Below are 144179 nucleotides of genomic sequence, written 5' to 3'. Positions count from 1 at the left end.
GCAGGTGTCCTTGTTATATGTTAGAGCATCATTTGGGTATATGCCCAGGTATAGCTGGGTACTTAGGTAGAACTATTTCCAACTTTCTGAGGAATAGCCAGACTGATTTCCAGAGTGGTTGTACCAGTTTGCAATCCCCTCAACAATGGAGGAGTGTTCCTCTTTCTCCACATCCTCACCAACGTCTACTGTTTTTGATCTTAGCCATTCTGACTGGTGTGAGGTGGAATCTCAGGATTGTTTTGATTTGCATTTCCCTGATGACTAAGGATGTTGAACATTTCTTTAGGTGTTTCTCAGCCATTCAGTACTCCAAGATAAACCGTGAAGATTGGAGCAGAATGCTTCACCACTTATGACATCTAGTGGCCGAGAATTTGCATGACAAGCCCTTATTCATGAGAGGAAACTTGGGCAAAGTCAAGGTAGTTTTGTTTAGGTTTCATTTTCTAAAAATATACCAGAGCACACCTATTCTCCAGAAGGGATTGGTTGGCAATCCAGGGACCAAGAAGATTATATATATACATACATAATATATAAGAAATATATATATTTCTGTCTGCCAAAGTTACACCAAGGCTCAAAAATAATGTCTAAAAAAGAAGAAAGGAAAAGCTGGCACTTGTCACTGATCTAGTTTCTCTCTCACAAAAGGAGTAAAATTAAGGCACAGACATCCTCAGAGTGACATCTTGACACTCAGCGGTGGGAAACCACATTTGGATAGAATCTTGAGGCCAAACACCTGGTCTTTCTGGATGCTAGTTTCATAGAAAAGAAGCCAGACGTAGACAACCAACTCAGCCTTAAAGCTTTTCCATGACATCAGCATGAGTAGTTGCTGTCCTTCCTGTGTTTAAGCTCTCTAGCTTTGCATAAATTATCTCATTATATTTAATCCTCAAAACAACTCCAGAGAAGTCTACTGCTTCCTCTATTTTCGTAAGTGAAAATGCCAGGTCTCTGGAGACTAAACACAATTTGCATAATTTTACAGGTAGAAAAATCACATGGTTGGCGTCTGAACTCATGTTTCCTTGGCATCAGGAGTATCTTTCCTTCCAGATTGCTAGAACTCATATGCTACCTATTATTAATTAACTAATGGTCTTTTTTTTCTTGTTTGTTTGTTTCCCAGCACTTCCCTGCTTTCTAGCTTGCCATCTTACTCTGCAGCACATATTCTGGGCTCTTTGCCTCAGAAGAAAACTGAAAATGATGTTGAACATTTCTGTGTTCCAGTGTTGGAAGTTAAGAAATTAGAGGATTCAGGATGTGTATATAGTGTATAGGAAGGATTTATGAGAAAGGGCTTGGGAAACTAGGTCTAATTTTTCCTATATCTTTAGAGGTAGAGAGAAAAAGACACAGTCTTTGAGAAAGGCTGTATTAATTACTCATTGCTGTCACAAAATATTTCACAAAAGCAACTTAAAGACAGAGAGATTTATTGGGACTTCCAGTCCTAATGATACCATGCATCATGGTGGCAGGAGACAGCTGGTCACACTGGGTCCACCATCAAGAAACAGACTAATGAATACATATCCTTAGATTTCCTTTTCCTTATAATCAAGTCTGGGCTACTAGCTCGTGAATTGGTACCACAGACATTTAGGGTGGATCTTTCTATTCAGATTAACTGATCCTCAAAGGCAGGCACAGACGTTCCTAACATTTGTTCCCATGGCCATTCTAAATCCCACCCAGTGAACGATCAGGATGGACCATCACAGATTTTGCACCTTTCTCCTCATCAAAGATGTCAAAGGAACACTTGCTGAGCTCCTTGCTTTTACGGCTACAAGTAGGAAACTACTTGCTGCCTATATGAGAATCTTGACCTTCCTCTGGGGCAGCTGGATCCATCCGATCAGTGTAGACCATGTGCTATTCCAAAGTCACCAAGTCAAACACATGAGAACCATCTGAAGCGTAGACAAATCCTTGAAGGTGAAGCCACTGCACATGAAATTAGATTGGTTGACTGCAGGGCTTGCCTCCCTAAAACAATGAAATCAAATAACAAGCATTCTGCTGATTCAGAACTAAGTTCGTCCTAACAAATAAGCACACATCAGGGGTCCTAGTGATCATTTTGTGGCTGTTTGTTTGTTAACTGGACACAAGCAAGAGTTATCTGAGAAGAGAGGACTCTTTGACCAAAGCAAACATAGGGAAGAGAGAGTTTATTTTGGCTTACATTTCCAGAGGGTAAAGGGCCATCATGGTGGAGTGGGGACACGGCAACAGGGAGAAGACATGGAGGTTGGAGGAGAAAGCTGAGCCTTCACATCCATAACAGTAAGTGCAAAGCAGTGATCTGGATGTGGGGTAAAGCTTTTAATTCTCCAAGCCTGTGAGAGGACTTCCTCCGGCAAGGCTGCACCTCCCTGTAACCTCTTAAAACCCTGTCACTACCTGAGGATCAAGTGTTCAAATGCTTGACATTAAAGAAGACATTTCACATTAGAAAAACTGCAGTCTTTCCAGGGCTTCCATTATCGACTAGGGAGCAGGAGTTTTTCAGGAACCTTTCAGGTTTGGGGTACAGATGCGACTCAGTGTTCTCAGCCTTTGGACTGACCAGTTAATTGGTTGTCAGTGTTTCTAGCATACGTCAGTCACTGTGCAGCTACTCTGACTGGTAAGGCAAGCAGCCTCAGAGACAGAGCAACTCCAGGTTCTCAATCTTAAGTGTGGATGACTGTGTTGCTGGCACTTTTTTTTTGTTTGTTTGTTTTTTTTCCCCCTCCCCACCCTCCCCCTATTGCCGCCCTCCCCCCAACTGTCTAGTTCACTGGGGGTTCAGTCTTAGCAGGACCCAGGGCTTCCTCTTCCACTGGTGCTCTTACTAGGATATTCATTGCTACCTATGAGGTCAGAGTCCAGGGTCAGTCCATGTATAGTCTTTTAGGTAGTGGCTTAGTCCCTGGAAGCTCTGGTTGCTTGGCATTGTTGTACATATGGGGTCTCGAGCCCCTTCAAGCTCTTCCAGTTCTTTCTCTGATTCCTTCAACGGGGTCCTATTCTCAGTTCAGTGGTTTGCTGCTGACATTCGCCTCTGTATTTGCTGTATTCTGGCTGTGTCTCTCAGGAGCGATCTACACTTCTGCACTTCTTTGCTTCATCCATCTTATCTAATTGGGTGGCTGTATATATATGGGCCACATGTGGGGCAGGCTCTGAATGGGTGTCCCTTCAGTCTCTGTTTTAATCTTTGCCTCTCTTCCCTGCCAAGGGTATTCTTGTTCCCCTTTTAAAGAAGGAGTGAAGCATTCACATTTTGATCATCCGTCTTGAGTTTCATTTGTTCTAGGCATCTAGGGTAATTCAGGCATTTGGGCTAATAGCCACTTATCAATGAGTGCATACCATGTATGTCTTTCTGTGATTGGGTTAGCTCACTCAGGATGATATTTTCTAGTTCCAACCATTTGCCTACGAATTTCATAAAGTCGTTGTTTTTTATAGCTGAGTAATATTCCATTGTGTAGATGTACCACATTTTCTGTATCCATTCCTCTGTTGAAGGGCATCTGGGTTCTTTCCAGCTTCTGGCTATTATAAATAAGGCTGCGATGAACATAGTGGACCACGTGTCTTTTTTATATGTTGGGGCATCTTTTGGGTATATGCCCAAGAGAGGTATAGCTGGATCCTCAGGCAGTTCAATGTCCAATTTTCTGAGGAACCTCCAGACTGATTTCCAGAATGGTTGTACCAGTCTGCAATCCCACCAACAATGGAGGAGTGTTCCTCTTTCTCCACATCCTCGCCAGCATTTGCTGTCACCTGAGTTTTTGATCTTAGCCATTCTCACTGGTGTGAGGTGAAATCTCAGGGTTGTTTTGATTTGCATTTCCCTGATGACTAAAGATGTTGAACATTTCTTTAGGTGTTTCTCAGCCATTCGGCATTCCTCAGCTGTGAATTCTTTGTTTAGCTCTGAACCCCATTTTTTAATAGGTTATTTGTCTCCCCAAGGTCTAACTTTTTGAGTTCTTTGTATATTTTGGATATAAGGCCTCTATCTGTTGTAGGATTGGTAAAGATCTTTTCCCAATCTGTTGGTTGCCGTTTTGTCCTAACCACAGTGTCCTTTTTGTGTTGCTGGCACTTTAACATGTATTTCATCCAATGGGTTTTGTTCTTCTAGAGAACCCTGACTAACACAGTCACCAAGTGCTAAAACCACAGGGTGACTGGACTAAATAGAGTTGGGGAGGGGCAGACTTAATGGTTGCCAAGGGAAACTCAGACATGATTAAGAGGAGAAAACACTCAAAAGGTAATGCAAGATTTAGGCACTGCTTGCTTTCTTTTGTTAGCATTGCAAATGAGTTATAAAAATAAAACTCTGCCAGAACTGAACCGAGGCCAATCCCAACTTCAGCTATTCATCTCCAAAGGGAAAAGACAGGGTTGCTAAAACAGACTGTGCTGTAGCCTGCCCCAGAGGCAACAACAATGGTAACTTCTGATGGAATGAATGGTAAATCCCTTCTGTAGAAAATAAAATTAGTTTTCAGAAGCACGGGGATGAATGAAACCTGGACTTTCTACAACAAAATGTTCTGCTGTTTAGGATTATGAAAAATAATAAAAACAGGAGAGAAGAGGAATTGACTTATATAATTGTGGAAGTTAAAATTTTCTCAGCCTCTGCCTGCAATATATGGAACTCAGACACGGATGACATAAGTTCTAGTCAAAATGGAGGACAGACCAAGTCTCAGCTCAAGAAGTCAGGGAAGGAGAGCAGGAAAGGTCAGGGGATAGAGAGGGAGAGAGAAGGGAAGAGGGAAGAACAGCAGAAGAGGGAAGGGAGAAAGTAGGGAAAGTGAAGGAAGAGAAAGGGCAAAAGAGAAGGAGAAAAAGGAACTTACTTCCCTCTATCTTTTTGCTCTTTCAGAAGGTTTTTAATCTTTCAGAATGTTGCATGGTTTGCACCTACATTGGGAAGGGCGACTTACTCTGTTCAACAAATTGAATGAAGAGACATGTTGCAAACATGATGATGTTTAGACTCATGGTATCACATTTTTTTCCCTTCCAGATCTTGTGGGTTGGAAACTGTGGGATAATGTCACAGGTGAGGCAGGTACAAGATAGAATGAGGCCTGTCATTGGACAAAAAGGATGGATAGGCAGGAGAAAAGTTTGAGGGAAGGGGAGGATACTGGAACAGAAAGGAGGAAGAAACAGGAGACTGGGAGAGTAGCCGTGGAGAGAACATGGAAGCTGACGTAAGATTCCACATTGTACCTTTACAGGTTGTTATGAATGTTCTTAAGGGATGGATGTGTACAGGGCTTTGTATGTTTAGGTGGGCAATTATATTGTATCAATTGGATCAGAGGTTATTGTGTTGTGTGTTCTTTCTTGTGGTGAATTAAGTTTAAGAGAGTTTGTGGCGGCTGGGACACTAAGCTGCCACAGAGTTGGGATGTATGTTTCTGGCATGGAAACCTGCCTTGGGAACTGGATGGGTAGAAAGATTGCTGCCGGGCTCAGAGAGAGGCCTTCGGCAGTGTGATATGGGATGGAGGAGAGCGGGTGAGATGTTTTACTGACTGAGATGAGGATATCTATTAGATATCTTGGGGCACTGTGGTGCTAGATCTAGAGGGGGTAAAAGACAGCCCCATTTTTATAATTTTACAACAACAGAAAACAAGACTCCAAGTATTGAAAAATGGGACCTAGTCAGTATTGTAGGTCTAGAAAATGTCCCTTCAAAAATGAATTAATGTTTCAATTAAAAGGGCATTTGGGAATGGGTTGCCACTTCTTTCTTGGTTATGTAAGAAACAGCATTTCTTCTAGTGCTCAAGTCAATGACATAGATGTAGAGACCGAACCCTAACACCTCGAAACTGGCAGTCATTGATTATGGACTTCCTTGTTTTGAAATTTTGAAGTTTCCATTCTTTACAAAATTTCTTGTGTCCATCACTCCTTTTTTTAGCAGGACAAAGCAGACTCAGAAACCTAGGTATCTCATGATCAAGATAAGTTGGCATGTAGGACTACACATCGCATTCTATACATCAAGCACAATTTATGAGGGAAGTATGAAATAAAATCTTAGAGTGGAGGTTAGAAACAGAATGCTCTGGAGACAAACTGGCTGGGTGCCACATTTCCTAGATGCCTAGATTTGGGAATGTTATTACCTTTTCTAGGCTTTGGGGGAAAAGGGAATTTTTCGAGTCCTGTCTGGAATAGTTGTGAAGATTAAAGGAGATAAAATGGAACAATAACTCCACATCACACCTAATGCAAAGGATCTCCCCAGTGTCACTCAAAGATTTGGTCTGAATAGGAAATGTCTCAGTAGGCTGTCATTAGTGATAACTTAGTTTCCATTTAGTGATGCTGTTTCAGAAGGCTACAGACCTATAGAAGAAGGAGTCTAGCTGGATGGAGTGGGGCCACAGATAGAGTACCTTGATGTTTTCCACTCTGGCCCCTATTTTCAGTTCTCTTCTACTTCCTGTCCATGGACACCACATGACCAGCCAGCCTCCTCCTCCTGCTGATATGCACTGTGTTCTACATTTTCAAGACAATGATCTACGCTAGCCCAACTTTCAGTTCTGAATCAGTTGAGCTAATTGGGTATAAAAGTAAGACAAAGTAAACTAGAAGAGCAACCAGCAGATAGAAACTCAGGAAAAGGATGAGAAAATGAATGTAGAATGCTATTATACTCATGTGTTCTCTACCAATCACTAAACAATGTCCAAAGCTGTACAGTAGTGTGGCAAGATTCTACAAGAGCCAGAAAACGAAATACTAAAAAGCTGATCGCAGACTTCAGCACCATGCGAGACTGAGGAACCAGGAGACCATACTAAAGGGAAAAGACACCAGCAAACGTCACAAAAATTTCAAATAAGTTGCAGGCATAGGTAAGGCAGGAGTTAAGGGATTTTTATTTTTGTTAATATATCGTTTTTTCTGAAATACTTAGAAGAATGACTTACAATTCCTGGTCACTGCATGTTGTTTCTTGACTGAGTGGATCCATTTCTACATGTGTTATAGGGTCCCAGAAACATCTTCAGAACACCTTAAAACTTTCGGTTTGGTATTTGTCCACGGAAGTTTGACTGAAAATGACTTTTACTCTTCTCTTCTTGTACCCACCTCCCTCTGTTGCCACTGCCACTTCCTGTCCTATCCACCAAATTTTCAGAGTTTTTATAAACTAGATTTTTCATAAGTGAACTCTTCCAACTAGCTCTTTAGCCAAAATACTAAAGCAATACTTTTAAATCAGATTAGAGTTTCAAATCTCAACATTCTATAGGCCATAGGATTACTCTGAAGAGTGAACAATGACCTCTTAATGTTCTGTCTAGATCTAAAACTCAAGTTTGAGTAAAATAAATTCATTATTCTGTGTGCCATATATATTTAAACTGTTTTTTATTTTAAGTTAACTTCAGAGCCTCTTCTGGGATATAATGATATCATTCATGCTTTGTTGCTATGAATACAGAAACTACATCAAAAGTATCCATATATAACTTCTTGGCGTCATAGTAGGGCTGAATGCAGAATCGGCAGCACATACCAGAACAATTACCAACAGAAAAATCCCTTTTTCAAAGTTCATTTTGTGTTTCCCTTTCATTACACAAAAGATTAGATAACAAAGAATTTTCTTTGCTACAAAAAAATTATCTATTTTCAGCATTATAACTGATGGAGAAAATTATTTTGTTGGAAATGAAAATAGGAAGCCTAAGTGTTAATAGATGAATTCATATCTAATTATCTACTTCTTGTTTGCAAAAAAGAAATAGGGAGGTATTTAAGTTAAAATGTGCTGCCCAGAAATCAATGGCATAGAAAAATAATTTTTGTAGACAATGTTTCTTATTGTTTGGGCCATATTCCAATTTCCAAATATAGATCTATTGAACAAAGTTTCACATCAGTTCAAATGTAGTATTGAAATGTATTTTCAGTGGGGAAAAGTGAGATATCGCCTTACAATGAACATCATTTTCATTCTCAGAAATATCTCAGGGCTGCAGATAATAAGTTCATACTTCTCAGATTCAAAATTATGTATCTTTTATAAAGATGAGAACTAACAAAACACTATTCCATCTGAGGCCACATCTTAGACTTAGGTCCCAGAAGCATCGATTCTGGGATCCAGCTGATTCTACTGTTTGTTAATTGGAAGCCTAAAATAGCACAAATAAGCCACAGGAAAAGAAAATAAAGGAAATAATGCATCAGCCCATCTAAATGTATTATTTATATCATTCCTTGTTTCCCAAAGCCAAGGCATACAGACTCAGGACCCAATAATCAACATGAATTGTGTTTCCACATTATCCAAAAGTCCACACTGCACGCATACAGAGACTACTTTTCCTGATGAAAGTTGTGTATATAGAGCTAGATTATTCCCACAGGGGAAAGTGATAGGGGTGACGTCTACTTTGTTTTAAATGACTGTGATGGTTTATATATGCTTGGCCCAGGGAATGGCACTATTAGGAGCTATGGTCTTGTTGGAGTAGGTGTGTCACTGTGGGCATGGGCTTTCACACCCTAGTTCTAGCTGCCTGAAAGTGAGTCTTCTGATAATCGCCTTCAGATGAAGATGTAGAACTCTCAGCTCTGCCTGCACTGGATGCTGCCATGCTCTTGCCTTGGTGATAACGGACTGAACCTTTGAACCTGAAAATCAGCCCCAGCTAAATGTTGTCCTTTATAAGACTTGCCATAGTCATGGTGTCTGTTCACAGCACTAAAACCCTAAGACAGAAGTTGGTACTGGAACTGGGATATTGCTGTGATAGGCCTGACCATGTTTTTGTTTGGAAGAATGTAGATTTGGGGACTTTGGATTTGGAAGACCATGCATTGTTTTATGTGGGGCCTAATGAGCTATCCTCGTAGGAATATGGAAGACTTTGTTGCTGTGAGTGATTTAAACTGTACAGACCTGGCCCTAGAGATTTCTCAGGAGAAGAATTTCACTATGTGACCTAGAGACTGTTTTGTGGTATTTTGGTAAAGAATGTGGCTATTTTTTTTGTCTGAAGAGTCTGCCTGAGGCTAAGGTGAAGAGACTCAGATTAATTGCATTGACAAAGGAAGCCTCAAAAAAGCCCAACAGATACTTTGTTCTCTGGTTAAGTCTCATGAAGAGCATTTTGAACAAGCGTAGCAATTTTAGAAAGGAAAAATATGAAATATATGGTTTGAGTACTAAAGGGGCACCAGGAAGTAAAATGGAGCCGAATCCTGTGTTCTAGGAGATGGCAGAAGGATTTCAGGGTAATGTCCTATCCAGCTAAGTTTAGATCCAGGTGTGGTGGTACACATCTTTAATCCCAGGAGACAGGTATGCAGATCTCTGAGTTCAAGGTTAATCTACAGAGCAAGATCCAGTACAGTCCAACATAGACAGTGAAGGAGTTAGAAAACAGAAAACTGGTGATAATGTAATAGAACAAGGGGGATGCATGTTCCAGCTCCTGCAAGGGGCAGAACTCGGCAGCTTCAGCCATGTAGCTCTGGCTTTAGAGTGACAAAATAGAAGGGACAACTAGGACAATTGAGGCTGGTTAGCTGGAGCTAAGAAATTAGCAGTGATTAAGAAGAGACCAGCATCACTGAGGAGAAGTCTTCTGGGAAGTGTTTTATGAGAGCACAGAGAAGCTATGTTCCAGAGATTGCCAAGGTTGTACTCCTTGCTGCAGCTATATTGGTAATGTGAGTCACCCAGGTGGTACTGGTTTTGAAAGCATAAAGGGGTCATGAAGAGCAATTAAGGCTTAGCCCTGTGAGAGGCAGTGCAAGGTTATTGGTGAAGCCTCAGTTGCAGTTGATGGCCCAGAACTAAGAGAGTCATGCAAAAGGGTTGAGGTTTGGTGCCATGAAGAGAGCCTATGAGAGGTTATTGACGAAGCCCAGTTACAATGAAAGAGCCCAGTGTATTGGAAATGCCAGGACCATGGGATGATCGCCAAGAACAGCAGCAGCAATAGAGTGGATCAACCTGAGTTTAACATGCTACAGAGCTGAAGAAATGATGCTAACCCTTTGGAGGATCCCAGAAGATCATGGGTGGATCCCAAACATTGAAACACTAAACTGTAACATTGAAGTTGCCTTGGAGACCCCAATATTTTTGAGTTACAAGTCATAGGATATCCCCTGAGGAATGCTGCTAACAGGGAGTGGAACCAGCCCAGGAAAAGAAGTTTGTTGCAGTCAACAAAGGTGAAAAAGGAATTGGAGACCTGAAAACTGCTTTGGCATCAGACATGGAGATGCAGAGTTTGGAGTTTGCCCAGCTGGTTTCCTGTCTTGATTTGTGGATTATAGTTAAGTGATTGGATGGATCTCAGGAGAGACTTTCAACTACTGCTATAGACTATGGGACTTTGGAAGTTGGACTAAATGAACCTTTTTTTATGCTATGGCTAGATATGGCCCCCATAGTCTCATGAGTTTGAACCAGCCTATGGGGGAGAGAGTGGAATGTGATGGTTTGTATTTGCTTGGCCCAGGTAGTGGCACTATTAGAAGGTCTGGCCTTGTTGGAGGAAGTGTGTCACTGTGGGGTGGGCTTGGAGACCCTCCTCCTAGCTGCCTGAGGATGCTCAGTCTGTTCCTGTCTTCCTTCTGGTGAAGATGTAGAACTCAGCTTCTCCTTCACCATGCCTGCCTGGATGATGCCAAACTCCCACCTTGATGATAATGGACTGAACTGCTGAACCTGTAAGCCAAACCCAAATAAATGTTGTCCTTTGTAAGAATTGACTTGGACATGGTGTCTGCTCATAGCAGTAAAACCCAAATATGGAATATTTGCTACAAATATTGCTATTGTAGCAGGAATATGGACATTTGTTACCAAGAGTGGTTTGAACGCTGCAGATCTGGCCCAAGAGGTTTCAGTGGAGAAGAATTTCAGTACATGTTGTAGAAACTGTTTTTTGTAGTATTTTGGTGAAGAATGTAGCTGCCTTTTGTCATTGGCTAAAGAGTCTGCCTGAGGCTAAGGTAAAGAGATTTAGATTAATTGTTGTGAAAAAGGAAGTCTCGAAAAAGCCCAGCAGAGACTTTCTTTCAGGCAAAGTCTCACGAAGAGTGTTTTAAACAAGTGTAGCAAGCTTAGAAATGAAAAATAAAAAATATATGGTCCAAGTATTAAAGGGGCACCAGGAAGTGAAATGGAGCCAAACCGTGTGTTCAAAGATATTAAATTGGATTAATGGAGTGGTGACTTTGGGGCAAGATCCTATCCAGCTAACTTTAAGTCCAGGCATGGTAGTACAAACCTTCAATCCAAGGAGGCAAAGTCAAGCAGATCTCTGAGTTCAAGACCATCCTAGAACAGAGCAAGTACTAGGTGAAGAAAAGCTTAAATCCAGGCTTGGTGGACCACACCTTTTATCCCAGTGGTTAGGATATAGGCTTGTAAATCTCTGAGTTCAAAATCAGTCTACAGAGCAAGTTCCAGGACAGCCAAGCTCAGGCAGTGAAGGAGTTGGAAAACAGAAAGTTGGTGATAATGTAGTAGAAAAAGAGGGCCATGTGCCAACCCCAGCAAGCAGCAGAACTTGGCAACTTTCAGCACATGGTTGTGACTTTAGAGTCCAGAATAGAAGGAACTACTGGGACAATTGATGCTGGTTAGCTGAAGCTCAGAACTTAGTAGTGATTAGAAAGACACCAGCATCACCGAAGTGGCATTTTCTGGGAAATGTTTTCTGAAAGCACAAAGAAGCTGTGCCCCAAAGATAGCCAATGTGCTTGGTAATGGAAGAGTCATCCCAGTGGTACTGGTTTTGAAGGCGTAAAGGAGTCATGAAGAACAGCTGAAGCTTGACAGTGTGATAGGTCAAGGAAGGCCATTGGTGAAAGTACAGCTTCAGTTACAGTTGATGGCCCAGGACTGAAGGGGTCATGGGAAGAAGTTAAGGCTTGGCTCCATAAAGAGAGCCTTTGAGAGGCTATTGGTGAAGCCTAGTTGCAGCAGAAGACCCCAGAGTATTGTTGATGCCAATACCATGATCACCAAGAACAGCAGTAGAGTAGATCAACCTGAGCTTAAGAGTGCTACAGAGGGCAGAGCTGGAAATGTGACTCCAGCCCTTTGATGGATCCCAGAATAACAAGTTTGGATTCCAGACATTGAAACAAGAAGCTGTAACATTGACGCTGCCTTGGAGACCCCAAGATGTTTGAGATACCACAGCCTTGACCTCTCTGCTGAGGAAAGCTGCTAACAGGGAGTGGAACAGGCCCAGGAAAAAGAAATTTGCTGCAGTCAACAAAGGTGAAAAACGATCTGGAGAGTTGAAGATCACTTTGGCATAATGCAGATGCAGAGTTTGGAGTTTGCCCATCTGGTTTCCTGTCTTGTTTTGGGAATTAGTTAAGTGATTAGATGAATCTCAGAAGAGACTTTGAACTTTGGAATTTTAATATTGTTGAGACTGCTATAGACTATGGGAGCTTGGAATTTGGACTAAATGTATATTTTATTATGCTATGGGTAGGTATGCCCCCCCATAGACTCATGTGTTTGAACAAGCCTATGGAGACCAGGTAGTGGAATGTAATGGTTTGTATATGCTTGGCCAAGGGAGTGGCACTATTGCAGTGTGTGGCCTTGTTGGAGTAGGTGCCTACTGTGGATGGAGACTTTAAGAACATTACCCTAGCTGCTTGGAAGTTGGTCTTCCACTAGCGGCCCTCAGATGAAAATGTAGAACTCTCAGCTTTTCTGCACTATGTCTGCCTAGATGCTGCCAAACTCCCACTTTGATGATAATGGACTGAACCTCTGAACCTGTAAGCCAGCCCCAATTAAATGTTGTCCTTTATAAGATTTGACTTGTTCATGGTGTCTGTTCACAGCAGTAAAGCCCTATCTAAAACAGAAGGCAACAGAAAAGAAGAAATATTGCGCAACCTCCCTTGACATATTTGTCTTTAATTTTTCAGAATAAAAAGGCATCTTTTCATTCAAGAAATATTTGTGTACTACATGTTATAATGAAAAGGACTTGGATCCAGTAAAGGAAATAAGAAAAAATAAAGAGAAATGAAACATTCATATAGTTTTGATTGATAAAGAGTAAAATGTAAATGTAGAATGGTATGTAGTCTCTCTGAAGAATAGATGACAACAGAGATGGCCATTTAAGTGGGTACTCATTGAAATCCTTTCTGAGAGACATTTGGGTATAATACATATAAATGAAGAAAAGAGTATTAGGGCACGAACATTCCAGACTCTAGACACAGAAGCATTACATTTATAGACAATGGAGTAGGTTTCAGTTGTGGTTTTAAAATAAAATATCACAGTGTGTTAGGGGAACTTGGTAGACAATCTGTTGAAAGTATCCTGTAAGGACTAATAATGTAGGCCCTCGGAGGCTGTGGAAAAGCCTAGTATTCAATTACAAATGGTTATGTTTAATATAGAAGGCCAGGAGCAGATCAAATAAATGACTAACATTCTTTTAAAAGTAATCCACCTTGGTTAGGGACATGGCTCAGTGGGTAAAGTAGGTAAAGGGACTGAATTCAGATCCCCAGCACTCACTTTTAAAACAAATCAAAAACAAACAAACAAACAACAAATAGAAAAAGGTGGGCACAGAGAAACATGTCTGTAATACCAGTTCTTAGAAACAGACATGAAAGGTCTCTCATTAGCCAGCCCCTCTCCAGTTGATGAGCATCAGAATCATCAATGACAGATCCTATCTCAAAAAATAAAGTGAGAAATGAACCAGAAGACACCTGAAGTTGACCTCAGTTGAGAAATGCTTCCATTAATATCGGGCTGTAGGCAAACCTATAGGGCATTTCTTCAGTCCTCAGCAGGCACTGAATCATTTGATACCTCAGTCTTGGAATTCCCAGTGGGGTTGGGGGAACAGAACTATAATAATTCTATATAACAATTTCCTGCAAATTGAAACAACTTATTCTGGTGGAAGACTTTTAGGACTCAGAAAGTAAACAATTCATAAGACTTATAAAGTCCCTGAAACTTACAAGAATCATAATTCCTTCCCCAAATTTATATTAGTAAAGAATACTGGTGAGAAAGAAATTCTTAGGTCCCAAATTTGTCTAGGGAGATTCTTCAGTCTGGGAGTTGCCAACAAATTCTTCGAAGAGCAGAAGAAATACAACTTAAGTGAGCCATCACTTTTGCTGGGATGGGTATTCTTCAGATACTTTTGAGTTATCCCTATACCTATAAGAAAGCCTTACTCATGATCCTGTAAATAACACCAATGAATTCAATATTTCGTCCACTTGGAGTTGAACTGAAGCATTTCTTTCTTCTGTTGTCAGCATCCTCTCTAAGGTTAAGATGTTATTAGAGATTCTGCTGGTTCCTAGCAGAATCATCACATGTTATTGAGGAAACTGTGGTCTCTAATAGGGTTCTTAGTTTCATTAATAAAATTGAAAAGCAGCCTATGAAAGAAGCACAAAGATACTTTTATGAAATTTAAAAGAAAAGCCATAAGACACAGAAGCTATAAGACTCAGCAGCTGCCCCAAGGAGGGAGTTAGAGAAGAAGAAATAAGGAGAAAGTTAGGCTTTTTGAGTTAAACCATTATGAGGGTCAACCACATGGTAGAACAACAATCACAGAGCAAGAAGGAGATATTGGAGAATGAATGAAATCCAGAGTGTTGGGAAAGCATACCTGGAAGAGGAACGTTTTAGGAGGAGGAGAATTAATCTGGAAAGTAGACTGCTTTATGAAGCTGCATAGCTGACACTGTACAATTGCACCAGGGGGAGAGAATCCTGAGCAGGAAAAGTCCACTATCTTACTAAAGGAATAATTGTTTTTCCACTTCTTTAATATGTCCTAAGATGAACCCACTTTCATTAGGGTTGGTACCTCTGGCTGCTGACTAAATACCAAATCGGATTAATTTTTAAGAAGGCAGGTCTTCGGTCAGAAGTAGATTTCACTCTTTAGAAGGTTGACATATTTTTAAATGTTCTCCAGTAAAGGAAAAGTCACACAACATAGAAGCAAATTTCTATTATTTATAAGGCACCAGTTTTGAGTTATTTTACTTATAGCACCACCAATGAACCAAAATGTTACCTGACAGATACTGCTAAAAATACTTCTAAGCACTGAGTCATTTGATAGTGCAGCTACAAAATATTAGACATTGACCATCTGCATTTTAGAGAGGAAAAAATAAAAAGAAGAGGTCAGCAACGTGCCAGACATCAGTGTATGGAGAGACAGAGTCCATATTTGATCCATGGATTTGTGCTCAAAAGCGCAAGCTCTTCACCATTGTGTGATACTCCAGAACCTTCAGGACCGCCAAGCTCTGCCTTCATCACAATGGCTTTCCTTCGGTTTCTCAAACACTCTGTTTTGTTACTTATGTTCTCGTATCAGATTGTTTTCTTTCCTAGAAGTGTACTATTCTATTTATGTCTTGAATATTTACTGTCTTCTTGTTGTCTTGTATACAGATTAAGTGTCACCTTAAGGTAAATTTTACAGATCAGCTAGAATAAATTCTCCTCCCCACTACTCCACTGTTACTTCTTCGCATAAATGTTGACCTCACGCCTTTTAGTTCAACTGATGATACCACATATATTTGTGTTACTATGTGTCCAGTGTCTTTTGCATAATAGGAGTAATATTTGTTTTAAGTGACATGATTCACCAACTAGCATAGTATTTAACACATAACAATTAAGAAGTTTATATAATTTGAATAATTGGACTGGAAATTAGATATTAAAACAAACAGGCTATGAAAGCTAGTGAGAAATACTTGAAGCACAATTCTGCTAGGTCAGCCTTCAAAAGAATATTACAAGGAGACTAATCCAATAACTTAACAAATATTATGGATTGTCTACTAAGAGGCTTGTGCTGTTGCTAACAATGGCTGTACTATGGAATAAGACAAAAATATCATTCTACACAGTGTCTACAGTATAATGGGAATAAGTAGATAATAAATAGTATGGATAAACATAAGATATGTTAAAAATAATATCGATAGACCCAAGAGTATAGTCTAAAGTCTTCATTATTTGAACATTATAAAAGTGTTTAAGGAAAATTCACTGAATAGGTGGCATTTCTTTGAAGATCTAAAGGAGGTGAGAGACTCACACATGCAGCCACATGGAGAATGAGCGATTCAGGCAGATTGTACAGCAATTGGCAGAGTACGGAGCTCTGAGTGGATCTATCAAGATCAAGAATCATCAAGGGGCCTAGTAAGGCTGGGGCGCAGTGGGTATGGAGGTGAGCACCAGCAAGAATCCAAGATGCCGAGGAGCTAGGCTGCATGGGGCACCACACAAATGATGTCCACCGGGCCTTTCAATCTGGAAGAGAGTAGTGGAGGGCTCTCTGCTAACTGAGCGTTCAATACGTTCATTCTCATATTTCTGACAAGAATAAACCAAAATGGAAGGAGAACAGACCAAGACATAGGTTTAGACAGAAAGCTAGCATTACATCCTAGAGACAGTGGTGACTTGGACGAAGTAACTATGTAGTTGCTGCAACAAAGATGAGAACTGATAGAAACAGGAGGTGAGAGTATGTTTGGATGTGTTAACTCTGATGTCAGCATTCATGGAGATCAGCATTCATGTAGAGTTGACACAAGGATATATTTGGAGTTCAACGAAGAGGCGAAGGCTGACTCATGAGCAAGTAGATAGTATCTGCAACCTCAAGAGTAGAGAACATCGAGTAGCCAAGGTGAGGAGGGAAAACATGCAGGATCCAGCCGAGGAGTATAGATCCAGTACAGTGGGATTTGTGGAAACCAGATGAAGTTTGCACAGGATTGTACATGAACGATCAAATGCAGAGCAGTTGTGACAAGCTAGTGTGTCCTCTTTGGTTACACAGCTGTTGGAATACCTCATCTTCATGTGTTGCTCTTTTTAAAAGATTGGATTGAAAAATAACATTTTTCCCAATAGCAAAAAGGACTTGGGTTTAAGAAAATGAATATGTTCTTTCTATATTATATAGTAGTGACATTTTTTATGTCTATAGGGACTGGAGAGATGTCTCAGCACTTTAGAGCACTAGACAACCTGGGTTCAATTCCCAAAACCCGCATCGAAGCTCACTACTTTCTGTCAGTCCAGTCCCAGGGAATCTGACGCCTTCTTCTGCCCTCCTTGGTCACCAGGCACACACATGGTGCACAGACATAAATACAGGCATAATAGTCATATACATTAAATAAACAAATGGATCTTTAAAAAATACCTTTGAAAAATCAATTTTATACCTATAGGAAATTTATTTTTATTCCAAGAAAAAAAAAAAAAGATCAGAAAGATGTTTGCTCTTGAAAAAAAAACAAGCACTGGAGGTTCTAATCTACCAAGCCATCACGTTCTAGTAAGTTAGAATATAATTTTACTTCCCAACTTGGAGGTAGTTGTCTGATATAGCAACTTTTTGCATAGCAGTAAGTCATATTGGAATTGAGAAGCAGACAACGCAGTGCTCAGTGACCTCTGCTCTAAATCACAGAGGATGTTTGCCAACACCTTTATCTAACGCACATCTCTGGAAAGCTGTGCCTTTTAAGTTTAGTTTTAGCCATTGTAGGTGATACTACTACAGGGCTTAACGTTTCAGATGGACAAGTTAAAAATCAGAACCCAGTGGACAAGTTAAAAATTAAAATCTAGTGATCAAGTTTAAAATCAAAATCTGGGAAGCAAATTTCATGTATTTAAATATTTATATGCATATACATGAAAACATATTTATATCATAATATATAATGTGTCCAAATTATAATGTGATATACTATAATTATAGATCATGTATTTAGTATAGAACGTAGTGTAGGTATGAACTATTGGTGACATGTATCCATTGTTCTAATGAGACTTTTTTTCACTTTCAAAAATGTAATCAAATCTTATAAAATAATAATGCCCTACCTGACTCCACAGTCCAATTTTATATCCTTAATTGCTATTTCTGCTGAGGATTGTGCTGGCAACGTCACAGTATTAATTCAGTGAAGCAGGTTAAATATTAATACAAGTGTGGGACAAATGATTTTTTTTTCTTCCTTGGATTCAGAACTTCCATTCAGATTTTCATCATCAGATGAGGCTAATGTACATAGACCAAATGAAATTATGGATATTAGCATGTCATAATTAATACCAAATGGCAAAAATCATTTTTACAGCTAGGCTGAAATGGCTTTTTTTGTGCTCTGGTTAATTATTAAGTTTCAAGTTTAATATGAACTACTAACTCCTGGAACTGACTTTAATCAGCTTCAATTGTGTTTTAAATAATTACTGCTTAATACTGTATTATGAATTACACAGAATTTCACAGAGAAGCCAATTACCTGTCACTTCAACTTACAGGCTCCCAGTGACTAGCCTTACAACCCTCAATGGAACAGATTCGTGTTAATAAACACTTAGATAAAAACTATACAGTCATAGCACGAAGTTTTCAAAATTGCCCAATGTGTTTCTTTTAGTATATTTTTCTATAATAAGCAAGGAAATGCCTGCTCAACCTCTCTGAGGATCCCTCACGCACAATGCAGAAAGAATAAAGATTGTCTGTCCAGGTAGAAGGCATAGCTCAGGTCAGAGGATTCTATCAATAATCCGCTTTAAAACACCTTTGATATGGTTACAAATCACGTTCAAAGGCAGGGACTAGTGTGGCATTTAGAATAGAATCAGAAGTCTTCTGTGACCGCTCAAACTTTATGGGAATGGTTCTCAAACCTGTTGTGTGTTAGGATCACTTGTAAGACTATAATTTTGACTCTAAGAGGCAATAATGGGTTTGGGAGCAATGACAATACCTATCACGACCATATGTTATAGCTTCTCCAAGTGTGACCATGTTTTCAACCACTGCCTTACAGGATCACTTCCCGTTGACTTACCCATGAGTTTATCAGAACTACATATGACCCTGACTCTGCGAATTATGAAACTGTGGGAAAAGCAACAGAAAAGTTACTAAGTCCCTGAAGGGAATGTATGTGAAGATCAGCACTCCAAGATGTTTACAGTGTGTTTTACCTACCAGTAGCATCAGCATGTAGGGCGCTGTCCAGAGGTGAACAACAGTACTGCGCATGCGCAGGTTTTGCACCTGGTGTCAGTTGGCCAGTAATATGCTAATGAGGGGCGGTACCATGCTAGTGAGGTGATTCATTCTCCGCCAATCCCTGGAGGACAAGTAGTGGGGTGATAGTGGGATGACAGTGGGGTGATAGTGGGGTGACCCGTGCCCCGCCAATCCCTGAAGGATTATTAGCATACTGTTGTGTATATAAGGCGAGTGCTCTTGCTGCTTGAGGTTCCCGTATCAGCAATGAAGGTGTCCTGCAATAAAGGCTGTTGACAAGGATCCGACGGTGTTGCGTCTTCCTTGCCGGACGAGGTGGGCGCTACATCAGCACACCTGGGAGCTTGTTAAATCTGAGGAACCTTAGACCATCCGGGACCTCCCGCATCTGAATCTACATTTCAGCAAGACTCCAGGAGGACTGGGTGGCACAGTTGGGAAGCAAACCAAACCGGCAAACTTTTCTGCAAACTGGAAGCACATAGAGAAAGTGTATTAAAAAACTTGGTGAGCTGACCAGGTGGTTCTCACTTCTCATTTAAACACAGGAGTGCTATTTAGAATAGTTTTTACAGGGTTTTTAAGAGGCCTTAAGGAAAGAGGGCTGTACTGATATTAGACAAAAGCATTTGAAACACCTTTGGCCTCGTCTTCTGCCCTCTCCTCTGGCACATTCTCATTGGGATCACAGTAACGAGTCTGATTGCTGCTTCCAGATTTACAAAGGATCATAGCATTCCCAACCTCTACAGAGACGCCTGGTTCTTCCTGGGTTTGTTCAGTTCAGAGCCAGAGACTGCCTATTTTCTTTGATCCTTTCTGTCTAACTCTAGGTCCTGTTTTGCCTGTTTGCCCTGGAGTACAACACTGTGCAAACCTTGGTTCTGCTCCAGGGGTTCCTTCAGCAACTGCCTGACCTGATGCACATGGGCTGCGTCTCTGTCTGCTCACTCACCAAGCATCACATAAAGATGGAGGATAAACTTTCCTTTAGTGTCAACTTCCAGTGAAATTAATTCACAGAAAATAATTCTGAAAAATCACCATCTCTTTCCAGTCTAGTAGACAAATGCCAAAGCCTAGCTGATTTATGTGGGGGGAAAGCTTCTTCCGGGTTGTGTCTTGGGAAGTCACTTAGCTGTTAGATGGAGTTATGGATGACTGGTCTGGTGTTTTTTCCGATTTCAGTCAGGTCTTCTGCTGTCAACCATGCCTCTGCGACCTCTTTCCCTGTGGGCTGAAAAAGGTGCCTTTTCCAGACAGTTGGTGCTCATGATAAGTAGGGGAGATTTCCTGAGTGCCTAGACAGTGAGCACGCCGTCAGTGCCCAAGCAAGAAACTGGGGTGTATGAAAACAGATGTCCACAGAAAGTGTTACTTGTTACCAGGTCTCTACATTTTAAATCTCCACAGATTTACAATGACAGACGATGCGACTTTAAAGACTATGTACGAAAGTCCTTATTTAGACACATTGCTTGGATGCAGATCTGCCTTTCTGTGTACCTATTTCTAGCTCAAACTCACAATTGATTACCAGTTTCAAAGAAAGCTGGCTCTCCTCTAAGTGTCTTGAATCCCGAGGCACAGAACACGCATATTCAGCGCATCAGAAGAGAAGATGCATCGACACACACACATTACAGGGGAATTGCTAAAACCTGGGCTCCATGTTGTCATAATAATGTAACAAAATGCGAAATGAAGCCAAGAAACAACATAAGGCAATTCCTAAATGGTGGTCTTCGCTCAAAAAAACTTCTGCAGAGTGGAAAAAAATCTTAGTGAACAGAACACTGAATTTACGTTATTGTTTTATAAGCCTAAATGAAAATAGCTAACTCAGCATTATAAAGGCTTAACATACTCCATATACTTTTACTAGGTTATCTCCGAAAGTCAATGTTGTGTCACTTTATGCAATTTCTATTTATTTCAAAACTTCATATATCCATATCATATAGTGCTAGAACCCAAAAGATAAACATGCCAGTTTTTACTACTTATACTACAGTGTGGACTATGTTTTAAAATTCTACGTATTCATTTCCCCACTTCTGGGTCATATTTTAATGGACGCTTGGAAATGACCATGTCTTGCTGGCAAGCAACCTCTGGTTCTGTTTAAATAGAACTGGGCAAGCATTTATTCACTTTGCTAAGCTGGGCAACCTTTGAAAGTTCCGACATCCAGCATGAAGTTGGTGGCGTTTTCTGCAGTTCAGACAGATCTTGATTTACCTGTTTTTTCTAAACAATTTCCAAAAGACATACCAATATTCTAAGTCTATTTTGTCAAATGATCCAGCTTCTTCTTTAGGTGACAGGCAAACATGGTGGCATATCCCAAGACAAGAATGACATGAGACAAGTAAGACCGTCCTTCATTTCTGAGGCTGACAGTAAACAGAACTGTTCAGAAAGCAATCCATATTTTCTACTGTCTGTGACAAAAAAAAAAAACAGTACTTTTTGTACTTTCAGTATTATATTTAATGTCATCCCATACCTGCAGGTTTTCCCACTATGGAAGGAGTTATGACGGAATATATTCATGAGCGGTGCACGGCCGCTCTCCAGTTGTGCATCCTAGCTCTGCTTCTTAGGTGCTACATGGTTTTCCAAAGTCAGAAAAGTCTCCTTTAACCTGGTTCCTTGCAGGTAAGGAGGAGTGACTCTCCCACCGATGTTAGCATGAATAGAAGTGATTTGGTAATTTCTTTAAGCAGTATTTATTGAGTGTCTGCTGCCTGCCATGCACCACTGCTGGTGTTAGGAACCTTGTGACATATAAAACAGAAGAAGCCCTGTGCTCACTGACGACATGACCTTGGGACGAGAAAGAGACTGCAGCATATTCAGGAGCAGCACTGGCCCTCAGTAAACAGTCCCTTCTCCAGGTAGGCATTCGGCACAGGCCAGAGCTACAGGGGTTAAAAATAGTCATGGAATGCAAAACTTCTCTTGAGTATTCGCTTTTTAGTTTGTGCTTTGCCGTGATGTTTCTGTAAGTTTGCAGCGAGCAGAGATATGGTGTGGGCAACAGATTCAAAACGACAGCGAAGGAGCTAAGGCATAGTTCAATGCACATCTAAAGATGTTTCATGGTATCCAGCAGAGGGAGTTATGAGGTTGGTAATCATTCCCTAAACATTAATTGCCCGCAGTGTTTTCAGCATAGGCACAGACTTTCTAGCGCTCACACACTGGCTTATTCATCTTATCTATTCCTCTTGTCAGGTCTCTGTTTGACTCTCCTCCCATGTGGATGGGCAGCTCTGTTTCTCTATTTCCAAACCCTCATTTAATTAAATATAATCCTACATTTATTTATCCTTTCTATACCCAGATACTTCTCAGCCCTTATGACATTTGCTCTGTTGGTGACAAGCTTCCAATGTTCCCTGGTTACTTATCTACCTAGTGTGCTAAGGATTGAATTTATGGCTTTGCACACACTGTACTCTGAAGCCCATCTACATTCCTTGTCTCTTGTCTTTAAATAACCTGCCTTCTTCTGTATGTGCTCTTCGATATCTCTATTTTCTCAAGCCTTGTATGATGGACATCCCACCTAACAATTTTCTTCTCTTTTGGAGAGTAATGCAAAATTCCATTGCCTGACATCCTAAGCAATCATTTTTGTTTTATTGTAAGAATTTCATACATATTTATACTGGGTTTTGATCAAATCCACATCTAATTTCCTACCTCCCAGTCCTTCCTTTCCCTCCCCATCGCTTCCCTCCCAGCTCCCTGTGCTCCTGTGATTTTAAAACACACTGAGCCCACAGGATGCCATCTGTATGTGCATGAATACAGGCCTGTCTGCCTTTTAGATGCCATGCCCCTGAGGAAAATGTACTTTCCCTCCCACAGCAGCCATTTATTGCCAGGTCTGCTTTTTACAGGCTTGTTTCAGTTCAGCCTAAGGTTCCAGCCTTCAGAACCCCAGCACCTATTCTTTCTTCAAAACAATGAAGCTATTCTGTCAGTCTCATTTCATTTCTGTAATTGCTTTATTGATTTTCTCTGTTTGTTCTGCTGGATTTTATATTGTTGTGGTAGTTTTCTATATTTATCTTAAAATATATCTTGCCAGTTTCTATGATACCTCAAGAAGAAACTAGAAATTAAAAGTCCAAGTGGAGGTATAACTTGATTTAAAAAAAAGTCTTGGTAATACACATTTTCTCATATTCAGGGGTTTTTATACTTAATATTTTCTTAGATTTTTAGGCAGCATACAGAATCCCAGCACTTGAGAGCTAAGCTAGGATGTCTGAGTTTGACACCAGCTTGAGTTACAAAGACCTTCCTTCACAAACCAGAGAAAAGAAAAACTGCAACAAAAAAACAAGAAGTAGGGCCAGAACACCCACCCCCCCACCCCCCCACTCCCCCACCCCACCCCCACCCCGCCATCCACCTCCAACAAGGACACAAAGCAGAAGAGCCAGGGTCCCCACTGTCTGGTTCTTTCCAGCTGTGGACTTGGTCTGATGCAGGGCAAGCTTAGGGATGGCTCAGATTTCAAATGGCTTCTCCGGTCATAAAGGGGACTCGTCCTCGCGGGGTGACAGAAAACTCTCCTCTAAAGGTTCACGGTCACAACTTTGCCCCTTGTTCTGCTCTCATCATGAACGGCTATAAAGTTTCGAAAATACAGGGATTTATTCTCAGGAAAGAGAACCGTTGCCCTCCCAATGTAACTTTCCCACTCTTTTCTTTGCTCCCACTTATAAAACAAACATTGGCACCTGACTGTGGTCTCCAGCTGACAAGTATCGCATTTTATTATTTACATTAAAGCAAAGGACAAAGAAATAAGACTAGACACGGGCTTGAGAAATTAAAAAAAACAAAAAGCGTCTTAGAGTTTTAATAATCACATGGCTAGGAGGAGAGGAGTTTCCTGAGAGAAGAAAAGAGGAAGGAGGATGAGGGAGAACACTGTTGGGCAGGGTGTAAAATGACCAAACTTCCCTGTTTTACATGGATTAAACTGTCAAAGAAAAATTAAGCCATAACCTAAAAGCACACAATAAGCGATCCATGGGGACCAGAGTGGTCTTTCTTTGATTGGTAGGAGCTAAGTGTTATACTCTTCCTGAATTATCTCTGAGATCTTTGATAGAGTAAAGAAAAGATCACTCTGATATGTGGTCAAGCACTCCAGTGAGAGACATATCTCAAAGGAATATGGCAGACAGTGATGGAGCAGTGTACGTGAGTCCTCCATATGCCGCCCCAAATGTGTACATATACCATACACCATACACCACACACACACACACACACACACACACACACACACACACACACACACACACACACACAGGACTTTAAGAATAAACAATGCAGCAGGAACCATTTAGAGATTGGCTGCATATAGGTGTTCAGTTAGATGGAGAATAACTCAGTCTGCAAATGTAGAGGCAGTGCCATGCTTTAAATGTTTGCTGCCTGTGAAGCCCTGAGAAACAGTAGCTGATGTTGCCAATGTTAGAAGGCAGAGCCATTGAATATCATGGAATTAATGAGCCCACAAGGCTGGGCATACTGCCCCGTGTTTTGATAGGTGGCTTTACAGAGAACAGAAGACTCCAACAGCAAGCTTGCTCTCGCATCATGTGAGTGATACTCTCAGAGTAGGAGAAAACCCCAGGTCCAGGATCATGGACTTCCCCACCCTCAGAACCATGGGCTATCAAACCTCTATTAGACACTCAGTCCATAATATTCAGTTGTACAGTGAGGAAATGACAAGAGAGTTGGCTAAGGACTCGATAATAATTATTCTGAATCTTTGTATAAAGAGTTTTTATACGGTTATGGACCATATCAAGAAAAGATGACAACTGAACAAAGAAATGGCCAAGAATGAAGGCTTTCACATCTAAGAAGTCTTTTCTTTCTCCACTGTGAAGTCTTAGTCATATCCATTAGACTGTATATAACTTCATCTCTATGGACAGAAACTCAAAAGGTTCCATTTGTATTAGGATCCTATTTTCCTATAGTTCCTGGACCATGGGAAGCACCTACTATTATTGACTAGAATGCTGGATCAATCTGACTAAGGGACATGAGAAAAGATAGCTGGAGAAATGTTGAGATTCAATCATACCAAAACCATCTTCTACCTAGATGCCGTACCTTCCACTCACCTGGATGTATGAAAGTCCTTCTCCCAGGTACTTAAAGTCGCGTCTTCTTTGCTTTTTTTTCAGTTTGTAAATTCACCCTACTTTCTAAACTTACAAGTTTATCTCAGATCTCAGAAATAATCGCTTTCATCACATTATTTTATTCAATTTTCTATGATTGAATGTCTTTTTTGTTTTTCTTGGGAAGCCACAGGCTCATTCAAAGTCTGGGAAATATAATCCCTTTGTGGTGAATGAACATAGACTAAAAATGTACTCCACATAAAACCTGAGAGTCCTAAAACCACTGAGTCTCCAAAGCAGGGCTGTCTACCCTAGAAGTATACCACAGTGCCGCAAGGGCATCCAAAGCCAAGCAATTACCCAGGCTGCAGATTCACAAATAAACCCAGGGCCATGTGTGTGCTAGGCTCTTTACTACTGAACTAGATCCTGTTTCCAAAATGAGTGATTTCTAGGAGAGTGTCACTAATCCTTTTTGAATCAGATGCTTACAACACAAAAGAATAGAAGGACCTGTGCCATCAGTAGGAAGGCACTCAAAAGGTGAGCATTACCTACTGCAAATGGAGCTTCACAAACTGGGTAGCCCTGTCTCATAAGACAAGAGCCCCCATGTCTTTACAGATCTCAACACGTTTCCCTAGTATTTAAGCCTATTTTTTTTAAAAAAGTAGGAGGACAATGTCCTAAGCAAGTTATGCTCTCGTTTAAAAGATTGCATGCTTATAGAAAACAGATTCTGTCAAGTCATCTCGATCAGTTTTTTTTTCCTTTTAGAATTTTACAACCAACATAACTAACTTTCAAATGTTATAAAGGTTTTACATTGTTCCGATCAAATACAGATCAGTAAATTACAGTGATGGCTCACATGGGTAAACCGTAAACTTTTATAATGTTGTCGTCATAAAAAAATTAATCTTCAGTTGTCAAGAACATGTTTTAATGTATATACATTTCATAGCTTAATCACAGGGAAAGTCTCTAATATGTATTAGATAAAATACACGGTAGAATGAAAATGAAGAATAAATCTACAGTTAGGAAAAGAAAATTACAAAATATATGACTTCTAAAAATAAATTTTTCTTAACATTTTAAAAATATTGAGAATAGAGTTGGAGAGGTGGCTCAGCAGTTAAGATAACTGGATGCTCTTGCTAAGGACCTGGGTTTGGTTCCTATCACCTTCATGGTGGCTCATAGCTGTTTGGAACTGAATTCCAGAAGTTCTTAACCCTTCTTCTTACCTCCATAGCACCCCACACACACATACACACACACACGAACACACACACACACACACACACATGCACACAAACACACATGCACACTTTTACTGTGGAATGATGTAGAATGTTTATTTCAGAATCGTAATATTTAAATACGACAAAACAGCATCACTTTACATATTTTTTATTATGATAAAACTTTCAAGACGAGATCTGCGAAGGCCTAGCTTGTAAATTTTATTTTAGAATGTGCACTATCAAAACTCATTTAATAGTAACTTCACACAGCAGTGTACTTTTGATCTTCACCAAGGATCATTTGATGGAATCACACAGCACTGAATTAAAATCCAATTAAAACACAGACTTTGCTTGTTCTGTAAACACCTCATCAGACCCTTTCCTGTTCTATTCTGGCTTTTGTTCTTCTTGTCGGCCTGGTATGCAAACACACCAGAGCGAACACTAATGGGAAAAGGTTACACAATCTTAAACAGGCCTTTGTAAACTTTCTGTTTAAGCTTGTTTTAGGAAAGAATAACTTGAGTGAATTATCCTGGTTTGTTTAGCAAATATGACTTGCAGCAGAGAGGCAAGAGTGGTCCCTAAATTTCATTGCTAACAGCACACCATGAATCCATCACTTCAAAAACAAGTTCTCTGTCCTTCTAATTTTAGACAGAATTAAAAAGAAACACACGGCTTCTACTACTTGATAACACTCTTTGCCTTTCTTTGGAACGTTTTTCTTTCATAGATGTCTCCTGGGAAATACTTCTGCACAGTGCGTGCACTAAATCAACTCTGAATCTTTTGTAATCCGTGTTCTTTTCATGTGTTCATTTCAAAACATCTTAAAACCAGAGCAAGCGAGATGGGTCAGAAGGTAAGCGTGACTGCCACCAAGCTTGGTGACTAGAGTTTTATCACCAGGTCCCACGTGTTAGGAGAGAACCGGACTCTCACAAGTCATCCTATGATTTCCATGGCACATGAGTGCCACACAAAAACCCAAATGAAATGCACTGAAATTCAAATGAAATCTAGCTTCCTAAATTTATTCTGCGCACTTTATGATTTCCTCCTGGCAGATGCTGTTCCAGCTCTGACTTTTTGGGCTGTGTTTAAATTCAGATCAGAGCAACAGAACCACATGACAAGGATACAGCCTTCCTCCTTCAGCTTCTGACACTTCTTTTCCATTTCTGCTACCCTAGAATTCCACCTCAGTGTGGAATTGTGTAATTCTTGCGGTCAGGGGGTCATACTTCCAAGTGATGTGACACTTAGCCTTCAGAAGTATAGAGAACCACCTAATGTTGTTGACTTAGAGTAGTGCAAATCTCACACTTTCACAGCATCAACTCAGAAATTAGTGCCTGTTTCCACCAATAAATAAGCCATTGTAAACATACAACATAATCTCCACTTAAAGTTGTGTGAAAGAAATGACAGACCTTATACTAAGGCCTCAAACTCAGAAAGAAAGAACAGTCTTTGTTTCTCTTCCTTTTGTTGGTTTTGTTTATGTTATTTTCAGACAGTTCTCAACTCTGCAACAAAGGCTGGCCTCAACTCCTGGCAACTCTCCTGTCAGGATTTCTGAGCCTCAGGACTGCTGTCAGGCCTGGTTTGAGAATCTCTTCTGTACTGTGCGAGTCCAGTATTATGTTAGTTTTTATATTTCAGGAGAGAGTGCTTAAAATAATTTGGCTCACTTTTGCTCTGTGATATTTTCTAGAAATCCATAGTATCAAAAAGGTACTTTTAGTAAAATGGGCCCAAGGGCTGTATCCAGTATAAAATTTTTATTTGGGCACATATATCAAGCATATTTTCTATTGAGTCTTCAGAAACTATGACCGTGCCTGTATTACAGTAAGTGCTTAGCAGGGATTGTATGAACAAGAACTGTGAGAGCCACTATGGATAGCTGAATGCATGATAACTTACTGGCCTGACATCTCTGATAATTAGATATCATCATTTAGCCCCTAAATTAAGCTTCTAGATAGCCAGCAATCAGGAACATGACTTTTTAAGTTTCTTCTGACTATATCACACAGGTTCTGCTTTCTCTACACACTATACTTGTAGACAAAGAACTTCATCTCTCGATGCCCAACTCTCCTTCCAAATATAATGGTGGTTATCATAAGCCTCTCGTGAGATGATCCTTGTGAACACTCAGCTGGTTCACAGGAAAGCAGTCTCCAATTTAAGCTGTCATTCTCTTATCACAGCTCTTCCCATTGGAGATTCATGCACGGTGGGGAGGTGCACACGTCGCTAGACTGACTAGCTCGGTTGCCATAGGTGACGGGAGTCACTGCTTTACTAACCATCAAACTAATTCATCCAGGCAAGGAGCTTGCTCCCTGTGATGAAACCAGAACATGAAATATCTGTGTGTATTAGGACTTAAAGGTGGAAATAAACAGACAAGTCACAATGTAGTAAAAGAAGAATTTTTAGGTTTCTTTGGTGAAACAAAAGCAGATATAAAAAGTTACAAAGATTTTTAGATTTTCATTCACAAAAAGAAAAAGTCATTCACATTTTACACTATACATGTTATAATATAAATACAGGGAAGTATTATGTGCACTGTAATGAAAAAGTAAAAAGCCCTAGTAAGTCAACACAGTGATTTTCTGTGCCCTAGAACACATCAGGATTGACTAACTTACTGCCTAGTCCGAAGACCTTGCCTAAGACACTACGTATGCTCGTGAGCACAGTCATTCCCTCTAAGCCAAAGAAGGTTCTGTGAGAAACAGTCAACATAGGACCAACCCCAGTCTGCTCTTCCACTACTCTTCGTTGAGTATTTACCTGGTATAAAACATAAAGTCCGCCCATCCTTATGGGACACCTCACAATGGTTCCGTGCTTGTTTTCATTGTGTCATATTGAAGCTGGTTTCTATTCACATTTTACTCGTAATTTTTCTGTAAGTTGTTGTAAGTGAAGGGAATGGATGAGCCTTAACTGCCTTTTTCCATGAGCAGTTTTAACCTTGAGCCTTAAAATAGCTAGATAATGATTCAGCAATCATTATTCAAATGCAAGGGGTAAATGGGTGGGAAGAGAAGCAAAACTTGAACACGTACACGCCACCTAACAGTGAGCAATGCTATTCTACATTTACACGCTTGCTTGGAATGGGCAAACACCATTTATGGGTAGCTAAGCACGTTTCCATTCTCCGTAATAAACACTTGGTGCCTTCTATCCGTCACATTACTGAAACGGGAAGGGAGTACCTATATTATAAGGTATCAAACTGTGAAGAAAATAGAAAAGCTAACACTGAAAAATTACTAGCATACTACATTGATTTCAGATCTTGGGAAAAATAACATCCAATAAATTAAATCCGTATGGCTTACTTCATTTATTTACGTGTGCTTCGCAGCTGCAGCATTCATACATGAACATTCAAAATTTTTATAAAGGATTAAAATGGTTATATGTACAAAAAAAATTTTTTTGCACGAGTGTTGTTTTAGAAAACCCTCCTCCCCCACCCTCCACAACCCTTGGTCTATATCCATTCCAAATACCTTACCAGCGTTAGTGTTAAGAAAGCCATTGTAAGGGAAACCTGGTTGAGTTAATAATTAGCAATTTGACCCCTAAAAAAATGTTCCAGGTCATAGAAAAGTCCTCCATTCAGGCGCTTCGTGTAAGTGAAGGAAAAGGAACACGGCAAAGCCGAGTTACACCCTGGAGCTCCGAGAGTTTTATCAGCCAGGCATCAGCGTGACTCCCGTGGCTGACATGCGTGCAGAGACCTGCAAGATTCTGTTTGCCGGTTGTCCAGAAAAGCCGTCCTCAAACTTGCTGACAGTCAAAGGGTAGACAAAACCATTTCCAGCCTAAGCAAAGCAGCCAAGCCAATGATCGAAGACCTTGAAAGCTCCGTAATCATCATTAAATATGCCTGAACCGAGTGTGACGTTTTATTTTATATACAGGATTAAAATCAACATTAAATCATCTTATTTACATGGCCATCGGTGCTGATATTGCGTTTTGTTTTGTTTTGTTTTTTAAATAGTACAGTAGGCTGGTGTACAGGAAACAGTCTGCACTGGAGGCAGAGAGAGAACTAAAGAAATTAGATAGGCTGAAAATGGTTATCTTCTTCGCTCATTTTCTTTCATTTTATTCGCTTTTTTTTTCAAAATTCCATGTTTCATTGAAAATATTTTAGGAATACAGCCACCCCAAATGACCAGACGGCAGTCCCAAAATCCAAACCAACTGCTAATTCTTCTTGAGGTGATAGGAAAGGCACGGAAAGGCAGGGCTTTGGCTGAAATGATGAATGAAGCTTATGTTCGCCATTTTAGGATCAGCGCCTCGTTTCCTGCCACCTCCGGCTCCAGCGATGCTCATGTTTTGACGTATTTATAGAATTGTCCTTGGCTGATGAGGAATTTTTTAAGTATTTCTTAGAATAAGTCCTTTGGTATGCAGATGCTACATGGAAGAAAACAAAGAAAGAAAGAAAACACAACAGTATTACTTGCTCCATACCCTACACTACTGATACCACAGCCGTAAAATGTAGGTGTCTACTAGTATCTGTTAAAGCACGGTTGTCCATTCTTTCTAAAGGACCACTTACGGTTCATGCAGGTTATTTTAGGCATTGCCCATCTCCCATTTCCTAGGCACCGGATAGTTGGAAGGTGACGCTGAATGAAACCATCTTTGCAGTGGTATCTAATCAAGGAGTTGATTTCATAACGTGGTTTCATCTTTCCAAAGGTCTTGGCATTTTCTACAACAGGGGGTTGGCCGCAAGCAACTAAGAAAAAGCAAATTGTGTTATTTCCAAGAAATCTAAGCATTTCAACTAGTGTAAGCATCAGAACTAATCTCACTCTATTTCTTAACTGTAACACCTCAGAGCCTCAATCATATACCTTTGCAAAAGGCATTTATATAGAATTTTAAAGTAGAAATAATTTTAAATATTTAGATTGAGGCTCTGGGTGTACATTTTTTTAAATCTCAGATCATGTCATTTTGAGTTGTATTTTTTTTAAATAAAATATCATTAAATCGCCATACACTTAGCTATCCATCTACAAAGTCACTTTTTAAAAATATTTCCAGAATAAAAAGCACCTGACATCAGTAAGTAGCCTATTAATGTTGTTTTTCTTAGTACCCCTCATCTTTTACTAACAATCTTGAGTTGGAGCAATGACACATTTCCAATAGTGAACTATCACTATCACTTCCCAGGAAAAAACACACACAAAAAAGCAAAACCGGTATAAACTTTACCACCATTAATCTGAAATACAAGCATGCACTTTGAAGAATAAATAAAATGTTACCTGGTCCTACCTATTCTATACTAAAACAGGAAAGAGTGGACAGCATTCCTGCCTGGGGTCTGTCTGTCTGTCTGTCTGTCTGTCTGTCTGTCTGTTGTTTAAGATGGGTGTCATGTAGCCCAGGTTGGTTTTGAATTCACAGTGCAGGTAAGGATGTCAGTGAATCCCTGATCATTCTTCTTCTTCTTCCCACACATCAATATCACAACCACATGGTACTCTGCCCAGTCTCTATATAGTTATGGGGACTCACTGACCTAGGCTTCCTGCACACCAGAAATTAGGGGTAACTATGGTGTTTGTATTTCCAAATCTTAATACACTAAAATTTCTTAATGATTACAATTGTTTAATCTATATTAGATTTGTTTAATCTGTTAGAAGGCAGCTCATAAATACATTGTTTTTCAATAATTTTTAATTTAAATTTTAAAATATAGTTTTAATTTTCTTCTGCTTTACTCAATCTGCACCTACATATTGCATTTATCATACTATTAAAAGCTATAATAAGACCCTGATACTGGCAAGCATCAGGTAGAAGGAGGCTATGGTGATAGAGAAGATTGAAATAATCAACTGGATAATTGATTGCATGTGGATTGGGATGGTACTGACAAATTAGAAGTTGAATTTATTTTTATCATCTTTAGGAAATAATTGCATGATTTCCTCAAAACTATTTATACGTAAAGATTATTTTTGAAAGGCTAAAATGATTTAGTTGAATATGGTAGTGTCCAGGCTAAGAAGGTACGCTGGAATTAGTCCAAACATAAAAGCTTGCTACTTGACAACATGGCAGAGCAGTAGAGGAGGCAGTCTTAAAACATGAACAATTACATATTCATATGACAAAATATATTTGCTTCCCTACCTCACAGAACACATGGAAAGCCAGTTCTAGGTAGCTTAAACACACAAACACAAATGGCAAAGTTATAAAACATTCAACGAACAATACCAAATATCTTTATGATTTTAGGGTTCATAAAGACTTTTCAAAGCACAGAAAAAGCTGAAATAACAAAGTAACATTTAAAAAGTATGAATTATCTTCACCAAAAACCATAATGTGAGAGTAAAGAAAAACCACAAACTAGGAGAATATATTTATAAACTATGTAACTGTCAAGAGATTAGAAATGGGAATGTAATAAGAACCGTACAAATCATAATAGGAGAAAAGAATCAACTACTAAAATTAAAGTCATGAATTTAAAAATGTACTAAAGAAGATCAATAACCAATATATGAGTAACCACACATGAAAATATCATCAACAAACACCCAAGAAAATGCAAATTAAATCAAAAGGGATAATATTTCATACCCACCAGACTGGCCCCAAATGTCTCAAGTCCAATAAAATCGAATGTTGGAGAAGTGAAGTGTCAGGGGCCTCTCCCACATGGCTGGTGGGACTGGGAGTGGCTACATGGATTGCTTAGGATGTAATCTGGCGTTTGCTAGTAAATGTGGTGATACATAGGTCTTATGATTCGGAATCTTCACTCCTGGAAGTATGTCTACAGAAACTCATGGAAGTCTACCAAGAGCAAGATTATCAATATTCATAGAAACATTATTTATAACAGTAAAAATACTGACTGCGATTCACTTATTCACTGGTAAGGGAACTAATCAATAAAATGTAGTTGCAGCTAGAGAATCACTTACAGACCAGCAAAAGCAGAGAATGTGCAGCTACATACATCCACATTGATAAATCTCAACAAATGAGCTGAATAGCAAAAGGAAAAAAAAGTATGGTATAGATTACTTATATAATATGATTCTTATTACATAAGCTTCCAAAAATGTAAGCAAATACTCTATTGTTCTGGGATAATGTTACATGGAAAAGCAAAGAAACCAAGTCATTATCTCAGGCAGAAATTTTGACTAGGAAATACCAACAAAATGGTCCAAAGATGTATGGACAGCAGGAAGGAAGGTGTTCTTCTACAAATGCTGCTTTTCTATATATTAAGCATCTTTTCTTAGCTGTAAATAATTTGAAGAACGACTTGGGCTTGTAGGCTTACTGGTGTATGAAGCATCTAAGAGATCATATAAAATATAAAAATCCTGTCAACATTGACATCATAAAACTTTTTAGAGCCATGAGAGAAGAATCCATTCTTTCATGAAGTACAGTTAGCATCCTTCAAAACCCATTTCACATTGGGAAATTCAACCCAGGTTATGTGAAACTTTCTTGGCTCTAAAACTGAAGTTCTCCACTATTTTTCTTTCTCTCTAGACTACTCCTGCCCCCGAGTCTTCTGGTTGGCACAGTGAAGAAGGAATATGGAGGTAAGAGTACCACTGCTATTCATCACACAGAGGACAGGGAGGATGTTAAGTGTTCTTGAAGCATTGGATAGTCTAGCACAGTAAAGATATATACCCCTGCTCAAAGTGTCAACGTTGTTGCCATGGTGAAGCTGTGCTATAGGACAAACAAGCTTAGGAAGCAGCAGAGTGAAAAGCATGATGCTAGGACCATCCTGAGGTCACAGAAGGCAAACACAACATTTACATAAAGACAAACAGTCTATTAAAGACTTGCTATCCTGGAAAAGGGAAAACAGTAAATACTCGATTTGCTATTTCTCCCAGTTCCATGCAGAAGCGTTGAGGAAATGCACAGTCAGAAAGCTTCTTACGGAGATAATGCATTGAGGATAAATGCTACCCTGGATGAGAGCTCAGCAGAGTAATCACAGACAGTATCAGAGTTTCATCCGGACTAGGGCTGTGTCCTATCTAATGTTCTCTCTCCCAACAGTTTGTTATGGGTGTTGAGTCTTACCTAGCATTTTATCTCTCTCACACACACACACACACACACACACACACACACACACACACACACACACACACATACAAAATACTCACACACACACACACACACTCATACACACAATGTATATATTCTGTTTTAATTCAAAGACAATTCAAATGCATTTTACAATTCTCATTGATAGTTTCTACTCTATCTTAAGATGGGTCTTGGTTGCCCCAGGAATCCAATATCCTTGCTTTAGAATCATAATTACAAGTAGTATTAAAATTCTCTTATGGAATATCCATTGCTTTAGAAAAATGATTACACAGCCATTCTCCATGCTGCAGTAATTCCAATACTACATAAACTTCAAACTCAACTTTCTTGGTATTTGGTTTTTGGTGATGGTGTTTTGTTGTTGTTGTTGTTTGTTTGTTTGTTTTGTTTTGTTTTGTTCTTTCCTGCTTAAAATCAACCAAACAATTCTCATTCTGAAACATCCTTTACAAATACCTATGTTTATCAAATGCTGAAGGCACTTAATTACAGGCATAAGGGTGACAGTTTTGTTCCGTGGATTATAGGTGGAAAATAAACCTCTTAGGGAATGTTTAAAAATGTTCAAATGCCGGCAAAGATCAAGCAAGTGTAAAAGCAATGACTAGTTGGGATGAAGGCTGCAGGGAATAGGAGCCTGCAGCGCCCTCTAGAGCATTTCCTCAGCTCTGCAGTCCCAGCCACTGAAGCACTTGAACAGGAGCCAAGGGCACCAGATCTTCCTACGAAAACAATGCTGCCTGCTGCATGATACTTCCAACAGTTCCGCTGCCAATAACTTTAGTATCCTCTTCACCAGGATAAAGACGTATACAAGTGTTTGGCCAGCAGTTTCTAAAGTTGTTATGGGCAGTTTACCTGTATAAATGCCTTCGTTTTATCTTAAGAACGGGAAATCTAAAGTGAGAATGGTACTGAAAACAAACCTTTTCATTCTTGTTGGAACAGCAAAAAAAAAAAAAACGGTGTTAGGCAACGAGAAAGGACAAAGCCGGTCTAATTTGCACCTCTAAGGGTGAAACCTTGGCTTCCTGACTCTGCCGCCAATTGATATGCAGATTCAGTGCCCCTCAGCCACAGCCCCCCTTACCTGTTCCCTTCTTGCAGGTGTAGGTGAGGTGGTAGTTGCAGGGGACGTCATTCCACTGGCCATTCTCATGCCAAATGATCACAACGCAGTCTTCTCCAGCAGAAAAGAAGCTGTCTGGCTGGTTGGGTCTCCAGTTCTCATATTGCTGTACAAATGGAGACAGAAGATAAATAAATGCTCAACATTCAGAGCCCCTGCGGCTAGCTGACCGGAACGGACTCAACAATTTCTCTTCAACCACAGAACTGAACTTATTTTCATAGTAAAGACTTTCAAACTCTTTATGAGAAGTACACGTATCTCAAAGGCTCTACTGTGCTCTGTCAATGAAATGTCCTTGAGAAATGTTGGTGTAGTTAACTTAGATTTCTACACAATTTGTCCCCAATTTAAGTAAGAAAGTTTATCATTATCTTACTGTTAATGTAATAACGGCAGAAATGAAACAGACAAAAATTTCAGTGTCTTTCTAATCAATTATGATTTCTTTTCCTAGACTCACGCCTGAACTTTTCCTAGTGTAGTAGTGTCTTACCATGTGTCCGAGTAGTGAAACTAATTCATGAGTAGCAGTAGTGAGAGCTGTGCTTAAGAAGCCCCTGGATCTACTAGGAAATGCAAGCTCAAATTTACAGGACAACTAAGTGACAGTCATCTGTTAGTCTTTCTTTAAATTTAATTCCAAATGCATCTTTGGTTTAATATTGAGTAAAGAATTTGTTATAGAAATATAAAGTTGAGCCCTTGCGGTACATTGAGCTCCACAAAGATGGCGCCGGGACAAGCGAGAGCCAGATTGGCACTGCGTGCCTCGCGGAGATGGGCAAAGGAGAACTCATATGCGTTCTTGCTGCAAACCTACCACGAAGAGCACAAGAAGCACCCGGATGCTTCTGTCAACTTCTCAGAGTTCTCCAAGAAGTGTGCAGAGAGGTGGAAGACTGTGTCTGCTAAAGAAAGGCGGAAATTTGAAGACGTGGCAAAGGTTGACAAGGCTCCTTATGCAAGAGAATTTACCCTGCACCCCCAAAGGGGAGACCAAAAAGAAGTTCAAGGACCCCAATGCAAGAGACTTCCTTCGGCCTTCTTATTCTGTTCTGAGGACCACCCCAAAATCAAAGGCGAACATCCAGGCTTATCCATTGGTGATGTTGCCAAGAAACTAGGAGAGATGTGGACGCCGGCACTGCAACGGATGACAGGCAGCCCTATGAGAAGAGGAAGGCTGCTAAGCTGAAGGAGAAGTAGGAGAAGGATATTGCTGCCTACAGAGCTAAAGGAAACCTTGCTGCCTACAGAGAAAGGATGCAGGAAAAAGGGGTGGTCAAGGCTGAAGAGAGCAAGAAGAAAAAGGCAGAGGAAAACGAGGAGGATGGTGATGACGATGAAGAAAAAGAAGATGAATAAGTTGGTTCTAGCGCAGTTTTTTTCTTGTTTATAAAGAATTTAACCCCCTGTAAACAACTCTCTCCCTTTAAAGAAAAAAAAGTAAGGTTGTGTAAGATTTGTTTTTAAATTGTATAACCTCTTTTCTTTTCTTTCTTTTTTTTTTTTTTTTTTTTTTGTTAACACACTACCGAATTTTTTTTTAGATAGCCCTGTCCTAGTGGTATTTTCAAAAGCCACTAACTGGTACAGTCTGGGGATGGTAAATCGACATGGAAATTTATAGCCGGTTTATGCTGTGTACTGCACAAATTCGTTATATATGGAGCAGTATTTTAGGTGTTTTTTGTTATTTTGTTTTTGTTTTTTTGCTCACTTTTTCATCTTCGGTTGTCTGTGATGTAACTTATAGGAAAATAATGTTCTGTTAACTGAATTCCACTTTGTAATTGCAAACAAAGAAAATGGGGCTGTTTTGTTGACATTCTGAATGCTTCTAAGTAAAGACACTTTTTTGTGAATATTGTCCTTTTCATAGGTCTAAAATTTTTCTTCTTGAGAGGAAGCTAGTCTTTTGTTTTTGCCCATTTTGCGTCACATGGATTGCTACAGTGTGTATCTCTTCGTATAGTAAACTGAAAAAAGATTTTGTCCACACACCCTGCATACTGTGGTGGGGGGAACATTTTCATCCATAGTTGAATAATCTCCAAAATCATGATTAATTGGATAAGAGATATTATATAACCTACTTGGCAAAGCAAGGAGTGACCAATTCTGCCACACCAGGGGATTATTACAATCAGACAGTCTGAATGCCTGTCCTTGGAGGGCTATTCCCTACTAAAGAAGACCTGAGAATGTATCCCCAAAAACATGAGCTTAAATTACAAGACTATCTGTGGACCTTAGGCCCAGCGAAGGCTAGCGTGAGAATGCCGGCTATAACGCCTTTGCCCTTCTATCGCAATACAGATTGCTCAGGAAACTTGACTGTTTAAAGGTATTTTTAATTAGTTCAGCCAGCTTTTAAAATTATGCCACATTTAAGATTAAGGCTATATTTTCCTATATTGTGGTTTGTTCCTTTATAAATCAGATACACGGAAAGAAAATAAACTTTGCATATTAGTACCAGTTGTCCAATACATTTGCTTTTTCTTTATAAAACCTAAACTCCTTCATTAATTGTATTTAATCTGCTTAGTTTATGGGAATTTTGCGGGATTTTTTTTGAGATTGTCATTCTCTTAAAATGCCAGTGTCTGAAGCCAGCATTCTTGTGATTGTTATACATACTTTTGTGATGGAGTGCTTTTATATCATTTTGACTTGGGTTCTTGATATTTGCATTTGTTTGTGTAATTTAAGGAAGAATACTGAACATGAGTCTTGGATAATACTGATAAAATAATAATTGCAGAGGTTTTGAAATAAGAAATATAAAGTTGGAGAAAAATCAAAGAATAAATCATTCTGAATTTAGAGTATATTACAAAATCTTTCTGTTTACTTAATCTTATCAGTATGTTTTTATTACCATATACATGCATGTTTCAGACCTACTTTACTTTCAAAGACATTATTATTATCATCATCATCATCATTATTAGTTTGGACACTTGTAGTGCTTTACATCAAATGTTACTTTTTAGTATTTAATTTTCAAAAATCAGTGTTAGAGAATCGTTCAGATAATATTCCTTTCCATATGAAATAATTTTGAGCACCAATAAGCTCTACATTAAAAACAGTGAACGATTCATTATTATGCCATAGAAGGGCTATATTTTTCTTCTTAGAAATGAAAAAATATTATAAGAACTTTTAAAAGGGGTAAACGTCCAGATTTTTTTTTTGAAGAAAGTAATTTGTAAGTAAAATGAGCTAAAAGTTGAAAACCTGCCTTTCTTTCAACCTCTTTGCATAGCTTTAAAGTCTCCTCTATCGTGCCACGCTAAGACAGGAGAAGAGTTTCCTGCCATGTAAAAAGTCTTTAAAGGGTGCTAGAACTGTGTAGAGCTTTACGGACCTGCTTCTCCTCCAATCAGAACAAAAAGGAGTCCTTAGTTCTCTGGGAAAAAACTTATTCAGGACTGAGATGCATAGAAATGCCGTAACTGAATGCTAGCATAAATTCATTCTCCAGAGCCCGGGGAAAGTGCTTAGTGGACCCCACTCTCTAAAGCCCTCGGACTGGTAGGTTTTCTTACTGTCAGGAACTGTTATTTTCTCTGAAGTGGATCTCTACGTTTCTCTTTTCCTTTTCTTTGCTTTTATTTCTCCACTTCCGCTTGTTATCCCTGGACCTCCATCACGGAGCCATTTTCTGTTGTCTTACAGTCTGCTTTCACAGACAGCAAAGCAGAGGTGGAAAATGTGCATTCTTTGCGGTGCTGATGAGTAACCTAGTGGTCACTGTCTTTCTGCTCATCTCCGGTATTTTCATCCTGACACTCGCTGTGCTGTATCATCCTACACACGTTACCCAGTTGTTGTCTTCCTTCTATATAGTGAGTCTTCGTTCAGTAAGAACTGACTTTTGGCTTCTTTACTACTGCATCCTGAGTGAGAAATGAGTGTCCGGAGCTATACATGGTATATCTGTGATGTAAGTAGTTTAAAAGCTAGACATAATGAACTGTAATGGACTTGTGTTACCAATTCAATTTACTTTTCCCAATCAAAGCTGTCTCTCACTTCTAGCAGCGAATAGGGGAGATTGCAGCCATAATTCAGCCAGTAGGATTAAAATTAAAATTAACATGCTTGATAATGTCGATCAAGAAGCTCAAAAGTGTGAATCCATAATTCTGTTCCTAATGATGCATCCTCAAAAAACTAACCAAAGATAGGAACAACATTTACAGTAGGAAAGTTTAGTAGAAACCATTATATAGGAAGACCATATTTTGAATAATTTTGGTGTGGGCAGGAAAATGGAATATTATATAACACTAAATGTTTTATCCTTAAAGACTATTCAAAGGGATAAAAATATAACTTAAGATATAAGATAACACCAAGCTCACGCACCCTCTCAGATCCATTTGATGTGTGTACAAGACCAAACCAGAATCCAGTAAAACTTTATCAACTTTCTATAAGTGTGCCGACACTGAGCTCTCCGTGTTTTCTTTTTCTTATTTTCTAAATTCGACAGAGTAGGAAAAGCTATGTTTCTAATCAGTGATAGCAAATATTTTGAAATTACCTCTATATTTATCAAAAGTATTCACAGATTCTAGCCAAGCTGGTAGAAATGAACTCCAACAGATGCCACTTCATGGTCCCAAAGTCCCTCAACAGTGTTGTGCCTTTAGCTGACGTTTCCATCTGCTCTGAAGGGCACCGGGGCCATCCCCACACTGAAATTCATTAGACTGCTATGCCAGCCAACTGCTTTGGGGACTTAAACTGAAAAAACGATGTAACCGTCTCTGCTAAGCATTGCATCTGGCACCTAGCCATGTTTCGAAATGTGTGTTTTGGTTGTCTGGCGGCTCTGGCTTAACTGTGCAGGACCAGGTTTTGGTTGTGTGGCTTCTACAAGGATGTCTAGCGCCTCCAGGGGTGTTTCACTATGGCCTCCTCATAACTCAATAGTGTCTTCTACCTTGGGTAGGGTGATTCGAATTTGTTCATGCTGTTGCCAAGTTGACTCAGGGTTGCTGTTTCACCCTCAATTTTTTTTTTTTTGGCTTATTTAACTTGTTTGGCAAGTGAGTAAAAATAAATAAGTAAATAAAAACTTGACTGTAGTTTCGAAAATGTATTTTTCATTAACATTAAATATTAAGGAGATAACCCTCTTGAGGAACTAGATCCAGCTATAAGAACGTAAGCTCTCACCTTCCCTATCCCTACCAACAAAGTAAAGATTATTTAAACAAGCAGAGAAAAACTACAGCATCTCCCATGTGAAGTGTTTTCTTTCTCTACTTGGAGTTGTAAACAAGCATCTTGGGTGCTGTGTTCGCCTGCTATGCTTTGCTGTGTTTTGTTCTGTTTTTGTTGTTAGCAGTGGTTTGTTTTTTTTTGTTTTTTTTTTCTATTAAAGAAAGTTCTTACCACATAGTTTGTGCAGGCTTCAAACTTGCCTGGTAGTCTTGGGTGAGCTCCTCTGAACTACCTCTACTCAACCCACTCCTAGGGTTGGATTGGCAAACCAGGAGTTACTCTAAGAAGCCAGCATGGGTTAAGAAAATCGTCTTCAAAACCTTTACCCAGAATAGGTGCCGGCAGCGTGTCTACAGAGCTATGGCTTCTCACTACCCTGAACCCCCACTGCCTTGAGAGAAAATGTTCAAATAATTTTGGTCTTTCATTCTCCTCCGATGGCAGAGATAAACTATGACATAAAACTCAAAGGGTTGATGGAAAGGAACGCTAACTCAGATGTAAAGGTTTCTCCTGTTTTATTAAAAGATAATTTGACCCGGTATAAAATTGCTTAATGCTTTATATCATCTGACAAAATTACTCTGGGGGCTCCAATTAAATAACTGGCTGGCTCTCTGTACCTGCAAAACAAGTCCTCAAATGACAAGCATTTCAATTAAATTAAATTCAGTTACTTTTCAGTTACTCCCCCCATCCTCCCAACTGAAGTCAAATGTCTCACCTGACAAAATAATAAAAAGGTTGAAAAAACCCCTGGCTGAGCTCCAGCAGCTAATAAGTATGGCTCTGTTACACTAAACTCGTCTCCACACCAACCCAAATGTTTCTGGGGGAAAACTCAGAGCAGACTAAAGTAATTCATCTAAGTATAGACCACATTATAAATGCTTACATTTGTTCCAAGTAGTCTTTCTTGTCAAAATTATCCTGCGGGCTTTCTGCAGCCCACATGACACTCCAAGCCAGCAGCTTCCTAACCCCTCAGAGAGGGCCCTCAGGTTTCAAAGCCACTCAATGGCTTTCTCTGAATGGGTGCAGCATTAGTTTTCTTCCCTATGTCTGCAGTTCCCTCACCTGTCTCAGTCATCATGGCAGGTGGGGAGGGGTGCAGTCAATAACGGACTACAAGGAGAATCTTGTAGTGCACAATCATATATGGAGGCTAGAGAGTGAAATACCCACTCATATATAGTAGGAGATATTTTTATCTTTTAAAATACACAACACATGGTCAATGATACCAAAATCCCAGCAATTAATCAGCATCCCAGGCATGTGATTTACCTAATTCACCTTTCCATAGGCAGAAGTGAATAACTGCTTCTCTATAAATGACTATTGAAATCTTTTCCTAGATCTGTATAAGACTTAAAAATAAACAAGAAGTTTGCTACAGGTTTGGGTTTTGCTTCAAGTACTGCTTTCGTTAGAAGAGAGAGAACAGGGTTATCAGGCAGGCACTGACTGTCACAAATAAAGGCCAATTAACCTCTGAGAAAGTGTGCGAACAACTGGGTAGCAAAGAGGACCACAGACAGGAACAAGAGAGGTTCTTAAGCATGAACTGGTTCACTTTTCCCCAGTGCACCACTACAAAATAATATTTGGGTCTTTGATTTTGTCTTGTTTGGTTTTTGGATTTTTTTCAATGTTTTGTTTGTATGCTTTTTTGTTTTTCTTTGCTTTGCTTTTGTTTTGGGGGTTTGGTTTTGTGAGGGTGTGCCTGTGTGTGTTGTGTGTGTGTGTGTGTGTGTGTGTGTATGTGTGTGTGTGCACTAGAATTTCTGAAAGAAACCGGAAGAAGAGAAAGTAGTAAGGTCTGAGAGGAGTTAGAGAGCATGGATATGATCTACAAATACTATCTCCATGTGTGAATTTACCAAGGAGTATATAAGAATATTGCAAGTGACTTGAGGAGAGGAGCGGGCGTGAATATAATCAAAACACACTGTATAAAATTCCCAAAGCATTAATAAAATATTATATTTATTTTTAAAGTGGCAATAAGTTGTCTAATAGTCTGCCTTTAAAGGAGGAGAATTTCAATTGGAATAACAAAACCCTTAGGTCACAAGGTGAAGGAATTCATAGAATCGTTTAAATGTTCAGTATGAGGCTAGAGAGATGGGTCAGTGCTGCTCTCACAGATCATCTGGGCTTGGCCCCAAGCACTCACATGATGAACTAGGAAGTCAGACCCCATCACTGCCATCATATTCTGAACTCTGCAGGAAGTAGGCATGCATGTGATACACACGCATACACTGAGACAAACACTAATACACGCACAGAGTAAACCTAAAAGAAAACTCTTTAAAATACCGGTTTAAATCTAGACTGTCATCATAAAGTGAAACCTTTTGGAGTTTTATCAGTGACTAGCCCTCCTTCTCACTAAACTGGATTCGACTCTTACTGTGGTAAAACAACCACAGTAAAATATCACTGAGCACTGATTTTCCTAATGAATCAGTCTTAAAAACATCGAGTGCCTTTTATTTTATAGCTCCCAGTTAATAGAATGAAAACAAGTTAAACAAAATTGTTATAGACATTGAATAATCTTAAGTTTCATCTGCATGTGAGCTTCAAGATGTGCCTTTCTTTCATATATACACACGAACAAATATTCACGCACACATGCATGCACAAGGGTCTACTCATACAGTCCTAGTAATTATCGGCACCTAGATGATATATGGAAAAACCCCAGGATGTCTTTATTCATACAGACTTGTGTATCTGATTAATTCTGCTGAAATCTATTAGAGATGACCCAGAATGGCCAGAAGAGCAGGCAGACATATTCCAGGTGAGGTGGGAAGTCTGAGATGTCTATTATGCAGATTCGAAAGCCAATTAAACACTTTGAAAATGCTTGCCTCCCATCCTGGACAGTTCAAGATTGTGCTTCTGGAGAGCTCATAAATCACTGCCATTGTAAGTCTTGAATCTGTGACTGTCACAACCCTCTGTATCTGTCTCTGTAACCAACCAGATACTTAGCTATAATTCTTCAGTTTAGACACCATCATGTTTTATACTTTAAAATTCACTATAATTTGGATTTCCTGGAGTAGCTAATTAAAGACTGTTTTGGAACTATTTTGATGGGGCTAAAAATATTTAAATATCAGATATACCCTATTGATAAAAGTAACTTGACACCCTTCTGGGAATAATTTTGAGGGAAATTAATTAAATTTTCAACTATAGTTTGATTTTATATACCATGAAAAATTCAATTATTGCTCTTCATCTATCCTTTTGTTCCAAACACAGATAATTTAATTCACAGAAAAAAAGTTTTATCCTAAACCACAGAAGCCCTCTCAGTTCACTTGTCAAGAAAAGAAGTCAAGGAACTGACCTGTTGGCTTCTAGTACTGTGTGTAAAGTGAAGGTTCAAGAAAGAATGGTGCTAATTTTAACCTTAGCTGCCAGGACTTTATCGAGCTTAAGGTACCTGTTAGCTTCCTACTGTGCTTGCAAATTATCTCATTTTGCATTTAACTATTGGGTTTACAATATGATACATTTCAAAGCTATGGGTCTAAACATCATCCCTGCAGACTCTAGTGATGTTCATATTAAAATCCAAAGCATAATGTGACCACCAGGTGGTGACATAGACCGCTCGGTATGGTAGTACTTTGCAGGCCAGCACGGAATTTAGATTCACAATTATTAATTCCACCTGGAGAGTAAAAAATGAATCTCATCTATGGCATGTCCTCCCAGTTTTGTGACTGAAAGACTTTAGTACCAGACAGATGTTTTGTCCTAAATAGACTGTATTTTCTAATCCCATCTTGTTCTGTTATTGACCATGGCAGCTGCCATCTGACTTGTCTCCTTAAGACAAGCACCTACAAAAGCCTGTTTTCCATGTCCCTATTACTAGCATCTAGTGATTTTCATTGATGGCGAAATTTCCTCAGAGATGGTAAAATCGTGCCTGGTAGATCCACTCAACATATTTAGAATAAGGCCAACAAGTAATTGTGCGCCAGCACACAAAAATGAAGTACATGCTATGTGAATCTGCAAAAATGCGTTCTGAAAATATCACACCTATATAACATGCTGACTTGTACAGACTTTTTTTTTTTTACCTGAGACCCATTAAATCACTACTGGCCTCCAAGAGCCACAGACAAAACCCTAATATAGCCCATGTCACCAAGGGCAAGAAGACTATCTCCAAGGAATACAAGCAAGTTACATACAAAAAACACTATCAAGAACTTGTGTATCCACCTGGCAACACACACACACACACACACACACACACACACACACACACACACTCACACACACACACACTCACACACTCACACTCACACACTCACACTCACACACACACACACACACACTCACACACACACTCACACACACACTCACACACACACACAGGAGCATGGATACATGCCCATGAACATACATACATGCACATGCATACACACCCTAATAAGGAGTTAGCTTTCCACTAAGTAATCAATCACTAGAGTCAACGCCATCTTCCAGAATACAGAGCAAAGAGTTATCTGAGAAAAAGGCAATGGGGGCAGCTTACAAAATCAAAATTTCTTTCCTTCCTGGAATGCTCTGGCACACAATAGTCATTTGTTTGTAGCCTTCAGGGGTCACATTTAACTGTTCTCCTTGAATGAGGCAAACGCCTTGCCTGCAAGGGAGATCTAGACTGTCCTAATCCCTGCACTCTGGTCTGGGTCCTGAGTTATGTTTTACAGGAGGTTATGGTTTTGTGTTATCGTTAGTTGAACCCACAACTGAAGAAGAAAAGAGCAGCTTTGTTTCAGAGGAGAAAGAGACATTTGTTTGGGCATCACTACCCACTGGAAGCCTGCAGTTGGATTCTACCAAACTGAACATGCTAAAGGGAAGGAAAATTAATGCAGGGTCTCCCGATAGCTGTTAAAGCGGCAACGTGCCCATTATTTTCCTAGCTGGCAGAGTTCTGCATGGGGAGACAATCTGGCCACTCTGGAGTACAGCACTAATCTTGTGAAATGCTGTGAGCTCACTGACTGACAAAGCAGTAATTATCAACAGCCTTTCCAGAGGGATATAAGTTACTCCCACTGTGAGACAGGGGCCCCAAGCAGAGCCTCTAGAAGCAACACACACTTAATCCACACAAAGCGGTGTGCCAGTGGGCTCCTCCACTCAAGCTTGTTTGCACAAGTCGTCAGTCATGAAATGCTAAGGAACTAAACGCTGGAGAAAGTGCCAAAAACCATTCAACTTCTTTTCCTTTGCTTTTTCCATGGTTGTACATTGCCTTAAACTAATTAGCGACTAAATTTAAACATGTGCACATGATTCTAAAGTTTCACGAAGCAGTGCTAAGGGGCCTCCCGCATTCATTAAGTTTTCTTCACTTGCAGGGTAAACTTGTCAAATACAAGATGGTTTTCCAATGGTGGCAAACACTGCACCTCCGCCATTTAAACCCATCCTTAGACATCTGAGCAACAGGAACAAAAGGTATAGACAAGAGTTTTTTGCTCTAGAACTACATGGTGACTCATAACATCCTGCATGTAAGTTCAGAAGAAACAGCTGTTGATTCCAATCAAATTAAACCACAACAGAAGTAAAATTTTTCATTAACAACGTAATGGTCTTTAGTAGAAAGAAATCTACAGTCTTCTATTCGTGAGTAATAGGTTAAAGGCTGAGGAAAGTGCATGTTTTTCTTGGCTTTGGGGCTAATGTAATGAAGCCTGCAAAGTTTAACATAATTGAATTAATATTGACATGCAGTGTGACTTGTTCACAAAGATGTGGCTCTTGGCTAGGAGCGAAAACCACATCACAGATGAAGCCTGTACAAGTGTCTCAACGAAATCCTTCTAAGACTTCTGAGGTTCTTAAGAACTTCAAGGTTCTGTTGTGGGGAGAACAGAATATTAAAAATATTGTTATATCTAATTAAGACACAAAAATACACATTGTAGGATACAGTATGGTATTTCTGTCCGTAGACGCAACATGAAATGATACCATTAAAGTAATTGTTCACCGCAAACATTTATCATCTGTTTGTGTGAAAACATTTAAAGTTCTCTCTACTTGCTACTTTGAAAACCTTAAATAAAGGGAATATATATATATATATGAGGGTTTTATTTTGGGTCATTTCCTACCAAATCAAGTCATGTGCACCCCTTTCCTGAGGTTAGAAAGATACAAACAAGCACAGTTCACATCTCTGAATTTGTTAGCACTTCCAGTTCTCTTCCACTGCCCTAGAAGTAGCTTTTGTTTCCAGAAAGGGTGTTAATGGCACCTCACTGCAGAAAAAAGGGGAATGGGTTGTCAGCTACTCCTGTCTGTCACTTTAAAATGTCTCTTTAGACAATGGGCTATTACTGTTTTATTTTTCTTCTTTTCAAAGCTGTCTCTCACAATTCATTGCTTGACAGACCTATGTGTCTATTTTGAAAAACAGACAAAGTACCTCTGGATTTAAAGACAAACCCAGCCTGGCAGTGGTGGTACACACCTTTAATCCCAGCACTCAGGAGGCAAAGGTAAGCGGTTCTCTCTGAGTTTGAGGTCAGCCTGGTCTAAAGAGTAAAGTGCCAGGACAGCCAGGGCTACACCAAAAACCCCAGTCTCAGAAAAACCAAAACCAAAACCAACAACGACAACAACAACAAAAGAAAAGAAAAGAAAGAAAGAAAGAAAGAAAGAGAAAAAAGAAAACAATAACTTAAAGGCAAACCCACATCACTGTGCTCTGTGTCTCAACTGTAATAATAGGTTAGTGTGGCAGAGAGAGGGGGTTCAGATTGTAGCTGCATTAGCTTGACAATACTGAGTCACGCTTACTAAAATGGGCAGGGGGATTCAGTAATCTCACAGAAATACATTAAGTGGATTTTTCACAGAAAGTCAATTTAAAATGATATTAATTAACCTATGTTAGTCTATAACACAGCTATCAAGTGCAAGCTGAGAAGATTAAATTAGGAATATGACATGACATCCCTATGAGTCTTAGACTTATTCTAGAACATACTGAACAGACTGAGAAACAGACCGATTTGAGAAAGACTCTGTCTCTTCCCTACAGTTGCCTGGAGAGTAAAAGAGAAACTCTTGATGACTTCCCAAACTCAAAGAAGCCAACAGCTTAGGCGGTCTCCACATTTACCACTGACAGAGAAGGCACCATTGGAGTAAAAATGTGAAAGACCTGCACAAATTGCCCAAAAAAAGACTAAAGATTTTTTCTTTATGCTAGACTTTCTAAAACTTTTTAGCATTTTGTAAGGAAATGAATTTCAGTTCTACCCCTTTCTTAATTTCTGGGCAACAACATTCCAAAATGACATTCCTTTGATGTGGTTTCATCCAAGCCTTTAATGGGTAGATACTACTGAGTGTGTATGGTGGGGAGGGCGGGGGAAGGGGAAGGGAGAGAGAGAAGCGGATAATCATTGTGAAATTAATGCATACCACAGCTTAATTTCCAACCCGTTGTTGGGGAAGCAGGAAATATATCTTAGAAGATATTCCAGTGTGTTGAGATGAAGTTAGAGCAAGAGTTTAGAACATGCTTATCATCAGGGCAAATGCATGAAACTCACAGTAGTAAGAGGTCAGGAGATGTGATAAACCAGCCTGCCTCCATCTCGGGCTTGAAAACCATCTTATAATAAAGATAAATGATTCATTCCCACTCATGAATAAATCTGTTTCTCAGGAATTTTGCTATGTTTACCTGTGACCTTAACTGTAAGTGGTTTGTTTGGTACTGCCTGTTCCACGAATGGTCAACCAAAAAGTTGTTATGAGCAGCTTTCAAACACATCCATTTCGGGAGGCTGTTATGACCAACTTGTTAGGCCCATGTTCTGCTTCTGTAATGCCATCTTTTTTGCCTGCCAAATTCCCCATTTAAAACCTCCTCGCTCCTGAGCTATAAAAACCATTATCTTCCCCATGTCCAATGTTGCTCTCTTGAACCCTGCTTTAGGGAGAGCGCTCCATGCCCTGCACATGAATAAATGAGTTTGTTTTAATGAATTTGAGTGTGATTTGTTGTCAGTGGTCTTTTCCTCAAATCTGTGGGATTAAAAAATTGTATCTTAATACAACAAATGAAGGTGGTGAGCTCTGCAGTGCTAATGATAGAATTTTGTTTGGAAAGCAGGGGAACCTGAAGGAAGACTCTTAAGAAAGGAATGAGGAGTAACAGCCATAAATGGGTTGAATCCGCCAAATTTGTTCCCTAAAGGCTCAAGGCACCGCTCAGGGAAGGTGGAAAGAGGATACTGGCCAGAGGGGATGGAGAATACCAAGAAAACAAGGTCTTCTAATGAGACATCAATGGGATGCATATGAACTCTCAGAGACTGAGGTAGTAACGGAGGGTCTGCACAGGTCTACTCCAAATGGGGTCCTATATCCTAAAGGGGAAGTGGGCATATGTCCCCATCCCTAATGCAGTAGCTATATCTAATTAAAAACCACTTCTAATTGAAAATGAGGCTTTTGCCAGGGGAAGCAAATCATTCTTAAGGGCAAGCTGCAAGCCCAACAGCAGTCAGTCAGCAGAAAAGAAGCTCAACAGCATCTTTGAAGATAGTTCTTCTCATAATGTCATGTCACGGTTCTGCTCATCCCCTACCCGCTACCCCTCCAAGTTGTTGAAATTTTCTCTTATCATTCTTTTATTTTTATTTTGCTTTATTCTATTTTATTTGCGTTTTCTTTTTCTTCTCTTTCCACTCTACTTGTCCTTTGTGTTTACGTCATAACTTCCAGTTTAGCATTTTTTATGAGATTCCCGAGTTTGAGATTAAGTTAGTCTGTTTCTTGTGCCTTCTGGGTTCTTTTCCTTCTGCTAGTTCATTTTGTCCTATCCCAATATGTTACATTTTATTTTTATCTTATTATGTTTTACTTTACCCCATAGAAGCCTGTTTGTTTTCTAATGAGAGATAGAAAGGGTTGCCTCTGGATGGGACAGGAGGTAGGGAGAATTTGAGAACAGTGAGGATAGATGAGGGCCTGTCATTGCACCAGGAAACACATCTCAGGGAAAATGCTTGAGGCCAGTCAGTTAACAATTGGTCAAAGAAATGTAAAAGCAAAACCAAAAACCCTCAAAGTCAGCTAGTATAGTCTAACTGCCTGAGAAGAAAAGCTTGTTCCAGGTCCCGGCCTTTGATGTATGCTTAACTTGAAGAGTTTAACTTAATGGCTTTGAACTTGTAAGTGAGGTGACAAGGAGAGGAACTCCTGGCCTGTGTCATTTGCCAGTTTCTAATAAAGCACTGGGTATGCTGAGCTGTCAGAGATGATGAAGTTAAAGGATGGACTGGCTAGGAAAATGCCAAGAAACAAAGTGAAAACTGAAATGTGCTAAGAAAAATAACAACGGAAACATAAATTACAAGAGAAGCTAGGATACTGTTGTGTTCAGAAGTATATTTTGTCAAAGTCATTGGGCAAACACCCCAAATAAATAATGAAAAGATTTTTCAACCATAACATAAACAAGAACTTGGCCTTTTATCAATATTATCAACATTTTATTACGAAGGCCAATAAAATGTAAGGATTAATGAAAATCTGAGGAATACAGGCAAATTCTGATGACTTAGCCAGACAGCATCACTAACTTAGCACAAACACATGTATTGAATTAGTCTAGCTATGAAGTAAGATCATATTGAATATTATACAATTACACTTTCAGCTTATTGGGAACAAAGTTTAATTACTTCAATAGATGAAATCACTGACACTGAGATCTAATTAAGCTTTATTTCCTGGATTATACTAATTATTCCTGGATACTTAATAGCAAAAGACAGTATTAGATAAATAGCAAATGCTGTTTCTTTTGATACCTCTCTACCTCCCATGGTGCATCACTCTAATAACTGTCAAACAGGAAGCGTGAGAGAATGGAAGGGGAGAGAAAGCACCCTGATGCAGAAACGAAGCCCTTGAAATGACACATGGTGATTCACTTTCCTCAAGTGTAAGCAGATACTGTTTTCCCAGAAGAGACTTGACCATTACATGGGACATGGTCAAAAGCAGAAAACCTCAGAATAAACAGTGAGACAAAGGAGAACTATTTTAGCCAACAGCTTACACACATATGGATCCTGTTAAGGAGAACTAGGAGCACGTTTAGGGGACACCTAGGCTGTGTCGGAAAGAAAGAGGACAGAGGAAAGGGTGGATCCAAAAGGAGAAAAGTGGGCCAGAGATCAGTCAAAAGTAGGCAGACTGGTGGGCAGCTGTGCTCTTCTGTTCCCAAATGTTCAAAGTTAGGGAACACTCCTTAGCATGTTTTTATTTACTTGACACAAAGACTGGATTAAGAGGAAACCAAGGGTGTATCAGTTTGTTCTGGATGTACTTTTATCATTTCTTTGATAAACCTTGCTTGTTTATGTGGTTCATTTGCTGCCTTCTTCAAACAATGCCTCTTAGGAAAGGCTTAGCCCTAAGACTTTAATGATATATGTGAATTATTAAGACCCAGGCTGCAGTTGAGTTCTGTGGTTAGTATGTTACACTACTCTGACTTCCCTTCAAAATATCCCAATCAGATATTTCTCATTTGAAAAAGTATGATGCTCATCAACTTACTGAATTTTGAGACAATATTGATTGTAGACATGATAATTAGATTAATTTAACAAGATCTTTCTGTCTATATGAAAAAGTTATGGGCACAGACCAGACAGAAACATCGTTAAAGGGGAAAGATAGGAAAGCGGTTGCAAACTCTTGGGCATGGCACAGCCATTGCAAATGTGGTATCAGAGCAGCTTTGGTTGCCTACAGTGTGCCTTCTGAAGCCTGGGTCTGTTGGCAGTCATGTATTCATCCAGAGGGACGCTAGAGCCCTATCTCTCTGCTGAAAAGTTGGCTACTGATAGCTTCAGAGAAGGTACAGTCATTGTCTCCAGTTGTGTACCCAATAGGGAGCACACCAGACTTCTGTGCATAGTTCCAAACTCGAGGTCACACAGGCCTCTCTGATTAAACTCAATGGGTCACAAAACAAGCCAGAAAGATGAGAATGTGGGAAAGGGATCTGCAGGGAGAAGGAAAGATTACAGGGGGAGAAAGGATGATAGAGGAAGAGAAGAAAGGGTATCAGTTCAAATAGTAAAAATGCACAATAGCAGTATATACAAATAAAATTGTCAAGGAACATTCAATAAATAAAAAGATAACAGACATGAACAAATGGGAGTGGATTTACTTTCTTGAGCAATAGTAGAATAACACTATCTGAAGCTAACCATATGGATGTGACAGAGAATAAGGTATTTTTAATACTTTATATAATTGCCAGAGAGAGGCCAATCGGGTTTTATTAAGCTAGTTTATGTGGTTGACCAATATAGGCTTTATTCAAGATGTAATAGGAAACAAAAATAAGGGGGGAAGGGGATGAGTAGTGGCTCAGATCTACAGGACACATGTAGTGCTGATCCAACTTTACAGACTGAGTCTTGAGCATTCTAGTTCTCTTCTAAAGCCAGCATCTCACAAGGATCTGTACTTCTCTATGAGGTGTTGATGAGGAAAAAAGATTGTAGTCATTAGACTTGCCTAGAGACAATCACGGCACTCAGTTTATTACATTGGAATCCACTAAGGGAAAGGGTTGAAGCTCAATGCCTATTTTAACAAATACTGTTATGATTTAGTTCTGAAATGTCTCCCACCAGCCCCTGGCTTGCTGCTTGCTGGCCAGAAGTCGTATTATCTGGGCAGAGTTGGGAAGCCTTTAGAAAGTGTGACCTAGCTGGTAGAGTGGGTGTTTACAGTGGACTTCAAAGGTGATTGCCTGGTCCCTGCGTCAGCTACCTTCTACTTCCTGAGCTTCTGTGATGTAAGAACCCGTTATGTTCCCGCTATCAACTATCTTGTCCTGCCCTCCCTGCTACAATGAGCTAAAACTCCCTGAAACCGGGGGGTAAAATAAACTTTGTCTCCCTGATTTTTTTTTCTGTCATGTAGAAAAGCCAAATTTTCTTGCCAACAGCCTACTTATGCAGTTGAGTGACAAGCAGTGCCAATTTTACATACATAGTGATAACAGAGAGGGAACCAGTTAAGCTTTATTGGGAGTTACTCAATCCTAACAAATTGTGCTGTTATTCACATCAAAGAAGGATGAGTCAGAAACTGCAGACACAGACACAGAGCTGAGCTCAGGTAATGGCCTTGTATCAACAGTTTCCTGATGGTGGACAAAGAATTGAACCTAACAGGTGAACTCAGCAGGCACCTATGGGCAATTGTGTGGTGAGCCCTCAGAGGTCAAACAAGAATCTTTGGACAGCACAGAGCTTCCAAATGCAGAGAGTAGTTCCTGGCTAACTCCAGTATGACCTTTCCTTCCCGTGTCCCAAACACAAATCCAGATGACTAGCAGGCAGAAAGCAAAATTGAAGCACGTAATTAATTCATATATAAGAGCTTAAATCTGAAATTTAAGCATTAGTAATGACTCTTCTTCCTTTATCGATTTAGAACTTAATTTACATTTACTGTCCAGCCGAGTGGATCTCAATGTGATGTCATTTCAGAAACACCTGGGGACCGACCAGGAACTTCAGCTGCTGGAGCTTTAGCTAGAATAAATACATCTGGACTGAGCCTTGGTCAAGGTGTTGAATTATTCTTCCCAAGTGGCTGTTAACAACAGGGTCACTGAGCATGTCCAGAGTGGCAAGTCACAACTTAGCTAGTACTAAAACACTAGGTTCTCTTGTGTTTACCACCCATCACTCTAAACAGCTTTACCCATTGAGATTTAAGAACTTATTGTACTACATAATGAGTGGCAGGGCAGCCTGACTTACATGATAAACCCTTCCTAAAAAAAAAAAAAAAAAAAAAAAAAAAAAAAAAAAAAACAGATAAAACAAGAAAAAGGCAAACAGAATAAAAACAAAACCCAAACTAGAACGGTTTACACAGACTTAAAGTAGCCAGTATTTCTAAGTTGTGTTTCTTAAGTAAAGAAACAGAAATAGGCAATAAATGATTAAGGATTATTCAGCAGGGTTGAAGTAGAATGATATTTACAACATTGTAAATTCCTTACATTAAAGCTGAACTCTTTTTCTAATTAAAAACGAGCTATGCTTTATAGCAGAATTTCATGGCAATTGTGTAAGAAGAAAAAACATCCTTATAAAAGACTGTCTTGTCTCTCTTACTTTTATTGTTTTCCTTTTTGCTTTGAAGCGAAGAGGGCTAAGATGACCCAGCACAATTCCCATTTCTACACAGTCTTCTGAAAGAGGGCCACAGTTCTGAGAGAGGCCACTGATGACTAGGCCAAGTTATCTGTAAACAGTTCTGTAGTCCATCCTTGTGTCAAGGAGTGATCCTAGCCAGCCCATTGCTTACTATGATATAAACCAGTACATCATGGCCTGATGTTTTCACATCCACCAGTATCTTACCAGTGCGCTGCCGTCAGTCCAGCGGAAGTCATGTTCAAACATCTTGTCATTGAGGCCAATCCACTGGTAATCATGGCCCACACCTAAGTGACAGGACAGATGTTTTATCACTGTTCAAAAAGTACTATTTCCAAAAAAAAAAAAAAAAAAAAAAAAAAAAAAAAAAAAAAAAGGTATTTTCAGAGCGAGTTACAAATCCTCTTCTCTAATTTTTTAATTAGTTTTCACACAAAAAAGTCTTTCCGGATTCATCCTTTGTTTCATCCACCCAATGGGCATTAAGTTAACGAGCCCGTTTTCATTTTTTGGGAGGACTAGGGAGGGGAGGTAAGAGTTTACTAGGCTTACACAGCTAAGCCAGGATACGTTATTGCAGGAAGTTAGAGAAAGAGCTCAAGCATAAATTGAAACAAACCACAGAGGTTTGCTTAGTGGCTTGGTCTCCACCTTTATCTCAAGGTCCGCTAGCTTTCTTTTACAGCACAGACCACTTTCTTAATGATGGTACTGTCTGTACCAGACCAAACCATCCCACATCAATTTACAGTCGAGAATGTACCCCCACAAACGTGCAAATAGATCAATCTAACGGTGGCCATTCTTCCAGGAAGAGTCCATCTTTCCATGTGTGTCAAGCTGGCCATCAAGATTAGACCTTACTGTGCGAGTGCTTGAAGGTTCGACATCAGGCACATGCTTACCAAGCACATTTACAAGCTCTGTCAAAACATTAAACTACCAGAGGCAATCATTTCCCTAGAAATTTCCTGTAATTAAATATTTTCTGTCTTACATATCTTGTTAATCAATGCCATTGGCCAAGATTTAGTGGCCCCCCCGAAATACACTGAATGATAAAGATTCTCTCTCACTTGGGAAAAACATACCTCTCTTTTGGAAAACAATGACTGACCATGAAGGTCAAATAGTTCTGAAAAATCACTTTCAAAGGTACTTATCATGACAAGAGTCACTTGTTAAATATCATGCAATAACATACACGAAACTTTATACCCAGATTATAAATTAACAAAAATATTTCAAAAGGATAGAAGGTATTGTAAAGATACATTTAATTGAGTGTTAAACTATACTTTTTGAGCACAGTAGTCCTAGCAATTTGCTATATAAAAACTCGCTGCCCCCCTTTCCTCCGGGTTCAGATGGTAGGAAACAGTCCAAGAACCAGGTTTGCTCAGCTTTCAGTCTTCACGTCTTTGTGATCGTGACAGGCAGCTCAGTTTCTAAAGTCATGAGACCACTGGAGGAACACGAGTCTGTGTCACATCATGATTACGATGCAATTCACAACACAATTATTTTTTAATTCACAAAAAAAATTTAAAGCAACTTCATGCCTAACTTTGATAACACATGACAATATTAAAAATAGAAATGGTGCTGTTAACTAATCATGATAACTATATTGAGCCATAAAAATAGCTCTTTGTGTAAGGGAAAAGAAGATCAAATAGCAATTGCTTATGCTTCAACCTGTGTTATATCGTTCCACCTGTTACCACAGGAATGCTAAGTAGTCATTTCTTGTACTGTATCTGAAGATATTCTTAAGAGGAAATAGTAATATGGTTGACTTTATGTAGTTCAAGGTAAGGGGCTTCATAAACTTTTTTATGTGACAGTTTGATTGTAGGAAAGTGTGTGGCGGCAAGAGACACTGGGCCGCCGAGGAGTTGGGATGTGTTTCCGCCAAGATATCTAGCAGATATCTTGGGGCACTGGGGTGTGGACCTAGAGAGGTAACAGACACCCATACTTTTTTATTTTTATATTTTTACAACAACATAAACTGAATGAAGACAGAGAGAATTACTTTAAATTGGGATCCAAAGAAAACTAGGATAGTGGTAACCGTGAGTGAATTTCCAAATAATTCATAGCTAATACATACGATTCACAAACATTTGTTCCTCATGAGAAAGGATGCTTGTGAGGTGGGCACCCTGCAGGCGACACTCCCTTTCAGCAGCATCCCATGTACGGCGATGAGCAAAGTACTTGTAGCATTGCCCTTGGAATTTGTGCCAGCCATAGTCACATGTCTCAGTGTCTGGAAAGAAACAAAACCAAGATTTATTAAACTTACCTACGTCATTCAAACTTGGCTCCTCAGTCCCTGTGTTGATAGGACACCCAAACCAATATCTATGCAATGTCCCTGAAGTAAATGATTCATAAGTTTTGGTCACAGTGACAAAGACATCATTGTAAAGTAAGCCAACTGATCCTACTGAAGTGGGGGGTTGCACATCATTGGACTGAAAAGGCACTATCTAGTTGCAGTCTTTTTAATTACAGACGGTATTTGAAGGAAACAAAACCAGGAGAGGAATCAACCTAAAACCTTACAGACCACAGAGCTGCTGGCTTATTTGTTTTGTTATTTCTTTTAAATATATTTTTTAAGCAAATCATTCAAAAGTGATTAGATGGAGACTCCAGCTAACAAGGTCACAGACACAATATTTGTACAATGATTTCAAAAGTTCTGGAAGGGTTCTACTCCCAAGAGAGCTCTCTGGGAGGCTACAGGCTCTTGTCAGGCAAGATTTATGAAAAGCAGACAGACATATCATGAATAGGAAACTTTGAGAACAGAGGTTGGAACGTGCACTTCCTTCTTCAGAGGAGGAACAATGGGGAAGTTCTGGTGTGGATGCACCAAGCTTTTAAGTTAATTAAAAATAATAGCCAAGTTCTTCAACTTGGCTACCCTTCTCCCACTCTAGTAACTCAAATCCACGAATGTGTTTTCTCTCCTGCAATGAGCTGTGATGTCATTCAAACATATCTAACTTTTACAACAGTAAATATTAAATTGACTATTTTGTGACAGTCCCCAATTAGACCCACCCCAGACTATCTTTATTGAAATATTTTGATCTTCATCGATTATAGATCACAAATACTTCGAAATAGTTACATGTATAAACTAACAGAACTACAGCATTAGTGGAATTTTAGACACCGAGGAAACTTTCCTGATCTAATAAAATTTACTCTACCTTAATTTTACCAATTAATAAATAAAAGAAAACACACCAAGCTCAAATGCTAATTTTATGTGCTGCAGAACTCATAACTCATGATTCTTGTCTAACTGATTCTTCTTTGTATCAGTTGATATTTTCATTTTGAGAGATTTAATGTTTTTTTTTTTCCTGACTTCGGTACTTCCGGTCACAATATACAACAGATGTGGTTCATCTCTGCAAATAGTCACTCGTTCAGATTGCCTGTTAGGGCTGTTGGTTAGGTGCAGGCAGTGGCTGACTCAGTGTTTTAGATAAATGTGCACTGGAAGGTGGCCTTGTGATACTGTTTGGACCTCACCGATTCTCATAGGAAAAGATGTTTGATATAGCTATGTGGTTCAGTATAAAAGGATCTGGAAGAACCCCCAGTGAAGCGAATTTTGGTCTATTCATATTAGCTTTGCTTTGGGAAAAGTTCACTTGAAAGAATTCAGTAGTAGGGAGAGAGGTCAGGGAAGAAAACTGATTTCTATGTATGAGGTTCCCTATGCAGGATGAGGCTTGGAAAACACTTAGAATACTTCCCCTGCCAAAATCAACAATGCAGGACTGTAACTATGCAGTTTGTCTCAACCTTGCAGTTTGCCGTTTATATTAAGATAAGGTGAGCAAAGCTAGGACCCAAATTTCTGATCAATACAACAGGAAATAAATCTTATCTTCTATGAACTGAATGATATCAGTTTGGCTTTTGTTTCTCTGTCTTTTGTCATTAAAATGGATTGTCGTTAACTACCTTTCTCTTTGCCACAATAGCAAAACCGTAAAATTCAAATGCTTGACCATCACATTCACAGTTTGCATGCGGCTTATTCCCCTGAACCCCACCTGCTGGAGACTGCTATTGGGGTATGGAGAGGTGGTGGCACGAGAAGGACCTGGATGGAAGGTGGATGAGGTGCCCTATCTAGTGATGCTGATGCTTGCTTGGGTCTTCAGGTAGGTGGCTTTAAAAACAGCAAGTCTGTCCCTCTTAGGTCTCTGGTTTGCCTCTCTTGATTATTCTTCAAGAGACTAGTTTGCTTTGTGATTCTCCATCATGTCACGATGCAGCAGGTAAGCCCTCCTGCATCAGAGACCAAGTGGATAGAGGTACCCTATTTTGGACGTTCGGCCTCCAAAATTGGAAGTTAAATAAGCTTCTTTCCTTTCTTAAGTAGTTAGTCTGTAATAGCACAACAAAACAGACCATGCCTTCTTTGGTTGATAAATATTAATGAGGTAGGCTTATATTAATATCAAGGTGGGAGAATTTATCACCAGTACTATCTGAATAAATCATTGCACTGTTTCCTCGGTCCTGCTAAGGATGGACCCCCAGTGCAGGGGAATATGGGGGGTGGGCAATAAGGGGGATGTATAAGGGGAATACCTGTATGGGGGAGGGGGAGCGGAGGGAATGGGAGCTTATGGACAGGAAACAGCGAAGGGGAATAACACTTGAAATGTAAGTAAAGCAATATATCTAATAAAAAATGTTAAAAGAAATTGTGGAACTAGGGATTGAACCTAGGGCCACATACATGCTAGGCAAGTGCTCAGTCACTGAGTGATAGCCATAGCCCTTTCTCTATGTCTTTATTCTGAAACAGCATCTCACTAACTTGCCCAAAACGGCCATGACGGTATCAGTCTCCTGCCCAACCTCACAAGTAGATGGGATTGTAGGTCTGTCCCAAAAATCCTTGCTAAACCATATTTTTCTGATATCTGTAAATACATACTTTGTAGGATTAAGGCTTTGATTTATATAGTCAAAAGCCATTTTTATGCCCTTAATTCATATATATATATATATATATATATATATATATATATTTGTATATTGAAGGATCATTCCCTAGGTTATTGTTTCTTGGCACATTTAAGAATTGCTCCTGGTGTTTTTGCAACTTCATCTAAAAATGATATGAATCTCATTTTCTCTTTTAATTTTATTTTTAAGGCAACACTTTGGAGTATGGTTATTCCTTTACCCTCATCTTCAACATTTGGGATCAAACCAAAGAGCTTAAGTACAAGGTAGGCAACCAGTCCACCTCCAAGCTCTGTCACAGAGCCCCGTGGATAACACTTTCTTTAAAAAAAAAAAAAAAAAAAAAAAAAAGAAAAAAAAGACACTCGTTATTAAGATGGGCATCCTATGCCTCAAAGTCCTTATAGTGCAAACTTTATAACACAAAGGCCCAGCAACTCCTCCTCAGGACCACAGAAGCTAAAAGATCCTCTTATAAACACTCCATAAAAACGTGTGCTGTGTACTGCGTGGGTAATGTTTTCAGCACCTCCGATTCAGAGATGCTAAGCCTTAAGATATTGGCAACACTTCGACCCCCCACTCCAGCCTGCTGTATTGATTTTACAACAATCTGTGTGCACCTGGTTCTCTACTGTTCCAAAAAGCCCTTACTAGAGTCTGTGATTCGTCCACCAAAATATGTTCCCTGTTCAAAGTCACTGAGACTTAGCCGTTCCTAGTGCAGAGCGAGGGTCAGCTGAAGAAACAATGACACAGTCATAGGAGCTTTGGATAGAAAACTGTTCAGACAACAGTGTCGTTGTTAATGAAGAAACATTTGTTCTTAGGCAACCTGAAAAGAAGAGAGAAAAATCTTCCTGGGCTCAAGCAGTGAATCACAGGAGTGCAGCTGCACTGGGTAAACAGACAGGGTAGAGAGTCAGAAGCAAATTAAAGAGGAAGGCTAGACTTGCTGGACAAAAGAGAGGTGGCACCATGAATGAAGAAGCAAGCTGTCTCTTTTCAAAACGGAAAGAAGAGGGAACCAGGCCCTAGGTCCCTTCAGAGAGTCTAGTGCCACTTGATCCGTTAGATGCTCACTGAGTAATGTTATGTGTCTCTTATCTTTGAGTTGCTTTAGCAGTCGGAAGATGTTGGAAAGCCTTCAGGTCTTAGAGTTGAGCTGCCCAGGGTCATTTTACCTAGATGTCACCTTGAATGACACCACTTGTCTTCTCTAAGTCTTAGTTCCCAACACAGGACACAGAGGTTGTCAGTCAGCCAAAAGGATGCTGTTGGAAAGCTCTACTCATCAGTGCGACAGTCCTCACTGATGCACCAAGACCCTAAATTTGGTCTGGTTCAGAACTTCGCCTTTAGTGTTGCAGTGTCAGGAAGACAGAAGGTGTTCAATAAGTACTTGGGCACATTGTTGTTTGTTTGTTTGTTTGTTTTGCTCCCTGTACTTGACACTGCAGGTTAGAGATCATTTCGAGGCATTTGGAGCGTTTAGGTGTTTTACCTTACTGTGTTTGTGAAAGTAATATGTTTCTTACCCTAAAAAGATGAGCTTGGTCTGTTTTCATGTGTAAAATCTGAAACTGGCTTACTCTATGCAATTTAAGAAACAGAAAAAAGCGTTTAAAATGTAGCCATCAGCCTGGAGCAGTAACTTCAGTCCACATGACTGCTGGCTTTACTCTGGCTTACACTGTAAGGAACATCTCAATGAATGCCACAAAGTGGGAGAGGCCAAGCCAACGTGCCTGGATGTTGAATACATTTTCATTCCGTTCAGTGGAGGGGAAGCTTGGCCCTGAGCGCGCTTGTCAATGCCAGACCCCTGCATAGCTTTAAGAGGAGGAAACCATGGTTCAGCTCAGTGGGCTGAGCATGCAGTCTGCTTTGGAAGGACGAAACCAGGAAGCACTGCTACCACCAACCACCGAAATACACTCTTAATTTCCCCATAAAGTGCCTTTCTTTCATTCAGAAAACCTTCCTTACTAGGATGGTGTCCTGGAAGCAGTTGCACAGCATCATCTACAAAGCACGTGGCAAGCTGCAGCTAACGCACTGTAACCATGTATCAGGGCACTGTCTACAGATGGCTGACCATGGATGTAAGCCCTGGAGCATAAGCCTCGAGTGCTCATGGGGATAAAACAAAGGCAGCTACCACCGAGTGTATTGACTCTAAAGTACAAGCCTTGCAATGGTAAATGCTGAGGTGTTCCCAGGAATAATACTTATAACTGTGTTTCTTCTGTGACCATATGTCTTTACATTCAACTCAGCATACCCATATGATTTTAGCACATCAGCAAAACAAACACAGTCAAGTCCACTCTACAGTTTAAATGTTTGGAGCTCTCCACATACAAGGAACCCTAATGCAACCTGTGAATTTTTCCAACGCAAAGCGTATAGGGCATATCTGAAAATTAGCATCACTAAGGTTCATCACAAAAATGCTTTAATAGCTCTTACCTTGTTCGCAGAGTGCACCGACATAACTCGGAAGGCAGAGGCATCTAAATGTATTAAGACCGTCCACACAGGTGGCTCCATTCCGACAAGGGTTAGAGTGACATTCATCAAAATCTGAAATAAAATTGTAAACATGAGCAAAGCAGGTAAAAACGTTTTATTTAGAGTGAGGTTGCTAGTTAAAATACATGATGGCAACTAAATATGATTTCCAGAGTTTTATATAAAAGTAGTTTAGTGTACATATGTTATATATATAGTAAATTTATATATACACACAAAATATCTCTTCTTTGGTCTGAAATTTTCTTTTGTGAATCTTTCTTTATTGAAACTGGACACCCTAAAGCAATTGTAAAATGATCTAGGTGAAGGTGTTTGTTTTTATTGCTATTAGGTAAATCCAATGAGCCCCAGAACTAATAGGAATCTCAACCATCCAGTGGTTGACATTACAGTTACTTCAGATGCTCACAAAATGGCAAAGACCATCTTGTGAAGCCTTGATGGGTGTGGATTATATGGACAGAGCCCATCAAAATTCTGTTTAGCTAACCCACTTAAGATGCATTTCCTTCACACACGGGTTTCTCTGAAGTTGCTGACAGATTCCAAATGAGAGTGTGAGTCCCGCGACCCCTCAGCCACGAGCATCTTACCCAGTTCACACTGGTCTCCACTGTAGCCAGGTGCACAGGTGCACACATAGGAAGTCTCAGTAGGATAGCAGGTGCCTCCATTGAGGCATGGGTTTGTTTTGCAGAGATCAGGTCCTAGCACATTCAGGAAAATAAGGACAATTAGCCGTTTCTCCTAGGTCTGACTATATTTTAGCACAAAATGTCTCTTCCTGCTACCACAACATAAGCTTTACCATAGCAATTTATAAAGATACTATATGGATATAAAATTAACTTTACTCTGGAGTGTTCCTTGGCATTATAATCAATTGTTACAAATCCCTTCTATTCATTGCTAGGATTCAATCGTTACTACTTGTAAACAGTACGTTATACCACATCTGGCAGCTAACGTTTTTCTATGGCAGATTAATTGGCATGATAATGGCATTTGATTTTAGTTAAAAATGATTACACATATGTGCACAGTGAATGGAAATGTATTGTTTTAAACGATGTTAGTTCATGTGAAATGGCTGAGTACACAGAACATGCATTCTTTTAGCATATTGGCTTGTTACCAGTGCTTGAATTACTATTGCCTTTTACCACTTAATGCTCAGAAACTGTCTTCGAAAGTGTGCACTGACGTTTCTTCTGCTACATTAACATGCCTTTTCCAAAAACACGTTCCAACTGTACTCCTTTAAACTATACTTGAAGAAAAGCAACACATGGATTAAACTCTATGGTATGAAAACAACTCCAAATACAAAAGCTCACTCAAAATGAAGCCCCAAATTTTATTCAACTTTCGTAATAAAACATAAATAAACTAACCCTCCTAGAGATCGATGCAAAGCTCAAACCGGAAATTTTCAGTTTAATATAATAATTTAAGGGATGTTTTTAAATATAAATACTTTACACCTCTGAAACATATATTTTATTTCATAACATTGTCTAGATATATGAATATTATGGAGAACTTGAGTATTATTTTAGAGATGTTTAATTCCCAAATTGTCCAGGGATCCAAGTGAAACTTGGAAGTTTTGCAAAACAATTTAAATTACATAGATGCTGTGTGTATACAACTGCAGTTTCAAAAATCGTATAAATCCTAAATCTGAAATACATGCACATGAAGAAATATCTAATATCTGGTGAAACATTGGCTATAGAAGAAACGTGAAGATCTCAGACAAGAAGTTCAAAGTCAACCTTTACAGCATTGGGTGAAATCTGGACAACTAGATGGGCCTGATGAATCTACACATCCATTTTTAGTTCATATTAAAATCAGGTAAACCCAGATATATACTTCAGTTTCTTTAAAATCTGCCTTGATTTTTTCTAAAAATACTTTCTCTTGCATTTCCAAAGATTCTTAAAACCTCCCTAACACTTGGTTTTCCACATATTGCCTTGGTGACAAGGCTGTAACCTGTGACATGCGGACACTAAATGGAATCCAACGGACACGTAGGTGGCCAAGCCTATGGTACTGTGACTGTTTTCACCCCCATCATAGACACCAGGTACCACATTGAGTTCAGGTGACAGGTATGGGAAGGAAAAGAGCTTTTTCTGTGAACTCAAAGCAGTTCTGATTAAGAGACGGGCTTGCCTTTTTAGCACATTGTTCTTGCCCGAGTAGTTTGGGTGGACCTGAGAAAGCTAAACCTGCAGCAGATAGGCCAGGCCCCCTACACAGGACGCTGCCTCCTGAATTAGAGTACAGAAATAGTCCTTACTACGACTGACTACTTACTACTGAGAACACTGTCTCAGTAAGTCCTGGAGTCTGAACCGTACAGAGATGTTTCCCCATCCTCTGTCAATTATTTCCATATTCTTAAGTGCGTTTCAACTTAATGGTAAAACAATAAATATGGGCCAGATGACTAGGTGATAATTATATATTTACTGTATCCCCAACATATCCCCAGTGTCAACCACCTTGGAGCACAAAATACTCTGTTATCATTTTATTAAACTATTACTATTTTATTAAAACCTCAAGCTTTAAATAAAGCTATTCTTCTGTTTCCCAAGGTAAAACATGTGTCCCGGTAATATTAGTAAGACTAGAAGAATAATTTTAATAGCCATGACCTAAAGTACAGTATTTAAGCTAAAATGTATTTCTAACCAAGACAGTCCTTAATATTGCTCCTCCTTCCCTCCCTCGGTCTCTCCTTCCTCTCTTCCCTTCCTTTCTTGCTTTCTTTCCTTTTCTAGGAAGTCATTAAATGATGGCAGTTACTGGTGGGTTCCATTATTATTCCTATTTAAATAATAGCATTCCAGGAACAGACTAAAAAACTTAGATTAAGAAAAATGTCACCTCTACTAAGTAAAAATTTCAAGTTTACTGTCTATATATTATTAAATACCAGTCGTTAGTTTTACGCTATATCGAAAACCAGTAAAAGGGCAGTAAAAAGACCATGGACGTCAGATTAGGGCTGTTTTGGATTAAAACACCATTTCTGCCATGGTATGGCTGTGCATCCTTGGGCAAATTACTGGCCCTTTCTGAATACCTATGTCTTATCCTTTTACATTGAGCTAATGTAAAAGGATGAGCATTTAGACATTTCGTGAAGATTAAATGAAATGGTCTATATGAAGTAGTACCAATTCTATGCTTTTTATAGTCAGTAAATAAATAGAAATTAATTTTTCAAGAGGTAGAATGTAAACATACTAAATACACTATGACTAGGAGCTGAGTCAGCAGAATTGTATAAACTGTTTCAAGCAAGGGCATCACGTCACACTAGAGTACAAACGGTAACTGGTGGAACAACTGACCACAAGGCATCTGTAAGAAACACTTACTATTCTCAAAACTTAAAGGCCTAACAGATTTCGGTGCTGTCATAAGAACATCTCTTAAATGGGGGGAGGGTTAAAAGAAAAGGGTGATTTTTTTCCCCCATTTTCACAGCTATGGCATATATTGTAGGACCTACAACAAGGCAATATTTCAGCTGTAGATGAAAACACACGAGTTTTAGATTATTATTTCACTTTATCCATGTTACAACTGTATGTTGTCAGTAAGACGCAGGGGCATGGGGGAAGCAAAGGACGTCTGTAAAGTACAGAAGTGCCCATACTTACATTCATTGCATTGACTTATGACTCTCTACTGTGGCTTGGCCTGAACAATATAAAAGTGGCTATGAATTTCACATTACAATAAAAGGCATAGACAGATATATAGAACCAAGGGACTCATCCCAGCCTTGGAAACAGATGTAGCAATGTTGACATCTTACCTGGTAGGTAAACTGCTGTGCCTTCCACGGTCTCTTCACTAATGCCAATCAGGAAAGCAGTTTCGTTAGAATTGTCCAGAATGGAAAATGGTGGTATTGAATGTTCAGTATTTAGATCCAGAGTACTGACTGTTGCCTGGTTACTGTAATCAAGAATTCTTTGGGACACTGGTTTTTCAGATGTTGCCGATATAGATTCTCCAAATAATGATGTGTGTGTTTCATGGTTAATTTCCAGGGAAGGAAAGGTTGGCCTCTCAGGCTCCTGTGGGATGGACTGAGGTACCATACTTGTCTCAACCCTGAAAGCTGCAGGAGCAGAAGCAGAATGTGGCCGCTGTGTGGCATCTCCTAGCTCCATGTCATCTGCAGCTGTAATGACTGGTCCACTCTCTGTTGTTTTGATACCAGCAAGGATTCCAGCTGTTTTTCCTGGAATCTGATCATTTGCTTTGTTTGGGGAATCTTGGGAAGTCTCGGTTTTTGTGGGAGGAGTTTCCAGGTCTTCTAGTAACTTAGGTTTACTGTCGTCTTCTGAAATGTCTAAAGCAGGGCTAGGAGACATGGATGGAGACGATGTCCCGTGATCCTTTTCACCCAACGACTTGATGGTAGCTTCAATATTAGCACGCACTTCCTTAAAAGAACCCTCTATCAACTTTTGTGATGAGGCGGCAGTAGGAGCTGGCTGAGCACTTTTGTGGGGGACCTCTGTGAATTCAGAGACTCCACTGTCTATGTAGACAGGAGAGGGAGAAGATGGTGTCTGAGGAGACAGCTCTGTCACAGAGGAAACTGCAGATGTTGCTTCAGTGTAATGTGTGGAGTCAGATTGTCCTACCACATTGGGGAATTCTGTTAAAGGCTGAGCTACAGAGTATGTCCTACCAATACTTACATAAGCAGGGGCATCTGTCAATACTTCCCCCACTCCTGAAAAGAATTCTGGCTGAAAAGAAGGACTTCCATATTTCTTTTCTTCATACTCTTCCTGTGTCTTTTCCAAATGGCCCAGTGTTGATATTACTTCACTCTGGTCTGCAATAGCTTGGCCATCAGACAAGGTGCTTGATTCAAATATATCATCCAGTGATATTGCTTCAATGTTGGGTTTATCAATCTCTGGACTAGCGGTGGTTAGTTTGCTAGGAATGTGCAGGGTTGACACTGTAGGGAAGAAAGTATTTAATTCTGTCTCTGTGCTAGAAACTGGGATTCCAGTTGCAAAACTAAAGCTTATGTCCTCTGGCTGCTTTCCATCACTGGGAGTCACAGACTCATTGTATATCGCTTGAGTGTGACCAGCAGGAGGTGCATCACCAGAGCCCTCAAATGCTTCCTCAGTTGGAGACAGGTTAATAGTTGCTTCATACTTCTCTTGAACTTGAAGGTTTTCTTCACTACTGCCATGTGACCCCAATGGTATGTCTGGATCTAGGTCTGTTTGTATTCCAGGGATGTACTCATATACAGGTTTAGTGTGATCAATGTCTATAATAATATTTCTATCTGATGTCAGCTCAGGGAGAATTTCAACAATAGCACTCTCAGTAATTGCCAATCCTAAGTCCTTACTATCCTCTTTGTCTAGATCTATAATAATGCTCTCAGTGGTTTTCCTTCTGTTAGGTTTCAAGGTAGAAACTTCGAATCTGATATGGTCTTGCAAACCATCTGCAATACCTTCTGAGGGACTCTCATATGTCACTGTGCTTGGCAGTGTGCTGGTTGGATACAGGGAACTCTCATTGTACTCTGACTGATGTAGGAACATCGCCGAAGCTGTTGGAGATCCATCAGTAGCTCCAGTCTCGGTCCTTGACACCTCTGGATGCTTTTCAATGAATCCATGAGAGGCAAACATGCTGTCTCCTTGACTGCTTGCCTGAGTAGTTCTAGAAGTGTACACTAAGTCAAGACCATCCACTTCTCCAGATCCTTCTCCAGAATTTACATCAAACAAGTCAGATGTTTGTGATGGTGATGTAGCAAAGGCTTTGGTCATTTCAACACTGTAGGTTTCAGGCAGAAAAGCAGGGGCAGAGGTTGCTGCTGCTTCAGCTTCTGACACTGAAGAATTGTCATTGGTAATCTGTCCAGTCATAGTTTGTGGCCTATGGGTCTGGATTTCCTCTTCCCACCTGAGGGTCTGTTTTGGAGAATGTTCCGTGTCCATGAGCTTCATGAAAGGAAGAGGTGAAGTTGTAGATTCTTCTGTTCTGGTATCACTCAAAGTTGTATTGGGTGACTCCGTACTGTCTTGGGAAATGCTGCCTGTTTTGGAAATGAGGGTTCTAACTTCATTTGACACATTTTTCATTCTTTCATGGTCTTCCATGTTATCTCCTAAGATGCTTGTTCCTAAGCTTTCCATGTGAGATGTCTCAGGATACAATGTGCTATTGATCTTTCCCATGTCAGTCAAACTCACTGATGTTGTAGGGAGAGGAGGCAAAGCCTCTCCTGATCCCAGTCCAGAGAAGGAGAGATCAGAATTTGACTCTTTATGTGTTAGTATCATGTCCTTTTGGAAGAGTTTTATACTTTCTTCCTCTTGAGTTGAGGAATCCATGACTACACTTCTAGCTGGTCCAGACTCAGTCACTAAAGCAGTAGCTGAGAAAGAGTGTGACTTCCCAGTAGCTTCAGGATGGGTAGGATATGATTCCAAGCCTTTGATTCCCAGACCTGGAGTAGACATATGAGCTATGGACATGCCTTCCTCCTCCACTTCCTCATTAGTATTGTATGTTTTCATTGTTGTTAACATAGAGTAATATGAAGTTTGGACTTCAGTTTCAATAAGTGATTGGGTTTCCAAAGTTGTTTGTTCTGGTGCAAGAGAACTGTGGAGCGATTCAAAAGACTTTTGTCCCTGAGCTTTATCCTGTGTCACTGTTTCGCTTCCAATCTCTTGTTTTTCAGGATTGACTTCTGGTTTAGACCATAATTTGGCTGGCTCCATTGTCTGGGGAAGGTCTACTGACATTGTGCTGTTTACCTCTATGTCCCTGTTTTCTGTCAGATCTACAGTATTTCCACTCACTGCTATTGGCAAAGCAGATTGTTTACCTGCTTCTGTCACTGCAGCCGCTTCTTCAAACTCTTGATAAAAATATGGAGACTCTGTAGTAGGAAAAATGTCCACACCTAGTGGAAACACTGGACTAACAGAGCTCCTGAATGAGGACAGCTCCTCACCTGAGCCCTCAGCTGAGGTCATGAACTCTTCCCATGGGAAAGCTGTGGTGCTGGCCACAGTACTGCCGAGTCCTTTTGAGTCAGGTGCTGGGTTGATGTTGTCTGAGGTAGGTGGTATAGATGATAAAGTCTGTGTATCCTTAACTCGTTCATTCCCAGAGCCTCCCATCCCCACTGTTTCCTCTTTCATTGTTGTAGAAGACACTGTTGGATATTCACTGGAGTCACCACTAAAATCTTCTCCCAAACCTGGATATAAATCCCTTACTTCTGCTTGGGAGGTTGGCTTTCCTGATAGTTCAGAAATCAGTGTCTTCTTGGATGTCTGATTCATAACTTCCACAATTTCTATGTCTAATACAGTACTCGGAGCTAATCCTATTGGCTCAGAGGAGGATGAAGTCTCCACACTGGGAGACAGAGTACTGGGTAATTCTTTTTTGACTTTGGTATCGGACTCTAAATCTAATGTAAATGAAGAAGCAGTGATGAATTCCATATCAGTACTAGCTTCTCCTGAGCCCAGGTCCATAAAAATCAAGGGGGGCTTTCCTGAGAGAGTGGTCAGCTCTTCCTGTACCCTGGGCTGACTGCTACTACTATGCTCAAAAGACTGTGTCTCCAAATTGGCTACATCACTTGTTTCTGTAAAAACAGGAGTTGTGTTTGCCATTTCCTTTTCGGACACTGTTGATGTTGTCTCTGGCACAAAACCTTCCCAGGTGTCCAAAGCACTAGATGCAGCCACATTTGAACTTTCTAATTCTGAAGTTAAGAGTAAGTGATCTGACCTCTCTGTCGCTGGTTGGACTTCCCCTGTGTGGGCTGCATTTGTATCTCTTTCTTTGTCTTCCTCTGTTTTCCTTCCTTCAAAAGATGTACTGGAAACCCACTCAGAGGTGGTGGTTTGAATTCCAAATTGTGTAGGCCGTGCATCTGTAGAAGGTAGCTGTGAATCCAAAGGAGCGGTGGTTGCAGGAGTATAAATGTGGTGGTCTGTGATCATGATGTTGCTCATATCCAAGGGGATGAGCGTATCTGTAGGCTCTCTCTGTGGCAAATCAGTTACCGTGTTGAAAATTTTATTTGTATATTCTTCTACTTCCCCAGACCCTTCAATAGTAGGAGCTGAAGAACTCCCAGAGAACTCTACAGTTTGGCTAGGGGTCATCTCTACCCAGCTTTCCATAGTAGACATGGATTCATCAGTCTGTGAGATTCCTGTTAGAGCAATTGGATCTTCCTCCAAGGCATTTATTGACACAGAACCTGAACGTATGCTAGAGGTAGATATGGTAGGACTTTGGTCTGTCTCTTTACCAAGTGCTACTTCTGTAGCCCTGGAAAAGATTGTTTGCTGGGATGCTTGGTCAATGGCACCCTCTCCTGAAAACTCTTCAGGAAACAGAGGTATAGGTTTAGGTTGTTTGCGTTCTGGATTTTCAGGGTTTGGATTGCTCTCTGTGATGGACTCTGACCATTTGGTGGTTTTACCATCATGGGATGACAGTGTAGGGAAAACATCAGGCTCACCACTTGAAAAGTGTTCTGGTGTTTCAGGGTAAGTCTCGGGTTTCCATGTGATTTCTAACAATTCAGTGGCTTCTTTAGATTTGGTAAATTGCATGGTAGTTGACAATTCTGTTTCTGCCAGTATAAACTGATGGGTGTCAGTTGCAGAAGTATCTGAGAAATTCTGAGAAGGTGCAACACTTTCATACAGGCCACGCCTAGCTTCTGCAGCTTCTGGGTTTTTGGGCACTGTAGTGACATGTGGCTTCCCAGTGATGTACTGCACTGACGGAGTAGTTGTTACATCAGTTGCATTTACACAGTCCTCCTCTCCATCTTCGTCTTCCTCACTGTGATATATGTCTATTTCGAAGGAATCTGGTAACTCGGGTAAAATTTCAGCAAACAGATCATGCAGTGGATCTGTTTCTTCACTGCAAGGTTCCTCTTCTTTAGATTCTGAATCTATTGGATGACCATTTACAACCATATCACTCATTCGACCTGAAAAAAACAAAGAGTTTTCACAATACTTAAATGGAAGATTTGGCAGGGTATGACAGAAGACAAAGGATGGTCACACTCATACCACAAAGAGAAGGATCCGACTTGTCACAGGTCATGTGAAATCACCTTTATGTGAATGGTTCCTGCTTTTCAAATTTGCTGCTATATAATTACAATAAGGAGAAAAAAATCCACGTTTGGTGTGTAGAAACAAATTACAAAAACACTTTGATGTGCTTAAGATGACAACAAAATTCTCAAAGGAAAAGGAAATTATATTGACACTTAGTTCTGGAATGCAAAATTGATGACGCTATGAGCTGCAAGGAAAGTTGAAATCAAGACCATTTCTCCAGACTGTAAATAAAAACAACTGGTCATAATTCCATACATTAAAAAAATGATTGGTCTTCTCGGTATTCAATAAGAAATGAGATGAAATTTCTTCTGGCATCTTCAATCTCTGTCCTAATGGTCTATTTTTAGAAAAGTAGTTTGTTCTATCCTATTTATGATGTAATGGGCACGCACTCACTGAAGCAATAGGAACTTCTATATATCAAAGAAGAATTCCCTGAATGGGCTATATCCAGTGGGGGAAGGGTCTGGTACAGGTTGTCTTGAAAAGACCAAGGGGATAATTTTTCTCCTTTGCATCAGTGTCCTTTATGATATGTACCAGGGGCAGACTGATTTTCTCTCTTGCTACTAACATTTTAACGAATGACAATCCTGATGTTGCATGTAGTCTAATTACAAAGTTCAAGTAACACATATCAACCCATCCTTTGCATTGCCATGCCAAATGACACCAAGCGCTAAGCCCAGTTGACTTTTCGGTTGCCAGAAATACATCAGCAAAACTTTCAGCCTAGTGCTATAGAAAAAGAGAAAAGGCTTCTCCCATACCAGAATGCATTCGGCCATCCTTGATGGGGTCCTGCTACTCCAGCTGCCCTACTTCCATTGTTACCACAGTGCTTGTGGAAGTTCGAGGCCATGGACTAGACACGTTACACTGGGCCTTACCAGTTGCCCAGAGGAACAGTGGTGTAGAATTAGCTTTCAGTTTAGCCCCGACTTCTCACACACAGGTTTATGGTGAGTCTGAGAAACACACAGAAGGAACAAGCATGGCAGAGCCAACTCTGCCTCCATAACCACATCTCTAAAAGAGAAAAATATTTTCTGCTGGATAGTTCTTCTTATAAGCTGCTTCCTTCCTCATTGGGAAGGACCAACATTCAACATCTGATAAGGAATCTAGTCGAGGACTATTGGTATAATTTTGCTTTTTTCCACTCCACTGTGCATTGATGTAATGTTTGTTGAACTACCAAGGCAAACTCTGTGGACGTGTATTGACTTTTTACCTTGAAAGCCAACAAACATGACTTCAGGAGACACATACTATAATTCCATTTTCTCTTTCACCCTAATGCCTGAAATAAAAAGACTATGCTGTCTGTAGGCCAGGACGTACCCAATAAATCATTTTACTAAAATATTATTTGTGTGTCTACTTTTTCACCCTAACTATAACATTCTATTTTGCCCTCACACTTGACACATTATACACATTTCCATCCATTCGAATGTATACACTTGGATTTCATTTATCCAAGCTAAAGCATGTGGATACTAAAATGATTAAAAAGTATTTCAGCCATAAAGAGAAGCTAGATCCATGCCTAATTCTACTACACATCAAAGCACAAAACAATTACATGCTATTTCTGGCATAGGTGTTTCATCTGATCTTTAATACCAAATTAAGAATATGATTAAATGCACAAGCTTTTACAAAAGCATCATTAAAATGATGTCTGTCCAATATTAGCTGTTACTGTGATCTTATAGTGACCATTGTAAGCTTTAAAAGAAGACACAATAAAAATCACAGATAGTTTGAACAAAGGTATACTTTGTACCATGAGAAGGAATATAAAGACAATGCTCAAAGCATATGAAAGACCACATTAAAATGCCTTTGCATATGGACTCTTGAAATATAAAATCAATTTTATCACTAAAACAAGTAGTTCCTCATCAATACTATTCGAATATAGCTGAATAAGTCCAGATTAAATTATAACGTCTGCATACTAGAGGGCCAAAATGTACCTGGCTTAAATGGCTAACATTCTCATGGATTTCATTATGTGTTGCTTCATTAATACCTAATGTTCCTGTTGGATAAATATTGTAATTTTTCCTGTCAGCTAAACTCACTGGATATATGTTAGGTTTAGTATATATTTATGAATGGTAGAGTGATTGACATAAGAAAGCAAACACACACATAGCATGCTATGTGGTTTTCTATGTGACAAGAGCATCTAGAATGTATTTACTTGACAAAATGTTCTAATTTAATATGAAAACACAATCTTTGTGTTATATGGTGTTCTAGAATTTTCCTACTAAAAAAGACTTAACTAAAGCAAACAAAAAATGCAGAATGAGAGTTACTGTTTACCTTTTCTGAAAGGAATATCGTCACAAGTTGGCAACAAGTGTTCCTTTTGTTCATTGTGTCAACTTACAAATGCTTTCCTTGGATTTTGTAACTTTGGTTTGAAGATAGAAAACTGCTAACTACCTAGAGTTTTGACTTTGTTTCTTTTTTCACACTTTATACTGTCTGATTTATCTGATTTGTTCCCACACTTTCAACATTTCATGAACAGGGGCAGAGTTTATATTAAACTCACTCTACAATATACATAAGTAGGTGAATTCTTCCTGCCCACAGGACCTGAATTGACATCAATAATTCCTTACAACTCATCAAATCCTACTTGGCCATTTTTGTTTATTCATTTTCCAAAATTGCCTCTGCATCCCCCTTTCCTGTCACCACCCCCACCTACCACACATGTTATTAAGGAGTCAGAACAGCTATAATTATGGCAAACCAGAAAAGTTTCTTTGTGGCATATGGGGGGGAACACCTGTGCTATTGTTAAAGTCCTGTTTCATTTCAAAATAGTGATCTGCTCTATTTCACACTAACAAGAAAGACTTAGCAGGGTTACTGACAGTCCAGGTTCTTAGAAGAATGGGCCCTTTTAAAAGAGTACTTTATTTCAGAATTTTACTCTAAGGAGAATATAACATTTATTTAGATTTCAAGAGTCAAACCACAGAACTCTGTAGAGTGTGTGTATAATCTTTTCTGTGTTTATACGGGTGTATTTTAACAGCTTGACATGAATCTACTAGTACCAGGGTTAATGGTTTTTTTTAATGGCATTTCACACAGGGCTTTATGGACAACTAACTATTCACCAAGTATTTTTAAGTCCTTCATAGCAGAATTTTGCAGACAAAGCACAAGTCTTGCAGTCATTCTGTAACCAGACACAAAACATAGTTGCTATCAGGCATAGGTGACTGGTCGAAGTTCATATTCTCTTCAGGAGGGTTTATAATTTAAGTTTAAGAGTCTTTAATTGAATGAAATATTTCAGCCTACTCAACAAAGATAGATAAGACTGTGTTTCCTTTAAAATGGAATTTGTTGATATATATATATATATATATATATATATGCATGTATATATTTTTTCTATCAAGTTTCTTATTCCAAAAATAAAATAGTCACACTGCAGATCCCTTGCAAGTCTTAAAGTGAAGAAAAGCCTCATAATGTCAAGCTTTCGTGTAACTGTAAATCCAACACCCATATAGAAATGAATCCTTTATGTCACTCATCGGCCCTCAATTCTTAATTGAAATAAATGGCTAAGTATTCCTTTAAGAGGAAAAAGTAACATCAATGATTTTTAATCCAATTGCTTAATCCTCAGCATTTAAAAAATTTGTGACATAGACTGCCCCAGCTTAATATTTTAAACAATATTTAAAAATCAGCGTACAAATGCCTTCCAAAATATAGGCACATTCTTTTGCTCCTTTATTCCCTCAACTCTTGGGTAGGATATGATGCTAATATCTACGAAACAGATCTCCCTAACACCAGAGAGGTGACCAAGATCAGAGATCCAATGATCGCTGTGTTCTGTGATCCTTGTCTACGTAAGACTTAGCTAGCCGTGACCTACTTGGAGCAGCGCTTAAGCATGCTATAGTCCCTGACAGACTTTGTGTGCTGAGCACCGCACACCTTTTCCTCAGCTTACAAACTTCACATCCAGAAAGGACCATACACATATGTAAAAAGGGAGGCAGCTTCTGATGGCCTCACGTTGAAGAGGCGAGCATGTTACGGTAAACACGCATCTTTTTCAACTTCCAATTATTCTCAAAGAACACAATTCCTTCAAGTGAGAGGCTATTTTTAGATGCAGCCATCTTGCCTGAATTCAGTTAAGGAGACCGCACCAAGTGTAGGCTCTTCTTTCTTAGAAAGGGCATAGGGGATTCCACTCCCTCTTAACAGAGCAACTGTTTTTTTGTTTTTTTTGTTTTTTTTTTTTTCTAGACAGCGTATTGAAGCAATCAGAGTCATTTGGGAAACACCCATGTAGTAAGATAAAACTAAATGAAAAACAAGTCATTTGGACAATTGAACTTCAAAATGCTCTCTGAATCAATCTTCTTACTAGGCTGACCATAATCCAGGAGACCACTCTAAACTCAACGAGCATTTGAGCAGCACGGACTCGAGTAGGTAGGTTTAAAAAGTCAAAAGACGGAATGAAATTGGGTGGGCTGGGTAGCCAAAGTGAATCTTGAGCACAGTTGGGGTGAGTGGGGTCCAAATACATTCTGTGAAATTCTCTAAAAATTTATCTTTTTTTTTTTCAAAAAAAGAATGCAACCAATAAGGGCAGGAAGCTCATTCAGCAGGTTAAAAGTCTGGGTGCTCTTCCTCAGTGTCTGAATTAGATCCCTAGCACCTACTCAGAAGCTCCAAAACTGATTATAACTCCAATTGTAGGGGAATCAGCACTCTCTCTGGCCTTTCTAGGTACCAGGCATGCAAATGGATCACAGACACACATTCAGGAAAAGCACTCATACACATAACTTTTTGGATTGACCAAATAAAGGCCAACCGTGAAGTAGAACACCGCTAATCCTTTAGTTCTCTAGCATTTGAGTCCATTGACATACACACATACATATAGATACAGATGATATGGATACAGATCCACAGATAGATATTACCAGATATCCTAATGCTAGAATCAGAATCAAAAACTTAAAAGTAAGGAAGTCCTTGACTACAATAAAGTAGACTCTGATGGGTAAGCTTATAGTCTCTTCAGATTCCGTCTACTAAGCCACAGAGTGCAATCCCAGCTCTATTTGGCTATTCCTTGGTCAGAACTTAATCTTGCTTCCAGTCGTCTCTTCAAATTGACCCCTGTAATGGGACATTCAAACAGCCTCACTGATGGATCCACAGTCACCCCACTCCTTCCATTCTCTACTGGCATTTCTGTACCTGCAAACAGTAGGCAAGCAGCTTTGTAGTCCTATTTCAATATCCCCTTCATTCCTGCTTTGGCCTGCTTCAAAAAGTTAGCATCTTTTTTGCATTGCCCTTCCATTTGTGAGGTGTCAGCTAAGATAGATAGATACTGCATAGACAGATGACACTCTCACACAGAAAATGGCTGTATTTTTACATGTAGGGCATAGGACTTACATTATATGGTCTGTTATTGTGGTTATTATGCATATACTTGTTTTTGCTATCCTCCTGCCTCAGTCTCCCAAGTGCTCATTACAGGCTTTTACCACCACAGATCTTTATTTTCTCATCTCACATTTCTCAGATCTATTTTCCAACATTAAAGTAAAGTGATCCTGTAAGTATAGGATGATATCCTGTAAACACAGAATATTTTACCCTGTTAGGCTCTCCCTTTTGAGAGTTCAGTTGCAAGAATATCTTCCTAGTGATTTAGCATTAAGAATCAAAAGGTTGCCACTGGGCTGAAGCGCCTTTGAAATATTTATGTCTCCAAGTGAAGCAATAGCAGGTCTTTGTAGTAACTATAGCTCAAAGACAGAGGCATGTGAATCATACAAAAAAAATCTCAGATAGTAGAGAATTCTGTGGTTATGGAAATGTAGGTACTCCTGATACATCATCCTTCAAATATAAATTAATTGAAGAAACTTACTTGATCCATGCAAAGAAAAAGAATTATTATGCCATGAATGGATCACTTTTAGTTCTTGGGTTGGCAGACAAAACTCAACAAAGATATAGCATACAAGTGAGGTACACAATTCTGAGAGACTAAAATAACCCACCTAGTCAACACTACTACTGTGGATTCGATGGTAATCATTCCTAGTACTTTGAAAGAACATTTATGTCATAGATACTTCCTTCCATTTTCTCCTTACTTACAGATACCAAGGTGTAGTAAGAGTTGTGACTAACAGAACACTTGCCGGAATCCGACCGCTGACTACAGTTTCAGCAAAGAAAGATTAAATTGGGCAAATTCTTCCCACTCAAAGCTGGCAGAGTACAATGAACCTGACGAAGTCTGTATCTCAGCAGGCTATGTCTCAGTCAGGAGCTCTTTGCTCTATTAGATGTTCGCTACGCTGTTCAGCAAAACTATAAAGATGTCAAATCTGAACAAGATTTCAGGCAGATTTAGTAAAGGAATGAAATTACAATGCATACACCTCCCACTAGCAATTCAGTTTAGTTGTCTGGGGTGGTTGGAGTTGTGGTTATTTTATTTGGATGCTTCTGACCTACAGCAGCGTAGAAACAGTGTAGGCAAGGTATGCATTGGGAGATTTCCCTGTGTCCATCTGTGTCAGGCAGTTGCAACTTGGATGATTGCCTGCTGGGAACTCAGGTTGGTTTGGTTGTGGGTCCCCAGGGAACGTGAATGGTGCTCAAGGATGGAGTGAACACTGCCGTTTTCATGAAGATGAGTTCTGAGTCCCTATCTAGTACAGAGAAGGCTGACCTTATTCGGGATTGCTCTCTGACAAATCTTTTAAAGCATGGCATTGTGGGCTTCCTAGAAAGACAAGAAGCATGAGGTACTGCTGGGAAATGGGGATTATATTGTGTTCCTGTATATTCCTAGAAACATACATTAATATATTTGTGTCTCCTTTTTGCACTTTAGTAAAACAAATCCCTTTGCAGCATATGGCTCAAGTAACTCAATTACCCTTTCCACGGGGCATCAGGAATACATTCTATGTGAAACCATAAACTCTTCAAGAGCTGCCCACACATGTACTGTGCACTAATGATATGAGTGTACACAAATTTCGGGACATCTTACTGACATGGCATTTACATTTTCAAAGAGAGATAGAGAGAACTAGAAACTTTCTCTCTTACTGTAGGGATCCTTTATATTTTATATTTATATTTTCCCTCAAGCAAATAGCGAAATATGTTTCTATTTGTTTCTTCGCATTATATATAACATTATCTAAGAGCACAGAGATGTCAACAAGACTGAAGCAACACGGACTTAAATGACCTCATTTAACATAATGAATAGAGACAGCAAAGGTACCTGTGATTGATAAATGTATACCTTTTTATGAGCTAAGGGTAGTCATGATAATTTCTACCAAAAATATACTCAGGAGACTGCGACAATAACTCAGCCGTTATGAGGACTGAATATTCTTGCAAATGACCTAGGTTCCATTGCCACCCTACATATGGCAGTTCACAACCATCGCAATCCTAGTTCTAGGGGTCTGACAGCTACTTCTGACCCCTACCTGCAGCACCAGGCATGCAAGTACAAAGAAAAAAACAAAAGTAAAAGCAAAAACACAAACAAAGAACCATATGGGCAAAATAATAAGAACAAAACAAAAAACATATGGATAAAATAATAAATTAAAACTTATTTTCCCTTTAAATATCATCCAGGAATGAGTGTCTCTGTTTTGTTTCAGTTATGTCTGCAGTTTACTTTTCTTCTGGGTCTGATGAAGCTAGCCTGTCCATCCAAACATTAACCGTCACAGCCAATCTTTTCTAACACATGAAAGCCCCTGTAAGATACTGTCTGAGGAATGGAATCCTCTAAGTAAAAAAGAGAGAAAAAAGCACACACACACACACACACACAGAGAGAGAGAGAGAGAGAGAGAGAGAGAGAGAGAGAGAGAGAGAGAGAGAGAGAATGTATTTCACATATTATAAAATTCCATAAAGGTAAAATGTGATTTTTTTAAATTATATAATATATTATATTAAAAATTATTGGTTAAAAATGAATTCAGTTTTAGAAGAATGATTATTCGTTTGCTCAGAATGAAAGCAAAACATGAAATGATCTATAAAACTCTCTTATATGATCACCTTAAGTCAGAGGCATGTATCCAGTTAGTGATGATCAGTGTTTGTGCAGACTGCCTCTTGTAGTTCAACCTCCCCACAAAACCAAATTTCTCAAAAACAAGCTTTATGTGTGCATATTTTTCCTATTTAAAAATTGCAGTAGAAATAAAGCAAATGGGACTTGTTTCTAAATGATGTCACCAATACGGGCGATAATTGTGCATGAGGAATGTTCTAAGGCAGAGGCAAAAATTCTACGCTTCTCAAAAACTAAGTGATGCACATATTACTACATGACAATTTCATCAGCATCTTATATTTCTACCATTTCCATTTAATATTTAAATCTACACCCGTCTCATACTGTTACACTCAGGATGACAGAAAAACAGACAAAAAGAATGGTGACCACAGCCCGCTAAGGCGCTATATGTGGAGGTATGACTATGAATACTGACAAGATGTTGACATTTAACACCTGACATTTCCAAATTATGTTTTGACTCAAAGACACTGTAACATTTTGTTTGTGTGGGTTCGGTTTAACAGTTGCAGTTCTGTTACACTAATGTGTAACTTTTTCAAGTAATTCCACCTGAGTGCTCTTTCCAAACTACAAAACAAACAGCAACAACAAAAGCCCTGATGTTCCTGAAGAAACCCTTTCTATATTGTCAAATCTTGTAGCCTTCAGACCCGTTCACAAAGAAAGCCTTCTAATAATTCCCCCCACGTGCAGGTGTGCAAATTACTCCTGCAAGAGACGAGTCAAGGTTCCAGCATCCCTGAACCACTATTAACCACACCCCACGGCATTTGTCAGCTCATAAAAGCTTTATGGGCTGAGAAGTTCCTTCAGATTTTTAAACTGTTAACTACAGTTACCCGCCAGCAGCAGAAACCATTGCTGCCATTAACATGCGTCTGAGTGGATGATGTAAGCGCGCCTTGAGTAGCGTGTTTTGTTTCATGGTATTTCATAAAAGTCAAGTTTTACCTCACTCTCTAAGTGCAGCAGAAATTACACATGCCGTGGTTTGATGTAGCCTGGGTGGCATTTTCACTCACTTGGATGCAGAGTAAATGTGAAAGTAAATTCTATTCGGGTGAACAGGTCTCTACAATGGTATGCATGCACCAAGGATTTTTTCCATTCTGGAAATATAAAAAGTTTGACTTTCCATGGTTCCTCATTAACACACCTGCCTTAGAACTTAGCTGAACATCTGTGTTAGGGTTTTCATGAGTAAAGTTCAAAATACTCGGAAAATCAGGTTATTGTTAGAAAACTAGCAACATTTGTTAACTGAGTAGTTGGGTCATAGTAAATCTCATCGAGTTCTGAAAATAACAAACCCTGTTGTCATTTTTAAGAAGAATGTGTATCTTGAACACATTAAAAACACACGAAAGAGAGACTGCACCTATGTTCAATGTCCCCTCCCAACATGCACATACTACGATCATGCAGCATGGAAACCACCAGATACTTCCCAATTTTCTCTGAGTATGTGGTTAGCATGGTCCCATGATTCAGAAGTGGAGGGAAAAAACCAACTCTGCAGTTCCAGCAGAATGGAGACCGCAGGACACCTCTAAAGGCACACCTCTGCGTAAACTATTACAGCCGTACACCTCTGCATAAAACATCACAGCCTTACCCTATGCACACCCTCCATTTGAACGACTATTAAGTAGCAGTTCTGCTTTTCACCCGATGACTGCCATCGCTTGCTGGCAGTGGGGAGGGAGGATGCGGTCAAGTGCCAGGCTTGTCTCCATTTTGTAGTTTGAGTGCCCTAAACTGAATGTACAACTTCCCCTTTACAAGAGTTGTTAGATGACTGACATTTCTGGTTTCATACTATTTGATACAACTCAGTATATTACTAACAGTACAATAAGATAAACTGCTAAGACATATACTTCATTGGTATGAACTTTTCAAATCCCCAAATCGAAGGCTGATACCAATCTTCTTTCTTCTCTATTTCCTGCCTCTCACCCCATAGTTACTGTTTTACGTTTCTTTTAGTTCTAACTAACAGAAATCCCAACTTCTACTACCCGATAACATTTCTGTTGGCAGCTCTGATTTTGAGGGATGTAAAAGTAATGTAGAAGACAAGAAACCATTTATGATTTACAAAATTTGGTACCAGCAACAAAAGAAACACCAACTGCGCTTCATTCCTGGCCTCTACAAAGCTATGCTGAGAAGAGGAGATGAGCTTAGCAATGCAGGGTTGTGTGATCTACTGTTCAGGCCGCACAGATGTTCAAACCAAGAAAACTCTGGGGAAGAGGGACAAAGAGAAGTCATGAAGTTTCTGGATACAGCATTGCAAACCAATTGAATTGGAGGTCCGGGTAGTTTTCAACAGCTGTACTCCTGAGCTGATGAAAAGATCTGTCTTCTGAATGACACCCAGCAGGGCATAGTCTAATACGAACAAGGAAAGTGATAAGCAGCCATCCTTCCCATAAGGCTCCTCAGAACCAAGCCAAGGAAAACAGACATTAATTCATTTAATTCTTATATTAAAATTTGAAGCAAGCAATTCACTAAAACCAATAGACTTTTAAGCTCTAAAGTAAAAGACACAACTAAGCATGAAACAGTCCATCGACTGTATGTGTTATGCATTGTCAACTCAGCTTTTTGAGTTTAACATGACAGTGTACTGTCAGTTTAGAGTGAGAATGAGACATGTTTGATATTGATACCTGCATGTTCAAGGAAATGCAAATAACAGCTTTTAGAGGAGACAATGAAATCACAATAAAAGCACCACGGCCTGCCTTTAGAAAGACAAGGTCATGTGCAAAAATCTGCCTTCTGAAGTTGTTAATGATTCCAAGCAATTCCTGGAACTTAGCTAGATTGTACTTGGTTCTAAACAATACAGGCTACATTCACACACACACACACACACACACACACACACACACACACACACAGACTCACAAAACAGTATCAATATCTTATAACTGTTAAATTTGAATTAAAGTAGACCTATTACCCATTCCACAACTTATGTGATAAGCCTGCAAAATCCTGGAAGAGAAAAAACAAACCTTTAGAGATCATTCAGTCAACCCTAGGGATATGCAAATTCATTTAGCTGTCTACATTGTGAGTGCCGAAGGTTAATGGTTGCAGACCAATGGAATGTTAGCACCGTCTAGTGCTACACGTGAGTAGTAATGTATGGAGAGACACGGAAATTAAAACACTTTGTTCTACACGCTCTGAAGGGATGTAACAATGATGAAGTGGTTGTATTAGATGACAAAGCAGGGCTTCTTACAACTGTCAAAATAAAACTGTACCTAACACTCTTCCAAACTCTTAAACATATCTTTCCAATTCTTGTACAGATGCATGAAGCTAACATACTTTTGACACTCCAGTTACTGTTATCATCTAATGGCAGCATTTGGTATGGTTGGCATTTTAACTTGCAAGAGAAAATGCTGATTGCCTTGAAAGTAAAGACTTACCTGTCTTGTTTTCTCTGACCTCAATAATATAAACATTTATGTCAGGGTGGAATTTGGTCCCTGCCGGGGGTGGTGAAGTAGACAACTCTTGAGGTTTGGAAGTTGTTTTTCTTTCCACAACTGATGGTCTTGTTGGCTGCATTACAGGAGGCTTTGAGGTCATGTGATACTCATGATCAATATCAGATTCTGTTTTCTTGGCTATGATATCCATGAGAGTTGTCAGAGGGTGCTGTGTTACAGATTCTCTAGGACGTATTATGTCACCTGTTGTTTTCTCACTGGGCTCCTTCTCAAAGACGTGTGGTTCCTCAGTGAATGGCGAAGATGGCCTCAAGGGTGTGGTTCTGTGAAGGCTGTCGATGGCAGTGAAGACACTGATATCACTTGGAGTCATTGAAAAATCTGGGAGCTCAGTAACTCTCGGTTGTTCAAATAACCCTGAACCTAAATCTGTATAATCCAAGGGTGTCTTTTTTCCTTCCTCAGTCGTTTCTTCCACAAGCTGTGTGACTTGAGTCCCAAAGGGCTTCAAAGTAGATGCAAATTCCATTGGACTACTACCTTCTGCTTCATAACTTACTTCTGGCTCAGTACTTAAAACTACTGTTGGCCTAATGCTTGACATCTGTGTTACCATTGTATCCATTTCTACTTCCTGCTGTGTCATTGCACCACCTGGATAAGATGTACCAACTGGAGTTGTTTTTAAACTTGGGCCTATTTCAGAATCTGTCATCAATCTGTCTTCAGAGAGGGTATATGTTGACCCCTCCCCCTCTTCTTCAAATGCTGTTGTCTCCTTGGTCATAACTGCAGTAGAACTGAGAGCAGGAAATGGGATTCCTGGTGTTTGTGGTTCTTCCTGGGTTTCTCCCTGTGTGACTTCTATTGTACTCAAAGCTTCAGGAGACATGGTTGGTTCTAGATGTGTTCGTTCAAGGATATCTTGATCAGATTTGCCTAGAACCTCATCTTCCAGTGGAACAGAAGTTTCCGATACACTCCATTCTGTCTTGGGAATTATAGAAAGAGGACTAGTATGGGATATGTCTACATAAGTAGTGGGCTGCTGGGTGCTACTATAATTAACAAATGCTGATTCTTCCACATCGGAGGTGTGGACAAATGGGGTGGCAGTAAACAGTGGCTTGGAGGCATCCATATCTTCATCCAAAGCACTTCCTTCCACAGTTGCATTGATGACCAGATCTTCTGTGCTTGTGGTGGGCAGAACCCTGTCTCCAGTTGTAGGCTCTCCCAGAGTTGACTTCTCTGCACTGCCAATTGATATAGATGTCGGAATTGTAACTGCAAATTCTCCAGATGTTAAATCTTCCTCAGAAACCTTTTCTAATGGCTTTGGAGTACCATCTGGGGAAAGAGTGTATTCATCTCCTCCGTCTGTGAAACTTGGGGTTTCTTTATCTTTTCCAACTATTCCTATAGTGCTAAGTGAGACAGGAGGCAATTTTGTAAAGCCTGCATGTTCTGTTGGGGGTAAAGGCTTTGAAGTTGAATTATTTTCATCCCCTGGCCATTTTAATACTGTGACCACTTCCACTTTTAAAGTACTATGGGTCAAATGAGCACTTGTAACATCTTCGTCAGACTTTGTCACATCTGTTTCTAATCTAGTCAGGATTGTCATTTCTTCCACATCTCTTGCTACGGTTGGCTTCACAGTTAACTTCTCAATTGTCAATGCTGGGGAAACAGATTCCGTCCTTTCCACTGAAGTCTCTGAGGAAGATGTAGAGAGAGACATTCCAGAGAAGCCTTCTTCTGTTGTACCTATAAATGGATCTTTGGTGATCTTTTCTTGTATCTCATCAACTGCATAAGGATCTTTTTTTAACCCTGGCCTTGGTACTTCTGTTCTCTCTCTTCCTTGTGTCACATCTGTTTGTAATGATGGATAACTAACTGTGGATATTCTCTCTACTGATATTGTGTCACCAGAATATGGAAGCGATTCTACTTCTGTAAGATGCTGTGATGAGAAGGGGGTTGTAGGTTGTGATTGACTAAACTCGTCTTCGGCCGTCTTATCATCAGTTTGGGGTCCTTTCCCTTCATCTGTCAGTGATCTATCTGTGCCAAGCATGGCTATTGTTGCTGTTGAAACGAATTCTAAGTCCCCTAGCTGTGAGTAGGTAGTGTCTTCTGATGTCTTTGATACCGTGATGACTTCTGGTATTTGGCTAAAGACCCGGGTACTCTGACCAGATCTTACTGTCAGTGCTATATCTTCTCTATCATCTTCTCTCAAGGTGACTCCATAGTGACTTGTGGTTGCCAATTCAGGACTGGTGCTAACTGTTGGCATATCGGTCTGATGCTGTTCCAGGGTCACTTCTGTGGATTCCAATGGTGTTTTGGTTTCTAGAAATTCCTTGAAAGAAATGTGATTTGTGATTTCCATGGATGTTACCAAGGGGCCCACTTCTATTTGTTCAATCTGTGTAACTGATTCATGTATTTGCGTATCCTCTGTAATTCCATCCTGTGAGGCAGTAGCATGTTGGGATGTGACAGTTGTACTTTGAAGTCCTTCCTCCTTAATTTCAGATATGTCTGGCTTTCCAAGTGGTCCTGACCCAGAAGGCAAGTAGTCATCCGCATCCCAAGAGTTAATGGGACTCCCAGCAGCTGTGGGTGATTCAGTGGCTACTCTGTCTGTGATAGCCTGAGAGTAGATTACAGATTTTTGTTCAGAATTGACTATATTTCCTGCAGGAGGGAAGTGTGTGGTAAAAATAGGTAATTCGGTGACTAATGGAATGACTGGTGTAGCTCTGTCGGGTACCATGTGTGGTTCTTTGGATAAACTGGGTGATGCAGTTTCTGCGAGGGTATTCGTTTCGATGGTGGTTGCCTCTGATATATTCTGTTTAGCTAGAAAGATAATTTCAAAAAGTTAATTAGACAAGTTACTTATAAGGGGGTTGCATGACCAGTGAGTGTTTAAGTTCTGAGGGCTCTGTATTTTTAAATGAACCCAAGTGATCTGTGGTATGAAGAAGCCTAAAACCTAAACCTGAATTAACAAAAAGGATAGTTGATCATGTAATAGTCATAAACTTGTAAGTTGTTTTATACGTTTAAGTGTTATATTTGGTTGTGTAAATAATTGCTATACGTGTTTTAAGATAAACAAATGCCAGAAAGTTATTAATGCCGAATTTTCATAGGTGGTTCTCTGTAACGAGCTACAGTAGTGAGAAGGAAAACTTGTCTTGTTATCTGGAGACTAAGGGCCCCTGCTGCTAGCTTTCTTCAAACATTGCCTTATTTTTTCAAGCTGCAGAGTGTCTCGGGGGAGAAGGAGTGTTTCAGACTGCAAAACAACAAAAAGCCACATCAAATGGAAGCAAGTTACACATAAACCATGACAGTGTCCATATTGTGTTGACTTTCATAAAAACAGGATATTAAACTTGCAATACCCGTTCTTCATTTGTTTCCAGGTGTTGGACATTTGTCTTCATCTTCCTCTCAACTCTGTAGACTTGGTGCCAGCAGATTATGCGACATGTCTGGCAGAGGCCGGTTGGCATTTGCAGTAGCTCTACTGTCTGCGGAGTATCTACACACTGTGTTTGGCTTACGCCAGGTCTTTGTCTCAGTCTTTAGCATGAAACACAAATGCATAGGAAATAAAGCAGCTACACGATAGGTTTTCAGCCTGCAACTATGGATGGCCTTGATCACCAGAGAGTGAAAGTAGCCTTGTCATTATAAAACGCTACATGACAATGACTCCACATGTGTGGAGATTGGCTGGTTTGAGAAAATTTAAGCTGTATAGGAAAGTGACTGTGTTATAGGCAAAAGTGAGAGCAAATGGAGCAGTTTAGCACACAACGATTGTATTTCCTAAAAGAATCAGTGTTTTCTAAAAACCAAAAATCAGTTGCTAGTGACTATACAAGGAATGGTGCTGAAGAAACCCCCAGCTACCATCTTGCTACATTGTGTAACACCCTTGTTCCAACAGTGCTACTCCTCTCTACTGGAAACTGCTGTACCAGTAGACTCTAAACACTTGGTATCTTCCCACAAAAGAATTGCTAGTAAAGAAAATTCCCTGCCTTTTGGCTTCGTCTGTTCCATCAGAACTTCATGATATAATGATATGATTTTATCCTAAATCCGAATAGGACATAGTAAGTTCCAAATTGTGTGGGGGAAGTTGCTAGAATTTATTATTAGTTGTTGATATTCCAAAAAAATGTAAAAGTCCAAAATCATCAGATGTCTAATGAAACTGTGGTGTCCATTTACACTATGATACAAGTTCGTTACAAATCCATCACCTCACTACTTATCATTTTATATTGAAAAAGAAATTAACCAAAATGATCATTGCGATTTTGAAAAGTGTGTTAAATAAACTTTCTCTCTTCTTGAAAAAAATCTGCTTCTGCATTATTTCCTGGCACAAACATTGGTCAATTTTGATTGACATGAACAACTTAAAGATCTGAAATGTGTCTGACAATTTTTCTTTAATTCAATTCTCTATCCTCTGAAATTCTATCACCGTTACCTCACTTAACTGCCAGATTTCATGTTTGTCTTATAACTGCATTCTTCAGGGAAACAGTAAAAATTATGTATGGAGAAAGTTTCCATGGAAACATACTACAAACTCTTAGACACCTTCATATTAGAGAAAATATAATCATATTACTATTAATAACAACAGAATGGTAATTTTACTTTTTCCCCTCCGAGCATTTTTCATGGCTGATGAAATTAACTCAGAAGAAGGTGACATTGCATAGGAGCAAAGTGACAGCTTGTGGATGGGACAGGTCCTCCTGCTCAACCTAGCAACTCTCTATAATACCATGAAAATATTTTTACAGTGTTTTAAAAATGGATTCAGATTTTTAAAAATTCAATAAGCACATGTCATTGTCAATTATGACTCTGAGTCTCTGTGACTCTCCTCTAGCCTGTTGCATGGTAAGTTGATAGCAGCGAGTCTCGGGGAGTAAGTCTTACAAAGCCAGGATTTATGTGACTTTATTTTCTGGGGAAAAAGAGGGGTTTAATAATTTTAGAGCTCTGTTTAAGAAAAGTCTGCTTACAATTAAGTTAATTAATTCTATGTCTTGGAATGGAAAACCTCAGACTTCCTTTTGGGGTTGGGTGGCTTTTTCGTCAACCTAACGCTGATTTCCATCAAAACTCACTGTATCTGATATGTGTCATTTGCTTTAGCCATTCCAAAAAAAGAAAATGATTTTTTAAAACACTGTCTACAAAGAAATGTTATAAGAATGAATAAATACCATGGCATTACTCTACTGATAATTAGTATAAGGAGGTCATTATAAAAGCGCCCTCCCTTAGTTTCGGTCATGTTGGACACTCGACTTCCGGAAATTTTTTTCTCAGTGCCATTATTGAGGAAGCCAACAGAAATCAGCATGCTTCTTTTCCCACAAATATTCCCTCCCAATCTTTGCAGCTGTCTGGCACACAGATGTTTTGCATCAACATGCTTACAGTGTTTTACATCCTATCACAATGCTTCTGTAATGAGACATGAGGCAGATTTTTCCCAACAAAATATAAGACCTACATTAGCAGCCTGATGGCGGATTTAACTCTTACACTGTCCTGTCAACATTTTGGAGAACTGACTGACTTTGTATCAACTCTTCCATTATCTATGAAGCATAGGTGAGCGTGAGCCATGGGAAGAGTTGACAAGAGTAACGGTTATTCCACAGTGGGACCTGAGGGTCACATCTGAGAAACCTGTTTCTATGGGCACACAGGGTTAGATTAATTAGAACTGTCATTTTAAGGTGTGGTGAGAGACTGAATAGTCATTAAGTCCAATTCAGTGAACAGGAAATATTTTGAATTACAAAGTAAGGAAACATTCCACTTTGTAGCTAATGGCCCATAATTATTGAGGGCATTGAAAAAGGTAATGAAGTGATCATAGATTTGAAGAATAAACCAATTATAAACAGGAAAAGGACATACTAAAGTGCACGAAGTGCTGGGAACGGGCTGAGGCTGCTCGAGCCTCTAGTTCCAAACATAATCCGAGAAAGGATGGAGAAGCAAGGAGGCTCAAAACCAGGTCAAACAGTAACTACACGTTTAGACATGAATGTTGTCATCAAGAGAATTGCCCCAGTTGGAAAATTGCAGAGAGACAACCAAAATCTGTGTTCAGTAGAGACACTGCTCTTTAATTTGATAAACAAGTTGAAAAATTAGTTGAAAAAAATAGTTAAGATTCAAAGTTTGATGGAAAGGAAGCTAGGAGCACGGGATAAAGACCACTAGAATGATTTTTTTTTTAGGAAGGATGACCTTTCCCCTCTCGTAGAGATCCTTAAAGACACATATTATGAAGTTGATTCGATTATTTTCAACTCACTTAAATCTGAAGCCATTTCACATGGACTTTCAAAGTCTTGAACTGCATTCTTTCACAGAAACTTTTTAATCCTGAGGCCAAAGATAATTAGAAAAAAAGACAGTTCTCACGGGACTGGAGCCAGTGAGGTTATTTTTAAGAGATATTTAATTGCCTCGTTTTCGAATCTGTTTGAGCAGGTAATTCCTATCTGTGCACATGAGCTGAGATTGTAAGAGTGCTACGACCTACCTCTCAAAGGAAAAGGGCATTAGAACAAAACAAAATTTGAGATGTTTATTCACTGTGTGGCCTGAAAACCCACTTTTCATGTTTGACAAAAATTAAATGATTTGCGGCATGCTTGTATCTCTTGCTTTTTCAACTTAGGGAGGCAACTGACATCACTTTGGGGACTGCACGCTGAGGCCACTTAAGGATTTGGAAATCTTTTTAAATCTTTACAAATTCATGTATTAAAAGAATGGTCGCATATTGCACTAGAAAATAAAGAAAACTGTTGGCTCTGCCACGTTCTTAACTTCGTATGTGCTGAATGGACTAGGCATTATAGTCTTAAGGAGGGGTGAAGTGAACTAGAATCTCAATTTCAGGTTACACGGTGGTGCAGAGTGTATGTATTTTATCCCAAAACGCTATCCATTTAAATGAATAGAAAAGGAATAAATATAAACCACTTGTGTACATTAATTTTAATGTGGCTATTTAAACGTAAAGACTTGGTTATGCTATGTACCCATGTGAACTCATTTACACAGACAACCCAAAGCCAGCCAGGATCAACTCTTTAATAAAACTCTCTATGGCTGCAGAAAAGCTTGGCTTTCCATTTTACTCTCAAGTAGAAAATATTTAATTTTTTCTGTTGTTAATTGTGTACAGCACAGGAAAAACTAATGAAGTAAGATAATCAGGCCAACCACTCCACTCACCCTTACTTTAACTTTTCCTGTCCCATTCCCTACTAGCCATCAGCCCAAGCCTGTTCCTTCAAGTTGGTAACTTAATGTAAAAGTCATTGTATAGCCTGACTTACTTGAACATCATTCATGAGAGAATTTGGAGTAAATGAATATACATGCCATATATGTATACATGTATGTAGGGCTATATTTAGGATATGTTTTTTATTGTTATTGTTGTCTTTCTGAAAAAGATTATGGAAGACTTCGCTGCTTCAAGGCCTGAGAAGAAAAACTACCTTTCTCTAGGCCTTTTTATGGGTCAGCCAGCTTGAGTTAAGTTAATATACACCATATGGCTATAACCCTCAGAAAACCAAGTCTAAAGGCAGCCTAGCCGGGAGTCAGAAGTCTGTGAAATGAAACCTTTCCATACTTCTCTTAGCTCGTGAGTCCAACCTCTTTTCCAACACACTGCTTAACTTCATGTCTGTCTTTTTCTTGCTGAAAGACGCCTGTATGTTTCACTTTAGAAACTAATTAATAACAAACTAGTACGTTTTCTAGCTATTTTAATTACCTGTTGATCTAACAAAAGGGATTAGAAAGCTGGTTCAAAAGACATCCTGTGTTATCTTGACATTTCATTATACTATTACTCCATGTCAGATTTAGCCTGTGTCACTACAATTTCTAAGTATTTGTTAGCTAGCATATTACAGATCCTAAAGTAAATATTACACTAAAAATATTGACTAATTATTTGTTTAGTTAAGCACTCTAGAACTATAATACTGCATAATGTGACTAATATTTCAAAATAAGGATGTCTAAAAAGTTAAACTATGTATAGCATGAATGCTACTTAAAATTAATTTCACAATGCAAATCTCACTAAGCATAGCCAATTCGTGAGACATGTTGCAAAGAGGGTCTATTGTATTTTGATTAATTCAAACCAAAATTCAACACCAAAAGGCACATATCCTATTACTTGAAACAAAGTGAGATATGTGAATTATATTATTTGGTAGTATGAAACATTTTTAGGTAGAAATTGGACATAATCATTATCAATTTTAGTACAAATACTTACCTGCGATGACTTGAATTTAAATGGTCTCTTTTTTATAATAAAAATTATATCAAAAGCGAAATAAGACAGGATTCAAAGGTTTAACACAGCTGCTGTTATCTTAACATTGTTATATTAACAGTGAAATTGCATTTAAAGGCTTCAGTTAATTCAGGATGTGTTCTAATTCTTGGACTAGCAGGGTGAAGACCCCAGTCTGACGTTCCCATTCCTCCCTCCGCCAAAAAAATCCACTTGACAAACTCCCTATTGTCTTAACCATAATGCCGGTAGTAAGTCTGTCTGTGTCACTGGACTGTAGGTGCTCCGTGCACTTAGTACAGAATCCAGAATCCATTCCGACATCCACTTGAACCTCAGTGAGTATATTTGCTGCAGCTTTTTAATCTGTATTTTAAAAAGAGATATCAAATACTTACGTTTAAAGCAGTAGGCATCAAATCTGCTATCAGGGAGAGGGAAGCATGTCTGGTTCTCAAAACGATACAGGGTTCTCACCCCAAGTAGACCACCTCCACACTGAGCCCTGGCCACAGTCACCGGGTGCCGCACGCTGGCATCCGACAGCCAGCCGTAATCGCACTGGTCAAAGCCGTTCCTCCAAGCTGCTTGAAGTTCCCCAACAGTCGCCAGCCTGGCATCCCGGTTTGCACACTCTGCTTCGGCCTCCTCGAAGGTGAATTTACTGGGAGCAGTGATGTGGAACACATCGCCTGCAAGAAGAGGATGAAAAAAAAAGGCTTAGGTCTACTTCTCAGCTTCTTCCGGATTTGATAAATGCTGAGGGAGGTTGTGATACTTTTTACAGTAAGGAGGCAGTTGCTTATGGAGTAAAGCAAATAACCACATGTTTATTTTGAAAAACTATTATTACCATATAATAAAACTAACATACCACAATAGTTTAATTCTATACAAGTGTTTGTGTATGTATGCATGCAGGATGAGTGTGTGTGTGTGTGTGTGTGTGTGTGTGTGTGTTCCTTAAAAAGTTGATGGAGCATTCGTCTGTTAATAAAGAAATCATTTTAAAATAAACACATCTTTCCAAATGATTATCCAACATCCTGTGAGAGAATTAGAAAATCAAACAGTAAATCTCTGACTATCCTTTTCCCACATATTACTACCACCTATACAGATTAATCTTGTTGCTCAAACAACCAGATAAGAAACATCCCTAGGAATTTGATTTGGGGAAGGATAGAAGCAGTCGAAATGAAAGGTTGTCAGTCTACCTTGTGTCCTTGGCTCAGGACTGCCATGGGGTTGCAGCCAGGGTTCAAAGTAACACAAAGTGAAGGGTGTTTGAGGCTGATGTCAGCTTCCACTGAACAGCTTAGGTTCTTAGGCCTCTAAAGGCAGCAATTTCTCCTACGTGCTCTATCCAGAAAAGAAGACATGTGTTCTAATTTTCACAAAGTCATTAGAAATGCTAGTGGGCGTTCTAGCCAAGGTCAATAGACTGTTCCCTGCCAATTAATTAACAAGCCAATCCTGAACACTTACTGTGCTCATCACTGGATCCAATCAGTAGAGAAGTCTAGTCATTGTCGTTAACATAAAACAACAAACTCTGGAAAATTAAGTTTGTTAAACTAGCATTGTATTTGGGCATCCAGAATAACAATTTGATGAAATAAATTTTATTCCAATTAAATGACGCTTTTAAGATATGAGCAAGAATGACTAAAAGTCAGAGGAAACATTAAAGAACACCTAGATAAATGTAACCGGAACAGGAAGGAGTACAGATGAGATGGAGAGGAAGCTAAAAAGTTATCAGGCCAGTATTACAGAAGTCAGGGTCCTGTTGCACGGCTCAGAGGTGATCTCTAATGCTGTAATATATCAGACAGCAGAAGCACAGAATTCTTACAATTGTAGACCCAAGCCAGGTAGAACAAGCCATCTGCTTAAAACAAATGGTACCATTACTCTAAGTAGACGATAGTTTTATGAGAAACAAGAAAATTTTTCATAGGAAAAGATGGCCAAAATACACATATCAGCTTTTCTTACTATAAATTCAAAATCTGTACTGGGGAAAACAAACCAAATCCCCAATAAGAACTGATAGATAAAAAGAGAAAATTTTACTTTTACCATGGCGTTTAGAAGGGCAGAGGGAGGGAGGGAGGGAATTGGGTGGGAGAGGGTGGGAGGAAGGGCAGGGGAAAAGGGGAACATGATCAGATATTGAGAGGGGGGTCCAGGAGTGAAGCCCTGAGGGTCAGTAGAATGAGTGGAAACGGGCAACCTCTGGAGGTGGGAAGTCAGGGGGGACCCTCTAGAATGTACCAGAGGCCTGGGATATGAGAGACTCTCAAGACCAAAGGGAGGGACCTTAGAGGAAATGCCCTACAGTGGGGAGAGGGAATTTGTAGAACCCACATCAAGTGAAGGGAGGGTTTTCCATCCCACAGTCAAAAACACTGACCCAGGTTGTCCCTGTTTAAAAGAACTGCAGAGACAAGAATGGAGAAGAAACCGAGGGAAGGAGATCCACGGACCAGCCCAAATTGAGATCCAGCTCAAGGGGAGGCTCCAAGGCCCGATACTATGCTATGGTGTGCTTACAGACAGGAGCCTAGCGTGGCTGTCCTCCGAGAGGCCCAACAAACAGCTGACGTAGGCAGATGCAGATACTTATACCTAACCAATGGCCTGAAGTTGGGGACCCCTGTGGTTGAATTAGAGAAAGGCTGGAAGAAGCTGAGGAGGAAGGCAACCCCATAGGAAGACCAGCAGTCTCACTAACCTGGACTTCCGAGATCTCTCAGATACTGAGCCACCAACCAGGCAGCATACATTAGCTGGTCTGAGGCCTCCACACAAATACAGCAGAGGACTCTCTGGTTTGGCTTCAGTGAGAGAAGCAGCAGCTAACCCTTGAGAGATGAGACCCCAGAGAGTGGGAGGCCTGGAGGGGTTGGGAACGGGACTTCCTCTTGGAGACAGGGGTTGGGGGTGGGGTGGGGAGAGGGGTGGGGGGGGTGGGGGATGGGATGTGGGCAGAAAGGAGGGGGATTATGATAGGACTGGAAAAAAAGAATAGTAATAAAAACATAAAAAGTAAAAGAATAGGTTTACATATTAAATCCCCTAGACTGTCAAACATGTTCAATAAATGGCATTTTTGACTCTTGTTTAAAAAAATTGTTTTGTTTTGTTTTTGTTTCTGCCTTTTTGGGTTTTGTGGGGGGTTTTTTGTTTGTTTGTTTTCCATGCTTCTCAAGCAAAACATTAAATAAAATTATTCTGTGGCCACCAGGAATAGTCACTGCATCAAAGGATCGTGGAAAGGACTGGAGGGAGTTGCAGCGTGAGCAGCCTCACTGACCTTGGAATCATACCTGGCTTTAGGCCTGAACTGGATGCCCGTATTCCTCCCCCAAAGGTAGAACTCCAGGTGACATTGCTCTGGGCATCGTAGCTTCGGGCACTGCTAAAAACTCTGTTCTGAAGCAAAACTATTCCTCCTGACTAACACAAAGGATCTGCCAGCCAGAGCAAGGCAAAGATTCTCACTCACTGAGGAAAACTCTGTTTCTAGAGACAAAACCAGAGGAAAATGCTAATGAGGAGAACTGCACCCAGCTTTAAAGGGCAAATATAGCTGAACATTAAAATGAATAAAGAAAGGGTTAGAAAGGGAAATGCCATTTTTATTCACCAACAAAGTTACTTAGGAAAATTTTCATGGAAGAAGTATCATCAAATAAAACCTTACATCGGAAGATTCTACTTCCCTTCACATCAGTAATACCCATAGAAGAACGATTTCAGTAGTTGAACTTCTGTAATCTCAAGACTGCTTAATTCCAGTTTCATTTATATGTAAGGACCTGCTCAACCTTGCAAAGGTTTAATTTCATTTACTAGTGTTTTGTATTTATTTTGCTTTTCTTTGTTTGTTTGTATGTGTCTCTCTGTGTGTGTACTCTTGTGCACGCCTGTGCCCTTGACCTCCTGAAGCAGATGTCAGACTCTCTGAGGCTAGAGCTACAGTCTGTAGTGAGCTTAGGCAATTCGAGTTCTTGAGCCAATCTGGACCCCTGCGAGAACACCAAGTGCTCTTAACCCCTATCTATCTCTTCAGCCCCCAACACTGGGAATACTTAAACACACTGAAAAAAATCGCCATTGTATCGTGCCACTTGGATGAAAATGGAATAGTTTAATAGATTTACTAGATTGATTGAGCTTATTTTAAAATAAGGATAGAAAAAAATTCACTCATCAAGATAGCATGTAGTAACTCACTGTGATGTAATTCCTATTTTGGAATAATAAGAGAAAGAAGAAAATATTATGTTTAATTCTACTCCGAAATCAATCATGTAAGCCTTTCTACATCATAATATCTTAGCCTGAAATTACCTTTGCCCATATCAAAACCCTAACAATATAACAAATCCTGTACTCCATGACTATATTGTTGTTCATTATTTTAATTAATGCTCAGTCCATAGCAAACTACACTGCCTATATTTGTAAAACGCTCTTTTCTGTTGTAACAATCTCCAAATATTGAAACAGAACATCTGTTGATGGGTTCATTCCATGAAATGTTCTGGCAAATATTGTTCCAAAGACGTGTATCTCAATGATGTAGATAATTCACAAGTGATTTATAGTAAACATATCTTAAAATTCTGGTATACTAGGAAACCTGTTCATAGCAACTGAACAAGTGGATCAGGCTACCAGAGAGAACCACGGCAGGAGAGAAGGAATCCAGGCATGCAGTCAGTCTTCCCCCATAGTAAAGCAGGGGACCAAAGCCAGTTCCTTGGTCAAGGGTGTAAGCCAGCAATTTAAACCAAACAAAGGAGCTCATCTCTTTAATAAAACTGAAGCATTATCTCCACAAAAAATGAAAATGCAGTCAGGTTTAAATCTCAGCACCATCTTTAAAGTTTAAGAGACAGGCACAGAGTCCCCTGTAAGGAAATTGCAATTTTCCTAGCATAGGGCATCACTGCTGCATCATTTCCCATGTGCACATGGACCTGAGCAAACAAGGCAACAGTAGATTTAGCAGCCAGGCGCCTCCCAGGAGGAGAATGACCGCTTCTCATTTGACAAGAACTCCACCGTAAAGTTCCAGCAGCAGGCCTCATCAAGACAGAGGCGAGGGTGTTATTTTTAAGGTTTATATGTACACATTCATATTAGTGCACACATAAAATATAATGCAGAACAGAGGATTTTACTTGCAAGATAATGTGCCTATTTGGATAGGAAACATATAAACAGTATCCTATGTCAGATTAGCACAGGTTTTCAAGCTAATTGCTTCAAACTTTAGTTTACTCCCATTTTGACTACCTCTCCAGAGATGGCCTACAACAGTGGTCTTCAAACTGTGGGTCATGCCCCCCATCAGGGTCGAAGGACCCTTTCATGGGGGTCTCACCTCAGATATCTTGCATATGATTAATAACTGTGCCAAACGGACAGTTATAGAGTAGCAATGAAAATAATTTATGGTTGTGGGTAACCACACCAGGAGGAACTATAGTAAAGGGTGACAGCGGTAGGAAGGTAGAGAAACACGAGTCTAGAAAGCCGGGCAATGATGGCTCAAGCTTTTAATCTCAGAACTCAAGAGGCAGCAGAGGGGCAGAGGCAGGCAGATCTCTGAGTTCAAGGTCAGCCTCTTCTACAGAGTGAGTTCCAGAACAGCCAGGGTTACACAAAGAAACCTTGTCTCCAAGAAAAAATGAAAAAAGAAAGGAAGGAAAGAAGGAAGAAAAAGAGGGAAAGAGGGAGGGAGAGGGAGGAGGGAAGGAGGCTAGTCCTAGAGATTGTCAGATGGCAAAAAAAAAAGGAGAAAGAAAAGAAGGAGGGAATAAAGGAAGGGAGGGAGAGAAAGAAAGAAAGAAAGAAAGAAAGAAAGAAAGAAAGAAAGAAAGAAAGGAAGGAAGGAAGGAAGGAAGGAAGGAAGGAAGGAAGGAAGAAAAGAAAGAAAGAAAGAAAGAAAGAAAGAAAGAAAGAAAGAAAGAAGGAAGGAAGGAAGGAAGGAATAACTTGAAGGCATTTTTGTTTATGTTTTAATATCTGGTGACAATACACAAACTAGAACTTACTTAATGATGGGACTTAGCATCATCATAAATATTAAGAGAATTGCTTTAGTTTGACCAGTAGCCACTGCAAGCCTCTCTTGAAAGCAGACCACGCCTGCTTTCTCCATGCTTCCGAGTGTCTGATGAAAAAAGATACTTCTTGGCAGCCAAAGAAGTGACACATGGTTGAAACACAAGCAATGGGGAAACACATTAAAGCATGAAAAATGATCTATGATGTCCAAACACTAAAGCTTCCTCCCAGGAGATGCAGAGCAGAACTGTTAAAAAGCCAAAGTTCAGAGCAAGCCTGGGATACTCAACCTGGTGGCTGCTCTCAGTGCTCAAAGCAGAGACCTCGCCATGGTTTCCTGAGCCAGGGAATTTGCAGAGTGGCATCAGATGGTGGTGTTTCTTTTGTTTGCGTGTGCTCGTGGCCCTGTTGTGTTGAATTATGAGCTATGAATATCAGTTCAGTAAACTAGCAAACTCCATGCTGTTTTTTTTTTAGTTTGCCTATGAAATTTATATATGTATATGTGCATGTAATGTATATGTGTACATGTAGGCAATGCATACATACACCACGCATACAAATATGTGTGTATATACATATATACATACATATCCTTGTTTTTATCAATAACTAAAATGAATAATTTGAAAGTAACCAGAGGAGATGAGCATTTAAGTACCCGTGAGTCAAGACTGGTTGCCAAATATGCCAGATCACATAATATTAACAGCAACTTGACTAAGTCGTTAGCTTCAAAGTACTGACTTCAAATTCTTCAAAGGATTTTCCTTTTTACTCTTTCTCTATTTTGATCAAATATATGTATACTCACATATATACAATTCTAAGTTAAAAATGAATATTCAGTATCTTCTGAGTCACGAATCAATTAACTCTACATGTCTGGTATAGCCTCTCACACGCACTGCTCTCTAACTCCTTAAAGGACCACTATTTATAGATATTGCCACCTTGTATCATTTCCTTAAGACTGGGTCTTACAAAGTGCATAAAAGTCAGGCTTTGTAAACAATGACAGGAAGGCTCTGTGCTCTCAGAACAGCATTTCTAGGGCTCAGATCCCAGAGCCAACATTAGGTTGGCCACCAGTGTTTCTCATTCTGTCTGTCTCTCTCTGTCTGTCTTTCTCTCTGTTTCTGACTGTCTCTGTCTGTCTGTTTCTCTCTCTCTCTCTCTCTCTCTCTCTCTCTCTCTCTCTCTCTCCATATATAAACATACATATATGTGTGTGGGTGTACCAATAGATGGATTACAGAAGTATACATGAAATTGTATCAATAATCACATTGTAAAAAGGTAAAATGTTCAAATCAATTGATTTCTGCACACTTGAAGCAGATAATTAGAAAAAAGAAAACCTACATTCACATCAAAAATGCAATACTAAGGATAAGTTAAACAAAAGAACTGTACATTATATACTCTGAAAACTAAGAGAATTCTTGTGTGCAGTCAAATATTTAAAAAGAAAAACCTGAAAATATCCCATGCTCATGGACCATAAGATTTAAAATCGTTATGATGGCAAAGCACCCCCACTTGATGTGGAGATTTAGTGAAAGCTGACTGTGTCCTAACTAACTTTCTTGTAGAAACTGGCAAACTGATTCTAAAATTATTTTAGGGACTCGAGAGACTCAGAATAGCAGCTGGGAGGTCTCACACGCTCCAATTTCAAACTTTACTACAATGCTATAGCAATACAGGCCCTATTGTACTGTAAACCAAGCATTTAGGCATCCATCTATAATCACCTCACCTTGGAGGCAGAGATAAGATCAGAAGCTCAGGGCCAGTCTTGGCTACATAGAAATTTTGTAGCCAGTCTGTGCTCTATGAGAATCTGTCTCAAAATCCACAACTGGGAAAAGAAGACAATATACCAGTGCTGTAAGGATGGGCACACAGGCCAATGTGATAGAATTTAGCATCCAAATAAATACATGTCTGGTTGATATATGTTCAAGAGGGTAGAAAACCCATTAAGTGCGGGTTGGCAGGGGGAATAGGCCATTGGAGAAATTCTGCTGGCATAACAGAATGATTTCAAATATATATATACTCAAAATAACAGTAAGAGAATTAAAAGTCATAAAATTCTTCTGGCCACAGTGGAACACACCTTTAATCCCAGCATTCGGAATGGGTGCAGGCAGATGTATTTATGTGAGTTCCAAGGCAGCCAGGCCTGTTACACAAAGAGACTGTGTCTCAAATAACAGGGTATAAAAATCATGAAATTCCTTGAAGGAAACACAATGGGAAGTTTTTACAGTTGGATATCTGGCAATAATTTGTGAGTGTTAACACCAACTGCAAAAACAATAGATGAATTAGATTTGGTTAATGAACTGGATTTGATTAAAATTTAAAACTTCTTATGTTCAAATGATCCTATTAAGAGTTTGAATGACACCTTAAACACTAGGGAAAATATTTTCAGGTAATATACCAAGCAATGGTCAACAATTTAAAGAGAGAAAATGATAAAACCTACGATTTCTATAAAGCATTTATTGTTTTTTATTATATATTCTCACACCTACAACAAGCCCTTCATGTTTGTCAAAATAAAAAAAAATACAGAAACTTATGGCCTTTCCTCAAGGGAGAACTTAACTGTTGCATGATATTTGAAGAAAAGAAATAAAAAAACAAATACCAAGTATATGAAACTAACTCTTAAGTAAAGCAAAAGTTCCTGTCAAGAAATCCCACTGCAAGCCAGAAAAGCCAACCAAGAAATTTTAGAAGCCCGGTTTTTGAATACCAGCAATAGAGAATGCTAGAAATATGGGCTGGGGGCAGGGTTCTCTACAATGACCCGAGAACCATTGCAAGAAAGGCATGTACATGGTCCACCAGGGAGCCAGAAAAGGACCTAGCTCCTGAGGGTGAGGTAACAACCTTTAAAGGCAGGGCTACATAGAAAACACAGGCCATGAGCAAATAGGACACGGGTCTCTACAGTTAGAGGTGAAGAAACTCTAAGCCGACCAGACAGGTCTGGATACAAGCCCAGGATTGATTCTTTTGCAAGAAAATTAAATAGGTCAACCATGAAAGAAGGTTAGCTGATCTCATCAGCGACATTCCTCTTCGTCTAGAGAGAAAATAAAATGCCTTTAAAAAGACAACTATTTTCTGGTAATTTTACCATACCCAAGTAAATAATCTAGTTGCATTTAAAAGGGATTGATTTTTTTTTTACGTTTGAGGTATTTTTCCTGAAATATTTACATTATGGTCGTCACAGCTCGCTCCTACCTATCTCGTCTGGGAATTATTTTTCACCATAACAGCAGCTAGACACACGAACCTTCTAATGCACTCTCAGCCCTAGAAGAGAAACACATTACATCACACAGCACCTTCACAGAGACTTAAGCCTTCAGACAGTAGGGCCACGGCAGTGTTGTCTGAGTCCATGACCCTAGAGTGGTAGAGGCCATAAGGTTTCTGAGTGCTGTCTGTGATTTGGGCTGACAATGACTAGCATCAGAATAAATATTGTTTCCAAACAAATTAGGAGAGATAAAATAAAACTATGTATTTGCTACCGCATTATCTTTTAATCATTCAATAATGTTCCAGCATGAAGTTAACCACATTGGAAGTGATCCGGTCTTCATGATGCCCTGGTTCTAGTAGCTCCTGATAGCCCTCAGAGGGCTATGACTCAAGCTGACTTGAGCACTGCACTCTTATCCACTCGGATCAAGCCTATTTCTCAGAACTCTCTAGGGATGAAACTTTGCAGTTTCAGAAGACTTAATAATCTTCCTTGCTGGAAAAATTCACCTCCTACAGAACCTAATACACAAGGGGGTGGTTTCAAATGTTTGTCTGCTCTGCAGTGTGAATGAAGAGCCTCTTATTCCCATAAGCTACACAGCAGCTGTATCAATCACTAACTTTGTGCCATTCAATATAGTAAGTGTGACAGATATCATCTCCTTCGGTCTCATACCGCCCTTCAAATGTAAATTCTCTAATTGTTCTAAACTTCCTTCAGAAGTAATTATTTACAGCTTAAGGATATGAAATTTGCCCGTGATCTGTCAAGTAGTAAATGGCAGGATGGACCTCCATGAAGGTGCTGCTTTTAAAACAATGCTTTATTAACTCTTTAAACTTTTGTATAATGTGCTTTTTCCTGCATTCACTCCATCCTGTGTCTTCCCATATCCAGCCCCACCAAGGGCAGTTTGAGTTATCCAGCTACTGTTCAGAGTGGCCTTACCCTGGGGATCCATAGAAATCATGATTTGAACCGGAACCCACAATGTTCAATTTCTCACCATGTCAGCACCAGCATTAACCCAAAGCTTCCCTTCAGCCGTTGTCCCAGACAGGGATAGAAACTGGCATTCTTCAAATTATTGTTGCTAAGTGATAATGCCTTGTACTCTACATATTAAATGCATGTTCAATTTATAGTAATGCTATTGGTATATAACTTCATCCCAAATTCAGATCATCTGGGGTCTCCATTTTTAATCTTTTTTTTTTCTGAATCATTCAGCCATTTCAGCTCTAGTCTAAGGGTGTCTTAACATCTTCCAAATCCAGTTGATGGGAAAACAGAGATTACATATAATAATGATTATTTTATCAATCTTAATTTCTGCATTCCTATTTTAAACCCTAGCTCACAATCTCTACTAACAGTGTTTTGATCCTCAATCATTTCTTAAAAAAAACAAAACACCATAAGGTTTAGAACACCCCTGATAACACAAACTAATATTGAAATAGCTGACATATATGCTCTTCACAGTTTCTCAGCTTGATTTTCTTTTTAAAAGCAAAATACTATATTAAAATGCTAATTTGGTCTATAAAAACCACTTTAAAATGCAAAATATGAATTTATAGCCTATAGAATTTTAAGCACAATGTCAGTGTAATATGACATTCTAAATCAAGATATGTGATATTTTTAATGAGAAATAACTAAATTTAAATAAAAATTTGTGTCAGGACCTCCAATTCTACTTCCCTCCTCTATCCCTCATACACTTGTCTTCCCTGACTACAATGAAATATAGGTGGGAATTATTAGATCCATGAACTCAGCAATGGATAGATTTTAATGAGAATCCCAGCTCACTTTCAAATGACATTTATTAGTTTAACAATTAAAAAAGTAATTTTCTGTCAACAAGGTTCAACTCCTATTTAGAATATCAAACCTATGTTTGTAAGACTAGCAACAGCGGAGGCTAAGGCAGAAGAGTTTGAGACCAATCCAGGCTACAGAGCCTGATGTTTAAAGGAAAAAGGAGAAAGAGGAGGAGGATGAAGAGGAGGCAGAAGAGGGGAAGAAGAGGAGGAAGAAAAGGAGGAAGAAGAGGAGGAAGAAGAGGAAGAGGAGGAAGAAGAGGAGGAGGAGGAGGAGGAGACAATGACTAATAAACCCTTCTTCATGGTAAAATTCGCACATATATCCTGAGCTGCTCTCTAATAGAATTGCTTTCTGAAAGCTGGAGTGACACTGTGCAAATGGTAAAAGCCAACTCCCAATTGGTGCAGTGTGGCTAAGGGATCCCTGGTGGACTTCTCTACCCAGGTTTTCAAAAAGTCTACAGCTTTAGGAAGCAGGACTCAGGCAGCCCCTAAAGGGCCACTAAAGACTAACTAGACCAACAGACAGGTCCCTGAGTACCAGAGCCTGGCTCTCCATCAAGAAGTCTGGCTTACGATTTGTGCATAAATATTCCATATATCATTACTATTTGATAAAGCTCTCTCCAGCAGATTAGATATCACAAATACCTTCTATAAACTACCTCTGTATCTGATACAGACTTAGCAACATCCCTGATACATGCATTACAGTTCTAAGAGGTCTCCTTCTAAGCAAAAACCATGATACAAATTTCTACCTTACCAAGATAACAATAAGAAATCTATTTACTAGTGCCAAGCCTTTCGATCAAACATCTCCAATTAAAACTATCTGTCATTAAAAACTATTTTAAAGATATTTTAAGAAGTTAAGAGGAAGAGAAAGTTTCTGTTTTACATGTGTCCGTAGTAGCTTGACTATTGTCTGTGTCCCCCTTTGCGTTTATGCAAAATCAGGAGCTGTTACCACTGGAATTTCTTACTTAGAAAATACACTTACTGTTATCAAATGACAGTATGATAAAGTATGCTTTGAGGCACACTGAATGAATGAATAAGGAAAATGTGGGCTGCTTATATTCCAGCTCTCACATCTAATAACCACCCATTCAGTGAACAGAGCTGGAGAATGAAAGACTGGCCACGTGGCACATACCTGAGCCAGACAGCAGGGTCTTTTGAGTACAAGAGTATGAAGCAAACACAGCCAGACACAAAACAACAAAAACAAATAAACAAAACACCCAACAAACAAGCAAGGAACTTTAATCCTGGAAGGGACTATCTCATCCAACCTTATTTTACACATAAAACAATAGATACCAAGTCGAAATTACACAAGTTACTCAATTTAATTATATATATATATATATATATATATATATATATATATATATGTATGTATATTTACTTGGGCTTATAAAATGCCAGTCACAATAGATGAAAATCCATTTCAAAAGTCATAGAAACAGCCATTCTGTTTGGAACAACGGCCAAGAATGAAGTCCTTTGGGAATCTGAGTGTTTGTGAAAAAGCACCAAGTAAACAAGACAATGTCTTGGGATCTCAGTTTCTCCAAAAAACATGAAATCTTTCTTGGACTGTGTTTTTTGTACTCTTCCCAGGTGTAGCAGACAGGAGTCATTTTCCTTCAGATTTTTTTTGTTACAACTGGCTACTGGTATTTGTTTGTGTGCCTCTGTGGAAAAGTATGGTTGTTTTGTTTTGTTTTGTTTTGTTTTGTTTTGTTTTGTTCTGCATGCAGCTTGGTGTGCCACGTGTGGCTTGCCCTTGTGGTTGTTCACTTTACTCTTGTGACTCCTCTTAATCCTCAGAGTATAAATTGTCTGATGCTCTGAATAAAGTTGGCTACTGCATGAGGCTTTAATCCATCTCAGTGATCAGCTCCATTCTCCCAGGTCCCCACTGTCTTTGGAGCGGTAAGTATCATCCCTCTGCCTTTTATTGTAAAACTACCTGGAACCTTTTAGATACAGTCACTTTGAACTCAAATACTCTTTACACTGGCAAAGAAATAGCAGAACGAAAATTAACTAGCTTCTAACGTCTTGAAGAGAAAAGGCTTTATGAAACTGACTTTTGGGTTGGAGAGATGGCTCCATGATTTAGAACGCTAGCTGCTCTTCCAGAGGTCCTGAGTTCAATTCCCAGCAAATACATGGTGACTCACACTCATCTGTAAAGGGATTTGATACCCTCTTCTGGCATGCAGACGTGTATCCAAAGGAGCACTCGTACATTAAAAAACAAAACAAAAACAAAAAGGCAAAAGCAAACTGGCTATAGCGTCGCTGGTGAACAGCAGACTGTCTACAGCAGTATATGTTTTTGTGTTTTCATGTTTTTATATTTTTATGTTATTTTGATTGTGCGGATTGGTTGGATGAATGACTGTTCTGAAAAAAAAAAATCCTTACAACAAAATAGGACCAAAAATAGCACCTCATTTGCTGGTTTATCCTGTTTTTCTTGGTTGGGGGAGGGGGTGTTTATCTGCATTTGGATTCCTAGCAGTTTGTCACCACAGGGTTTCTACCTGGCTCTCACTAGAATAGGTGCCACCCTTACAGTTTTCTATTCTGAATGTTCTAAAAGGGCAGTATGACTGTGAAGAACCTGCCATTGGCCGAGATATTTCTATTTACACGGCCCTCCTTCCCTTTCCTCTGTAATTTTGGCTTGTTTTACCACAAAATCATCCAGTCACGGAAAGAACACGCTGCTGTGTGGAAATGTAAAGAAGCCCGGGACTTATTCTCTGAGCTTGCTCTAGTTTTCTCCGTTTTATAAATTCGAATGACGCTCTAGGACAGTGGTTCTCAACATGTGGGTCGCGACCCCTGTGGGAGTCCCACAGAGCCTTGCACAGTGGTCACCTAAGATAATCATAAAACACAATGGTTTGCATTACAGTTTATAACCATAGCCAAAGTACAGTTATGAAGAAGCATCAAAAATAATTTTATGGATGGGAGTCACCACAACTAGCGGAACCGTATTCAAGGGTCAAAGTCTGAGGAAAGCTGAGAAGCATGGCTATAAAAGGTCAAACGTCTTACCGTCCAGATGATCCACATAGCAATACACATCATAGGTTTCCTGGGGAGAGCGGAATCCATAGGTCCGAACTCCTTCCTTCCCCATCATGTCTCCATAACAGCCCTCTCGGGGAGCCCGTATGGGATATCTGGGGAGGCAGAGGACCAGTAAGTGCCACTCTCACTGGCAGATTACTACGTAAAATCGTAAAAGCGTTTGGCTGAAGACCTCTCACCTGACAGTTTGGTCAGACAGCCATCCTGCATCACACTGCTCAAATCCGTCCTCATAGGCAGCGAACAGCTGCTCTGGGGTTGCTATGACCGCCCCGATGTCCAAACAAGCCTGTTGAGCAGACGCGAAGTTCAGAGTGTATCTGCTGGTCGCTGCCCTGTAGTGAAACACAACACCTGCAAAGAAAACAAATCGAAGTCTGTTCCAGTGCTCAAATCCCCCATTCACTGTCAGAATGAAACAACATACCGATTAATACAAATGTCATCGTTACTGATTCTTAGTACATGAAACTCGTGTTGATTGAAGGGAACCTCAAAATGCCACATATCTAGGTGTCCCGCTCCACATGCTATATTCTGGAAACAGGCAGCGTTGTGACATTTACTTTCCTGGAGAGTGTGACAGGTTGAGCAAAACACCAGGCTGTCTGGGTGAGAACGCCTAGTTCATCTTCATTTGCTCTCTACTCATAAACTAGTCACTCTCTGAGCCTTGATCTTCTTTCTTATCTAAATCTGATACTTATTTGATTGATCTGAACGTGAGGTAGATTGCTATGCACGATCCGAATATGCACCATATCCACTGTCTGACAAGCCTATTTTTTTAATCTCTGCTATGAGTGATACAAATATACAATTTTCATCCCGAAAGAGTCCTGAAATAACATCCTCCACAATTTCCCAGGGAGAAGCAAGGCATATTTGCCTCAAATTTCACTTGGTTTTATTTTAGGTATTGTAAAATGGTAGTTATAAACTATGCCTTAGGCCTCAGGAGACTCCAAAAAGCTGAAGAAGGAACAGCTATGGGGTGGAGCTGCTGGCCCTGTCTTGGAACTTCAACGCATTATTTCCATTTTTAACTGGAGGAAATATCATGACTCACGAAAACGATATGCCCAACTGATATGCCAGTAAAGTCACCGAGGATACAGATTGGGGCAAGGGGATTTTGTAAGTAAAACTCCATCGATTCAAATACTCAAATACTCAGGACCACTTTTCGGTGTTGTTTGGAATGAATTGCTGTTTTTTAAGATATCTGTCCCTCTTCCTCTGACTCTGAGTCATTTCCTGGGGTTGACAGATCTGTCTTCCATAGTGAGACTGGCTATCAGACACTCTCACTCATGTTATTCCTTATATGGTGTCTCTGTCTCAAGACATGTGTATTCCTCAAGAGAGCTGTGGAGGAATTAGAAGAGACTCATTGCAGATGAGTCCTGTGATCAGTACCCACACACGCGGAGCTGCCAGGAACTCACTGATGGACTGACCTGCAAGGAGGTTGTCTTTCCTTCTTCTGACCTTTCATGTCTCAAAAGGTTACCAAATGCCATTCTCTACCTTCATGTGACCTCTCTAAACCTGTCTGGAAGCGTGTATACCGTCTGTTTAGTACGCACCAAATAACTTTTAAGCTCTGAGTAAGAACCTAAATGGGTTTGAAATAGTTTATAGTGGTTAAAGTTTCAAGTAATCTTGGGAATTATAAATCTTCCACACACACTCAGTATGGGTGCTAAGAGGGGACAGAGCAGGAGGCCTTCTTGCCTAAGGCTAGGCTATCAATCCATATATAAGTGTTTGCCATTGTTGAAATAACCTGAAGACATCGGAGGCTAAGGAGATTAGGAGGAAGATAGTCATTTTTCCAAGCAGCAAGAGGCAAGTCCACTGCTAAGTCTTTTTTTTTTTTTTTTTATTAACTTGAGTATTTCTTATGTACATTTCGAGTGTTATTCCCTTTCCCGGTTTCCGGGCAAACATCCCCTTCCCTCCCCCCCCACTGCTAAGTCTTTAATGAGGAAAAATTCTTTAAAAAATGTAAGAAGCTGTTAAACACTTGCGGAACTTTGGAGAGTAAATGTGGGTGATATACATCTCTGCATATACATGTATATGAAGGTACAATCTTAGGATAACTAAAATTAATGGTGAGGAACTCGGGGATTTAGTGGTTCCATGGACAACAGGAAACAGATGAATTTAATGATAAGGGATGTTTTATCGTAAATTTGTTTGTTGCACCTAAAATTCAAACCATTTCCTTTTGGCTAAGCAAGAAAGGGTTCTATTAAAACCTCTTTTATGTATTTCTGAAAGGTAAATATTTTATAGGGAAATTGAGAGTCAGGGGAAAATCTGTTCCATCATGTCTGGGTATTAGACTTTCGCTTAATAACTTGCCAACACATTCTGCTTCCAAGAGCTGTGGCATTATGTGTGTGCCCAATTAAAGCAATTTCTCTTTGCTTTGTCTTCCGACTTAAGCTCAAGTGACATATAAACCACCATTAAAAGGAGGATAAAGGTAAAATGTGTCATTACAAATCGTAATAGATAGCAACTAGTGTTAATGTTACATTTTGTTTTACTGTGATTTCTTGCTCTGGGCCAAAGAAAATTCAAATATTGATTGACTTTGTAAGACATTATGATATAAATCATGGTTAGTTTTACAATATAGCTTTTAATTGATGCTTCTTAAAATTTAACTCAAACTTTTTTGTTGTCATTTTTTTTGTTTTTGTTTGCTTGTTTGTTTTACATTTATTGTGTGTGTCTTTGTCCCTGCAGAGGCACGGGTAAACAAATGCCTTTGTACCATGTGGGTTCCAGGAATCACATGCTGAGCTTGTCAGCCTTGGCAGCACGTATCTTTATGCTGAGCCAACTTACCAGTGCTCATTGGTAATCCCGGTAAGAAGGCTGAGGTTATAGTTCTGAGATAGAATATTTGCCTAGCAAGCACATGATCTTGGGTTTGACCTTTAGTACCCCCAAAGATCACATGATGAAAATTAAGACCAAAGGGGGAAAGATCTATATCTTTATGTGTATACATATGTGGTATTTTGAATGAGAATGCACCCTAGAGGTTCATATTTTTGAATTCTTGGTGCCCAGTTGATGGAACTGTTTGAGAAGGACTAAACATGTGGTCCTCTTAGAGGTGATGTGTCATCAGGAGTGGGCTTTGATTTTTAAAAGCGCATACCATTCCCAGTTAGCTCTTCAGCTCTTTAGCTCAGCGTCAATAACATGAAGTAACTGCTACTTATACTAACGGTCAGTTCGCTACTGACAGGCTGTTCCTGCTGGTTGGATCCTCACGACCAATCACTCACCTAACCCAGTTAGCTCTCTTTCTCGGGCACCATGTCTGATGGTTGGTTGCCATGTGCTTCTCACTATAATGGTGGTCAAAGGCTCTAACCCTTTGTAACTGTGAACCCCAAAGTAAATGTTTTGTTTGTTAACTTACCTTGGTCAAAATGTTTTGTTATGACAATGGGAAAGTAACTAAGACACCATCTATACAACATCAAAATTAAAATGTACTATAGCCTTTAGAGTATTCAAATGCAATCACTAGCTGATCTGAGCAGTAAAATGATTTTAAAACTATGTATCATGTCTTGAGGATTTCATTATTTCTAGTATTTTGCGCTTTACTGCGTTCCATCAATTAATGAAGCTGCTTCACAAAGCCCTACCTGTCCTGAAAGACTAAATTTGTTTCTTGTGTTTTCCACAGGTGCAGGTCAGGATCAAGAGATATCCCTGAGGAGTGACCCATACTTCTGACTTGGGTATCGTGCTACAACCTTTCTTACGATCTGAAAGCCTTACCGTCCACGGCCAGTGACATAGTGTTCTGAGTGTCTTCAATGCCATACATGACATCACAGCGGTAGGCACCTGCGTCACTAGCACGGAGTTTGACCATGGTGAGAGAGGCATCGCCTACATCATCGGGATGTGTAGGCACTGATACTCGCCCCTTGTAGTCCTGACCAATCTTGATATTCCCATTTTGGGCCACCAGGACAGTAGTCTCCTTTATGTCTTTTCCATTTTTGTCCACTTCCATTTTAGACCATTTGATTCTGAGAAATTCACTCGTGTTGTAATTGGGTGGTAAGGTGGGCAAGGTTGAAAAATGACAAGGTAGGATCACTTTTCCAGACAAAGAGCCTTTAACAGGTGGGTTTTCTTCCATTTTGGCTGTAGGAAAGAAAAAAAATTCAGATTAATATTCCTAAAAAAGCCAGTGCTGAATGTGTGGAGTTTGAGAATTGACTGGGAAGTGCTACAGAGCTTCCATTACATCTTGAGTGTGGGAGAGAAGAAAATGAGAATGATTTATGTAAAGAGAATAGTATAGAACCTCAATAACACTTCATAACAAAGATGGGGATTAATGACGTTCATCCCTGTACACTGACATGAACAGCTCATTTGAAAGCGTTTGTCACTTGATATTTAACTTGAAGAAAAAAAAAAGATAAAGTAAGGCAAGGAAAAACAAAAAATTAAGCACAGAAAGAACTGGGCAGGTTAGAGTCTGAACCACAGTTTGAAGGAATAGACCAACCTGGGTCCGCGTGTGCTCGTGCTAAACATCCTAGTGCTTAGGAGAATGGGCGAGAGGGTTGCTCTAAGTTCTAGTCTAGAATTAATGAGAGAAAACTGCCCCCTCCCCAACTCCCTATCTCCTGTCCTTCTCCCCTTTCTCCTTCTTTCTCTCAAAAACAAAAAATCTAGTCTAGTGTTAGGAAATCTAAAACGTACATGTATTGATCAGAGAAAAACCTCCTTTAGGATAACTGCCATAAACATTACTTCAGAAAAATATAACTAAAAATTAACGTTTGAAGGGGAGGTTAGAATTTTTAACACTACTGGAGAAGACTAGAGAAAGAGCAGGCTTGTATTGTAAGAGCCCTCTTCTGGTCCAGCAATTGAGGCAGGCAAGTTTCCAAGGCCAGCCTGAACTTGTTACACTAACAGGTCAGAGATGAAAACCATTAAAGGTAACTACCACATTACCTTAGAGAAAATAAAAATAAAAGTGAAAGAAGGATTTCCAACGGTACTTGGTGAGACTGGGGTGGGGGCACGTCTCCTGTTTGAAGAGCCCTCTTTGGGCCCTTGTTTCAGGCAAAGGCTTCGTTCTAATGACAAGCCCAGCTGCAATCACTTTGCAGAGAAACACTGCCTTTCATTATCCCCTGGCCGGAAAGCCTGCTTCTGTTCACCTAACCCTCCCAACTACTCATTTCTGTTTAAGCTCTTAAACATTTAATGACAAAGTGTACACTGGTTACAATTTAACACCACTGCATGCAAAAGAAAATACCTTTTCACCCTTCCGGGAACCCATCCCCCTCATCCAGGCCTCCTACCCCTTTCCAGTCTCCACTAGCTAGGCTAAACCAGGGGTAAGAAACGATAGGAATTCTTGTTCTTGCACAAGCAATGCTCACTTCATGAAATGGTGTAGAAAATTTAAGAGTCCTGTCCATATCAGGCAACTCTATGACTTTTAACTACTGATGTTTCTCTGACACTGTGCTAGCGGTCTAAGACATATATGTCTCATGTAAACATGCATCCACAGCAATGTAGCTCATGGAACCCTTATCATTCGGCTGGGGCATTTTTAAAATTACAAGAAGATATTATGCCCGTTAATTAAGAAAAAGAAGAGAAGAGAAAAGAAATTCCACTGCCAAAGACACCGGTGGCCAAAAGTAGGCATAGTGGCTCGTTCTTGCAGTCCTAAGACAGAGGCATCAGGGTGAGGAATCTCCATTAGCTGGAGACCTGCCTGCTCTATGTGGAAAATTCCAGGCTAGCTGGGGCTGCAGAGAGAGAGAGAGAGAGAGAGAGAGAGAGAGAGAGAGAGAGAGAGAGAGAGAGAGAGAGAGAGAGAAAGAGAGCGAGCTCTGTCGCCTCCTCCCAACAATGTGATCAAAACGATATTATGCCTGGTGTATTTGTGTTAGAAACCTCTCACTTATTCCAAAACAGTAATACATTGTGTTCCATATTTGGTCATCATTCCATTGATCTACATATAGAGTTCATTCATGGGATACTTAACACAATTAAAAATGAAGTGAGCTTTAGGGAGGAGGGTGTTCTTTTTTTTCTTTTTTCTTTTCTTTTCTTTTCTTTTTTTTTTTTTTTTTTAGCAAGGCAATAATGTCATTTTCAGTGCTTAGAAAATAGTCTCAAACTTAAAAGTTCACCCTCCGAGATGAGCCTGATTTCTTGGTGAAGATGCCCCTGAGAAGAAAGGGCAAGTTCCCACCTGGCTGGGGACAGACCCGAGCCAGAGCGTGCATCTCATTATATCTCACCTAACCATCTACAGCATTGGCATTCATTAACTACCTCTCCTGAACCTAAACTCATTCACATAGACGTCTTCATCTTAAATTTTTCTTGCTCTTAGACACCTGCTTTAGTCACTGCCAGAACTGAGACCTTTCAGTTCTTTCATAATCTCTTTCATTCATCCAAAAAGCCTGCAGGGAACATGCTAAAAATGACCCCACCTGGTTCCCATCCCTTTCATTTAGACTAAGCTAAGGTATGCCCAACATCTCTGCTTGTTTAATTTATTGGTCTATTGAGACAGGGGGTGGGGGTTACTCTAAGCCTGTGTGTAAAAATCTTATTTACACTCATTGTACATTCTAGGAATTCATACTTTCCCTCCAAAGAACCATCTAATCAAAATAAAATACAGCAACATTACCACAAATACTGAGAATTTTTTTTTTTAGTAGGAAACAATTTTATAACAGCGTGGGATACCTGATCTACTCTTCCTTCATAGCTATTACTAACGTCCAGTGGTTTTCATGATTATAAATGCATATGGGAAGATATAGGCTTCAGCCAAATCTACGAAGTAGAGAAGTAGCCGGAACATGGAACATGGTTTAAGCACTTTTGCTCTACTGAAGGGCACATTGGGATGAACTGGCAATTTCACAAGAGCTTTGTATTGTTCTGGCTATCCACAAACACACAAATCTTAAAACCTTTGTTCTAATGTGAATATAAGCTCACAATGCTATCCAGTCTTCAGAATAAGACTAACAAAAGATGTACAGTCAAAGCTTTTGAGTATTAAGACTTGGGTCATAATTCATCAGGGCACAAGAACTAAGCTAACTGCATCTAAATATTTTCGGAGTTATTTTAATCATCTGAAGTATAGTGTAGAGAAAGTATGCTCTTTTTAAAAAAATCTGCTACCTGCAGAAACTTGTCTGAATCTAATAAAAATGCATCCTGACAAAAAAAAAGTTCACTGTTTTCACATATGATTTGTGTCCTAAATGATTCCAGTAGGGGAGAAAGCTCTGTGTAACGAATGGCTCATTACTTCTCATTCTGTGCAGAGACTCTGCCCAGTAAGAATGATGCAAATCCCATCTGTGCAGAGACAGAAAAAGGGCACCAGAATATCAGATTGAAAATATTGGGATTTATTTTGCACTTTTTTAATTCCTAAACTCATGACTCTGCACTCTATTTCATATTATCATAGGAATAGTAGAGTAAGTGGGTGAATTATCAATGATTAGGCTGGTTTCTGATACAATAGAAACTGTTAAAGCAATCTCTTCATGTGCTAAAGCAGACACACCGTTGTGACACGGTGCTGCTTAACGCAAGCCACTGAACTTTAGAGTCCCATGGCCTCGCAGAACAGGTGAGAGAAAGCCAGGCATCGACTCACCTGCTGCTGCCTGCCCCACTGTGAGCAGGAGAAATTTGGTTTCTGTGGATCTGAAACTTATATATGTTCTGCTTCTGCCTCTCGTGGAAAGAACTAAATATCACCTGGGTCAGCTAAAAGTTGATTGTGTGTTTTATAAAGAATGGAGCCTCAAGTAGAGTAAGAGCATGATATTGTTAGCTGCTGGAGTTTTTATTTTTAAATTGTAAGACAGAACTATGCCACACATTGATTTCTTTTCACTATGTGAGTATTTTAAATGAGGGCTGTCTTGCTGTGCTATTCACTGTGTCTCCTCTTCCATTATTAGCCACCAAAGTGTTTCCTGGTTCTTCTCTACACCTCCTGCCTTCGCGGGGCACTGTTAATCTTTCCTCTCTGTTCTATTTGTGGACTTCTTAGAAACTTCTAATAGGACAGTTTTGGAGGTATTAACAGATAAAGGAGTCTAGACTCCCCATCCTCAGGCCCACCACCTGAAGTAAGGCATGAGTTTCAACCCCAGGCTGCCACAATAATCATCCAAATCAATTCCTTGATATTGCACACAGAATGAAATCTGGTCTGGACTGCCCCAGCTGGGCGATTCTACATGACTTGTCCTTTTCAACTCCTCCCTCCTGTGCTTACTGGATGTGGAAAGCAATTATTCTCAGCACCTCAGCGACCTCCTTACAGCGCGTGGGTAATGGAGGCTTTGGTTAACCAACGTTAAGCACTTAAAATAGCTTCCAGCTCCCGGTGAATCCTGTCTACGTGACTAGTGTGACTACTATTTATATAAGCTCATCTCTGCTTATCTCTCTACCTACATCTTCTACTTTTCTTTTGATCACTCCTGTCGGCAATGTTCCTGCTGCCCACACCACTTTATCCTTTTAACTTAGGGCCAGATCTTAGGAGGCCAGCAACTCTGCATTCTTATTTCAGCTTGCTCGTCACTTTCTCACAGAGACCTGACCTGCTTCCATCAACTGAAGCCATTCTCTGGGTTGTCATCCTGCTGTATTCTCATGACCATGATTATCTGTTCTTTCATTTCCTATTCATGCACATTTTAAGTTTAAGGAAAACAAAGACAATATATGAGTTATCCACTGTTACATCTCCAGACTCCGGCACACTCGGCACAGAGAACGCATTTAAAATATTGTCAGGGAATAAAGGTGGATGGAACAGATGGAGAGATGCTTAAAACTTCAGACCTGAAGAATTAATTAAAATACAACTAAAGAGAACTGCAGAGGAAGTGCTTAGCAAAAGAATGACATATGGGGAAAGAGGAAAGGCAAAATTCCGTGAATGTGCAAATTATTTCCGGAAGTCTGGAGCATGGTATCTAGGAGGTAAGCGTGCAGAGGACGTGAAGCAGTAGCATGTCCGTGAACTTCTTTATTGTGTCTCCTTGAATACACTGAAAACTACAGTTAGAGTTATAGGCTCCTCACTAAAAAGGTATAAAAGGTAAAGCGACAGAGGTAGCACATGTGGACTTACCAGATATCTTTCCATGAACAAAGTCAGAGATGGTTAGGAATACTTGCTGGCAACAGTTTTTATTTTCCTACATCAAAAGTCTAGACTTCATGATTTAGTTTGGTTTTGGTAGAAGAAAGTCTTGAAAAAGTAGTATAGAAGCAGATAGAATTTTAAGTATTCTTAATGCTCTAAAAGGATCTTGTTACATAGGTCAACTTGGGGCCAAACACACTAGCTCATATTAGTTATCTAGTTATCGCAGCATTTGTAAGGCTGGGGCTGGACACTCATGAGTTGAGGCTACCTAGAGTAAATAGTGAAACCCTATCTCAAAAAAGTTAGTCATAGTCTAAGAGGTTACTGAAAGATTCACTTACAAGACTTTGTTATTTTTATCTGATTGGTTTGTTGAAATATATTCCATTCAGTGATATTATTTTAAATAATAATCTTTAGCAATAAATAGATTTTTTACAAATGGTGCTTCACGGTAGTGATCCCATGTTGTAATTCCATTCCCCAGGCTTCTTTCACATATCAGTAAGAAAGTTACACTACTCACCTTTATGCAGTGCATGCGTTAACAGTAAGGTTGAGCACATCCATAGGATGCCGTTCATATTTATCAACATCTTGTCCTAGAAATGAAGAAAAAACAAAGTGTACCACAAGCATTCATGGTGCTGGCAGGCCGTAAATCACATGTTAATAAGCTACTGGGTGCAATAAAAGAGGCGGTCCTCTATGGGTTGTAAACACCGGAGGCTTGCAATAGAAGATATCACAAACAGAATACGCAAAACAGAAGCTATCTAATGATTAATTTGAATCACAGCTTGAGACACTAGTTACCAAGATAATTCCCGGCTTCGGAGTGGATACGATACGATGACACGTAGTGGCCACAGGTAGGCAGGGCATGGGAAGAATACTAGCGATCTAGCTTATGTAAATATGATAAGGTGCTAGTACCCTCAAAATCTAATTAGAAACAGATATTTGAATTCGGACAGTGTGAGAGAAGGATGAAGATGATGCCGAAGAGATGCTGAGAGTGCACATTTCACATCAGGTTGGGGGTGAGAAGGAACTGTCTGTAGCTTTGGCAGATGTCAGCAGCAGCAAGAATCTTACGAAGGTTGTTGATATGTGAGCACAAACACCACTATCTCCCTGGCTGAACCAACAGAACAATGTATCTTAAAGAGCTGCTAATTACAAAGTGACCCATTTTAAAGCTCAGAACAGCTTTTAAGTCTCAAGAGTAAACAGTGAAAGAAGATACTTGCACTGAAAGTCAAGAAACACTGACCTTGGCTTGGCTACTAATTTGCTGTGCGATTTGGGAAAGACGTTTAATCATCACAAAGCGGGACCTTCCAAGTCTGGATTTATAGAACCCATCCAATTAAGGAAGCACTAGGGTTGGGGGTGAGGTGGGCGTTGTTACTGATTGGATTTAAATGTCTCTCAAAGACCCATGCGTTGAAGGTTTGGGCCTCAACCTGACTTCCCTGTAGTTGAAGAAATTTACAGAGATGGTGCTTAGCAGGAATTCTGGAGTTGTCCATGTGATCTCAAAGGGAATGTGGGATGCGGATCTCTTCTCTCTCTGTTTGCCTTTCCAGTGGCTTCCATGAGCAGTACATTCCACCACATGTTCCCAGGCATGACATACTAGTTGGCCACAGGCCCTTAAACAAGGCCAATCAATCATGTACTTCAACCTCCAAAACGGTACAGCCAAAGAAATCTTTCTGTATAAGTTGATTGTCTAGGCTTTTTGTAATAGTCTTGGAAGCAAACTAATGGGTATATTATGGTTTGGATAAATTGAAGAATGGTCTATTACAGCCAAAGATGTCTTCATTGGCTCATATGTAAGCTGGTACACTAAAGAATTCCTTTTGCCTTCCTTAGAAAACAAATTTTGTATTACCTAGGAAACCTGGACTGAAACAAGCAAATGTTGAAATAATAATACAAGTCCAGTTTGTGCTCAAATAAAATTTAATACTCTATGACAGCTCCTCATTTTTCTTTAATAATATTCTGCGTTTTGGTCTTGCTTTATAAATCTACAACCATACTCAAGCAAAACTATAGAATACTATAATTTGGGTATTTCCTAAAAAGACATTTTTAAGTTAACACACCTTATATCTCACCTTTTGCATCTATGGATCAACTGATAATTCAGAGAGGAAGATGTACTGAGGATCCTTAATTAACCTTGGCATCTAAATGAACTCATCCTGTATTCACAATAGCATGGTACTAGAACTCATTAACCAGTAACTGGATTTCTTATAAAGTGGTAAAACAATGGGCTATGGCTTCTAGGTCTGAGACTGTACCTGTGTCTTAATGGCTTGACTGCATTGAAGCAGGACACTAATTTCATAGGCAAGATGAATACTTAGGTCATAAAATATAATCCTTGATTATTAATTCAATCCAGTTAGGAAATTTTCTTTTAACCATAGTTCTAAACAACACATTCTTTGTTACTTTAAAGAAAAAAATTTTCTTTTTCATTTTTCTTTCTTTTTCCCCAGGAAACCTTTATAAAGTATTTTTTTAAATATCTGGACTACAGTGCTAAACAGACTTGAATTCAAATTTCACATTTTCTACTTAAACTCTCAGACTATAAGTAAATGGATATTCCTCTCTAAAATTTGTTTCTCTAACTATTTAAAAATGAAAATAAATAGACAGTGTAGAACTGATTGCTAGACCTGAAGATAATCACATGAAACATGCCCATTTATATCTAAAATACTCACTTCTTAGTGATTATTACTAAAATTAGTAACTCAGTATATCTATATAGGCTTTAATTCTTGCTTCAAATCACTAATAATGAAAGAATTTGAAGCCCTACATCATACTTTGGGTTACCTCTAGAATAGCAGTATATAATTTTAGTTCATAATAAACTGCTATAAGTTACTGTTGCTTTTAGCGATTACTTTAAAATGTATTTTACTGGTCTGAAAAGTGGCTCAGTGGTGAAAGGCAGTTGTTTCAAGCCTGATGACCTGAGTTAGATCCCTAGGATCTACTTGGTAGGAGAGAACCAATTTTCTCAAGTTGTCCTTTACTTCACCCATAAACAATAATTAAATGTAATAAAATATGTTTTATATCCACTATAAGATAGCAAGCGTCTTGAAGGCAGAGCTACTTACTAATCCCACAATATTTTATGGTGCTCAATACACCCTGGAGAGGGTTAGTAAACCAAATGCATGATCAATATTTCCACTTTGAAAGATCAGTAAATCGTTATGAATGTTAATGTGTCTGTAGAGCTAATTGAGATTTGAAATGCACATGTAAGAGTCCATTTAAATATGTTGGTTAATAATAATATTGGAGATTTGTCGATATTCAGACAGTCAACTATTATAACACTAAAGAAAAATGGTGTGACCCTGACTCTGGAACGTATCTTCTGTATTCTCATTCTCTACCAAAGACACATTCTCAGAACCTTAACTCTCTAGATAGCATGCTCAAGCCTTACAACTGTATCATTACTGTTTTTCTAAATTGAAGAGAGAAAAGTATGTCATCTCTACAGTAAGTATTCTCACCTACTGATAATCTATCATAAAACCTCAAGGAAAGAATGACGTCAGTGCATTAAAACAACAGAGATGAAATATGTTTGGGATGCATTGATATGTTATAAAAATGTGCTTGAATAAATTGCTCCGCTGTAAATACAAGACTTCTCAAACTAAGTCCCGGGTCTCCAATTTCATTAGAAACGGAAGCAGATCCAGGAGAGCTTTAACTGCCAATGGTCCAGTCACCAACAGTAAGCACACAGGGTCCTCCCAACTTGGGATTTTTGTGATGGAGGTCACTGGAGCTCCAGCTAGCCTCCTCTCCCTCTGCTCATGCCTGGCCGAGTCAGCATCTTCCCTACATTCAAACTGAAGGATGATTAGTTGTGGCTTTGATAAATAAAAAAATATGTCAGAGAGCTGTTCCAGATATTGTGTGTCTCAGACCTGTATGTTTTTAGTTCCGTCATGAGCAAATGTGGACAGACATTTCCCTTTCCTTTTGCAGTTTGCTGAGATCCTCACCTGCGTTTTGTATTAAGCTACACCATTTCTCTTCTGCATTTGCTCCTACCAAATGAGAAAGGTGACCCTCTCTGTTTCTAGCGTGCTTCCCACCCCCGTTTCCGTTCTGCCGCAGAAGGTCTGTCTTGTAAGTGGGGTCTGTTAGTGATAACCAATCTCTGTACACGGAAAGACTGAGGCGATAAGAGAGCCAGAAGTCTCTATATTTAGCCGTATACTTCAGGAAAGTCAGGAATAGGAAAAAGCCAGCAAACAATCAAGGTCCAGCTGACTGCAGCTGTTTTGTTTCCTGGGAGACAGAAGACAAAGTCAACGGAACTTTGTATCCCCTGTGAAATGTCTGCAGAGAAGAGGGGCACATGACACCAGAGATAGGCTGCCAGGGTCCTAGTAAACAGATATTTAGTATTCCCCCTCCTTCTTGGGGAAGCCTAGAGAAGCGAGGTCTAACTTAAGGACAAAGGCACAGTGGTTTTGACTACCATTCTGCCAATTCATTGTTCTGGACCATGAGTTATCCTGGATACCTCAATTATAAATTATACATAGTAAGCGTTACATGTTATACTATATTACTTGGTAGTTCATTAGTTCAAGAAGACTCTCTGAGAGATGTCTTATGGTTTAGACTCCATAGGAGTAACTGTACCGCATGAATATGTGACAGCCTGTACCTGAATTCCAACACTCAGTTAAGCTTTTAGTGATGTTCCTTAATACTCTTGTTTCCTTACTCTATCTCTTTCTTTTTTAAAAAAATTATTTGCAGTTGTGTATTTTTTTAAGATTTATTTATTTTATGTATGAGTACACTGTAGCTGTCCTCAGACACACCAGAAGAGGGCATCAGATCCCATTGCAGATGGTTTTGAGCCACCATATAGTTGCTGGGAATTGAACTCAAGACCTCTGGAAGAGCAGTTAGTGTTCTGAACCACAGAGTCATCTCTCCAGCCTTATTCTATTTCTTTCATGCTCTGGTTTCACTGTAACACAGGTCACCAATTTAATTATGTATTTAGAAATTTTCCTTCTCTTTTAGCAACATAGATGCCTCAAGAGAGAACCTCTAATGTTTTCTTCTCATTCTACAACGCCTAGGACATTCAGTAGCTGTTTATTATAAGACTGACTATGTACTTATTCAATGTCATGAGATTCATTCTGTCTGCACATTTGCCTTTTGCCCTCTTCACCTAAACCACACATTCCCAATCAGCACATACAATTTCCATGGGAAGAGTAGAAGTGTTTACCAAGCAAGTTCCCTGGGATGAATTTTTAGGATGGTTCCAAGTTGTTACTATTAAAAAAATGTGCTTCAATCCATATGTAGTAGGTCACATCTGTAATACCAGCACTGGAAAGGCTGAAGGAACCAAGAAGTCTGAAAGGTCAAGGAGACCCAGGACCTAGAAAGATCCAGATTCGCCTTGCTACATAGACAGACCCTACCCTACAATAGACTAATCTGTCAATAAAACACTCCTGAAGAAAAATCCTTGTGGATTTATCTTGAGTGACATTTGCACCGTCATCTACATAATATCTAAAGGAGAGTATCTAGATGAAAGACTGTACATACTTTTAGTATTGTTTGTTGGTAAATTAAAAATAGTTTGCTACATTATTTCTAAAAAAAAATGAACTTATTTAACTTCCCATAATAACTTATAACTTAGGTTCTCTACAAACCAACCAACATGTTTCACAAACTGTTTTCCTTGTCTGATCGATGAAAAAAGTGATAAAGTGTATTATTAGTATTTTGGTAGCTTTAAAAAATACTTATTTTACTTTATATATGAGTGGTTTACTTGCACACATGTGTGCACCTGTGTGTGTGTGTGTGTGTGTGTGTGTGTGTGTGTGTGTGTGTGTGTGTAGGCACCATGTGGATACCCGGCATACAAGGAGGTCAAAAAAAAAAAGCATCTGCTTGCCTGAAAGTTGAGTTACAGATGGTTGTGATATAACATGTTGGTGTGGGACTGAACCAAAGTCCTCTGCAAGAACAAGTGCCCTGAACCACTGAGCTATCTCTCCAGCCTCAAATGACAGGTTTTTTTAATAACTATGGATGAAGATGAACTAATTTCCCTCACAAGATTCAAAACCATATTTTTCTGCAACACTATCAATTTTTAACTTTGCCCAGTTTTTGCTAGATTTAAGATTTTTATAATCATAATGCATTTGTATGTAGTTTTCCATTTCTCCAAGCCTTTTCATAGCTATTTAGTTTAGTCTTTTAAACTTTATAACAGTATCTATATAGCAAACTATGACCCCAGAGGTCTAGCAGTTCCATTTAACTTGCTTTCCCACTTAGAGCATCTCACACAAACTTTCTGATTACCAACATAGTGCTTGCCCCAGTTTATCTTCAGTCAGGTTGAAACCTTAACTTATTGGGACTCATATGACTCATGTGACTGCAGGTGCCTTCAAAGGCCAGGGCTGCTGGATCCCTCTGCAGCTGGAATTAAAGGTGATTGTGAGTAGCTCGGCAGGGAGCCAAACTCCAGTCCTCTGCTAGAGCAGTGCACACTTTTCCACACTCCTTACCAGTGAGGGTCTCTCTGACACTGAAAGTAAGCAATTTCTGGTAAGCATTCCATATTTATATCCTTCTGTATATAACATATATACTAGGTTGGTGAAAAGAGTTTTAGGTTATGGAATAAACATCTTTAATGAAGACCTAATGTACTGACCACTGAAAGAAAACTACTCCATCACTTCCAATTCTAAGAACTTCCCATAAGACTTGACTTTGTGTCCGAGATGTGCTTATAGACTTTTGTATCTACCAAGTCTAGAGTATAAGAAGAAGTTGACAATTTTTACTAATACAAATGGAACTTGGTCAAGACATAGCCTTCACTCTCCCTTGTTCTGACTCCAAAATGTCTGCGACAGGCAGCGCATTTTTCCTAGACCAGAGCAAGTAACCTCTAACAATGAGTGTTTGTCTGTCCCCTAACTGATTTCCCTAGGTGGGTGGAGGAAATTTTAAAAATCCTCCTAGTATAAGGATTCATTCTTTGGCTCCAAAGCAACATGTGTGTCTAGAAAGAAGCTCGGCCCTTCTCTGATCCATATCCCATCTGAAATAGAGACTCAGTGGATGTTTGTCCACGAATAAGGTCTACAAAAATGTTTAAACTCCACTAGGAAAAAAAATAAAAGAGCTCAAGTATGTGCATGAGGAAGACAGTCTTTGTGCTTTCATGGGCTGCAGGATGTCCCATTATTGACCAATCATTAACCTGAGAGGGTTAAGCTTAGCAGTGTAAGGAGAGCCAGAACAATGAGTGCATTGCCCTCACGAATCATACTGAGCTTTGCGTTCATTTTTTATATCCTTCCCAGACAGAGAGTTACTCACGTGCAGACGGAAGGAGCAGGGAGATGTCCCTGCAGTTAGCAAAAGCCAAGGAAAGGGGATGGGGGTGGGGGCTGATTGCCTAAACACCTATAAAACCTGAAGAAATTCTTTTCAAACTTTCTCTTTAAAAAAGAAGAAGAAGAAGAAGAAGAAGAAGAAGAAGAAGAAGAAGAAGAAGAAGAAGAAGAAGAAGAAGAAGAAGAAGAAGAAGAAGAAGAAGAAGAAGAAGAAGAAGAAGAAGAAGAAAATAAGACTTATGAAGAGGCTTAATTTTTTAAGCCGCCAAGAAGAGGCAAACTTTGAACTCTTACATAAATTCCAAGTGATGGTCTTAAATCCCACCCTTCTTCCTACCACCCACAAGAAGATTAAGGACTCTGGGTTTCCTGCTGAAGGAAGTCATTGCTCAACCGCATGGGAATCTATTGGACCCCTTTGTAGCATTAGTGGGGACACGCAGATGTAATTTGTCAAGTATTCCTCCGCTACATGGTACTCAGAACTAGAACTCGAATGGATTCTTTGGGACCCCCTCCTTGCCTTGTTTTTCTTACAAATGGTGATCCGCTCCACCTCAGACAATTATCTGATGCGTACACTAATGTTTTCCTATTAAATCCAAAAGATTCCATTTTAGGCTTTTATGTGAATATTTTCTGAGTTTGACACAGTTGCCAAGCAGTACTTAGCACAATTTAGGCCACAGTTTTAGAGTGAAGAAGAAAGAAAAATGAAACACTAAAATAGACCAATTATAAACAGAATTTAAGGTGGGGGAGAGGACCATTAAAACCTAGCTCTTCCGAATTAGAAGCTGGAGAATTGAAAGTGAAGACCTTAGTAGCTGGTCCAGTCTAATCACCAGACCCACCGCAGCGCTCCCCGCCCCGCACCCCCACACGTACCCCCCCACCCCCCTGCCGTCGCCAACCCAGGTCTTTTATCAGCCATTTGGTCAACTTGTGCTAGACACCTATTTATTCCTTGTCCTGTCCTGCCCACTCCTTGGCTGATACTCAATTGCAGCAGCATTAATTTTGTCGCTGGCTAAAAGTGGTCTTTAGGAATGTACATGTATTTCAAAACGAATGCATGGAGCAATCGCAAATTTGTCTCATTTTTGTGCCAAAAGTTGACTTAGAATAAATCTTCACTTCTCCTCCTTTTAAAGCAAAAAAAAAAAAATGTACTTGCATATCACTCCCAAAAAAAGCAAGAGACAAAAAAAAAAAAGAGTATTTTAACGGTTTTTAACATGAGCCTTGGTGCCATGTGAATAGCAATTGGGTCCTCTCCAGCTTCAGCTAGCCTTTGGAGCTCTAGGAGGCGCGCCAGCCGGGGTCCCACCCGGGTCCAGCCCAGCCCCGCCCCAGTTGGCCGCAGCCGCTGGAGACCTAGGCTAAGCGGCTCGCCCGCCCGAGCAGCTGTGCAGCTGTCTGGGAGCCCAGGAAGTCACACCCGTCTCGCGCCCAGAGCCGAAGCTCCAGCCCACGTGGCGATGGCGAACCCCAGTCGCTGAAGGGAGTGCCTAGCCTGATCCCTCCTCCAAATCAGGGTAAGCTTGGGGGTGGGGGGGTGGCTAGCCCAGCTCCGGTAGGGGGGGCCGGACCACCTTTGCTTCTGTAGTTCCTTCCCAGGCCAGCACCGGGCAAGGATGCGCTCGCTATCGTTTTCAGCTTAACAGACACGAAAGTGAGACCAAAATTTTGAAACCAGTTCTTCCGGCTCCTGGCTATTGCATCCATCTGTTTCCTTTTCTTTCCTTTCTTTGTCCGCCTACCCTCCTTTGTCCCATTTTTCCCCAGTGGAAAAACTCCTTTCCTCTGCCTTTAGGCGCCCGCCTTCTCCCCACTTTCCACGTGCAATGCTTGTCCTGGTGTTGAGGAAGTTAAGTTCTGGATGAGGAATGGGGGGTTCTTTTGCAATCGCCTGGAACAGAGCCCTAACATTGTGTTCGAGGACCCTAGCTAAATTTGCCAAAGCAAGTCCCTTTATTACTTTTCTTAAAGATGAGCAAATTGCACGTCAGGAAATCACAGACCTGACGGACTCTGTCGCCCGCGCTGTTAGTCCACCCAGCAGCAGGCGCCTTCTAGAGCGCCGCGGGAAGCCAGGCGGATGGCAAAAAAGGAGCCCGTGTTTTGGGGACGGCTAAATTCCCTTCTTTTTGTCTCCTCCAAACCCCAAGATTCACTTCCCAGATTCTGAAGTGGAAAACTATTAAAAGAGAGCTCCGCTTTCCTCTCTTTGAAGCAAAGGATATGAAAGTGGTTTTCTGGCCCGGTTTTCCGCTTGTGCTGAATTTCTCCATCAGGGGGCGCCCACACCTACTACAAAACTCCGTATTCCTAGACATCTGGGTTCTGCTAGTCCGAAACACCCAACTGCAAGCTGATCTTAAGGAGCGCACCGCCCCCCACCCCTTGCTCCTCCCTCTGGGCCTGCCTCCTTGGACAGAGGAGGAAGGGATTTCACACTAGCCATTCATTTGTCAGCCGTGGGGGAGGGGACGCAAAAGCGGAGAGGAGGTAGAAAGGGGCGAGAGAAGACAGAGAAGATGGAGCCAGAGAAAGAGACACAAAGATGAGGGGACACGGAGAGCGAGTCTCCACTGCGGGCGTACTTGCGGCGGTACAGCCCTACAGCCTCGGGGGACATTTCTTCCCCTTGCCTCCGGATCCCGAGAACGCGCAGGACATGCGGAGGCGAACGTAGTTGGATCCGAGAGCAAATAGTTTGGGCTATGACATGATTTTCTTTCCACTATTTCTTCTGTCTAACCCCCTGAGCGGTCCACGCCCATTGACACCGAGAACAAACCGAGACAACCGGGATGTCCCGGGTCTGCGGGCATTAGAGAAGTCTCTGCAGTGCCCACGCCTACTCGTGGCACTAGGACTCTCTCAGCCAGGGTGTCCCCGGGGAAACCCGGCACGCACTCTCCGCTAGTGGGTAAAGTTGCTCAACTCAAGTGGAGAAATGGGAGCGGGAGAAGATACAGAAGGGAACTGGGGACGGCTGTAATCCAGGCGAGAAGACTAGACCAATTGGTCCCCAACTCGGGTCTCCACGCCACCTTTGTCTGGAGAGTCTCTGGGTCCCGGTTTGCTGGTAAAGATGGGGGGACAAGTCCTCATTTCGCTTTCCAGGGCGAGGGGGAAAATACTGCACACCCCTCTGGTTCGGGGAAAGCTTTCCCGCCCAGGAGCCTCCCAGACCTCTACGGTGTTCCAACAACCCCACCCCCATCCATTGCGCCTTCCCTGCTGGCTCGGGCGCACCACGCGCAGGACAAAAGAACACAGGGGCAACGTGAGAGAGCTTTGACAGCCCCCAAGTCATCAAAGAAACGCAGCCCCAGGACCCTGCCCAACCCCTGCCAGATAGCCCTCCACATTGCCTGAGGGGTGGGGTGTGGGGAGGAAGGGTCTTGTCCGCGCAGGTCCCGGGCAGCTAAAGTACCCCGCTACCTTGTCAAGAGCTGCCCAGGGGTGGCTTTCCAGGAACCAGAGATACTGACCACACACCAGGAGCCAGGAAACCAGGTGGTCTGCCCTAAGGTGGTTTCAGGGGCTTGTATTTGGACAAGTTTGGGAGTCTCCATTCAAACTTTTGCCTCGACCAGTTTAAAGACAACAAAAATCAAGGTGTGAGGAGTCCCTCCCATTCTTCAAACTCAAGATAGGAGGACTTTTCTAGGATTTCTCTACAAAACTCCTTCCCCCCTATTCCGTTCGTTCTTTTCCTCTACCCCACCCCGGACTTCTTTTGTCTAGAGCTTTTTCAGCACCAGGGTCTATCTGAATTCCTCTCTTTAACAAGCCTCTTTCAAAGTTACCTTCACGTTTCAAAGTGCGCACATTTTCTTAACTTCTCCTTATGGCTAGTCCTCTTGGCTTTAATTAAAGCCCTCTTCCGATTGTAATGTACGTCTTTTCCCCCCACTAAGCTGGGCGGTTTTCGTTTCCCAACAAGTTTTCCTCCCTTTCTTTTAAATGGGGGAACAAAAGAAACGTGATTACCTTGAAAGGCGGCTTACTGCAGTTTGGGGGGGGAGATTCACTGCTGAGCTGTGAGAATGGGCTCCGCGTTGCCCCGGCAGATCACATAGGAAGAGCGGTGGCCTGGGGAAGGATGCGGCGAGTGCGGGACAGAGCTGGAGAGGAGGGAGGATGCGCAGCTCGCGGCTGATCCCTGTTCCAGCGCCTGTCCTCAGCACCTAATGCTCGCAGCTGCTGCGCCCGCGCGCCTTGAGTTCTTCACCCAGAAAGGCTCGGGGCAGCTCGCCTGCAAGTTCAAATGCGGGTTGTGACACCCACCGTCATTATATCACTGTACCGTCAGAGCTGAGGAGGAGACTCAGCAAGAAGGAGGAGGGAGAGGAGGAGGGTTCATTCACAGGCTCCTGAAGCGCTCCGCAGCTCCAGCCACTCCAAAGAGCCCTGGCTTGGAAACAGGCGGAGGGGCGGAAAGGAGCTCCCAGAGCCTGCGGTAGGGACCGCCTGCCTCCCTCGCCAGGCACTCCCACCTCTCAGCTTTTCTTCCTGATGAGAAGTACCAATCGGCTGGGGGGAAATCCGTGCTCCTCATTCGGCGACTCGGTACCACCTCGCTGTGCAGTCTCAAACAACTGCCTTCCCACCCTTCCCCACCCGACCCCCCTCTTCCCCGCCCTGCGCTGCTACTTCTGAATTAGGGGGAGGGAGTCCCCAGCCTCTGGTGCGGCCCGCAAGCACGGAGCAATTAAGTATGGTCAGTTCTTAGTAGCGGACCGGACTATATAAAATCAGCCAAGAACTTGCATATAATGTGTTTTTGTGACCACGGAGCTTGCTCATCCCAGCAGAAGAGGTGTCAGGATCAACGCTGCTGCCAACCTGAAAGAGATACTGAGAAAGTGAGATCCGAGCCCCAGGGAGACGCAAAAGCAGTTTGTGGCTGCTCTCCCTAGGAAACTGCCCAATGGGGAGCCCACGGCATCAGGCCCTACACAAAGACCCTGGCAATAAAGGACTGGACAGGAAATCCCCCCAGGCAACCCCTTGTCCCATTCAAAGAGAATCCTTTCTCTGACACAAATCCGCATCTTTCCTTAAATGTACTTCGCTTCCTTCCTTCTTCCACCCCTCTGTCACAGGATCTCTTGGAGAATTTTCTGCCTAATTCAGATTTCTTAGACTTATCAATGTTTCCATTTTGTCAGTAAACCGAATCTTTCATGTTCGCATTTTTTTTTTTCCTACTCAGGCTTGTCCATAGATGTAAACAACATCAATATAGAGAAGCATACCCTTCACTGAATCACAAAAGACTCCATTAGGGCCTTAAAGAGCAAAGGGTCAAACAGTTAATACAAAGGATTTCTGCCCCTCAGAAAAGGGTGACTTTGAATTTTCTGTTACTTTGAAGTCTAGTATGATTTTATGCAGAGAGGACAAAGTAAGTTCGAAAGACATGTCGAAGTAACTCTCCGGGTACTGAAACAATTACAAACTTCTCCTCCTACACCAATATGGAAATATCCTTGTAATTATTGGCTCTGGATGTTTTGCTTAGAAAATTACATCAAGCACAGGGCTTGAGAAACGGTAGTGATTAACGCAGAAAGTTTGTCTTTACTCTGGATTTCTTTAATTAGATTGGCTACAACCACAGTTGTAAACTCATAACCTAGACTCCTCAGCATGTGGATTTTTTCCCCAAAGGTTTATAGATCCAATATAATGATAGATCTTAAGTGACAAACTTGTGGTAGATTTGTCAATACAATTTCGTATCGGATGTGTATTTCATGTACCCTTTAAGGCAGCACTCACAGGAATGAGTGACATAACTATGCTATGGGCCATTTAGAAATCAGTTTGGCTTAACCTTTATGCAATGATTATGCTACCATTACTAAAATTGAAATCTCATCCCACTTATTGTTTAGAGTGGAAGCCACATCTTGACAACAGACTTCAGCCCCTGCATTTAACACACCAGCACAACCAGGTACCAAAAGTGACTCACCCAAGCTTACACAGACCAGAGATGCTTATCAGAACACAACTCTTGAACTAGCAGGCATCCATTCAGAAAGAAGAAAAGTAAAATATAATGAATTTCCACTGGAATTTATAGGTCAGGCATTGGGGTGGATAGATTTCTCTCCGAAATGCTTCAAGTTGTTGTTATTATCTAATTCTTAAATTCAAGTGGACCTAGTTTGAGTTTTACAGTTAAGTGGTTTGCCCAAGGCTACGTTGTGACAGATCATTGGCCTAAGAGCTTATCAACTCTGTTACCCTGCTCTCCCTTCAGAATACACATGAATAAACAAGTCTACAAGATGTAGGGCAGAAGCCAGCAACTATTAATAGATTGGTATCTGTTTCCCTGTCATGCTAATGATCAGTATTTACTGCAAATATGTACCCGTGATGGGGCATCATAAAAAGTCATTGCTCGGATTCGTTTTCATTGGATATATATCTTGTCCACTGTGTTTGTTTTACTTTGTCTCCTTTTTTAAACTTTATTTCCTTAGCTGGCTAACAGTCACAGTCCCTCCCTCATGTCATCTATAGACAAGTGGTGTACAGTGAAAAAAAACACTTTTTTAGGCAGGGTCAACTCACTAAGGCATGGACAGCAGTGACGAGCTTTAACTGCAAGCCTTGCCACTTCCTTGACTCCGAAGTTATTATTTAGAAAACTAAATACCTTCTAAAGCTGTCCAATAACACAGTGATACCTAGCTTAATATCTACTTTCTTTCCCCAAGGTTGATCCTCTCCTTTGGCTACCTGAAATAAAGAATTTTCTTTTTCTTTTTAAGTTAAAAAACAAGGTATCTTTAGGATAATCTATAAATACATTGAATTTTGAGTTTTCTGTGTGTTCCTGTCTGTCTTTCTGTCTTCTCTGTTTATCTCTGTCTCTCTTTTTTTTTGGATGTATGCATGTGGCGAATATATGTGTCAGTGTTTTCTCGTATGCATATGTGAAAGTGGAGTCCAAATCCTAACACCTGACATCTCCCTAAGTCATTTCTATATTTTTATTATCATCATCATTGTTACTATTATTATTATCATTGCTATCGTCATTACTGAGATAGAGTCCATTTGCTTCTGTCTCCCAAACACTGTGGTCACAGACATGAGCCACGGTGTCCTGCTTTTTTATGTAGGGCAAGGTATCCAAATTCAGGTCCTTTTGCTTGTGCCCTGATAGCACTTCATCTTTAAGCCATCTCCTCAACCCAGATGTAAGTGTTCTTGAAGACTTTCTTTCTTTTGAGAAAATTAGAAAGCAGCTATTTGAGATTCTCCAATATCTGACAAAATTCCTAGAACTTTTAAAATGGGAAATATTGTTTTATAGCTTTTAATGCTATAATATACTTACACATATATTACGATCAAGTCTAAATCTAGTTAAGATCTCCTTGTGTGAGCACCCTCCTGAGATCATGTCCTCATACAGAGGATGCTGGGTATGTAAATTTCAGAATCTCAGGCAGATGAAGCAAGATATTCATTCAGATTGCTGGCGTCTACATGGAATTAAAAGCCTGAGGCACTATTCGTTTCTGCCTTGCTTTGATCTAGTCTTAAGGAACTTGGCTGAGCTTGGAGACAACCACCCAAGAACTTGAAGCAGAAAAAGATATAGGTGGCAGGTGTCTCCGGGGAACCCCATTATCTTCATCTGCACTCCTTGCCAAGGTCTGTTAGGATCAAATTGCAGTGTCTTCCTGCTGCTGATTGGGTGAAACACTTCTAGACATGGCAATATCTGTTGCTGGGCTCTGGATCAGCCTGTCCTATTCAAACTGAAAAAACAAAGAGTTCATGTTTCTGCACCCTGATCTGCCAATCTTAGGCATCACCAGACAAACCGTGCTGCTTGCATCATTAAAGGAAGCTACAGATGACAAATGCACCCGAGAGAGTGTTTCTTTTTCTTTTCCTTTTTAATTCCAAGGAGAAAGCCAGTTCCTCAAGGTTGTCAGAAATTTAAAAGAGAAATTACTTCAAGGGCAAGCGTTTGGTACTTTTAAGCTGCTTAACAACTTTGGAGGATTGCATTATATTTTATTATCTCTCATCTCTCATCTCTAGTCTCTCTCGAGTGTGCACACACACACACACACACACACAGAGAGAGAGAGAGAGAGAGAGAGAGAGAGAGAGAGAGAGAGAGAGAGAGAGACTTAGCACAAAAAATATACTGAGAAATAACCCTGAGCCTCTGTCTCCTCAAGCTGAAAATGTTTGGGTAAACATTAATTTTTTTCAATAGATAGTTTTGCTCTTAGTCAACCCTCCCCACACCCCTTTAAATAATGCATACTCGTAAGTGTCAAAATAAAACCAGTCACTTTGTATGGTAACTTCTAGAGGTAACTAAACTGTTAAAAAGTTATTTTCTTACTTTCTGTTCGGGGTTGGATCGATTTCTCTAGAACTTAACTGGAAGGCCATCTACATCACAACAGAACTATGCAAGCCAACGCCAAATCCCAACATGGATGGGAGAGGCTGGGCTCAGAGCAGAGATGACTTCATTAGGGAGAAAAGAGACTCTGAGTCTGTCCACACAGCAGCCAAATGGCTCAGCACATCTGCACTCACCCAGGGAGGCTGGCCTGACAAAGCATCAAAACCACTATCCTTGCTACAAAGGAAAAGATCGAGACCTTAAGAATGTGGTTCAAGGAATGAAATCACAACTAGTCTTCCTCCCTTAGTCACTTTCTCAAGCTCTTTTCCTTCATCTCCTATCCTACAAATACAAATATATATATGTATATATATACTTAATTATTACATATATATGTCAGATAAAAATATATATTTTACATTATTATTACATATATATATATGTCAGATTTTGTAGAAGATTGTTTTGATTGAACCAAGAAATGAAGAGCTGCTTTCCAAAGACAAGGAAGTGTTAAAGACCTTAGCATCTATGAGGCTAGTGGAGAGCAATGCAGAAGCTTCCTGAGAGACAAAACTTGGGCAGTTGCTGTTTGCTTTCAGTGACTGTGTCTCCAGTTAAATAACTGGACCACAGAAGGACTCAGAAGCAAGGAGTGTAATGAAAGACCCCATTAGTGTGTCCCTGTAAGTGAATCAGAAGGAAACACAGGGGATATTTGTACATAGGGTGCAGGACATTAGGTGAACACCAGTGTGGGCCTGGGAGCAGGGAAGAGGAAGACAGGTGTCCTATTTTTAATCCATCCGTCAGCAGGATTGTAGCACTAGTTAAATGTCATGGACTTCAGGTTCTTGTCCCAAAATATGAGCAGCCACATTTTTAACACAAGAATAAATAAATGGAAGTCCAATATTTGTTAGATTAATTCGAGCAAACAGCAGTTGTAAGGCTCAGCAAACACTTGTCGTGGGTCGTTCAAAGCATTCTTTCATTTGTTCAGTTCAACAAATTACTTACTGCGTTTTATAACAGTTTTGTAATAGAAAAGACAGTTTTCTTATTTCTATTACTCAGATAAGACAGAGGCTTAAAAAAAAATAATGAAAAGCACTTCGTTGACTACAAAAGTGTTAGAGAACAGCAGCTGGACCCAACTGTGTCCTTTACCAGAAACGGTCTTCCCTGAACCTGTTCTGATGACATGTAACAGGGATTGACTTCTCTGCACACTGGAGAAATCATGCTTCTTATGTCTGTACAATGGAAATGGTAAAATGACACAGCTTCAAGGTTCGTTTGGACTTCTGGATGTGTCCCGTAGCTGATATATGGAAGACTTGTCCCACAGGAAAAAGGATAGAGTGAAGAGAAAGCATCAAATGTCATGCTAACAGGAAAAGAAAAGCAGAGAGGGCAAGCACACTGAGGGTCTCTGCATTGCTAGCCCCAAGGCAGGAATTAACAGCAAGAAAAATAGAGCATGCTGCTAAAAGTGTTCCTGGAAATTCAAAGGGTGTGATCTTTTAAAAATCCATTTCTATCCAAACGGTGGTAGGGTACACCTTTAATCCCAGTACTCAGGAGGCAGAGGCAGATGGATCTTTGAGTTTGAGGCCAGCCTGAACTTCAGAGTGAGTTTCAGGACAGCCAGGGCTACACAGAGAAACCCTCTCTCAAAAACTGTACCCCTTCCTCAAAAACTCCATTTTAAAAGTTTCTTCCAAAACAAAACGAAATAAAATCCAATAGATAACAGGCAATGACACTTCCCATTCCCCCATCTCCACAAATATTTTGGGATCCTTTCTTTTCTTGATTCTTTGGTGCCTGCAAAAGATGTAGATGGTTCTCTACATCATCTGACAAAACGCCTGTCTGCCTCTGGATTCCCACAGCAGAAAGTCTGCAGATGAGGAGGTGAGGTCTCCAAACACTGATAAGGAAAGAACGGAGGCAGGGAAGGGAGGAAAGACGGGGCATTTGAAGCAGTTTTTACTACACGCAGCATGCATTTATCCCCTAGGGGATGGATGATGACTCAGAGATGTTGTCTCCAAGGGGTTGGGGGAGAAGAGATGTGGAAAGCATCTGGGTACTTGGTTAAAAGCTTCTCCTAGGAGTGTTAATCCTGTAGGCCAGCCATGTGGGAAGGCTGTCTGGGCTGTAGTTTTATTTCCACAGGGAAAAGGGTTAGGCAGTGCTCTAGGCTAAAAGATATTGAGCTGCGGTGGAGAGCTGAGCTGATGTGCCCAGAAATGACAAGGGTGAAGGTCTGCGAGGAGTGTGAATTACATTTGCTGGAATTCCCAATCTTTCATCACTACCCAGGTTGAGAAGGTTGCAAAACTAGCAACGGTGAGTTTTTTACTCAGTCAAAATGGCTTTTAATGGGAAGACCTGGGACAGATAAAGAAGGAGAGTCCTTCCATAGGCTGCTTCCTCATAGCCACAGTCAGCTTCCCCCTTCCTCCAGGACTTTCCCTCCGTCTGTCATTCTCACACCCCATCACATTCTTAGCAAACACTTCTCACTCAGTCTCTACAAATCTCTCCATCCCCTACCAAGACGTTCTCCAATCAGCAGCCGCATCAGAGCTAACCTGGGAAAGATGGGTGAATATTAAGTTAACAGACCCAGCAGTAAGAAGGATTATAAATTCACATAAGCAGTCCTTTTCTCCCATTTTACATCCTGATCGCTATCCCCACTTCCTGTCCTCTCCTCTCCCCTTCTCCTCTGAGAGAGTGGAGGTATTTATCCCTCTAACCCTGGCCCACCAAGTTTCTGCACTTCTCCCACCGAGACCAGACAAGATAGCCAAGTTAGGGGAATGGATTCCAGGCAACAGCTTTGGGGATAGCCCCAGCTCTCATTGCTCGGGACTTACACGAAGACGGAGCTGAACATCTGCTACATATGTGCTGGGAGGCCTAGGTCCAGTCCATGTATGTGCTTTGGTTGGTGGTTCAGTCTCTGGGAATCCCCAAGGGTCCAGGTTAGTTGACTCTGCTGGTCTTCCTGTTGAGTTCGTATCCCCTTCAATCCCTGCAATCCTTCTCCCCAAATCTTCCATAAGAGTCTCTACCCTCTATCCAATATTTGGTGGTGGGTTTCTGCATCTGTCTGAGTCAGCTGCTGGGCGGAGCCTCTCAGAGGACAGCCATGGTAGACTCCTGTCTGCAATGGTAACAGAATATCTTTAATAGTGTCAAGGATGGGTACTTGCCCGTGGGTCTCTGGTTGGGCCTGTTATTGCTTGACCATTCCCCAAGTCTTAGGCAGGGTCTTTTTATACTGTGATGTCCAATTGTAGACACACTTCCTACATGTAGCTCCCTGATGCAGTGGATGTGTATTCTGTCTCTGACATGCCTCTCTCCTCTGCTCCTATTTTATCCACGTTTACTTTTCTCACCACAACAGTGCATCGGATACAAACAGCAGCGAAAAGCTAACTTAGGATCACAGTTGCTGAGGGGTCAGTCCATGGTTGTTCAGACCCATTCAATTGGACAGGACATCACGGCTTCGGAAGTGAGTGGTGAAGGCTAGACGCCACCTCTTTTGGTTAGTTTGAAGCAGAACAAGAAAATGCCAATGGAGGTTGGCTTTCTCCCAGTTCCCTCGTATTTAATCAGAACCTCAACATGTAGGATGGTGCCATATTATGTTCAAGGTGAGTTTGTCCCCTTTCCCCATCAGCTAATAGTCTCTGGATATTCCCTATAGACTAACCTAGGAAGCACTTCTATATTTGCTCTTTTCTTGTGCGTGCGTGCGTGCGTGCGTGCGTGCGTGAAGAAAAGCTACACCAATTGAAGGTGCTCTATGCCCTGCGGTATTTGTTAGATAACAGCAGTGAGGATAGGAATAACTCATATTCTCTACCTTGGGAAGGGATACAAACTCCACTTCCTAGCTGAGGCCACAAGGTTAACGTAAAAGAGGAAAGAAGGTAGAGAAGGCAAACAGAGAACCATGAGGAGTGTGTTAAACTAGAGAGCGCATTGCCTTGTACAAGCTGGCTGTAATAGGAGCATTTCCTGTAGGACATTAAGATCTTAAAACATTAAGCAAGTCAAAGAAAATGCACTTTAAGATGACACCTACCTAAGAGACTCCAGAACACAACCCCAAGTTTAAATGACCCAGGGACAGAGAACAGGAGGAGAAAGAGCAGGGAGTCATTTTACCCCGCCCCCCCCATTGATTCTCTCCTTTTATCAGTTCCTATCTTCTTTCCCTATCAGTAAACATCTTTATCTCCAAGGGAGAGTATGTTCCACAGAGGTTTGGAAAGGAGCAGAAGCAGAGAGAGAGAGAGAGAGAGAGAGAGAGAGAGAGAGAGAGAGAGAGAGAGAGAGAGAGAGAGGGGAGGGAGGGGGGAGGGAGAGGGACAGGGAGAGGGAGAGGAAGAGGGAGAGAGAGAAGTTCAAGGTAGGGAAGATGCTAATGCACGATCATTTCTGATGAGGCAGGAAAGGAGAGGTGCCCCAGCCCTGTCCTGGCTCTGCTCTTCAGGTCATGTGACCTCAGTATCTGCTACCAGCTTGAGCTCTGAAAAAAAAATAAAAGAAAGCCCTCGCAGTGAGGAGGTCAGCTTTGTAGCAGTCAAGTAGCATTCACAGTTCATTTCTCTAAGGGAGTCTTCAGGAATAACTCTGCACTTCTTGTGTACAGTCTTAAGCAATAGACTATGGAGGATTTTATTTCCTGGAGACTATATTCCCAGAACTAAAACAAAACAAAAACAAAACAAAACACAAACAAATAAAAAACCAGTTTCATGGTCATAAATAGAGAATGGCACATTAGGATGTAAAATAGAAAGAAAACCTAGATACACTCTCTAGTAAAAATATAATTATATTTTTATAAGGAACAAAGAAGTAGGAAAACAGATTTTTAAGGAAGGTATGAACCTGAGGAATACTCCGAGAGTTACCTATAATTAGACACTCTTTCTTGAAATACCCAGAAACATCTCATCAAGACTGAAAGTATTCGTGTCAAATGCACTCGCTGAGAGAGGACAGTGTTAACCTGGAGACAGATGAAGCAGTGGGGTGGATGTGAGAAAGGAAACCGATGGTTATAAATTCTCGTTCCTTATCTGACCAACACCATCCAATGGATCCAGAAATGACTTTTGTTCCAGTCACTAGACATCTGTCTGATAGAACTGCTCGGATGTTCCCTCCTCAGGAAGAGATTAGGCATCCTTAATCTTTGATAGATCCCAAAACTCTTTGTTTACTTTTTAACTAACAAATTCTGTCCTTCAGTAGTTTAAAAGGACAACCTCATGCCCCAGTTAAAGGCTTTCTCTTTCTGAAGTTTCCATGTTTGTTGCTCAAGGAACATGGAGATGGAAGGAGGGAAACTGGCTAGCTCTGCTTTCTTCCTCCTCCTCCTCCTCCTCCTCCTCCTCCTCCTCCTCCTCCTCCTCCTCCTCCTCCTCCTCCTCCTCCTCCTCCTCCTCCTCCTCCTCCTCCTCCTCTTCTTCTTCTTCTTCTTCTTCTTCTTCTTCTTCTTCTTCTTCTTCTTCTTCTTCTTCTTCTTCTTCTTCTTCTTCTTCTTCTTCTTCTTCTTCTTCTGCCTTTCCATCTTTCCCACTCTGGAAAGAAGGAGCTGCCACAAGGGTGGGGGATTGTTCTTTGTCCTTAGTTCTTTTTGTCTTCAAGCTATTTGTCTGTCTGTCTCTTTTCCTCTGTATATGTTTACCTGTCTGCCTTTCACTTATTAAAAAGTAATTGGCAAATAAAAACTTTAGATATTCATACAATATGCTGCACTTTGCTATGGCTTATTATATTAGGCTATCCTTACAACCAAACCAGTTAATACACTCATGTGCTTCAGATCTACTCAGCAGATTATCCGTGATCATGAAAATTTGTAGCAACATCATTTATAATAGACAAAACCTGGAAGCAAATCAAAGTCCATCAACTAATGAATGGTTAAAGAAGAAACAATCCATCCAGGCAACAGAGTACTCTTTGGTGTTAAGAGGAAATGATGAACTGCTACAGTCTATGTCATCGATGGACCTTGAAAACACAGTGGAGGAAGGAAAGCACTCCATGTGACCATGCCTTGAATGGTCCTGGTATGAATGACAATTGGCGTGTCAATACAGACAGAAAGTACTCAGCTCAGGCTGGGGAACAAAGGACAGGACAGAGTGATTATTAATGGTCACAAGGACACTCATTTTGTGGTAATGAACAGATTCTGTAGTGTTTTAACAGTGATGGATGCTTAGCTCTGTTAATTTACTAAAACTCATTTAATTGTATCATTTAAATGACAAATTGTCTGGTATATAAATTACATTGCTTAATGGTATTACCAAAAAAACTGAATGTATACTTTTGAGAAATGACCTTGGACACCTCTTTAAATTGAAGATAACAACCTCTTCTCCAGACCCAGTAAATTAGAATTTCTACGAATAAAGTATACTGTCTTTAACATGCAGGAATTCATAGAAATCATTTTTTGCATGTGTTGTATGTATGTGTACATTTTTGCATGCATGTCTGTGCATGTGTGGTAGCGTGTGTGTGTGTGTGTGTGTGTGTGTGTGTGTGTGTCTGTATTTGTATGCATAGGTGTGCTTATACATAGAAAGGTCAGTGGTTCCTATCAGTTTCTTCTCCCATCACTCTTCGTCTTATGTTTTGAGGTGAGGTCTCCCAATTAAAGGCAAATTAGCTAATTCAGCTAGACTGTCTACCTGCCCCAGGGATCCTCTGACCAGACTCCGAGCATTGGGATAACATGTTTTCCACTATACTGGCCGGGCATTTTCTAAGCACTGGGGAATCCAAATCCCAGTCCTCTTCGGACACAGCATGTACTTTCTTTACTCACTGAGCGATCTCTTCGCGCCCAGGAGTCATGCTTACATGTATTAGAGTTGCTGACCACCAACATGTGGATCCAACAAGAGCGTTACACTGAGAATCTACTGTAGCTTCTGCCACAGTTCTTCCCAGTTACAAGTACGGCTTCTGAAATACAGCACTAAGAAATGGTTTAAATGGAAATGAATTCTTTTTGTGGTATCACTAAGGGTAGCTAGGTGCATGACTCTTTCAGTGTTCACATGGTTATGTTCAATGTTCTATGTGGCTTAACTAAAGTATTCAGGAGGCTAGGTGTATTCAGCATGTTTTCTGCTTAATACCTTTGACTTAGCCTTGAGTTTGCCAGGGTACAATCCTGTATAAGGTTAAGAACATCTATCTCTATGGAAGTGCTGCTTCTCACCCTGGCAGAGATGGCTAGTCATTCCTTTCCAAATAGGCCGTTCCCCTTTTATACCACACTGGGATAATAGTTCCTAGAAAAGACATTCTCCAGGATTCTTAGAACCAGACAGGACAAGAGCGCTAAATTCTGATCAATGTGACAGAAACGAGGGAAGCAATGTCTGTGATATGTTCTGGAAGCATAGCAGCATGACCTCCTCTCTCCTTCATCCCGTCTGCTGCTTTTGATTCATTGATGTGGATTGAGTTTTCTTTCTGAGGTCCTCTTTGGGATGGCAGAAAAGAAAGAAGAATCCAGGGTCCCTGGTGCTGTGAGTCACCCATGCCTATATTTAATCTATTCACATGCAATTATTTAAATCACACCACAAGAGAAATAAATTCTCAAGGGGTCCAACACTCTGGGTTGCACTGGTTGAATCTAGATTCTAATGGATGGGCTTAGCTACCAGTACAGCTGTCTGGTCTAGGCAACTCTTAGACTGCTCATGTTGTAACTTCTGTATGTACATGGCCTCACAGAATCCTGTCCATTTTTCAGAACAGGATACCTCTAAGAGATTAGACCACACACTCAGGAGACACTTGGTTAATCTCAGAGAATTAAAATATGTTTCTTTTGTTATAAAATGAGATACAATAATGTCTTAGCACTCTTAAGGAAAAGATAAAAAATACCACAAGTACTAAAATCAGTATTTAGCAGAAATGTAAACAAAGACAAGCGTGAAAACAGTCTTTGTTTGGGAAGGATTTTAGCGTTCTCAGAGACCAGGACAGAAAGCTGTGCAGAGGATCAGTCACCAGTTCTACATGCAGAGATCCATCACTGGCATCCATTATGAAGGCATGTGAACATGCATCCACATTTCACATGCATGGGCCAGCACAGCGACTGGGCTTACTAAGATCAGTTTCTAACCATAATCACTTGACTTGTGGTTTGAGGATAGAAATATGTACCCCATAACTCTATTAGGGATCTAACTTTTACAAAAAAGAGTGAAGACTTTAAATATTTGATATTTGGCTATCCACTAATTTTGAAGGGTCTAATTTTATTTTCTACAAAATGTGCTTTAATTGGTAGATATATCCAGTGAACATCAAAGTAATTTTCAGGTTGAGAAAACAAGTTGAACACATGTACTTTTTTAACCAGTGAAGTATTCCTATCTCTTTGCTATCCTATTAAAATGTCAAATTTTATGCTTATAGGAAGTGTAACAATGCCCTGAACTTCAGTGCCAGTCCCTTTAGCACAGGAGTTTAATACTAAAAATCACAGAGTCGGGTTTTAGCCTCCACAGACCCTAAGAAATACTTTTCTAAAAATACCCTGGGTTCATGGTTTAAGTGAAAACATTTTCTCTTACTTTGAAAAGTCAAATAATTTTCCATTTGGGAAAAGATATTCCACAGGAATTGTAATGGTCTCAAAAGCAAGATGTTTTTTAACCCATTCTATTTCCGCACACAGAAATAATGACTATACTGCTACAGACAAGGCTCTCTGTTACTATATCATATGTTGGATTACTGCTGATAGCAAGTACTTATCATGCTTGAAGTAGCTACGCACTGCTGAGTGCAAGCTGTCTCCTGTGCTTCCAGGAGCTGGTAAACTGAGTGTTTGGGTACAGGCCCCTGGACATGTCAAGCTTATTGCTGGGGGTAGTGTGTAGAAATAACTGTCAACCACAGTGAAGCACTGATTTGACAACAGCTATAACCTAAAATGCTGAAATGCTCTTTTGCCAGTACTAGTTCTTTTAATTAAATAGGGAAACTCTCATTAGAGTTTTAAAAGGAAGTTCTAATTGGATAAAGTAAACATCCAAGGCTGACATTGATTTCTTGCTTCTGCTTGATTCTATCCACTCATAACATTATCTTCTTCTTATCAAAACCAAAATATTTTGTTTCCAGGGTCATGCTTATCCAAAAAGTTACAAAAGACACTACCATCATTCACTTTCCAAACACGATTATGATGGCAACGAAAACAATAATAATACAAACATATGACTAACAGGTCTGGATTGCTGAACACTTAACACAGACCAAGCATAATCTTCATGGTGGTATTGAAATAGTAGGGGATATCATTGTCCTAGTTTTATGGGAGATTAATTGAGAGAATAAAGAAATTACCTCTACTTTTTGAGTTTGAACTGACCCACACAACTACTTTATGTGTCTTGTGTGTTTATTTGTATTCGTTTGTTTTAAGAGGAGTTAAGAGAAGGCGTTTAGGGGTTGGGAGAGCAGAAATGAGATTATACCATGATCTACTGAAAACAGGGATGTTCTCTGGGACAAAGTGCATCTTTTACAAAGGAAAGGTCACAAGTGAGTCTTCAGAGTGAGCGAAATGCAAAAGCTATTGCTATTTTCCTGGGGTGTCACGTCCTCAGCATTTCTTCTCCGGAGTGAAGCAGAACAGACTAGACAGCTCTGCTCTATTCCTCTTAACAAGTGGGGTGGGGGAGCAGTTGGTGGCCTAACTACTTATCACTTTCAAGTGGTCACAGCTTGGTTGAGTGCCCTGTAAATCCTTCCATCCCGGACACTGCGATAAACACTGTTCTGGGAAACTTTTATTTTGATTTTGATAATTTAGTTCCTATGCCATTCATGTATATATAAAATGTAAAGCTACAAAAAAATAAATTGCCTGTTGTCTTGTTCCATTACTCTTACTCAATCAAATACTGCTTTTGATACCCCGCCCCTCTCCGTTATGTTTCAAAGTATTACAGCGTGATAGCTCCAGCCTTGGTATCAGTCCCCAAAGATAGAAATGTTCTTGAAGTAAGCACAGTAGGACTTTGTGTAAGAACTTTGCCTATGTTCTCAGACTCTTATCAGGGCTGGAGGTAGTCATAATAAATACACAGTGTAACTTCAAAATCTTCAGGAAATTCTGGCCTCCAGAGCCAAAGCCAAATGAAAACAGTCTGTGGGAGTTTCTCCAAAGTTAATGCCATCTTTATAAATTGGAACAATGATCTATAAAGGTAAAACCAAGGAACGATTAAGAGGATGGCTGAAAAGATTGTGAATATAGGGATAAATATTAGAGGCTTACATATCCTTGCAAGACATTGACTCAGTAAGAAGAAGACTCCTTAAGGGAAATCGGAGGTCAAGACTTGATATTTGAAGTTCCTCACATTTTTAAAGAATTGGAGAACATGCACACACACACACACACACACACACACACACACACACACACACACACACACACACACACACACACAGAGAAGAGAGAGAGAGAGAGAGAGAGAGAGAGGCAGAGACAGAGACAGAGAGACAGAGAGAGACAGAGAGACAGAGAGAATCCTTACCAAGCATGCTTCTGAGCCTCCGTTCTTTATTAAAGGAACTTCATGGTACTCTTTGGTATGTAAACTTTCTTGCCAGTGAAAGTCTAGTCTTGATTCTGTTGTTGTTGTTGTTGTTATTGTTGTTTTTCAAGACAGGGTTTTTCTGTGTAGCTCTGCCTGTCCTGGAATTCACTCTATAGACCAAGCTGGCCTCAAACTCACAGAGATCCTCCTGCCTCTCTCTCCCAAGTATGGGGATTAAAGGCCTGCACCACGAATGCCCAGCTCAGGACTGACCTTTCATTGGTACAGCACCCAAAGATGCCAAGCCCATCCTGGGTCGCACATCACGACTTCGAGTGACCATGCTTTTGTTACCTGAGGCCACAGAGGATTTTTCTGTTTGAAACATAGATTTTTTTTTTACGTTTAAACTTACAGAAATGACATTATCCTAATGAATAGTTTTCATATTACAGAAATTTCCAACTCAATTATGTGATGATTCCCTTTTTCGCTTTTACAAGTTGACCTGAACATTGGGGTGATTTTTATGCTTGAGGTCACGCTGCTGCTCTGGCACCTTCTGTTGGCTTTGGTAGACCTGGTCTCTCTGGCCTGTGATCTCTCCTTCCCAATTCTGTCTCCGACAAGAAGGTGCTTCCCTTGCCTCCTTGCGTGGCAGGCTACAACCTACAGATTATGTGGAACTCTTAAAGCAAGCACCACAGCGCTAAGTTGTCATCTGGGGGGTTATGGGTAGGCTTTTCTACCTGAATACTGAACTTCTGGAGTGATGTTTGATGCCCAGGTCATCTAAAAATGTCCCCATGAAGTGACTGATGAGGAAACACACACCTGGGTTTCTCTGTCAGAGACACTTCCCATCTTTAAAAGAACCTATTTCACTTTTATTTTTTTGTAATTGAAAATTATTCCTGGATTTTTTCAATTAGCCATCTGGGTTTAAACTCCAATTTCACCATCTTCCTAGGTGAGTATACTTTAAATAGTTACTTAATTCACTTTCCTCCTAATAGACTGGATCTCCTAGTCTGTGACCCAGAGATTGCCTTGATATATACCACAGAGAGTTCCTGAAGACTGAACAAAATTTTTATTCACTTTACATCCCAAAAGAAACTCCCCTCCATCCTTTCTTCCCATTCTCACCCTTACAAATCCCTCCCTCCTTTACTCCATCTCCTTCTCTGAGGAAGGGAAGTTTCCACTTGGGTACCACCCCATCCTGGTACATCTAGTCTCAACAGAACTAGGCACATCCTCTCCCACGGAGGCCCAACCAGCTAGTCCAGGTAGTCCTCACTGCAATTCTTAGGGGACCCACATGAAGACTAACCTAACACCCTGGCATTCCCCTACATTGAGGAAAGGAGCCTTCACAGGACCAAAGGCTTCTCCTCCTATTGATGCCAAACAATGCCATCCTCTGCTACATATGCGGCTGGAGCCATGGGTTGATGGTTTAATCCCTGGGAGCTGTAGGGAGTCTGGTTGGTTGATATTGTTGTTCTTTCTATAGGGTTGCAAAACTTTTCAGCTCCTTCAGTTCTTTCTCTAACTTCTATATTGGGGTCCCCATGGGGTCTGATGGTTAACTGCAAGCATCCTCATCTGTATCAGTAAGGCTCTGGCAGAGTCTCAGGAGACATCCATATCAGGATCTTGTCAGCAAGCACTTCTTAGCATCAGCAATAGTGACTGGGTTTGGGGGCTGCATATGGAATGGATCCCCAGGTGGGGCTGAGAAGCACATAAAGAAATGTTCAGCATTCTTAGTCATCAAGGAAATGCAAATCAAAACAACCCTGAGATTCCACCTCATACCAGTCAGAATGGCTAAGATAAAAAAAAACTCAGGTGACAACAGATGCTTGTGAGGATGTGGAGAAAGAGGAACACTCCTCCATTGTTGGTGGGATTGCAAGCTGCTACAACCACTCTGGAAGTCTGTTTGGCAGTTCCACAGAAAATTGGGCATAGTTCTACCTGAGGACCCAGCTGTACCACTCCTGGGCATACACACTAAAGATGTTTCAACATATAACAAGGACACATGCTCCACTATATTCATAGCAGCCTTATTTACAATAGCCAGAAACTGGAAATAACCCAGACGTCCTTCAACAGAGGAATGGATACAGAAAATGTGGTACATTTACACAATGGAGTACTACATAGCTATCAAAAACAATGACTTTATGAAATTCATAGGCAAATGGAGGGAACTGGAAAATATCATCCTGTGTGAGGTAACCCAATTACAGAAAAACACACATGGTATGCACTCACTGATAAGTGGCTATTAGCTCAAATGCTTGAATTACCCTAGATGCACAGAACACATGAAACTCAAGACGGATGATCAAAATGCGAATGCTTCACTCCTTCTTTAAAAGGGGAACAAGAATACCCTTGGCAGGGAATAGAGAAGCAAAGATTAAAACAGACACAGAAGGAACACCCATTCAGAGCCTGCCCCACATGTGGCCCATACATATACAGCCACCAAACTAGATAAGATGGATGAAGCAAAGAAGTGCAGACCGACAGGAACCAGATGTAGATCTCTCCTGAGAGACACAGCCAGAATACAGCAAATACAGAGGCGAATGCCAGCAGCAAACCACTGAACTGAGAATAGGACCCCCATTGAAGGAATCAGAAAAGGACTGGAAGAGCTTGAAGGGCTCGAGATCCCATATGTACAACAATGCCAAGCAACCAGAGCTTCCAGGGACTAAGCCACTACCTAAAGACTATACATGGACTGACCCTGGACTCTGACCTCATAGGTAGCAATGATT

At 40.2% G+C, this 144179-nt stretch overlaps 1 protein-coding gene across 3 annotated transcripts; it reads right to left on the bottom strand.

Moving 5' to 3' along the window:
• Positions 1-29026: 29026 nt before the first annotated feature.
• Positions 29027-126898, bottom strand: Vcan (versican). 3 transcript variants are annotated; one of them, XM_032899060.1, is made up of 15 exons: positions 126328-126897; positions 115374-115449; positions 109423-109797; positions 105783-105957; positions 105568-105695; positions 91665-91958; positions 82836-85733; positions 65849-71065; positions 62598-62711; positions 61939-62052; positions 56567-56725; positions 54655-54737; positions 35876-36020; positions 31214-31396; positions 29027-31065 (listed from the first exon to the last, which is right to left on the bottom strand). In XM_032899060.1, the coding sequence occupies exons 2-15, from the start codon at positions 115441-115443 to the stop codon at positions 30938-30940; spliced, it is 10083 nt and encodes a 3360-aa protein (XP_032754951.1). In that variant the 5' UTR covers positions 115444-115449; positions 126328-126897; the 3' UTR covers positions 29027-30937. The 3 variants fall into 3 exon arrangements, with proteins under 3 accessions (XP_032754951.1, XP_032754954.1, XP_032754953.1); XM_032899063.1 differs by lacking the exon at positions 65849-71065 and having other exon boundaries at positions 126328-126898; XM_032899062.1 differs by lacking the exon at positions 82836-85733 and having other exon boundaries at positions 126328-126896.
• Between the last annotated feature and the right edge of the window lie 17281 nt (positions 126899-144179).

The sequence above is a fragment of the Rattus rattus genome, chromosome 3 (assembly GCF_011064425.1).
Source record: "Rattus rattus isolate New Zealand chromosome 3, Rrattus_CSIRO_v1, whole genome shotgun sequence".
Classification (NCBI taxonomy): Eukaryota; Metazoa; Chordata; class Mammalia; order Rodentia; family Muridae; genus Rattus; species Rattus rattus.
The sequence above is the reverse complement of the archived record's forward strand: the minus strand, read 5'-3'. Positions and strand labels throughout refer to the sequence as shown.

Coding starts and splice junctions, on each gene's coding strand:
- Vcan (XM_032899060.1), bottom strand. CDS start 115,443: ATGTTGATAAATATGAACGGCATCCTATGGATGTGCTCAACCTTACTG. Junction 85,734..91,664: donor TGATGCCTACTGCTTTAAAC/GTAAGTATTTGA, acceptor TTATCTTTCTAG/CTAAACAGAATATATCAGAG. Junction 31,397..35,875: donor CACCTGCAAGAAGGGAACAG/GTAAGGGGGGCT, acceptor GCTTTTTCTTAG/TTGCTTGCGGCCAACCCCCT.